At 41.9% G+C, this 144,179-nt stretch overlaps 1 protein-coding gene and 1 long non-coding RNA gene across 4 annotated transcripts; one reads left to right on the top strand and one right to left on the bottom strand.

The window, feature by feature from the left end:
• Positions 1 to 2,006: 2,006 nt before the first annotated feature.
• Positions 2,007 to 2,957, bottom strand: LOC121820387 (uncharacterized). The gene is made up of 2 exons (XR_006060902.1): positions 2,521 to 2,957; positions 2,007 to 2,344 (listed from the first exon to the last, which is right to left on the bottom strand). It is a non-coding gene; the product is annotated as an uncharacterized LOC121820387 (long non-coding RNA).
• Positions 2,958 to 47,391: 44,434 nt separating this feature from the next.
• On the top strand, positions 47,392 to 135,475 carry CA8 (carbonic anhydrase 8). 3 transcript variants are annotated; one of them, XM_027972976.3, is made up of 9 exons: positions 47,392 to 47,736; positions 49,238 to 49,429; positions 59,201 to 59,325; positions 99,014 to 99,109; positions 104,494 to 104,556; positions 106,033 to 106,081; positions 106,791 to 106,903; positions 115,345 to 115,514; positions 132,442 to 135,475. In XM_027972976.3, the coding sequence occupies exons 1-8, from the start codon at positions 47,661 to 47,663 to the stop codon at positions 115,477 to 115,479; spliced, it is 849 nt and encodes a 282-aa protein (XP_027828777.1). In that variant the 5' UTR covers positions 47,392 to 47,660; the 3' UTR covers positions 115,480 to 115,514; positions 132,442 to 135,475. The 3 variants fall into 3 exon arrangements, with proteins under 3 accessions (XP_027828777.1, XP_027828776.1, XP_060249417.1); XM_027972975.3 differs by having other exon boundaries at positions 47,392 to 47,760; XM_060393434.1 differs by lacking the exon at positions 132,442 to 135,475 and adding an exon at positions 130,554 to 131,698 and having other exon boundaries at positions 47,392 to 47,760.
• The last annotated feature ends 8,704 nt before the right edge of the window (positions 135,476 to 144,179 follow it).

The raw sequence follows: 144,179 nt of genomic DNA, 5'->3' as shown, positions 1-144,179 counted from the left end.
TGACATTGCTTACATATCCCCCATCCATTCCCACATTTTATTCTAAAATTCACCCCTACTTCAACTCTCCCTACTTTCTCGTATCAACTGTTGTGGATAGTGTGGTCTTACCTTATCATGGTTTATTTCCTTTTGCCACAAGACTGAGATATAGATTAAAGGGGCAACCTTTACGTAACTTTATCTAGCTTATTTATTTACTTATTGGCCATGCCGCACAACATGTGAGATCTTAGTTCCCTGACCAGGGATTGAAGCCATTCCCCCTGCATTGGAAGAGTAAAATCTTAACTACTGGACTGCCAGGGAAATCCCTATGCCTTCTTATTATGATACTGAAAACCTTCACACTTCCCTCTCCATTTGGGGATAATAGAAAGCATTCTGGTTAATATACCTCATTTCTTATGTTAGTGTGCTTGCATTAATAAGAAATAAATAGGATGGCTGTCTCTTGGAGACAAATAAAAGCTAGTAGACTTAAAAGAAACTTTATATGGTGTTATAAATACAAAATGTCTTGGGCACATTGAAGGTGTATCTTGAGTTATACATTGATTAATAAAATAACTAGGGGATCATGACGTAGCTTGCAAACATTAGAGACAAATAGATGTAGAGATTCTTTAATAATTATATGAGCTTGGAGCTGGGAAGAAAAAGATGCAGCGATTGTCAGACCGTGGATGGAACTTTTCTGGTGTAAAATGTTGTTGTATTTTCTCCTCCACAAAGTGAAAGAGAAACACAGGGCTTACTAAGCAAGTGTGCTTTGGCTTAGAAGGATATAATGGATTACAGATACTTCTGTACTGGCTAGAGAAATATTTTGATTTCCTCTACTGCCAAATCTTGTCTTCCCAAATGTACTGGAAAGCTTTCTGCCTTAGGGGACAAAGACCAGCAGACTAGAAAGCTCGTCTTTCTCTGATGGACAGGGGTTTGAGTGTGACAGAGATGGGGGGTCATACACTGTGAGAAGATTTATAAGAGTAGCCAGGAGCTGGGGCTTCTTTCTTGTACATTGAGATCCAATTAGGTGCTAAAACTTCCTCCGAAAAACAAGCCAAGAAACTATGCCTCCCTTGTCAGGCACAAACTCCCGAAGAGAGAACAAATAACTTAACTTCTCACATACTTTTAGTCCTTTCTGTATCCAGGAAGAAAACTCAGGTCATGAAACTTCCATTTGAAGACCAGTATTGAGGAGATTGTGTGGTTAGTCACTCAGTTGCATCTTACTCTTTGTGACCCCATGGACTGTAGCCCTCCTGGCTCCTCTGTCCCTGGAACTCTCCAGGCAAGATTACTGGAGAGGGTAGCCATTCCTTTCTCCAGGCGATCTTCCCAACCCAGGGATCGAACTCAGGTCTCCTGCATTGCAGGCAGATTATTGCCTGAGCCACCAGGGAAGCCCATAAGGAGATTAGAGGAAGGGCAATTTCTCTTTGTTCCTTTGTCCAAACTCTCAAATAAATAGGTCCTTCCCGCGGCACCCCCCCCCCCCCCTCCCCCGGCCCCTCCCCCCCCCCAAACTTTTCTGTATTTAGCATTAAAATGAAGATATCGTATTGATTTAGCCTTGTGATGGGGTAATGGAGAACTGAAGTAGGCTGTCTGCAGTATTTTCAAGTGAATGCAAGAGTCAGGTCAGTTACACTTTCATTTTCTATCGGTATACCACATTTTGCAGGCAATGGAAGCTATTGCATTTCATTTATACTTAGCAACTGATTCAGTATTCTTAATATCACTTTTGAAAAAGGATTTTGAGTCAGGGGCAAAATTTACTATTTTTCTACTCTTGCATCTTGGAGAATTTGCAATCTAGTTAAGTTGGATGGAATGCCTAAATTCAGAGCAGTGACTGAAAATAAAAAGATTTAAAACTCATCAAATCAGCATGGAAAAAAGAGAACTACCTAAAGTCTTTGCGTTTACTATATACAATTTTTTTTTTTTTTAATTCTAGAACTAAAAAAAAAAAAAAAACCAAAAAACAAAAAAACCCCGAAAGAGTAGTTTATTTAGTTTAGAAGGAAATGGGGAGAACTGTCCAGTGTGAATTTTTTTATTTTCAGTGTCCTAAGTCATAGAATTTGATCAACTTCTCATTTAACCTTGCATCAAAAGGGAGATAAATCCTCTGGGAAACAGGTTTTCAGGGTTCTCCTGTATTACTGAAGAATTATTTTCTCTCGACATTATAGACTTCCTTTGAATTCACATCCAAATAGTTCGTTGTTGGAATTCAGACATTCAGGGGTTGACAAAAACATCCGCTTCTTCTGACTTATGCTTCTCAAGGGCATTCACAGTACTCTTCAAAGAATTGTACCAAAACCTCATTTGGGATAGAAGCAATATTTTAAAAATAGAAATTGATGAGTTTCCTTTTGTCTACAGTTTTATCACATGTAGAGTTTTAAAAACAATAAGAAAAACAACGAAACAACAATAACAATAACGGACACAACATCAGACACCATAACAACACACAGTATCAGAGAGTATTTTTACCTCTAAGCTTCTTCGCCTCTATTATTTCTAGTAACAGGCTGGTGGAGGCTTGCTACTAGAGGCCTGAACTTTCTGTGTCCTCTTTTTAAAGCTTTTACTACTTTAAACTTTGAGTGTTAGTTTTAGGAAGGCAATGATGAAATCTACTGAGCAATGAGTTTCTTCCCCTCCACCTTCCTTATCTCTCTGATTCATCTCGTGCCTGGGATATCCTGGGTGGGCATTGACCTTGGCTAACCTCATAGCATTAGCCCATCAAGGCCACAGAGCTCCTTTGTGTGACTGTGTAGAAAAGAGAAATGTTCCCTAATTGTTTCCATACACAAAATTCAATTTTGTGGTAAACTTATCTTTCCTCTGATTCAAATACTTGTTCTGTGATTAATTATTTGGGAGACATTACAGCACAGTAGTTACTAATTCAAACATTCGAGGTGGCTAATTGTAGATCTGAATTCAAACTCCCACACTTAGTTAGACCTTGGCAAGTTTATTCAGCTCTTCTGGGGCCTCTAAAATGGGAGATTAATATTTATCACATTGGGTTATTGGGAAAATTAAAATGTGCATTTGTTGCTCAGTGGCTAAGTTGTATCTGAGTATTTGTGACCCCATGGACTGCAGCATGGCAGGCTTCCCTGTTCTTCACCATCCCCTCGGAGTTTGCTCAGACTCATGTCCATTGAGTCAGTGATGCCATCCGGTCATCTCACCCTCTGTCACCCCCTTCTCCTCCTGCCCTCAATCTTTCTCAGCATCAGAATTTTTCTCATGAGTTGGCTCTTTGCATATGCAACGTACAACATTTTGTATGTGACATTGAAGAAGTTATTTTTTCTCGTTGGGTCACAGTTCTCAAAAACAGTTGAAATGGTTTTGTTAATACTCTATGCAATTTTGATTTATTGGGAAATCTTTGAGTTTCTTTCCAGTTTTTCTGGCCATTATGATTCCAATATATACATCAAAATTCTCAACTTTGGGCTGATGGGCCATTTATTTTAAACTATTTTTGGCTTCTCAGAATTCTAGCCAAACAGAAAGATCAGATAAACTGTCTAGATTTTGTGATAGTAGGTTGAACCTTTGGTATCGAACAGCAGTAGGCAGTTTTAGACTCTGTTTAAGCAACGGGCTCCGCTGTCCATTGAGTCATTTGGCAGCTCAGAGCCTGGAGTGCTGTGTGTGATATTTATTCTACCTCCATACTTTAATCATTTCTTGACTGAAGCTTGTTTTCCTATTGTCCTTTTTACTTTTTAAACTATTTTACTGTGTCATTCAGCTTAAGGGATCTTAGTTCCTCAACCAGGAATCAAATCTGCACCTTTGGCAATGAAATCAAGACATCTTAACCAATGGACCACCAGGGAATTTCCTCCAACCCTCCTTTTGTCTTATCCTTCATGCCCTTTGGTGCATTAGCACAGATTCTATCAACATTACAAAAAACTTGTCTCTATTCCCCCATCATTTTCTTCCCAATGCGGTCTGCATTAAGTCTGTCTCACAGAATAACTGCTCAGTGAACCACAGGTTCAGCATTAGCCAGGGAACTACAGAGTTCCCCTGAATTATTTACTGGGTCCCTGAAACATTAGATATGTAGATGATACCACTCTAATGGCAGAAAGCGAAGAGGAATTAAAAAGCCTCTTGATGAAAGTGAAAGAGGAAAGTGAAAAAGCTGGCTTAAAACTCAACATTCAAAAAACTTAAGTCACGGCATCTGCTGCCATCACTTCATGGCAAATAGAAGGGGGAAAGTGGAAGCAATGACAGATTTTATTTTCTTGGGTTCCCAAATCACTGCAGATAGACTGCAGCCATGAAATTAAATAGCTTGCTCCTTAGAAGAAAAGCTATGACAAACCTAGACAGTGTATTAAAAAGCAGAGACACCACTTTGCTGACAAAGGTCTGTATAGGCAAAGCTATGGTTTTTCCGGTAGTCATATGTCACCCATATGGATGTGAGAGTTGGACCACCAAGAAGGCTGAGTGCCAAAGAACTGATGCTTTAAAATTGTGGGGCTGGACAAGACTCTTGAGAGGCCCTTGGACAGTAAGGAGATCAAACCAGGAAATCAACCTGAATATTCATTGGAAGGACTGATGCTGAAGCTGAAGCTCCAATACTTTGCCACCTAATGCAAAGAGCTGACTCATTGGAAAAGACTCTGCTGCTGGGAAAGATGGAGGGCAGGAGGAGAAGAGGGTGATAAAGGATAAGATGGTTGGATGGCATCATTAACTCAAAGAACAAGAGTTTGAGCAAACTCTGGGAGATAGTGAAGGACAGGGAAGCCTGGTGTGCTGCAGTCCACGGGGTCGCAAAGAGCTGGACATGACTGAGCGACTGAACAGCAACAACAAACCGCAGGAAGGGTAAGCTTGGGAGCTGAGACACCTGAGAAGGACGTTGCAGACAATGCAGGTGAAGCCTTACATTTATCTTAGATAACAACAACAATAACAGTTTGGCAAAGTTTTGGACCCCAAACTCTAAAGAGAAGGAGAGGTTTCAAGTGCTGCAGAGAGTTGTGAAGAACGATTTAGGAGAAAATGCTCACCTTGTCCCATTTGGAAGGAAGGTTAGGTTTTAATCATCTCAATCCATTTGGCTCAGGCGGGTAAATGTCTTCCTAGAAAATCTCTCAGGAAATTGTGTTTATAGCTCCTTATGTAATCGTTCAATATTTACTTTCTGGCAGGGATTTCGGTGCCCCATAAAGAGGATCCCTTGTGTTTACTGTCACAGCTAAGCAAAAATAGATGCCAAACAACGTAGTTCTTAATGTTAAAAAAAATACACTGAAGTATTCTTTACTGAGTACTATTAATATTTTATTGAGGAAACAGCGCTATTTGCTTCTAAGTAAGGGTTAATTATCTCTATCCGGGTAGTGTTTATAACAACATTTTATTTGCACCCCCCAGGTCCCAGTCTCCCAAAGGTCTTGCCTATAATTCAACAAACCTTCTACAGAAAATATACAGATGGTTTGAAGTGTTTAAGTTCATCTGAAAAAAATCTTGGTGAAAAACTGTACCAGTTTATCAGGTTATGTTAACATTAGGTTGTTTCTGTAATCCTCTTTCTAGAGTATTTATTTGGAGTATATGAGTATCATTATATACCTAAACTTAACAGGGGCTTCGAATATTCACAAAAGCAGTTTTTTCCCCAACACATATTTGGTATATATGTTCCAAGGCATGCATGCTAAGTCTCTTCAGTTGTGTCTCTTTGTGACACTATGGATTGTAGCCAGCCGGCCTCCTCTGTCCATGGGATTTCCCAGGCAAGAATACTGGAGTGGGTTGCCGTACCCTCCTCCAGGGGATCTTCCCTACCCATTGACCGAGCTCTTGTCTCTTACATCCCCTTCATTGGCAGGCGGGTTCTTTACCACTAGCGCCACCTGGGGAGCCCATATGTGTGCCACCACTTGCTGAGTCAAATGCTTGACTTGAATTATTTCACGAATCTCCACAGCAACTTGCAGAAATAGGTACTATTACCACCACTGATCTTTATAATTTAAAGCTTCTATTTTTGCAAATCCACTCCCTTGCTAAACTTGTAACCCCATAGGGATGCTTGCTGAACTTTTGTGGTAATTCGTGGACACACACCTGTGCAGAACAGGGAAAAATTTGAGTTGCTTGATGCCCCTGTTTCTTGGCAAGGTACAACAAGGCCACACTCTACCGTCTTGTTTCAGCTTCACACTGTAACACACTGGAGAAATGATCCCTGAAAGTATAGTCTCAGCCTCATAGCAAATAAATGCCCCTTTTAGGGTTCTACATAGTCCTGTTTTGGGGCTTCCCAGGTGGCTCAGTGGTAAAGAATCTGCCTGCCAATGCAGGAGATGCAAGAGACATGGGTTCCATCCCCTGGGTCAGGAAGATCCCCTAGAGGAGGAACGGCAACTCACTCCACTATTCTTTCCTGGGAAATCCCATGGACAAAGGAGACTGGTACAGTCCACAGGGCCGCAAAGAGTTGGACACGACTGAAGTGACTTAGCGCTCACACATATTCTTATGCCCAGGAATTCTGAGCACAGCACCTGCAGGAAAGTGTTATTGCCTACGCACAACTTCTTGGCTGGCATTTTATCCTTTTGCTGTTTGCTTCAACCCATCAGCCACATTAAATGCTCATCCAAAACTTCCTGAAAAACATATCTGTCTTCAACCATTTAAGGCAGTTGAAGTATCACCATTTGTGAACACAAAAGTTGCAACAGCTCGCATTTTGGCTTAACCTAATAGAAGGCAACACACACCTTAATCTGCAAACCTTTGCTCTCAAAGAGCTCAGAACTTCCCATGATGACACTTGTGCTCCCAAATTTATTGTTCTGGAAGTTACTTTTTTCTGAATATAAAACGAATACATATTTATTGTAGATTATTTAGAAAATACAGAAAAGCGGAGAGAAGACCATACAAGGCAGTTGCTAATTCTATCACTCACATACAATTCCTCTTAGAATTGGGGTGTTCTTCAGTTTTTTTCTTACAGTTTATACAGTATAAAATGTTGCATTCCAAGCTTTTTCCATGAATATGACTCTATAAATATTTTTCTATTCATTTAGAGATCGTTATTACTGTTAAATGATAGCAAACTATTTTATACCACAAGTTATTTTTCAGATTTTATATAGCTGTCTATTCAGGTGGTTTGCTTATTTTTTTTTTTTATAGTATAAAACGATTCAACATAGAGAATCCTTGTAGCTCAGTCCTTGCACAAATCTCTAGTTATTTTCTTTGGAAAAATTGTTAGAAATGAAATTTGGTAGGTCAACAGTATGCACATTTTGGGGGCCTTTGAAAGCCTTGCATCCAGTGGCAGTGTAAATATTGGTTAGCATCCAAAACTATTTTACCCCTTAGCTGGATTTCCTGCATGCTAGCAAACATTAGCGGTATGGTGGACAGGCATAAACTTCAAGGACAAATGTTTTGGAATAAAAATCATTACCTCTTAAATCTTCCAAGTATTGATAGCAGAAGGATACTGGTAAGCTAGAACCAGATTGAATGTGAGTGCTGGTGTCTCTGGTAGCTGTCATAAGGGGTCCACTTTTTCCTCGTAGCAAGATCCAGACCACCCTGATTTAGGATGTATACTTGACCTTGTCTCTAATAATTGCTGTAATGTGATCATGACTTTTTTTTTCAACTTTTAATTGGAGGATCATTGCTTTTTAATGTTGTGTTGGTTTCTGCTGCGCAACAATGCGAGCACTCACGACTTTTCAACACCTTACACTTGGAACATGCCACCTCTCCTTTCACTGGTGAAATTCCCCAAAAATACTCATCTAGAGCTTGGAATACTTGAAAATAAAGTAACTTTTGCAGGTGTAGTTGCTGCAGAGTATAGCTCCATTTGGGTTAAGTCCTTCATAGTGATGAAATAGAATCATTTACAACAGAATATCTGTATCTGCAGCTGTGTGAATCTATTTTCATCTCCTGGAAAGACAGCCATTGTGCCATCTGTGTATGATGGTGTGGTGGTTTACTCACTCAGTCATGTCTGACTCTTTTGCAACCCCATGGACTGTAGCCCACCAGGTTTCTCTGTCCATGGGAATTCCCAGGCAAGAATACTGGAATGGGTTGCCATTTCCTTCTCCAATGTCAATGGCAAACTGGCGACCACGATGTCCAGAGAAACCACCACCACCATCACCACTACATCAGTCTTTCTGCCTAGAGGAACTGATGATCAGTTCTTAGGACAGGATATGTGTTGCTTACATTTAACACATTTATTTATTATTTATTTTATTTTTTATGGCTGCACCCTGCAACATGGGGGATCTTAGTTCTCTGACCAATGATTGAACCCATACCCTCTGTATTGCGAGCATGGAATCCCAGCCACTGGACCACCAGGCAAGTTCCTATTGCTTACATTTAGCAATGAAGAAGTTATCCCTAAAAAAAGAAAAAGAAAATAAATTATCACTGCTTGCCATAATGTGAATGTGAACTTAATTAGATCCAGTAGAACACTCAGTTCAGTACAGTTCAGTTCAGTTCAGTCACTCAGTCGTGTCCGACTCTTTGCGATGCCATGATTACAGCATGCCAGGCCTCCCTGTCCATCACCAACTCCTGAGTTCACTCAGATTCACGTCCATCGAGTCAGTGATGCCATCCAGCCATCTCATCCTCTGTCGTCCCCTTCTCCTCCTGCCCGCAATCCCTCCCAGCATCAGGGTCTTTTCCAGTGAGTCAACCTTTTGCATGAGATGGCCAAAGTACTGGAGTTTCAGCTTCACCATCAGTCCTTCCAATGAACACCCAGGACTGATCTCCTTTAGGATGGACTGGTTGGATCTCCTTGCAGTCCAAGGGACTCTCAAGAGTCTTCTCCAACACCACAGTTCAAAAGCATCAGTTCTTCGGTGCTCAGCCTTCCTCACAGTCCAGCTCTCACATCCATACATGACTACTGGAAAAACCATAGCCTTGCCTAGATGGACCTTTGTTAGCAAAATAATATCTTTGCTTTTGAATATGCTATCTAGGTTGGTCATAATTTTCCTTCCAAGGAGTAAGCATCTTTTAATTTCACGACTGCAATCACCATATGCAGTGATTTTGGAGCCCCCAAAATAAAGTCTGACACTGTTTCCACTGTTTCCCCATCTATTTTCCATGAAGTGATCTTCGTTTTCTGAATGCCGAGCTTTAAGCCAAATTTTCCACTTTCCTCTTCACTTTCATCAAGAGGCTTTTTAGTTCCTCTTCACTTTCTGCCATAAGGGTGGTGTCATCTGCATATCTGAGGTTATTGATATTTCTCCCAGCAATCTTGATTCCAGCTTGTGCTTCTTCCAGTCCAGCATGAGTACATCTCATGATGTACTCTGAATAGAAGTTAAATAAGCAGGGTGACAATATACAGCCTTGACGTACTCCTTTTCCTGTTTGGAACCAGTCTGTTGTTCCATGTCCAGTTCTAACTGTTGCTTCTTGACCTGCATACAGATTTCTCAAGAGGCAGGTCAGGTGGTCTGGTATTCCCATTTCTTTCAGAATTTTCCAAGATTATTGTGATCCACACAGTCAAAGGCTTTGGCATAGTCAAGAAAGCAGAAATAGATGTTTTTCTGGAACTCTCTTGCTTTTTCCATGATCCAGCGGATGTTGGCAATTTGATCTCTGGTTCCTCTGCCTTTTCTAAATCCAGCTTGAACAGCTGGAAGTTCACAGTTCACGTATTGCTGAAGCCTAACTTGGAGAATTTTGAGCATTACTTTACTAGCATGTGAGATGAGTGCAATTGTGTGGTAGTTTGAGCATTCTTTGGCATTGCCTTTCTTTGGGACTGGAATGAAAACTGACCTTTTCCAGTCCTGTGGCCACTGCTGAGTTTTCCAAATTTGCTGTCATATTGAGTGCAGCACTTTCACAGTATCATCTTTCAAGATTTGAAATAGCTCTACTGGAATTCCATCACCTCCACTAGCTTTGTTCGTAGTGATGCTTTCTAAGGACCACTTGACTTCACATTCCAGGATGTCTGGCTCTAGGTGAGTGATCACACCATTGTGATTATCCGGGTGGTGAAGATCTTTTTGTACAGTTCTTCTGTGTATTCTTGCCATCTCTTCTTAATATCTTCTGCTTCTGTTAGGTCCATATCATTTCTGTCCATTTTTGAGCCCATCTTTCCATGAAATGTTCCCTTGGTATCTCCAATTTTCTTGAAGAGGTCTCTAGTCTTTCCCATTTTGTTGTTTTCCTCTATTTCTTTGCACTGATTGCTGAGGAAGCCTTTCTTATCTCTGCTTGCTATTCTTCAGAACTCCTCATTCAGATGCTTATCTCTTTCCTTTTCTCCTTGGCGTTTCGATTCTCTTCTTTTCACAGCTAATTGTAAGGCCTCCTCAGACAGCCATTTTGCTTTCTTTGCATTTCTTTCCCATGGGGATGGTCTTGATCCTTGTCTCCTGTACAACATCATGAACCTCCGTCTATAATTCATCAGGCAATCTGTCTATCAGATCTTGTCCCTTAAATCTATTTCTCACTTCCACTGTATAATCATAAGGGATGTGATTTAGGTCATACCTGAATAGTCTAGTGGTTTTCCCCAGTTTCTTCAGTTTAAGTCTGAACTTGGCAATAAGGAGTTCATGATCTGAGCCACAGTCAGCTCCCAGTCTTGTTTTTGCTGACTGTATAGAGCTTCTCCATCTTTGGCTGCAAAGAATATAATCAATCTGATTTTGGTGTTGACCATCTGGTGATGTCCCTGTGTAGAGTCTTCTCTTGTGTTGTTGGAAGAGGGTGTTTGCTATGACCAGTGCATTTTCTTGGCAAAACTGTATTAGCCTTTGCCCTGCTTCATTCCATACTCCAAGGCCAAATTTGCCCATTACTCCAGGTGTTTCTTGACTTCCTACCTTTCCATTCCAGTCCCCTATAATGAACAGGACCTCTTTTTTAGGTGTTAGTTCTAAAAGGTCTTGTAGGTCTTCATAGAACCGTTCAACTTCAGCTTCTTAAGTGTTAGTGGTTGGGGCATAGGCTTGGATTACCATAATATTGAATGGTTTGCCTTGGAAATGAACAGAGATCATCCTGTCATTTTTGAGATTGCATCCAAGTACTGCATTTCGGACTCTTTTGTTGACCATGATGGCTACTCCATTTCTTCTAAGGGATTCTTGTCCACAGTAGTAGATATAATGGTTAAATTCACCCATTTCAGTCCATTTTAGTTCGCTGATTCCTAGAATGTCAATGTTCACTCTTATCATCTCCTATTTGACCACGTCTAATTTGCCTTGATTCATGGACCTGACATTCCAGGTTCCTGTGCAATATTGCTCTTTACAGCATGGGACTTTGCTTCTATCACCAGTCACATCCACAACTGGGTGTTGTTTTTGCTTTGGCTCCATCCCTTCATTCTTTCTGGAGTTATTTCTCCACTGTTCTCCAGTAGCATACTGGGCATCTACCGACCCGGGGAGTTCATCTTTCAGTGTCCTATCATTTTGTCTTTTCATACTGTTCATGGGGTTCTCAAGGCAAGAAAACGGAAGTGGTTTGCCATTCCCTTCTCCAGTGGACCACATTCTGTCAGACCTCTCCACCATGACCCTCCCGTCTTGGGTGGCCCCACACGGCATTGAGTTAGACAAGGCTGTGGTCCGTGTGATCAGATTGGCTAGTTTTCTGTGATTACGTAGAACATTACCCACGGTTTATATGTCAGATCAAAATTTCTTTTTGAGGTCTGAACAAATCAGATGGTAGAGAGCAACAGCATTTTCCTTTTCACCCAGAAAACCTTCATTGTGCCTAGTTTCCTTTTATGCCTGCCCAAATTTGTCACAGAGACAAGAATTCAGTGTTTCCTTGGTCTTCTGAATAGCTAGTGGTGGAAATGAATGGTTTTATGCTGGGAACTCTGCTTGCACTAAAGTCACCTATGTGTTGGCAAGCAATTTCAGTGCTGGCTGTCAGGGCTGCCAAGCCTGTGGTAGGTTGTTTGTTTTTGAGGTTAGTACCTCCCTGTTTTGTACATTTTCTTCACTTTCTGTCTTTCCCACTTCCTCTCTTGTAGCCTGGGTTGCAGAGAAGAAAGATCTGATAAACAAATTTTCAGTAAATTGGTAATAACGCATGTTGCTTCTTCTAGAAATATTTCAAAGTAGGTTCACAAGAAGGAGGATATCCTTTACAAAAAAGTAATTAATTCCCAATGCGTACTTCACTGCCATTTCCACGTGTATGTACCTGTTTGTTGTTGTTTTTTAGTCACTAAGTCCTGTCTGACTGTTGTGACACCATGGACCGTAGCATGCCAGGCTCCTCTGTCCATGGGATTTCCCAGGCAAGAATACTGCGGTGAATTGTCATTTCTTTCCCCAGGGGATCTTCAGGAATTGAACCTGTGTCTCCTGCATTGGCAGACAGATTCCTTATCACTGAGCCATCAGGGAAGCCCATGTACCTGTTTATGGAGATATATATTTATTTTGTGGTAAGAGGGCGAGAAATGTCACAATAAATCATAGAGGAATATAGCTTTGTACGGCAGTTGTTTTTATTTGGCTCAAGGATTGTCGCTCAACCTGACAGTTTGTCAACGTAAACAGCCATTTGGTTGGTGGAAGTTCCTTTTTTGTTTACAGTTCTGCACACTCCTTCCATTCTCCTACTGTTACGGGAGCAGAATTTAGAAGCTCTCAGTGATTTGATTAGCATGAAAACCACTATTTTCTCGCATTGTTAAAAAAAAACCCTCCATGGTTTGTTTCAGCAAATTTCTTCATGATTATTCTGGAAATATTTGCATATTTTATTGTTTTCTTTTTGAACTAGGAGAAAAATTTGCTACAATTCCTAGTCACTAGTGGAACACATAGGGTTTTATAAGTGATAAATGCATTTGGTCCTATATTTATACTCCAGCGCTTCCTGTTCTTTTAGAATTCAAAACTTTTTTTAAGGTATAAATATCTATTCATGAAAGGCAAAGAAAGATCAAAGAGACTATGCAAATAAACAGGCGCTTTTCTAGTGTGATTTCATGGCATATATCTTTTAAATTATTTTATGTGATTTTATTAAGAAGAAAATTTTACTTTATCTTTTTGGTAATAAAGAGTATACGTTAGAATCTATGTATTTTTGCCTTTAATTTTGTTCAGATGCATAAACTCTAAAAAGAAAAGTTGTTGTTGTTGTTTTTTTTTTTGTCTTTTAAGATAGCTATTGCCAAGTACTGTATGGAAAAACCTTTATATATTTTCATTGTATTTATTACTCAACTTTTAATGACTTCATTTCAGTGTACTAAAGTACCACGAGCTCCTCTTTGGGAGGATCAAGCTACAAGATTTCTTCATCAGTGTGAGAAAATAGCTCAGAGCCACAGAAGAGAATGTGCCTTGTAAATTTGTTGAGTTAATCTAGCACCATTTAGCAGCTAAAATCTAGGTAAAGGTAATAAACATCTCACAAGAAGACCAAGATTCTGGTCAGAAATTCTTTGTTTTGGGACTTTGCTGGTGGTCCAGTGGCTAAGACTCTGAGCACCCTGAGTACCGGGACCCTGAGTTCAATTGGTGGTCAGGGAACTAGATCCCACATGCTGCCCAGCTGAGTTCATGCATGCCTCAATGCAGATTCCACGAGGTATAACTAAGAACCAGTACAGCTAAATAAATAAACAAATATTGAAAAAAAGAGAAATTCTTCATTTCTTAGGTTGTTTCTACAGAAGATATTTTCAAGTTGCAACAAATGTTGCTCTGACGTTTTAATTCCTTTGATTCGTTCTTTCCAAATACCAGTAACATTGACCGTATGCACTTCCATTAGCACACTGATACTCTGCTCTGTTCTAAAACGGATCACAGCATTTAAGAAAGGGCGTTCCCACTGCCAGGACCAGCACTGTCACCAACATCAACAACCTGACTCTGGCTTGGCTTGAAGTAAATTCATCTTTGTGGGACTTCACAGGGCGAAGGTAAAGACGTCTGTCTCTGTCATGCTGTGCTTTTAAAGAAAGTTTATTTATTTATAACTGTGCTGGGTCTTCATTGCTGCAAGCGGGTTTTCTCCACTTGCAGCAAGCAGAGGCTACTCTTTGTTGTGGTGCTCAGACTTACTGAGGCGGCTTCTCTTGTTGCGGAGCACGGGCTCTAGGGCATGAGGGCTCTGTAGTTTGAGCACTAGGACTCAGCAGTTGTGGTGCCTGGGCTTCGTTGCCCCATGACACGTAGAATCTTCCCAGATCAGGGATCAAACCTGTGTCACCAGTATTGACAGGTGGTTTCTTAACCGCTGGACCACCAGGGAAACCCACTGTGCTTTATTAAACACATGGATCCACAGAGGACTGAACTTGAAGAACTACAAAAATGGGTCAGGTCAAGCAAATTAATATTTCATTAGCAAAAGAAGTTCACCATTGAAATGGACAGGAAACTCTTAGAAAATCATTCCTGGAAAAATTTCCTTTTTCTTACCGTAAGTAAAAAGTTATCCTCTCTTTAAAAAAACCTTTAAGTCCTGATCAAATGTCAGTCTTTTTGGGATTAGGGTCTTATCTTATAACTCCACAAAGGGATTAAGAAAAGTATATGATGAGATTTCTGGAGCAAGAATATGTGATTCACTTAGCGAGAAAATCAAAGGACTAAATGTTGATATATTACCTTTTTATCCTGTGGAACTCAACCAATTCACAGTTACAATTTCACGCTTAGATCTCCAGGATTCATGCAGTTATCATGAAGTGTACAGTGAGTGCCTGCCACGTGCTTGGCAATGGGATAACTGTTGGAGATAAAAGGTGAATGAAAATTTCCATTTTTCAGAAGTTTATAGCCTTGGAAGAAGATAAGACTTCACAGAAATAACTATAGAAATTAAAGAAGGTGTGAAAATTGCTGTGACATCTTGATGGACTAACTCCAACTTGCAGAGAGTTAGGAAAAGCTTCACAAAAGAGGTGACATTGATTGAAGCGGACTCTTGAAGAATGTGTAGGAGTTGAAGAGGGAAGAAGGAGGGAAGGCATCATGGAACCTCTCTGGTGGTCCGATGCCTAAGGCTCCATGCTCCCAATGCAGGGGGCCCAGGTTCGATCCCTGATCGGGGAACTAGATCCCGCATGCCCCAACAAAGGGTTCTCATGCTTTTAAAGATCCCATTTGCTGAGGCTAACACCCAGTGCAGCCAAATAAATATATAAATATATAATTTAAAAATTGGAAAAAAGGAAGGGGTCAGAGACACAGTGAGCAGCATATTCAAAGACATAAAGCAGAGCTTCTCAAAGGCCTTCAGAAGCACGGGGGTGGGACATTCTTTCAAAGTGCAGATTCCTGGACTCATGTAACTTTATTTAGAATCAGAATCTCTGTGGGTGGGGCCGGATCATTTACATCTTGGCAAGCTTTCAAATGTATTCTTGTGTACACCATAGTGTGAGAACCACTGAAATGGGGGAGAGACAAGAATTTCTAGATTTTTTCTAGAAAGAGTCAGTCTTACATTGGAATACAGAGATCTGGCAGCCTTGCAGGGAATACAGGGTTCGCTGGTGGCTCAGATGGTAAAGGATCTGCCTGCAGTGGAAGAGACTCAGCACACATGGGCTTGATCCTTGGGTAGGGAAGATCCCCTGGAAAAGGGAATAGCTATCCACTCCAGTATTCTTGCTTGGGAAATCACATATGGACAGAGAAGCTGGCAGACTATGGTCCATGGGTTGAAAAGAGTTGGGCATGACTGAGCGCATGCATAGCAGCAGCAGTGAATTTATGGTAGACTGAGTGGCTGCCGTATTAGTAAAATTTTGCCAGTGGTCAGGGCTGTGCCAGGACATCTCGAAAGTACTGCATCTTGCCTTTCCTTCCACAAAGCAGACTCACAATGCCTGTCTGGCCTCTGTGGGTTGTAGAAGCAGCAGATTCTAAGGTTGGAAATACTGCTCCAGCCCCAATGCTAAGTGGACCAAAAGGCTACCTACCAGCTCTGAAGGTGACTAGGTGTCATCAGGGTCCCTCCAGCAGGAATTGGAGGTACTGGCAGGGGGAGCAGAAGCTGTGTGTGATGTGTGTCAAGCCCAAGGGGGAAAATCACAAAGCAGGCCCCCAGCCTTCTGCCGTCAAGCCATTTCAGAGGAGCATGGAATGACACGCTTTTTTGAAAAGCATCTTTTAGGGTGTTACTGGGCCTTGGGGGACCCATTGACCACTCAACTGGATCTGTCCCTCATGAGCAGGGCAGACTACTCAATCATCAAGTCAGGCTGGCCTAGCAACAGTCCACCATGAGATGAAACAGGTAGTCCAGCACTGAGCCCAAGCAGCACTAGTGGGCAGAGCGGAAGACATGTACTGCAGTCCAGACATGTACAGCAGTCCAGCTCCCAGAGCACTATGTCTGCTGTTCTGTGGCTTACACACATAGCCAGACAGGGGATTCCACAGGAGGAAGAATAAGCTCACGTTTGCTTACAGAGCATGAGCTTGCTAGGTGGGTGCAAATACCAAGTGGATGGCCACCATGCTGCCAGCTCCCTGCAAGTTGACCTTGCTAGAGAATGGTGAGAGAAAACCCTTCCTGTGGGCAGTGCGCCTAGTCTCCCAGTTTATAATGAAAGAGAAGTGGCCCAGAGTTAGAAAATCATGGGATTCCTGGGACATAGTGAATGGTGTGGAAGAAGGAAAAAGATTGGAAGACCATGGGTGTATGTGGACAGACACTTGGCGGGGCCTGACGACCACCATATCACATATTCATACGAGAGTGAGTATCCTCTCACTCAGAAGAGGCACTAAACACGGAGCAGACAAAACACCCCAGCCTCATTATTGTCAACTACAAGTTGGTACTTGCCATGGTTGCCTGCCATCTATCTCTGCAAGGAGTAAATTATGAGCTGTTGCAGCTGCTGACCTTCAACACCCTCTGAAAGGAGTTCAGGGTGGAGAGCAGAAACGAGGTGTTCTGCACTCTGGGAAAAACTGGCAGGACGAGTTTTCAGGTAGTTAGATATTCTCAGGGCCTGATTTTATGAGCCCAGTTCTTATATCTCCTCATACCCAGAAAAGCACTAAAATCCTTCATGGTGACAACTGTTTCTCATGACTAGCAGAAAGCTTCATAAGACTAGGAGAAGCCTTCTGAAAAAATGTGCCTGATCGCATGTATTCCCCCTTCACCAAAATCACAAATATAATGACCCTCCCCCTGCCTATTTGAAGGAGTTTCTCAGAGCTATCTGAGCGGTGTCTCCAGGGCTGCAGTCCTTATTTGGACCCAAATTAAACCTTAGCTTGCAACTTTCATGTTGTGCATTTTTAAAAAAGTTGATGTTATTGGTCACCCTAGTGCTGATGGGAACAGCACCTGAATGCAAGCGCCGTGGTGACTATGCCTGGGCCAACAGCACGAACTCAGTCCCACCAAGACCTGTCTGGCCGTGGTTGCTATAGGGCATCTAAACCACCAGCTCCAAGAAGTCTGAGGGCTTCCCTCTTCTCTACAGCGCAGCCCTGGATCACTTCTGATCTGTTCCAAAGGGGCCTGAGATTCATTCTTAGAATAGCTTCCTGAAAAATCTGAGAGATGGTTCACTTTGGAAATCTTAACATCATACTTAGAATTCTTTTATATTATTTTTTAAAATTTATTTATTTTCAGTTCACTTCAGTTCAGTTCAGTCACTCAGTCATGTCCGACTCTGCGACCGCATGAATTGCAGCACGCCAGGCCTCCCTGTCTATCACCAACTCCCGGAGTTCACTCAGACTCACATCCATCGAGTCCATCCAGCCATCTCATCCTCTGTCGTCCCCTTCTCTTCCTGCCCACAATCCCTCCCAGCATCAGGGTCTTTTCCAATGAGTCAACTCTTTGCATGAGGTGGCCAAAGTACTGGAGTTTCAGCTTTAGCATCATCCCTTCCAAAGAAATCCCAGGGCTGATCTCCTTCAGAATGGACTGGTTGGATCTCCTTGCCATCCAAGGGACTCTCAAGAATCTTCTCCAACACCACAGTTCAAAAGCATCAATTCTTCGATGCTCAGCCTTCTTCACAGTCCAACTCTCACATCCATACATGACTACTGGAAAAACCATAGCCTTGACTAGATGGACCTTAGTTGGCAAAGTAATGTCTCTGCTTTTGAATATGCTTTCTAGGTTGCTCATAACTTTTCTTCCAAGGAGTAAGCGTCTTTTAATTTCAGGGCTGCAATCACCATATGCAGTGATTATGGAGCCCCCCAAAATAAAGTCCGACACTGTTTCCCCTGTTTCCCTATCTATTTCTCATGAAGTGACGGGACCTGATGCCATGATCTTCGTTTTCTGAATGTCGAGCTTTAAGCCAGCTTTTTCACTCTCCACTTTCACTTTCATCAAGAGGCTTTTTAGCGCCTCTTCACTTTCTGACATAAGGGTGGTGTCATCTGCATATCTGAGGTTATTGATATTTCTCCCAGCAATCTTGATTCCAGCTTGTGCTTCTTCCAGCCCAGCGTTTCTCATGATGTACTCTGCATAGAAGTTAAATAAGCAGAATGACAATATACAGCCTTGATGTACTCCTTTTCCTATTTGGAACCAGTCTGTTGTTCCATGTTCAGTTCTAACTGTTGCTTCCTGACCTGCATACAGATTTCTCAAGAGGCAGGTCAGGTGGTCTGTATTCCCATCTCTTTAAGAATTTTCCAGTTTCTTGTGATCCACACAGTCAAAGGCTTTGGCATAGTCAAGAAAGCAGAAATAGATGTTTTTCTGGAACTCTCTTGCTTTTTCCACGATCCATTGGATGTTGGCAATTTGATCTCTGGTTCCTCTGCCTTTTCTAAAACCAGCTTGAACATCAGGAAGTTCATAGTTCATGTATTGCTGAAGCCTGGCTTGGAGAATTTTGAGCATTACTTTACTAGCATGTGGGATGAGTGCAATTGTGCAGTCGTTTGAGCATTCTTTGGCATTGCCTTTCTTTGGGATTGGAATGAAAACTGACCTTTTCCAATCCTGTGGCCACTGCTGAGTTTTCCAAATTTGCTGGCATATTGAGTGCAGCACTTTCACAGCATCATCTTTCAGGATTTGAAATAGCTCTACTGGAATTCCATCATCTCCACTAGCTTTGTTCGTAGTGATGCTTTCTAAGGTCCACTTGAGTTCACATTTCAGGATGTCTGGCTCTAGATGAGTGATCACACCATCGTGATTATCCGGGTCGTGAAGATCTTTTTTGTACAGTTCTTCTGTGTATTCTTGCCATCTCTTCTTAATATCTTCTGCTTCTGTTAGGTCCATACCATTTCTGACCATTATCGAGCCCATCTTTCCATGAAATATTCCCTTGGTATCTCTAATTTTCTTGAAGAGATCGCTAATCTTTCCCATTCTGTTCTTTTCCTCTATTTCTTTGCATTGATCACTGAAGAAGGCTTTCTTATCTCTTCTTGCTATTCTTTGGAACTCTGCATTCAGATGCTTATATCTTTCCTTTTCTCCTTGGCTTTTCGTTTCTCTTCTTTTCACAGCTATTTGTAAGGCTTCCCCAGACAGCCAATTTTGTTTTTTTGCATTTCTTTTCCATGGGGATGATCTTGATCCCTGTCTCCTGTACAATGTCACAAACCTCATTCCATAGTTCATCAGGCACTCTATCTATCAGATCTAGGCCCTTAAATCTATTTCTCACTTCCACTGTATAATCATAAGGGATTTGATTTACGTCATACCTGAATGATCTAGCGGTTTTCCCTGCTTTCTTCAATTTAAGTCTGAATTTGGTAATAAGGAGTTCATGATCTGAGCCACAGTCAGCTCCTGGTCTTGTTTTTGTTGACTGTATAGAGCTTCTCCATCTTTTGCTGCAGAGAATATAATCAATCTGATTTTGGTGTTGACCATCTGGTGATGTCCATGTGTAGAGTCTTCTCTTGTGTTGTTGGAAGAGGGTGTTTGTTAATTGCAGGCTAATTACTTTACAATATTGTGAGGGAGGGAAGAGGCGGGGGTTTCGGGACAGGGAACATATGTACATCAGTGGCTGGTTCATGGCATACTTAGAATTCTTAAGACTTTTCACTTCCTGAGGTGTCTAAACTGGACAGATCCAATTTTATTATTATTACTATTTTCCTTTTCCATTGTGGTTTATGACAGGATGTTACAAACAGTTCCCAGTGCTATACAATAGGACCTTGTTTATCCATTCTGTATACAATAGTATTGAGCTTCCCAGGTGGCGCAGCGGTAAAGAGTCTGCCTGTCAATGCAGGAGATGCAAGAGATGTGAGTTTGATCCCTGAGTTGAGAAGATCCCCTGGAGAAAGGCATGGCAACCCAATCCAGTATTCTTGCCTGGAAAATTCCATAGACAGAAGAACCTGGTGGACTACAATCCATGGGGTCGCAAAGAATCAGACGTGGCTGATCGACTGAACACAGATACACACACAGCAGTCTACATTTGCTAACCCCAAACTCCCAATCCATCCAACCCCCACCTGCCCTCTCCCCCTTGGTGACCACAAGTCTGTTTTCTATGTCTGTGAGTGTGCTTCTGTAAGACCCAGTTTTATTCCTAGTAGAAATAAGATGACTTAAAATTCTTTAGGTAATCTTTACACAGTTAATAAATTGACATTTATTGAAGAAATCAGTTTTAATAGCACTAAAACAACATCATAAAAATTTCATGTTGGAAGAGGTGGAGGCCTCATGCCAAGGTCATGGATAAGAAGTTGATTTTCTTTAAAATTCCACTTCCCCCATCTTTTAAGTAAAATGTATCTCAATTACCATAGGAAAACTCAAAAGCATTCATATTATCTTTCATTAATTCACAATATCTAATCATAAAGGGTTAAAATTTCAAAGAATGTACTTTAAAAGACCAATTGTGTTTGAGAGGGGAAAAAACAAAAGTAATCCTTGATGGAAGCCATTGGTCAGATAAAAGACCAATCCCATAGTTGGGAAAACAAAAGAAAATACATTTGTAATCTGCCAAAATGTGAATATATACAAGTCTGAAGTGAAGTCGCTCAGTCGTGTCCGACTCTTTGCGACCCCGTGGACTGTAGCCCACCAGGTTCCTCCGTTCGTGGTATTCTCCAGGCAAGAATACTGGAGTGGGTTGCCATTTCCTTCTCCAGGGGAATCTTCCCGACCCAGGGATCGAACCCAGGTCTCCTGCATTGCGGGCAGATGCTTTAACCTCTGAGCCGCTTTTAAGAAATCTATTCTTGACAGTAGAGCAATTTCAGCTGGCAAAAGTAATCCGTGAACCAGTTAAGCAATTATCTGGGATTTCAGCATCTAGATAAAGCCTGCTTATTTGGGATAAACCTGCTCTGGGGTTTAAAGATTTGTCAAACTTTGCCCTGCCTTGTCTTTTGAACTTTATCAAAGTGACCAGCAAAAAAAAAAAAAAAAGCCTTTATGATATTGCTTTAGAGGGACAGCATTTTACAACAAACTCTAGGGGTGTGGTGTCACGAGAGCACAGGAGAGAAGTTCTCTGATTCTCAGTGATAGAAAATGATCAAAGTGTAAAACTGTAAACCTAAACTGACAGCGCAAGAGGCATCTACATGCCTTCACTCCAGGCAACCAGACTGCAGAGCCAAACTCTCTGAAGGCCTGATAAATACTCTAATGGCAAATGGGATTTGAAAGAGAACAGGAATTGCCTCAGGCATTTCTCCAAAGGCTGTGTCTGTGGGAGACCTCTGCTTTTAGAGATTCTGGAAGCAAAATAATCAGTGTTTCTCGTGTCAAATTAATAGTTTAACACGGAGCAAAGTCATATTAGGAACTTACACCTTTGCTTTAGGAAAGACTTAGCTTTGCATGTCCTGGGGTTCCGACATCCTTCTGAAAGTCTTGTACACCTGCCTCCACGGTTCCACGTCTTAGTTAAGGTCTCTGCTCTCTCACTCTGCTGCCTGCTGTCCCCTGAATTCTCCCAGTGTCTTATTGCCTCCAAATTTTTGCTCTGTTGGAAATCCTCCCATCACCCCTGCCTCCTGGTATCCTATTCATTCTTGAAGTTCTAGTTCAAAAATCCCTTGAAGAAATCTTCTGATGCCTACAACTGGGACCAGTCTCAGTCCCCTGCCCTTTCCTGCTCTGCACACAGCCTGTGCAGACCTCTACTTGGATGCTGACACTTAACACAGAGCCCAGCCACTGAGGCCTTACAGGGCTGTCCCCACCCACCCTTAAGCAGGACTGTAAACTTCAGGAGAATGGTGGTTCCAGAAGTCTCTTGAGAGTCATTGTGTCCAGCGTTCAATCACATGAAGAGTCTACGACCCACAGAAGGCGTTTACCACACATTTGCCATTGCTTTATCCCTCTGCGCTTCCTTTCACAGTGAGATAAAATTAATAAATATTTTTTCATTCGGGTCAAACTGCATTAATTAACAAGTCTTTCCAACCTGTCAAGTGCTTTTGGAAATGGAATAATATTGATGTTGTCTAAGCCCAGCTCGGTTCCTCTAAAGCATAGGCCAGGCTCTGTTATTAATGACTTAAGAAATGCTTTGGAAGATTAGCAGACTGTTGATACAACTTCTGCAGGCACTTGGCCTCTCTTAAATCAGCAAAAGCCACAATGTTGGATTCAATGGAAAGTACACAAATGAATACGGCTTATATTTCCAATGTTGTAACTTTTCCTTGGACAAAAGGATCTTTGGAAGCAACTTGTAATCCAATGTGTATTCCTATAATATCTCAACACTTAAAAATAAGGACTTGTAGGGAACTGGAAAATATCATGTGCTAAGTGAAATACATTAGAAATAGGTACAATTTCTACCTGTGGTTTTCTAATTTTGTAAATTGAAATAAAGCTGTCCAGGGATTTGGTACAGGACTTGGCAAAATGTTTTAGTCTAAACACTGCTGTATCAACTGACTAGCTGTTCTGCATAGGAAAAGGGAACTTAGGAAAACTTCAGCTGAATGGCATGAATGTGGGAAGTCCCACCTTCTCGGCCACAAAGAAACCCTATTACCCAAGTTTAAAAACTGTTTACATAAAATAACATTAAATCTTAGAACTTCTCAGATGTGCAAATCCAAGGTTATAAAACAACATGAATGACACAAACTGGGGACAAGGCTGTTATCATTCTCTAAAATAGGCCTTTTCATGGGAATAAAATAAGGGATTTTCTGTTTTCTGAGTTAAAATTTGGTTCATTTTCCTTTAGGGTTGCTCTTTGTTCCCCATTCTCCCAGCTGTATAATATCTTTGGAATGTTCTTAGAAACCAAAGATCCAGACTTCTTCACACTAGTAACAAAAAGATACAGATGCAGAATGGAAATTTTTGAGGCCCAAACCCATATTTTGAATTCTGCAGGGGGCGCCTCACACACTCCCCTTTCCAAGTCCTTCTTCTTTTTTAATTAATTAATTTATTTGGCTGCTCCAGGTCTTAGCTGCATCACATGGGATCTTGCGGCATAGATCTTTCACTGCTGCATGTGAGACCTAGTTGCCTTCAGCCAGGGATTGAACCCTCAGCCCTCTGCGTTGGGGGTGTGGAGTCTTAGCCACTGGACCAGTTCTTTCTTACTCACTTCTGACGTTTTCCAAGAGAAGAACAATGAGGATGAAAAGGAATGAAAGCCACTCATGTGAATTTCTTTACTGTTACTTATTTGCAATTAGGGCCATTTGGGGAAAATTCACTCTTTGTTATTGCTGAGAAGGAGAAAATGCAGAGTATTGTACTTGCTTCTTTCGCTTCTAAGCAGTTAATAATATCCTCCTCCCTGGCTTGTACAGGTTTTCCCACTTTCATATCTATGTCTCGGCCCATTTTTGCAAACCTTCCCCCTTTCAACATTGTTGTTGTTGTTCAGTCGCTCAGTCATGTCTGACTCTTTGTGACCCCATGGACTGCAGCACACCAGGCTTCCCTGTCCATCACCAACTCCTGTAGCTTGCTTAATCTCATGTCCACTGAGTCAGTGATACCATCCAACCTTCTCGTCTTCTGTTGCCTCCTTCTCTTCCTGCCTTCAATCTTTCCCAGCATCAGGGTCTTCTCCAGTGAGTCAGCTCATTGCATCCGGTGGTCAGAGTATTGGAGCTTCAGCTTCAGCATCAGTCCTTACAATAAATATACAAGCTTGATTTCCCTTAACATTGACTGGTTAGATCTCCTTGCAGTCCAAGGGACTCTCAAGAGTCTTCTCCAACATCACAGTTCAAAAGTATCAGTTCTTCAGTGCTCAGCCTTCTTTATAGTCCAACTCTCACATTCATACACAACTACTGGAAAAACCATAGCTTTGGCTATGCAGACCTTTGTTCACAAATAATGGAGCCATCATGGAACTTAATGTTGGAGCCATCATAACTCTTTTGACTTTGATTTTTTTTTCTAAATTTTTGGCTGCTCCCTGTGGCTCAGGGGATCCTAGTTCCCTAACCAGGGATAGAACCCATGTCCCCTGCATTGGAAGCAGAGTCCCAGCCATCAGACTACCAGGGAAGTCCCTTGATTCTGATCTTTAAATAATTTTTGCATATTAAAAATGCTTGATTAACTTGATAAATTTCTTCCTTATCATAATTACGGAATAGCGGTGAAGTATGGATTCTGGAGTCAAACTCCATGGGTTCAAAGCCTAACACTACTGTTTCCTGGCTGTGTGGCCTGTGATTGGTTACTGAACCTTTCTGAGCTTCTGGGCACCATCTCTAAAATGGAGATAACATCTGAACCTCTCTCTTATGGTTATGATAAGAATAAATGAGATAATGTTTGTCACCAGCTTAGCAGCGTCTGCTATAGAGTGAGAGCTCAGAGAATGGTAGCTGCTGTTTATATGTGGGTTACATTACTGCGCAATCTTCTAATTCTTCAAATTCTAGTGGGACTATCATCCTATTCGGCCCTTCATTATAATCATAACTGGGTCATCCTAAGTTATCTCTGCCCGAGAGGTGCTTCAGGCCTCACCTTACTGAACGCTGATATTAATTCATTTCTTTTTAATTTATCAAGGGACTTCCATCAGCTACTAATTTAGCAGAGCCCAGTGTCTCCCTGTGTGTCCTTGGCTGCGATGTAGAAGATCAAGTACATAGGGAGGAAAAAATACCAATTGCTTAACCTGCTAGCTGTTCATCTTCTGGGTTTTCAAAATGGCTTTTAGTGGCAAGCAGAGGACAGGAAAGAGGTTGCTCTGAGTGGGAACTTGATTTAGTGTTTTCTGGACACAGAACTTTCACTTTCAGCCCCATCAAGCCTGAAATACATGAAATGCAACCCGTAACTTACTTAGTGCAGGGTGAGCAGCCAGAGTTCAGAGGTGATCCGGCGCCAGGGAAGATCTGATCTGTTTAGAAGTGGCTCCTGCAGGCCGGCTTCAGATGGATGTGCCTGACTGTCACCTGGGCTCTGGGAGGTTAATAGTGGCCCCTCTGGAGCAGGGAGAGACAAGCCTTTGCTGACTCCTTTCTATTAATGTCTGACTCTAGCCAGCCTGAGGGGGTTGTAGCTGAGGCTGCAGATCCTTTGGCTCCACATACAAAAAGGACAATTGCGCTGTGGTTTTCAGGCTGGAGACATGACACTCAGTGCTCAGACCTGCAGGGTCCAGATCCTGTTTGCTGAGAGGTGAAAGAAAAAGGCTACTTTCATTTTATTTGTGGTGGAAATTGTTCCCCTGCCTTCTTTTTCTTTATTACAACTTGCTGACTTTTATGATAATTAAAGCTCATTGAGGGGTAAAAATCTATAGACTCAGAAAGGATATTTATTACAGAAAGTAATACAAACCTAGACAGCATATTAAAAAGCAGAGACATCACTTTGCCGACAAAGGTCTGTCTAGTCAAAGCTATGGTTTTTCCAGTAGTCACGTATGGATGTGAGAGTTGGACCATAAAGAAGGCTGAGTGCCGAAGAATTGATGCTTTTGAATTGTGGTGCTGGAGAAGACTTTTGAGAGTCCTTTGGACTGCAAGGAGATCAAACCAGTCAGTCTTAAAGGAAATCAAGCCTGAATATTCACTGGAAGGACTTATCTGATGCTGAAGCTCCAATACTTTGGCCACCTGATATGAAGAGCTGACTCATTGGAGGAGACCCTGATGCTGGGAAAGACTGAGGGCAGAAGGAGAAGGGGACAACAGAGAATGAGATGGTTTGATGACATGATCAACCCAATGGACATGAGTTAGAGCAAACTCTGGGAAACAGTGGAGGACAGGAATGCCCGGCATGGGGTAGTCTATGGGGTCACAAAGAGTTAGTGACTGAACAACAACAATCTAAGGACAAATTATGCTTTTCTCCACTCTATTCAGAAAATAATTGCATGCAGTGTGCTTATGTTGAAACAGATTTTTACAGTTGAAATCATAATACTTGTACTAAATAGTTCTTTTACTTTGGTCCTTTAATATTTCTGGGTATCTGCTTCTTCAGATTAAAAAAACGAGGGGCTGGGAATAGATGAGCTAGGGAGCCTGTGTCAGATTTTAAAATGTTATGGTTTCCTAGAGGGTTAATTTATAAAGAAATATACACCCCCCTTCACCCGTCAGTTCCAGATAATGTGCTATTTTTCACAAACATTACTGATATAGCATCTATTTTCAGTTTCCAATGAAATGGAGAACAATGTGATCCATTTAAAAGCCAGCTCATGAGAGAATATTACCTACCAGTTATCAATCCTTCTAGCTAATTCTCTTGATAAGGACCATATGATAGAAATATTTCTTTGCTGCAAAACTAATAGCAGTTTAGACTATACTTGATAACACTGTACATGCTCACTGCAACAGCTCTGACAAATGATTTCCTATTTGTTGCCAATTTAGTTTGCTTGAGGTGAGAAAAAGAAGAAAACTCACTTTTATGTTCATCTGTCTTGAGTGACTGAGCAGTTAAAAAGACATATGGCTTCTCCAGATCATTAGAAACTATAGCTGTTAATTTCAGTGTGAATTGCTCTTGTGTTTATGATCCAGAAATCATTGCTATTAAGATGGTAAGAAATTTCTTTTTCAGTTTTCAGAAAATATTCTTCAGTTCGCATGCATGCTTTCTTAGGATGAATTAAAGGATGTCTATTAAGAAAGACAGGAGAGTAACTGAATAATGGAAAGCAGCATCACTGTAATGAATAACTCAGTTCATGGATGTAGTTTCCTAAATTTCACCTCTGTAACAACAATTGGACTAATGCCTATCCATGGGCGATAGCTAAAAGAGGCTGTAAAAATCTATTTCTTAGAGAAAGACCAGGCTTGGAGATAGTTGGTTAGTGAGGTCAATGGTTCCTCATCGTTATATTCAATTTTAGTAACAAAATTCCTATTTCTGAGTTGGGGCAAACACCAGAGTACATATTTTTAATGATGTGTTAACTTGTAAATGCATAATTAAACAAATACCACAAAGTGATGGTACATTAGCTTAAGAGATGCTTTTTAAGAACAAACCTTGGGACTTCCCTGGTGGTCCAGTGGCTCAGACTTTGCACTTCCTGTGCAGAGGACCCTGATTCGATCCCTGGTCATGGAACTGGTCATTCGATCCCACATGTCACAACTAGGAGTTTGCATGCTGTAACTAAAGAGATCCTTAATGCTGCAATACAGATGGAAGATCCTGTGTGCTGCAAATAAGAACCAGCACAGCCAAATAAATAAATAAGTAAATAAATATTTTCTCAAAAGGAACAAAACCCAACCCACCCATACTCTTGTACTTCTCTTAATTCTTCCCAATATCCTATCCGGGAGTATGCCACACACGCGCGCACACACGCACACACACACACACACACACACACACATGACACGTACATGCCTCTTGAGTTGTGGATGATGGGGACAGAGGACACACCCTTCAGTGGCTGCAGTGGCACTGCTGGGTGGGGCTGGGAACCTGAGTCATGGCAGGGAGCACATGTGTGTGCTGCTTCATCTCTGAAGGCAGCTGCAGAAAAAGGTACCCAGGAGGCGGGGAGGACAACTCAGGGTGTGAACCACGGAGCATCGTTAGCAGGCTGCTCCAGGGTGACCCCTCTGTCTCCAGCTCCCTTTAAAAAAATTGTATTTATTTTTGGCTGTGCTGATCCTTCATTGCTTTGCACAGGCTTTGTCTAGTTGTGGTGAGTGGGGCCACTCTTCCTTGTGGTATGTGGACTTCTCATTGTGGAGCACAGGCTCCGGGGTGTGTGGGCTTCAGTAGTTGCGGCTCCCAGGCTTTAGAGCACAGGCACAATAGTTGTGGCCCATGGGCTCAGCTGCCCCGCGGGATGTAGGATCCTCCCGGACCAAGGATGGAACTGGTGTCCCCTGCATCGCAAGGTGGATTCTTATGCCCTGGGCGGTAAGAATTCTGATTCCTCGGGCCAGGGAAGTCCTCCAACTCACTTTTAACAGCAGTGATACAGAGAGTGTGGACAGTGATGGGAGGAAAGGACAGAAGTGAGCGGGCGGATGAGAGAGAATGAGAGAGGGGAGAAGAGCTCTCAGTAAAGCACAGACGAGGTTGCAGAGGTAACTGCTCAGACTTCCTGGTTTGCCTGTTGTCCTTGTATAATCAGAAATAGTGTCCCTTCACTCTAAAAGTATCAACTATGAATGACAAATTGTTACTCTAGGTAGACGCCCCAAATGCTGGCTTCATCAGTGATGACAGTCCAGGGACTTGAAAGGGTCAAGTGGTGCAGCTAGGAAAGGAAAACTGCTAAGGATTTGGAGATCATTTGTACAAAAAGAAAATATCACTGCTTTTTTCTTGTATATTTCTATGATTTGACTGATAGGCTTCTTGCAGCTTAGCTGTGTGGAGAAGTGTTTTTATATCAAATGTTATAATCTTAAGATTCGATAAGACTTTTCCATCATCAAACCTCTCACACTATCTCTTATCTTCCTTTTGCTGCTGAGACAGCCCTCAGGGCACTCACACCTTGTGTTATTTCCTCCCCCCTGAGTGTAGGCTGGGTTTGGGGACTTGCTTCTATTAGATAGAATGGGGCATGGGCAGGCGATGGATTACTTCTTCCAGGTTAAATTATTAAAAAAAACTCTGGATTCACCTGGTTGTCTCTCTCTCTCAAACCAGCAGTCACGTCCTGAGCTGCCATCTGGAGAGGCTCGCGTGGAAAGGAACTGACATCTCCAGCCACCAGTTACCAGGGACAGAGAGTGCCCACGGCCACGTGAGTGAGCATGGAAGCAGACCCTGCCCCAGTCGAGCCCCACGATGACAGCAGCCCCAGCCCACAGCCTGACCACAGCCTCGTGAGGGGCAGAGGTTGGCACCCAAGCCAAGCCTAGAGTCTTGACACACTGAAACCGTGAGATGATGTTTTTTAACCTCACATTTTGGAATAATTTATTATGCAGCAATTGATAAAACTTAGATGAGCACCATTTTTGTCCCCTTGCAGGGTCCATGGATTAACTTCCTACCAACCACATCTGATTAAAGCAAATCCCACAACTGGCTATCATTGAACAACATTTTTTTTTAAATAATTTTTTTTGATGTGGACTTTATTTTAAAATCTTAATTGAATTTGTCACAATATTGCTACTTTTTATGTTTTGGTGTTTCTTTGGCCCCAAGGCACGTGGGATCTTACTCCCTGATCAGAGATTGAACCCACACCCCCTGTATTGGAAGGCAAAGTCTTAACCACCGGACCACCAGGGAAATCCCTGTCACTGAACAATATTAATCAAGTGTCCACTGCTTAGTAGAACGTCAGGGAGTCAAGAGTTTCTGAGGGAAATGGCCACAGTGAGAGGGGTATGTATGCAGGGGAGACGTCATTCTGATGAATGTGCCCACTCTCACCGTGCCCATGTCCAATGCCTCTTACGATTTACCTTATTTATGTGAGGACTCCTTTTCAACCCCTCACATCAAGCCACCTTCTCCTTCTTAGGAGCTGCCCTTCAGCTATGGGACCTGAAGCCAGGCTTTCCACCCAAGACCCTGACCCTTCTCGTCCCTTTCATCTGGGGTGGAGGCCAAGGCCCAGCACATGGAGCTGTGTGACCTTGGGCAATCTGCTTCACCTCTCTGTGCACCTGTGAACTCAAACGGACGTTGGGTAGGGGCTTCTCTGGTGGTCCAGTGGTTAAAGCTTTGCCTCCCAATGCAGGGGGTGCAGGTTCAATCCCTAATCAGGGAACTAAGATGCCACATGCCTCTTGGCCAATAAACCAAAACGTAAAGCAGAAGCAGTATTGTAACAAATTCAATAAAGACTTTAAAAATGGTCCACACACACACACACACACACACACAATCTAACAGGAAAAAAACAACCAAAAACCACTGGATGATAGTAATACTGGGCACAGATGACCGTGTTCCTCTTGTGTATAAGAACTAGAAATGGCTAGCTATTTTAGAATGCAGAGCCATCGGAACTACAAGAGAATCGTTCTGCAGGGTGCTCAGGCATAACGATGTTAGCTTGTGCTTACAGGAGCACCTGGCTTCCAGAGAATACTCTGTGTACCTCAGCCACTATTGTCACAGTATCATTTGGCACGAATATAAAGCGATTGTGTTTAAATAAAACACTTTCTTGAGCTTGGACTACTGCCTCCAATTTCCCATCTAAATTTTTGGAATTTGACGTGAATTGTGAAATAACCCGCTGACATAGGCTGGATTTTTAGAGAGCGGGTCATGACTCAGGGGCCTCAAAAGAAATAACTCCTCCCTCTGTGTCTGGGAGATCCCCTGGAGGAGGAAATGGCACCCCACTCCAGTGTTCTTGCCTGGGAAATCCCATGGACAGAGGAACCTGGCAGGCTACAGTCCATGGGGTCACAAGGAGTCCGACAGGACTGAACACACTCTTAATAAAAAAAAAAAAGCAAAACTGCAAAGCCTTTGGAAGTCATCTGCATTCAAAAGAGTTGGGGGTAAAGTCCTGAATTCCTTTAAGAAAAAGGAAATTGCCTATTTAATGGGTCAAAAGACGACACTACAGAGTTCATTGAACCTTTGAGGAACCGTATAGTTTGTAAAATAAACTAGGCAGTCTGGAAAAGTCAGTCAAAGGAGAAGGTGATTTAAGTTTCATTATTTTTGATTGAGGGGATGAATCTGGACCCAGTGATGATGCAGATATTTGCAATAACCTCATCTCTTCAGTGGACCAAGGACATATATGTATAGAATGCATGATTTATAAGGCCTGGAAATGCATTATCTGTTTTGAAATTAAAATCCAGAGGGGGTTTATACACATACATACAACACACACGCATGCATCATAACTTCCACAAGAAGCTTGGGTGTAGCTGCACCCGGACTTTCTTTCTTCCTGCTTCCCTGGTTCTGCTTCTCTCCTGACTTCTGACCACCTCTTCGCTCCACTTGGGATATGCCAGTGCTGGATGGTTTTGACTGGAGCCACAAGTATTCAAGGTGGTGATGATACAATAATTCTTCTACATACAGACCTTCAAGTTGTGAACTTTCAAAGATGCTAATACGCCTTTAGTTCCAGCAAGGAGGCTGCACCTGTGCAATCAACATCAGGCGTGAGTCAAGCTCAGCTCGCCCGCTGTCTCCTGTTGCTGACGATCCTTCAGCTCTGCCATCTCCCACCTCCTCTCCCGCCTCCCGTCAGTAACTCTTCTTGTCTGCTCACTTGATGCCAGTCCCTGTGTGCCAGCTGCTGTGCTGCATGACTGTACTGTACACTGTACTGTAAGATTAAAAATGCTTTCTTTATTTTCTGTTTGTTTTTTTGTGGATTATTTGTGTGAAAAGTATTATAAACCTATTACAGTACAGGACTATACAGCCGACTGTTAGTTGAGTACCTAGGCTAACTTTGTTCAACTTAATGAACAAACTGGACTTACGAACAAGCTTGGAACAGAACTCATTTGTATGCAAGGGACTTGCCGTACATAAAGTCTGTAGAGAATTTCCTCACAGCGCAGGAGGAGACATGGAAAAAAAGATCTATGAATGTGTATATTAAAAAAAAAAAAAACTGCAGCAGATTCTAGACCCTTGAACTCAAAGTGTGGTCCTTGGACCATCAACATTGGCATTACCTGGGAGCTTGTCAGAAATGTAGGATATCAGACTTCAAACCAGACCAACTTAACCTGAATCTGCTTTTCAACAAGATCCTCAGAGGTGTGTATGCCCATTAAAGTTTTAGAAGCATTTCCTGACAAACATATCAGGTTAAACTCAGGTTCTTATGGTGGCCTGGCACAGCAGTAAAAGTGTGGAAACTGAAGCGAGACAGTCCAAATCCTGTCTCCATCACTTACAGTCTGAATCACACAGATTTTTTAACTTCTCAGAGACTCAGTTTTCTCATCTGGAAAATGGGAATAACAGCACTACCCAATTGGATTGTTAATTGAATTAACAATTGCAGAATGCTTAGAATGGCATATCGTGATTCGGTGCCATATAAATATTGTTTAAGTATATTGTTCTAAAGCTATGTAGGGCTTCCCAGGTGGTACTAGTTGTAAAGAATCTGTCTGCAATGCAGGAGACTCAAGAGACTCAGATTTGATTCTAGGTCAGAAAGATTCCCTGGAGGAGGGTATGGCAATCCACTCCAGTGTTCTTGCCTGCAAAATCGCATGGACAAAGGAGCCTGGTGAGCTACCATGGGTCGCAGAGAGTCGGACAAGACTTAGCAACTGAATAATAACAACTTCAGGCACTTGAAAATAGCTGTGGATGAGATATCTAAAAGAGAAAACAGAATAAGCTCAGGATAACTTTGAAATAAACCTAAAAACCAGATGCACAGAGTCTTATACATATCTTTCTTAAGAGGTTGGGAGTCACAGAAACAAATGACATAAAAACTGTGACTGTATATAAATCAGCCCCACCAGGTACTGAGGACCTGCTCTGTGCCAGCCAGTTGGCAAATGCGGAGCAGATTCACGGGCAAGCCAAAGAAGCTCGGCTCAGTGCCCCTCACTTTCATGGGTCCCTGGCAAGGCCCTTGAAGGGGCTCTAGTAATTTTATAGTCTTAATTTTATATACTTTTGAGGAGGGTCATTTTATTGATGTATAATATTACATAAGGGCATTAATAGCAGACAGTTCTGCATTGTCCTTCCTAAAGAGCAGACTGTAAGTTTCAGCCCTACCTCACCGCAGCAGTCTCTGCTTGATCTCATTTATAGCGACGAATCCTTTCCCTCCTCCTGCCTCTCATCCAACCTGTGGAAGCAGACTTTGCTCAACAAATGCCTCCCTGAGTTCTGACTGAGTTATGAGTGACTTCTAATATCCCGTTTACACCTTGATAGGCTTCCCAGGTAGCTCTAGTGGTAAATAACCTGCCTGCCAATGCAGGAGACATAAGAGGTGTGAGTTCGATCCCTGGGTCAGGAAGATCCACTGGAGGAGGCCAGTATTCTTGCCTGGGGAACTCTATGGACAGAGGAGCCTGGTGGGCTATGGTCCATAAGGTCACAAGGCGTTGGACAGGACTGAAGTGATTGAGCACGTAGTTACACTTTGATAAAGAGATAAATGATATGACAGTTGTTTCTTCAGGCTGGAATAGTGTACTCAAATTCTCAACATTAAAATTGAAGGGCATAGATGTAAAAAAAAAAAAAATCTAGCATTTAAGCTATAAAATTAAAGGTACTGGGTAGCGGAAACTCAGCTAGAGTATCGTCTGTGAAGAAAAGAATGAAGGGCTTTGATTCAGCAGTGCTAATGGGGTCACTAGAACGTCCTGGAGTTAGGAGAGATGGAGTGGCCAGGCAAGCAGAGGAGGCCATGGTGCTTAGACAGCATCCAGTGTCTCTCCTGCGTGCTAGGAGTCCCATTTCAGGAGTGTCACAGCATAATTTTCAGAACAGTAAAACCACGAAAGTAAAACGAGTGTGTGTCAAGTATTTGATTTTATTTAACTCATTAATTAAAATTCACTTAAAATAATATTTTGGAGTCATTGAGATTTACATTCTCAAGCTTTAGCCTCGTTGTTGTTTAGTTGTTAAGTTCGGTCTGACTCTTTGTTCAGTGAAATTAAGACTTTCAGGGTGGGACTCCAAAGGGTTCTGCCTTTCTCAAAATCTGTTGAAGTCTCTCGTTCTTCAGCACCTAGTGTTTTATTTGCATTTGACTTTCAACAGCCGGTTACAGATTTCAATGAGACTAAGTAAACATTAACATAGGACTAAGTCAAAAGTGCACTTTTACATTGTTACATCCTTATAAAGGGCATTCAGTGATGGGACACAACTTTCCAATGTGTGAGGCCCGGGAAGCATAAACAGCCCTACTTTTTTGTTTTGTTTTGTTTTTTTTTGGCAACATATCCATTGGCTGTTGAACCCCTGAATGTATCTAAATCTTTCTTGAAGCTACAGATTTTAAAAATTATATGATAATTTTTCAAAACTTATTAACTATGTAAAATAGGCCTTTTAATGTTTCCTAAAAATCTTTTAATCTCTAAGAGGAGCTTTCTTAATTTTATTATTCCAGATATTGGCAAATAACAAACTCCATCTCATGTACTGACACTAAATCATTTTCCAATTGGAAATTATCTAGATTTCTCCTTGGGAACCTCAGTAAGGGTTTTGCCCACTGACGCTTATCCAATGACTTCATCCACCCATATCCTCTTTTAACTTATGCTATCAAAACCTATATTTCTTGCACAAGTTTTTTGGTTTGCCCCCTCAAAAATCATCAGTTGATATCAAAGCAGTTATGAAAAGGGAGAAAAGGGAAAGGGGAGCTGCATTTCAGTCTTTTGGAAAAGGAGACAGGTCTGGGTAGTCTTGGTAGCCAAGAAGACCAAAGTTTCTTCTTAGAAGATACAAAGAAACACAGACCCTTATGAAGAAACAAATAGCTTCTTCTCCTTCCTAAGTTCTGACAGGCAGCAGGGTCATTTTCTCTTAGTCATCACAAATGCACAAGGTTTCCATTAACTCGAAACATAAATGGGCTTGGATGTGCTCCCTGGTTGGAACAGCAGGTTCCTATCAGGCTTCTGTTACAGAGAAAAGCTTATCCAAGCTGGGGCAATTCCCAAGGAGGGCAAAACTTCAGTGGTTTTAAAAGATACAAATGTAAAGACTTTCAAAATATAATAAAATTTTATGAAGTGTTCTATAAAAAAGAACTGATTGAATTGTACTGTGGCTCAGAGACTCCATGTAAGAATAGGACTTTGACCTTCAAAGTCTGTAATACATGAAACAATACAATTCAGTTATGTTTGCTTGGAAGGGTTCCGAACCATTCTTAGCAGAGCCAAAATTTTTCATTTTAGAGTCAAATTATGGACTTTCCAAAACATTTGTTCTGGTTTATTTTTAAAACGACGAAAATCTGGTCATGTGAGTCAGTTAACAAGCATTTAGTTTGAGTACCTGACTCTTACTAAGTCTGGGAGATTCCAAGATGAATACAATGTAGACATTGTCTTTTGGGAGCTTATACTCAAGTGCTGGAGAAAGACATGGAAGCAATGATGCTGGTACAAATGCTTCAAGAATAGCACCTTCTTTGGAAAACTGTGGGAGGTGGGGGAAGGCTTCCTAGAGAGAAAGAATTTGTTTTGTCCATTTTTTGGCCAGGTCACACGGCATGGGCATGTGGGATCTTTCTTCTTTGACCAAGGATTGAACCTGCACCCCCTATACTGGAAGCACAGAGTCTTAACCACCAGCAAGGAATAATTAGAGCAGGGTTCTGTAGATGGTGAGGAGGGGGAACAGGAAGATGAGCCAGACAGGTTCTCCATTTGGAGGGGGAAACACCACAGGCAGCGTGAAAAATATGGACAGTTGGAGAAGTTACAGAAGAGCAACGCTGATTCAACCTAGCCGAGACAGATTCTGTGTGGAGTGCACACACGGGAGTTTGAGAGCATAGAACAGTCAAGATACGGGGTTGGCTGAAAAGTTCATTCTGTTTGTTCTGTACTCTTTTATGGAAAAACCTGAATGGACTTTTTGGCCAACCCAATAGACTTTAGAGTGGTGGTGGGGGATAGAGTGGGGAAGAGTGGGCAGTTAATAGGCAACTGCAGTAGTCAGCGTGAGAAACAGTGAGGTCTAATTAGCTAACATCTCGACACTATATGGTGTATATTGGTAGGAATCTAATACATTTTGAAAGTCAAATGACTTTCTGAAAGACAGACTGTAGCTCCTCAGTGGTCTGTTGCTGCTGCTGCTATGTCGCTTCAGTCGTATCCGACTCTGTGCGACCCCATAGATGGCAGCCGACCAGGCTCCCCTGTCCCTGCGATTCTCCAGGCAAGAACACTGGAGTGGGTTGCCATTTCCTTCTCCAATGCATGAAAGTGAAAAGTGAAAGGAAGTCGCTCAGTCGTGTCTGACTCTTCGTGACCCCATGGACTACAGCCCACCAGCCTCCTCCGTCCATGGGACTTTTCAGGCAAGAGTACTGGAGTAGGGTGCCATTGCCTTCTCCGCCTCAGTGATCAGTCAGTAGGTATTTACTGGTTGTCCAACCTGTTTCCTGACTCACAACCTTCTCTTATGGGCATAATGGGAGCTATACAATCTCTGAAGCTAGCAGACTGTGCGTGTATCCTAATTTCACAATTATTGTTTCTGCTATTTTGGGAGAAGTTACACAAACTCTCTGAGCCTCAGTTTCTTTACCTGTCAAATAGTGGTAATGACATCACAGAGCTGTCATGAGGATTACATGAGTAAGTAAGTTCAACAGTATTTGACTCATACTTGTCCACACTGCCTATTTCCCGCCCTGCTTTGGTGTGAAGTGTGGTTTTCCCATGTCTGCTTATAGGATTAACATTGATTGCATTTTTTAAAGTAATAGTTAGCTATAAAAATGAATGAAATTGAGTCCTTTGTAGTGGATGAGCCTATGGTCTGTCATACAGAGCAAAGTGAGTCAGAAAGAGAAAAACAAATACATATCAATGAATATACGTAGAGTCTAGAAAAATGGAACTAATGAGCCTATTTGCAGGGCAGAAATAGAAACACAGACATAGAGAACGGACGTGTGGGCACAGTGGTGGGGGGAGAAGGAGAGTAGCACTGACAGGTATAAACTTTGCTGTTGTTTCTGTTATTCAGTTGCTCTATTGTGTCCAACTTTTTGCGATGCCATCGATCGTAGCCCACCAGGCTCCATGGTGTTTTTTCAGGCATGAATACTCGAGTGGGTTGCCATTTCCTTCTCCAGGTGATCCTCCTGGACCAGATCAAACTCATACCTTCTGCGTTGTCAGGTGGGTTCTTTACCCCCGAGCCACCAGGGAAGCACCAATATACATAACACACAGATATAACACAACCCCATGAACTATAGAGTCCATGGGATTCTCCAGGCAAGAATACTGGAGCGGGTAGCCTTTTCCTTCTCCAGGGGGTCTTCCCCACCCAGGGATCAAACCCAGGTCTCCCGCATTGCTGGTGGATTCCTTACCAGCTGAGCCACAAGGGAAGCCCTATATATAGCACTACCTGTGTAAAATAGAAAGCTAGTGGGAAGTTGTTGTCCAGCACAGAGGGCTCAACTCGGTGCTCTGTGATGACCTAGAGCAGGGGGATAGGAGGGGAACGGAAAGGAGGTTCAGGAGGGAGGGATATATGAATACATACAGCTGATTTACATTGTATGATAGAAACTACACTATACAACATTACAAAGCAATTATTTTCCAATGAAAAAATAAACAGATAACATTTAGAATGTTGGGCAGTCTCACAAATATGTAAATCATAGAGACATCCCTGAATATGAGTACGACAATAATAACAACAGAAAGATGGACAATAATCAAACTAATCATGGCAATAATCAACTCAAAAGATAACATGATGTACAAAAATAGCCAGGTAATGTACACCAAATGTCAGTTTCTTATCTTTACAACCATAATAATTACACTATTTGAGTGCTTATCAGTGGCAGATACAGTCTGTTTTGCCATATAATGTGATACATGTGTTCCTAAAAAACATTGTGCTCTGCAAAATTGGCAAAAATAGTCACAAGACTTCTGGGGAACATGGAGTTGGGGTACAATATTCAAACCCCTCATCAGGGACATACTGAAAAAAACCAAAGGAACTGAATAAAATGGAAGGAGATTTTTAACACTTGTTTAAGGTTAAGAAATGCAGAAACGCTAAAAATAAGTGTGACATTTTAACTTGGAAAAGACCTGATGCTTTTCTTGTGGAAGTGTTTGCAGCATATGACTTACTTTGAAGGGGTGAAAAGAAGGTCACCTTAAGTCTGACGGAGAGCTGTCAGGTCAGATGTAGCTGGCTGATGTCTGAGTGTGAGCGTATATGCTCCCTACAAGACTCAGGTCAACTGGGTGCAGTTTTTTTCCACTTTTGTCTCCTGTTTCTCACAGAAAAGAAAGTGGCCTGACCAAACAGGGAAGTCTTGGCATGCTCAAATTGTTCCCTAATATATCAATTCCATCGGAACAAATATGCATTTTCACAACAGGCATCCTATTAACAGGAGGACTGACTGTTTTAGTTTAAGTCCGTTACCTATTTAAACTTAGGTGATCCTCTCCATACCCGCTTTGGTTTGGTACTATTATTGTCTTCATTTTACTGATGAGGAAACTGAGGCAAAGAGAGCTTAAATAACTTGATCAAGATCAAAGCTTGTTACACAACACAGTCATTATACTGTCCCACCTTCCAATGTCCTACTGATCCATTCTGCTCAGGATAATAATCTATTTAATAAGATACGTGTCTCCATCAGAGTTTTCAAGAGTGTGTGCACGTGCGTGCTTAGTCGCGTCCAACTCTTTGCAACCCTGTGGACTGTAGCCCGCCAGGCTCCTCTGTCCATGGGATTTCCCAGGCAAAAATACTGGAATGGGTTGCCATTTCCTACTCCAGGGGATCTTCCCAACCCAGGGATCAAACCTGAGTTTTGTGATTCTCCCGCTTTAGCAGGCAGATTCTTTACCACTTGCCACTCGGGAAGCCCCTGTTAGATCAACTAAGGAAGTACTTAATTTATATCCCATTGAGAGATGGTTGCAAATATAAATGGATGAATAACTAATGACATTCTGAATGGGATTTTGGTAAAACAATGGCTAAAAACTGACTCTAAGGTAACAGGTAGGAAATGGGTATGGAATAAGTCTTGGCTATAGAGCTGGTTATACTTGGTTAACTCCTGCACTTGTTAGCTGTGTGAACAGGGCAAAGCACTTAATTCTCTGAGTTTCAGTTTCCTCATCAATAAAAAATACCTTTTGTCATATCATTATGAATTAATGGGCAAATCACATTACACATATAATACGTAAAAGGTGATTAGCAAATCACCAGCTAATGAGAGACGACCCTGAAGTCCATCAGAAGAAATCAAATCAGTCAGCAGGGCAAGCCTGAGGTTGGAGCAGAGGCTAAGACAAATACAAGAACAGACAGGGGAGAGGTCAGAGGATCAACAGAGATGGACTCCTGCATGGTCGCAGAATAACTTACACCTAATCAGAGTCTTAAAGTTATATACAGAATGCACAACACATAGAGCAAATCCTAATGTAAGCTATGGACTTTAGTTAATAATAACGTATGTTATTATTGGCTCATCAATTGAAACCAATGTACCAATGAATACAAGATGCTAATAATAGGGGAAACCAGGCTGACGTGAGGGGGCAGGTGGCAACTGTCTGTACTTTCTGCTTAATTGTTTTGGAACAAAAACTGCTCAGAAAATTAAGTCTATTAATTAAAAAAAGTTTTAGTTTTGCACAGCTCTTTTCCCAAGCTTCCTTCCTTAGCTTGCTTGATCCTTCTATTTTTGATACTCTTGACTCTGGCTGCCAAGACTGGTCTAGCACTTAATTTTCTGAGTTTCAGCTTCTTCATCTACTAAAAAACACCTTTTGTTGTATTACTATGAATTAATCATCGAAATCACATTACACGCACATAATAAGCCTTAGTTACTCCGTCATGTCCAGCTCTTTGTGACCCCATTGTCTGTAGCCCATCAGGTTCCTCTGTCCATGGAATTCTCCAGGCAAGAGTACTGCAGTGGGTCGCCATTTCCTTCTCTAGGGGATTGAACCCGGTCTCCCACATTGCAGGTAGACTCTTTACCAACTGAGCCACCGGGGAAGCTCCATACATAACATACGATGAGCAAATCATCAGCGCATGAGAGAGGATCCTGCAGTTTGCCCAGAGACAGGATGCAATAGAGCTGGCATGCGAATTTAAGTTGTCTGGCTTCTGACTCTTCTACAACCCATGTTCTCCTGGTTGTGGAGACAGAGCATGGGGGCTGGGTTCAGCAGCTCTGCAGGCAGGCGGTTTGGCCATTCTGAGCATAGGTTCTAGAGAGAGACAGACCTTAGGTCACCCACCTCCTCTGTCTGTGACCACAGACCATCTGAGCCTTTCGTTTCTCATCTGAATGTGGGATGATATTATTGAAACTCTTATGAGAATTAAAGGAAACAATCTATGAGAAATGCTTGGCATAGCGTCCGGTACACTGTTACTGCTGTTTCAGTTCTTTATGCTGCATAATAAACCACCCTGAAGCTTAGTGGCTTTAAACAATGATTTATGATTTCTCACAACTCTGTGGGTTAGGAATTCCAGCAGGACTCAGACGGGCACTTTTTCTGCTCCCCATATTGTCAGCTGGGGCCACTCACCTGGCTGTACTTGGCTGGGGCTGCTAGGGGCTGGAAGGTCGTGCTCACCTGTGCCTCGGTGTTGTCATGTGGCTAGCTTGGGCTTCCTCACAGCAAAGCTGGCTCAAGATGGTAGTGTTTCTTCCATGATGACTGGTTCCTAAGAGCAAAATTGGAATTGGCCAGTCCTCTCGGAGGCTAAGTCCTAAACTTGCCCAGGGTCATGCCACCACAGTCTCCTGGACAAAGCAAGTCACACAGCCAGCCTTGAGTTGGGGGAAGGGTAACAGGAGTCAGCTCTCATGTGCCTCAGGACAGGAATGACAGCAGCCACTGCTGGAGATGATTGCAGTGCTCACATATTCTCCTGTGAGTTGCCCTGTCATTTCATATGACAAGCATAGCTGCATCTCCTACTGCCAACAGCATGTTGTAAGGCAGAGGGAGGTGTCCTTTCCTTGAGGGAATGGAAGTACGAGTGTGGCCAGCAGGCTACTCTAACCTAGCCGCTGCTTCATCCCTTCATGTCAAGAGGGCTCAATACATTTTTATTTTATTCTATTTATGTTTAATTTTATTTATATAATTTTGGCTGTGCCTTGTGGCTTGCAGGATCTTAGTTCCCCAGTCAGGGATTGAACCTGCGTCCCAGCAGTGAAAGTGCTGCCTCCTAACCACTGAACCGCCAGGGAAGTCCCCTCAATACATGCTTAGTATTATTGTTCTGCCAACAGTGTGTACCCACCTATCAACTATTTTGTATTTTATTTCATGTCATGAGACTACTTTGAGAGTCTTTTTTAAAAAGTCACTAAAACAGAGACATACCATTAAAGGTATCATTTTACCTTTTCACTGACAGCACAGAAAACCTTCTATTAACACCTCAGAAAAAGAAAATAAACCTGATTGAAAAGTAAGCTCAGGCTGGCTTCTATATTCGAGTTTTTGCTGTTTGTTTTTCCTTTGCACTGGAGTGCCCTTCTTGCCTGGCTTCCTCCTCCCTTCTGTGGGTAAAAGAACACTTATTTATCTTCTAAAACCCAGCTCGCATGTCATTTCCTTTATGAAGCCCCTATTGACACACCTGCCACCAAGTAAACTTGGTCACTCCCTTCTTGTGGCTCCACTGCACCCTGAAAGCTTCCACTGTGGCAAGCATAACTTTTATTGCACTAACATATTGATAAAGGTTAATCAGAGGGAGCATGGAGGCTCATTTCTGAGTCCTACCATGAGGGGTTACAGAGAGAAATGAGACGAACCTCTTGCCATTGGGGAGCTCATTGTCTATTGGGGCAGTTATACAATATTAATTTCAAACATGATCTTCATTTCAGGGCTAGAGATATACACAGGGTTGTTATGGACACACTTTAACCACTTGAGTAGGGGATATCAGGTGGCACAGTGGTAAAGAACCTGCCTGCCAATGCAGGAGCCCCAAGAGACATGGGTTTTGTCCCTGGGTCAGGAAGACGCCCTGGAGAAGGAAATGGCGACCTGCTCCAGTATTCTTGCCTGGAAAATCCCATGGACAGAGGAGCTTAGGAGGCTACAGTGCCTGGGATCACTCAGACACAACAGAGCACGCACGCAACACAACACGGTAGGGGCTATCATTTGGCAGACTGCTCTGCAGAAAGTTTTACCTGCTATAAAGAGAGATATGGAGCCATCAGTATAATGATCTCAGACGTCCCCACTTCAGCCCCTGTCATTTTGGTGTTGGAGGAAGCTTTGAGTCCCAGGAGTAATTGGTGTGATCTCAGAGAAGTGAGGGGGGCAATGGCCCATATTTACTGTAAGAGATGGGAGGGTTTCAATATCTAAGGACTTTCTCATGGTGTGGTGAAGTTGTGAGGATCCCAGGTAGAGCCAGGGCTGCTAAAAAGTTTGCAAGGAAGAGATAAGGGCATTGTTTAAGGCTGTTTGGTTTCCTTACAAGTCAGAGAGGTACTTTTACTCTGAAAAAAAGAAAAGAGAGACAGATGTAAAAAAGCATTTGAGCCAATGAAGATTCCCCTTGTACTTACCTGAATGACTACTGTAACAGTCAGCTTTGCCAGGTTATGCTGCTGTAACAGTCCCACCATCTCAGTGGTTTATTTCTCGTTGACATTACATGCTGACTTCAGAATGGCTGTGGTTCTGACCTCTATGTTTTTCATTCCAGGATCCAGACTGACTGAAGGAGCAGTGCTTTTCTTGGACTGGGTCATTTTGGGGCAGAGAGGCAAACATGGTGGTGGACCCACACAATAACTCCTGAAGCTTCTATTGGGAGGTGGTATGTGCATGTCACTCATATTTAATTGGTCAAAGCAATGAGGTACAATCTCGCAGAAGGGACCAGAAAACGACAGGAATATAATTTACACAATTTACCACAGCTACACAGAACCCTAAGATTAAAAGCTGATGGTTCTGAAGACAAGAGACCAAGAACATGTCATACAAATTAGATTGACAAGTGTGACTTGAAGCGGGAGAAATATGAGTAATCTGCTGAAGAAAGAAATATGAAAAAATCAAGGATTTCCCTGGTGGTCCAGTGGTTAAGAATCTGTCTCTCAATGCAGGGGACTTGGGTTCTCTCCACGGTTGGGGAACTAAGATCCCACAATCTTCAGGGCAACTAAGCCTGCTCAGCCCAGCTACTGAGGCCACATGCTCTAGAGCCTGTGCTCGGCAGCTAGAGAAAGCCCAAGCGCTGCAATGAAAACCGACGCTCCCCCCGCCCCCCCAAAAGAATCAGAACTTGCCTAAAAAACAAAGCTTAAAAACTTCAGAAATAAAAAATGTATATAGTGAGGAAAATTTTGACATCTTTACCTACAAACCAAAAATCAGACTGGCAAGGAAAACAACCAGAGAAGTGTCTTACTTCAGACACAAGCCCACTGAAGCCCACCTGTTTTGAGGATCATGGATGGGTTTTGGCAGGTCACACAAGGCAGTTAGAGGAGAAAATGGATCTGAAACAAGCCCGTGATCAGCATCACCAGTAGCGCTGGCAATGCTTCTGTCGCTTAGTGGCCACCAAAAGCTCCACTCAGCCTTTTTGCTTTACCTCCGATGCTGTCTTTTCCCAGAAACTTCCCTTGATCGCTCCTTTGTGTATGAACTGCACCTTCCTTAGATGTGATGGTACTTGTGTCTCTATTTAATATATTGCCTTTATTATAGTTAATTATTTACTTCTACCTCCTCACCCCCAGGACAACTGTGAATTCCTTGAGGGCAGAAACAGGATGTTATACATCTTAGGGTCTCCCATAGTGCCTAGTACAAAGAAGTGCACACAAAGGAACACAATTCATGGTTGTTGAAGTTCAGAAATTGAGGATCTGGTTCGAAGCCTCTTGACAGGCAAATGCTAGCTCCATTCTTGAGGTGTTTCCAGAGCACACGTGCATAAAAGAAGAAGGTAATGATTGTTAATGACAATTCTAGGGCTCAAACTCACCAGTACAATAAGAAAGCCTTGGTAAGATAGGCAAAGGGGGAGAAAAGACTGGGAGCAGAGGGTTGTGTAAGTGTGAAGTTCTGTGAAACAATACCAGTATCCCTTTGTTCTTGCGCCATCTAGATTATTTTGTTCCTTTTAGGTGTTTCTATTTTCCTTTTCTTAGTATAAAATAGTAATTAGTTACATAGGTCTTAGTTTCAATAAATAGTTTTAGGATGTGGTTTGATCTCAGTTATGCAAACACTGGAAGAGAGCAATATACAGTTAATTTAAGGACTTAAATACGATATTAGGCTGAAATGCATTAAAATTATACAGAGGGCTCTGTAGAGTACTTATGTTCATAATATAGAGCATGAATATTTTTAGACTTTCTGATATTAGATTTAGGTGTGCTTGTTCTATTTTGTAAATCAAAGAATTGGCCTATATCTTTGATCTATGTGTTTAGGTTTTCATGGTGACAGATACCTTATAATAACTAGAAATAGAAATTCCATCTTTAGTGATAATACAGTATGGGGATCTGAGAAGAGGTCTTAAGGTGCTATTAATTAGCAGAAATCTGAAGCACACAGTCTCAAAGCAATTAAGGCTGTTAATTGAATATGTGGAGGCACGGTGGAATGGTTCATATGTTGTTGGGCAGGGTACCCTAGGCTGGCAGAGAGCAGTTACATTATACACATGAAGTTGAAAAATTCACAGAGAACAAATATGGGTAAATATACATTTGTCTAGTAGTTAACTAGATTTATAAATGGTGATACATTGTGGGCTATATGCAAATTTGTCTATGAGAAGCAAAATCCAGCATTAACTATTCAATCTTTCAGCCTATCTGTGGGGAGATATGGCATATGACATATGGCATACCTTTTACTCATGGAAAACCGAGCTTTTCCAGGAGATTTTGCTGTCTTCTGGTTTGGCAAACATCTCTATAACTCACATGCTCCTTTAAATGAAATTGGTGGTCACCCAATGGCTGCCACCTAGCATCCATGCAATTTTGGGGGCAGAGGGGAATGGACATTGTTGATGAGCTCAAGGTCTCTAAGCAATCTTATTAAGATCCTCCTGGGTTCTGTGAGTTGCAGCATTTGATGAACCTATGAACCTACTTCTAAAAAGAAACTTGATTGAAATGTTCAAGACTGTGAAACTCATTATCAGAGAAATGCAAATCAAAACCACAATGAGGTACCATTTCACGCCAGTCGGAATGGCTGCTATCCAAAAGTCTACAAGCAATAAATGCTGGAGAGGGTGTAGGGAAAAGGGAATCCTCTTACACTGTTGGTGGGAATGCAAACTAGTTCAGCCACTATGGAGAACAGTGTGGAGATTCCTTAAAAAACTGGAAATAGAACTGCCGTATGACCTAGCAATCCCACTGCTGGGCATACACACCGAGGAAACCAGAATTGAAAGAGACACGTGCATCCCAGTGTTCATCGCAACACTGTTTACAATAGCCAGGACATGGAAACAACCTAGATGTCCATCAGCAGATGAATGGATAAGAAAGCTGTGGTACATATACACAATGGAGTATTACTCAGCCATTAAAAAGAATACATTTGAATCAGTTTTAATGAGGTGGATGAAATTGGACCCTATTATACAGAGTGAAGTAAGCCAGAAAGAAAAACACCAATACAGTATACTAACGCATATATATGGAATTTAGAAAGATGGTAATGATAACCCTGTATGCAAGACAGCAAAAGAGACATTGATGTATAGACGTCTTTTGGACTCTGTGGGAGAGGGAGAGGGCAGGATGATATGGGAGAATGGCATTAACACACGTAAATTATCACATGTGAAACGAATCACCAGTCCAGTTTCGATGCATGATACAGGGTGCTTGGGGCTGGTGTACTGGGATGACCCAGAGGGATGGGATGGGGAGGGTGGTGGGAGGGGTGTTCAGGATGGGGAACACATGTACACCCATGGCGGATTCATGTCAATGTATGGCAAGACCAATACAATATTGTAAAGTAAAATAAATAAATAAATAAAACTGAGATTAAAAAAAAACAAAAACAGAAAGAAATAAAATGTTCTTTTTAGAAGAACTTAAGTAGAAAGTGGTTAATATTTGGGACAGTGCTCATTATTTTTAAAGGCTGTATCTATCCTCCATTCCCCTCTGTCCTGCCCCCCTACCCCCCACCCTCGTCGTCCCCCATGCATGTTCAGTCGTGTCCCAGTCTTTGTGACCTTATGGACTGTAGCCCGCTAGGCTCTTCTGTCCGTGGGATTTCCCAGGCAAGAATATTGGAGTAGGTTGTATTAGGCACACAGTCTCAAAAATGCGAGGTTAACCTGCCCTAGGTTATTGACTGGAACAGGAGGCTGAAGTCATTCACTCTGGATTGAGAAGCATATTCAAGAGATGACTTTTTGGAGCAGGAAAGTTCCTGTTTGTTATGTAATGTGTGCGTTTCATTATTTACACTATTTCCCCGGGCGATTGGGAGCTGTGTACACAGCCAGCTGCGTCCGAAGCAGCAACCCAGGCTTGAAATAAAACTAAACAGCCTTCTTTTATTGCCTTTCACTCCTTATGCCTTTTTTAAATGGAAAAATTTCCCTAAAATACTTCTCTAGATTAAAACAATTTTTTTTTTCCCTTAAATATTTGGAGGAACCAGAGGCTTCCTGGAAAATTTTCCGTACTCGTTTCCACTGGTCTCTAAGGATGAATTAAATTAAAAAGTGAATATTCAATGATAAAGATTCGGAGCGGGAAAGTTTTTTGGTTTTGGTAAGGGGTTTTCAAGCCCTCTGTCATCGGGGTAATTCATCTCTCTTCTCCCGACCCTCTTCGTTCTTTGTGGTATTTCCTGGAGTCAGATGACAATACAGAAGGGTAAGGAGCCCTGGCCAAGGGTCTGCGCACTGGCTGCTCAGGGTGGACCCCGGGGTTCTGGAAGGAAGGCGCGGGAGCGGACTGTGTGTGTGTTGGGAGGCTCCGGTGTGTGTGTCGTTGGGGGTGGGGCGGGGTCCGCCGTTTCCACGGCTTCAGCCCGGAGCCCCGGCCTTTCCCTGCGGTCCACCGCAGGCCCGGCCCGAGCGCAGGGGCGGTCCCTCCCGTGCCAGCCCCGCCCCGGTCGGGTTTATAACCTGCCTGCTCGCGCTCCTTGAGCCGCCGCTTCTCTTGCGCTCCTGCTGGAATCAGGCTGCGAGTTCCCGGCCCGCCGCCCGAATCCACGTTGCCCTTCACCGCACGCGCTCACACTCATCCCCGCTCACACTCATCACCCTCTCACGCGCGCTCACACTTACGGGAGTGCTCCCCCTGGAACGCGCGCTCACACTTCCCCGCTTACACCCGACTCGCGCCCTGAGCGCTCGCCCTGCAGGGGCGCGCAGGCACCGCGGGAGAGAGCGCCAAGGGGACCCTCGGCCTCCCCATGGCTGACCTGAGCTTCATCGAAGATTCCGTGGCCTTCCCGGAGAAGGAGGAGGATGAGGAGGAAGAGGAGGAAGGTGTGGAGTGGGGCTACGAGGAAGGTAACCCGCCGCGTGTCCGGAGGCTGGCCCGCGGGGTGGGTCCCGCTGCTCTGGCGCGCTCCCCGCGCCTCCGCCGCCCCTCTTTGCCACGTGGGTCCCCGGCCGGTTTAGGGGCAGCAGGTGCTCCAGGCAGAGCAGGCGTGCCCATCACCCGCGTGCTTCTCTGGGAGCCCAGTCTTGGTGCCGGGCAGCGGTTGGCATCTGTCCCCGTCCGGTGGGCGAGCCCGAAGGCTGCGTTGGTGACAGTTCCGTCTGGCTAGTAGCGAGAAGAGCAGCCTTAACGCTGGAGAATGCAGCGTTACTGAAACTCTTATTTTCTTTCTTTGAAAAAAACATTCTTTGGTTTACAGCGTTGTGTTAGTTTCAGGTGTACAGCAAAGTCATCCAGTTATACAAACGCATATATTCACTCTTTTCCAGATTCTTGTCTCTTACCGCGTACGTGAAACTGTTTCTTGCTTGCCTGCGGGGGGAAAGTATCTATTTGAGCTACTGAGTTTTCTAGAAGGATGCTGACACCGTTCTACTTTTTCTGAACAAGTCCTAAGTTTTTGAGCTGAATCAGTGGGCCTGGCAAGATGGGGATTGACCTTGTATAAAAAGTTTAGTTTCCTAAATGTATCCCTGAAGATGTAGGATAACTCCTAATGGAGCTAACAACTGGTACTGATGTTGACTACATATCTGCAACAAATATAGAGTTTATAACTTGTATTATGCAAACATGGAAAGAGTATTATCTACATATGCATAATATATAGGTATGTGTATATAGGAGTATGTGTGTGTGTGCTCGGTTGCTAAGTCGTGTCTGACTCTGCAGCTTTATGGACCATAGCCTGCCAGGCTTCTCTGTCCATGAGATCTCCCAGGCAAGAATACAAGAGTGGGTTTCCATTTCCTTCTCCAGGGGCTCTTCCCAACCTAGGGACAGAACCTAGGGTTAGCATGTCTCCTGCTTGGAAGGCAGATTCTTTACCACCGAGCCACCCAGGAAGCCCTGTATATATGAATATGCACACTTCAAAGTACTGTTTATGAAATTTTTACTCACTAGCATTAGATTTTTGTTTTTTGACTCACACTAAGAACACTGAAAGTTACAGGAATTTTCCAAGTACTTAACATAATTGAACTAATGAACAGGAAATTTTTGTGGTATTGTTTCTTTTTCTAATCACTTAAAGATGACCTGAATTTCCTAGAGCCATAAATTAGTACCTCTATGTAGGCAAATAGAACATTTTGTTAGTCTGGGGCTCCGGATGTGATATTTGATAACATTAGATCATTCAACCTATGAATGCAAAAATGCACACGCTTTATTAATACCATGTCTTCTATAAAGAGACAGTCATCATTACCTTCTTAATAATGGCAAGGATCATAAAAAATGTTTAAACTAGTTTTCGCATGTTAAATTTTGCTGTAACTTATTTTTTCTATGCATTCTAAGTTTGCTTCATTTTGTCCGTAGGTGTTGAGTGGGGCTTGGTGTTTCCGGATGCTAATGGGGAGTACCAGTCTCCCATTAACTTGAATTCAAGAGAGGCTCGATATGACCCCTCACTGCTGGATATCCGCCTCTCCCCAAATTATGTGGTCTGCCGGGACTGTGAGGTCGCCAATGACGGGCATACCATTCAGGTTATCCTGAAGTCGAAATCAGGTATTTCAGATGTTTCTGTGTGCTTCTTATTAAACTAGAAGTCATTGCCAAGCCAATTTAGCTTGTATGACCTTAATGGTAGAAATAACCTAGCTCTTTTGTCAGGATACCTTTATATACCATAACGTGCATTTTGGGGGAATTATTTCCTGAAACATTTTGAAAGGATGAAATTTTGAAGGTGTCAGTTGGTTGTCCCATGTTATATGATGTTATTGGAACAACCTTAGTTGGTCAAATTCCAGCTCTGTGAAATTTGAAGAGAAGTATATACAAATGTATGATGCTGAAGCTCCAGTAGTTTGGTCATCTGATGCGAACAGACGACTCATTGGTAAAGTCCCTGATGCTGGGAAAGAATGAGGGCAGAAAGAGAAGAGGGTGTTAGAGGATGAGAGAGCTGGACAGCATCACCGATGCAATGAACATGAACTTGGTCAAACTCTGGGAGCTGGTGAGAAAGAGAGAGGCCTGGAGTGCTGCAGTCCATGGGATCTCAAAGAGTTGGACATGACTGGGCGACTGAGCAACAACATACACAAGTATATGAATCTTCATTTTGTCCAACGTGTTGATTAGCTCAAATCATTTAGATAATTATAATTCCGTCTTACTGCTTTGTAAAACTGAAGATTAGCATTTATTGATATAATTTGGCATCCAAGATAGACTTTTCAAATTAAATTTACTATATTAATATATAATTATATATAATATAATTAGTAGTAATATTAATATAATTAATATGGCAAGAAGAATTTTAATTAATAGCAGTCAAAATCAGTCTCTAAACTCAGTGAAAGATTTAAATGGCAAACAAAACTCTTTTATTTATTTTTTTTTAACTCTCCCCCTCCCTTCTGAACCTATTTGAGATGGATCTGAAATGTTTTTTAGAAAAACTATTGGATAATTACCAAGGAAATTGCTTTTTTGCTTAAATATAGGGAGAGAGGAGAGCAGAATATTTTAAAATTAGCATTAATTTCTGGCTTTTCATAGTGAATACTAACTATACTTCTTGGGAAGAACGTAAAATTAGGAATGTGTTGAAATATTTGGGAGTATTTAATAAATAGAGATCAACTGTACTCAAATTAATTCTGAATTGATAAATTTGATATTTCAAGCCATAAAATCTTTCGGTTTAATGTTAGACAGGGCAGGTGTTGATTTCCAACTATGAATATTTTATTCATTGTGAATATTCTTGAGCTTTAACTTAGAGTCTTCCCGGCTACTCTGAGTCTAGACAAGGTATGGATATTTCCCAAAATAGAATCTAAGATGTAGTCAAAGAGACAGAGTCAGATATAAACTCAAACTTAAGTCAGGTTTTTTTTTGGGGAGGGCTATCTATGATGGGACATCATGTATTAATTTTAAAATACATAGTAAAATTATTGAATGCTGACTGTCCTGACATAAAAAACATGTTAAGGTAATGTTGGTATTACACTGTAAATTGTATTGGTTCATGTCGACATACCGTTTCATTTCTGTAAATAAACATTTCCGTATCTATACAACTAGCATGCATTTCATATTAGGGGACCGTGGTGATTGAATGTTGGTTTGTGTACAGATGGCTAAGATGGTTCTTGAAGATTCCTATTAATGAAGACACAGTCCTCTATGGTGTCAGTGTAAATGCAACCTGGTGTTCTGAAAGTGTCACAAGAGTACAGAGGAATGAACAAGTCCAAATGCTGTCAATTAAGACAATTTCATTCCTGCTTGAAGATCAAATTTACTCCATCACACTGAATTTGCCATTTTTTTCTGGTGCCTTCTCAAGCATTCACAATTTTCTGTGGCCCCCTACTGCGCCCCCAAACAGAGCCCATCAAGCATTGTTTCGACTGTCTGCCCACACGGTCCTCCCCTGACCACCGAGGAAGAGCTGTCTGTGTTTCTGTCTGGGCCTGTTTTGGCGCACACACTCTGACCCCTTCCTCCAGCCTCTTTGGAGACCTTGCTCCGTCAGATGCCTGTCTCCTTTCTGCCACTACAGTCATTTCTTCACTGTTTCTCCCTTTTCAGTATTTCTCCATACTGAAAAAAAAAAAAGTAACCAAGAAACCTGTGTCTGGAGCAGTCTATATTTACCCAGGTTCCATCCTGGGGTCGGGAAGATCTCCTGGAGGAGGAAATGGCAACCCACTCCAGTATTCTTGCCTGGAGAATCCCATGGACAGAGGAGCCTGGTGGGCTATAGCTTATGGGGTCACAAAGAGTTGGACATGACTGAGCAACTGAGCACAGGGGAGTTTTGCCCCCCATTGTCCCTGTATACTTAAATTATAGTTGTTATTTAAATTCAGTGTTTTTATTATTATGACTGGGCAACTATTGTTTCCAGCGGAGGCTATGTTCTGTTTCCTTCATTGAATAATGTGGGGGGCCCCCACCCCTGGCGTTAGTGTATTTTTGTTTATTTGATTTTTTGTGTATCCACCATGGTTTCATTTCCACACTCTGACGGCTGGCAGGCATATCTTCTCCCAGGACATTCAGCAAGCCCTTTGAAGTCCTTCTGTCCCTCACATCCACCCTTCTCTCCTCCAGCCCACCGGGACTGCCATTGCCTGCAGTATGCTAGATCTCAGGCCTAGGAAGTCCATTGACTCTCTGTGTGTTCAATCCCATGTTTGCTGGATGATCTGATCCTCTTTTGAGACTGTTCCCTCCTTTCAGAGAGTTTTTGGTTTATTCCCTCCCACAGTTCATCTAGTAATTTGCTGAGAAGAAGGGCTTATGAGAGTAAATATTTAGATACCTTGTGTATCTGTGTGCTGGGTGCTTGGTGAGCCCCCAAATCAAAAGATAATTGTCTTTTATTTCTCAGGAGCTTTCTTGTATTATTTAATTGAGAAGTTTTCTGTTTTTTTTTCCCCTCTTTTTCCAGTAACTCTTTTTTTTAGTCTTTTTTCTTCTATTTTGTTAGATTTCCTCAACTTTTATCTTTCTATTAAACTTCTACTCTCTTGTATTTGTCTAATTGTCTTATATTTATCTCTAATCTGCTCTTAAATTTTTAATTTCTAAAATATGGTGCTTATTCTATGAATTTTAAAAATTTAAAAAAAAAAAACTACCAGTGTTTATTTCTTGAATACAGGATCTTTTTTTCTGGTCTCCTGGGTTTCTGTTTTATTTTGGGGTTCTTCTGTTTGTTTTGGCCTCTCTCTTTTATGCCAGAGGATCTTCTCAAATGTCCAGTGATCTTTGGCTCTCTGTTCACGTTTAGTAATGGGTCTAAAAGTCGAGTTAGAGGCTCTGCATGTGGGCAGGGATTGAGGTCTGGTGGCTGTCACAGTAACGTGGTTATGTAGGAGCAGGCTGTGTTGTTAGAGGAGCCTTTGTGGGTTTATGGATTTCTCTGGGGGAAGCCATGTGATGGCTCACACCTGGCTGTCCGTATTCTGGTTGTTGGTCGCAGGTGAAAAAGTGTAACCAGAGGGTACATCCATTATAGTTAATGAACCTACATTGACACCTCATCAACCCAGAGTCCATAGTTTACATTAGGGTTTGCTCTTGGTGTTTTTGAGCTTGAACAAATGTTTAATGACATGTGTCCACTGTTGTAATATCATACAGAATGGTTTCACTGCCGTAAAAATTCTCTGTGTTCCTTCTGTTCTGTCTCTCTCCCGAGCTCTTGGTGATCACAATACTGTGGCGATCCTTATACTGTCTCCATAGTTTTGCGTTTTTCATGTCATGTGGTTGGAATCGTACATTTTATAGGTTTCTGCTTGCCTTCTTTTGCTTGGTAGGAATGCATCGAAGTTTCCTTGGATGCTGTTTTTTTTTTTTTTAATAAAAATTTTGTAGAATAAGCACAATTAAAAATTTTTGAGGGGGACTTCCCTGGTGGTCCAGTGGTTGAGCCTTCACTTCCAATGCAGGGAGTTGTGGGTTCGATCCCTGGTTGGGAAGCTAAGAGCCCACATACCTTGTGGGCAAAAAATCAAAACATAAAATGGAAACAGTATTGTAACAAATTCAATAAAGACTTTAAAAAAAGGTCTGTATAAAAAGTCTTAAATGTTTTTTTATTTTGTATTAAAAAAGAGTACAGAATTACTAAAAGAAGTTACAACAACTGTAGTGTAATTTAAATACTTCTACTTATTAAGTGAAAGCTTCTAGCATAATCCCTATGGTATAGTTTCCTTAGATAAGCGTGCTTAGTCGCTCAGTCGTGTCCAACTCTTGAGACTGCATAGACTGTAGCCTGCCAAGCTCCTCTGTCCATGGGACTCTCCAGGCAAGAATACTGGAGTGGGTTGCCCTTTCCTTCTCCAGGGGATCTTCCTGACCCAGGAATCGAACCTGGGTCTCCTGCACTGCAGGCAGACTCTTTACTGACTGAGCTATGAGGGAAGCCCTTAATAACTCTATCTGGGGTTTTAAATTTGAGAGATGTCATGAGCACAAATCTTTCACTCCAGACCTCCTCCTGAAAGTTCCCAAACCAAGGTCATTGGTAAGCTCCTCATCCCACGATCAAAGGACCGCTTTAAAATCCTTACAGTACTTTGATTCTGCTGCATTTGCAGTGGAATTTTTGGAAACTCTCCTGTTGGTCTCTGACACACCAGCTCTGGAGGTTTCTTCTTAATTTTGACTACCTTTCTTCTGCTGGTTCTTCATCCCCCATTATCCTTAATTGATGGAATTTCTCAAAGCTTCTTCCTCGACCCTCTTCTTGAGAAGAAAATAGTCTGATTGTGTAGGTGATACAATAAGGCAGCAGATGAGATTAGCAAGGTGACCAAATCATAGATTCACTGAATGGGTTGGCCCCTGGAGGCCACCATTCCAGCCCCTGATCTCAGACCCTCTGGCCAGTAGCTGCATTCCTTCAGCTTGAACAGCTCAGGAAAAGATATCCATGCCTCACTGAGAGAGGATCCATTTTGCTTTCGAGTGAAACCACATCAAAAAGTCCTGGGATCTCCGTCATCACTTCTATTGTGAAATTCTGGACCTATACAGAACACATGTAATTGTACTTTCTTTTTTTTTATTTTTAAAATTTTATTTTAATATTTATTTTTGGTTGTACTGGGTCTTCCTTGCTGCTTGCAGGCTTTCTGTGGTTGTGGCAGATGGAGGCTACTCTCTAGTTGTGGCGCATGGGATTTTCATTGCGGTGGCTTCTCTTGTTGTAGAGCACACACAGGCTGTAGGGTGTGCGGGCTCAGTAGTTGTGGCACATGGGTGCAGTTGCCCTGCAGCATGTGGGATTTAGACCTGGCATCGAACATGTGTCCCTACATTGGCAGGCAGACTGGAACACCAGGGAGGTCCTGCAATTGTCCTTCCACATGACATTCTTTAAAATACTGACTACTACCATCATACCGTGAAATTGTGATTTTTCCCTTTCCAGACATAATTATTTCCTTCAGCTGGTCCTCAAATGATAGCCCTCCCTCCATTAATACATATTTATTGATCATTTACTACCTGAAATACAAATTATCTTATCTCTTCTTAGAGCAGTTCTTGTAAATGAGGACAACTAGGAGAGCAAAACTTGAATTTCTTAATGATAATATTTATTATTAGCTGACTCTGGGGAACTTGAATTATCTGGACTGTCATCTTCATCTGCTTCACTTTGCTTATAGACCCTGTTTAACTGGCCTCCTCTCCCTCTTGTTTGATGTTAGCACTGTACTTATGAGCTGATGATATTTATTCTTTAATGTGAAATAAAGCTATAGGTTAAAAGCTAAGGACTGGTAAAAATGTTAATTGTTGCTTTGAAGACTTCAAATGTTAAAAGAACTGATTAATAACTATTTTTTAGAATGTTTTATGAATACATTTGGGGTTCCTTAAAAATTAAACTGAGGTCATAAGGTCTTTAAACCTATTGCGAGGTGCTCTTTGATGACCCAGAGGGATGGGAAGGGAGTGGGAGGGAGGCTACAGAGGGTGGTGATATGTGTGTACTTGAGTTGATTCACGTTGTTTACAGCAGAATCTAATAGAACATTGTGAAGCAGTTATACTTTAATAAAAAATAAATTAAACGTATAGAGAGTGAACTTTAGGGACCTCTGATCCTTTGGGGGATGCATCAGGGGCCATTGGCATTGGTCTTCCTGAATCTGGGGTCATGACTCCATCAGACTCTGTCTCCTGGTCATGCTGTCTTTGCCTGGCTGTGGCTGTAGGTTTCTCAACAGTTGGGCTTGCCCTTTGCTGATCTACCATCTATGCAGACCTAGGAGTAATATTTTGATCCATTTTTTCTTTGGCTGTGCCTCATGGCATACAGGATCTTAGTTTCCAGACCAGGGACGGAACTGGTACCCCCCCTGCAATGGAAACAGAGAGTCCTAACCACAGGATCACCAGGGAAGTCCCAGACTTGGGAGTAGTATTTTAAAATGCAAAAATATTAGCCCACTGCTTAAAAACTAGAGATGATTCTCCAAGATGAACTCCAGCCTGTCTGCATGGACTGCCATCTGCCCACTCCAACCCGGCTAATTTCATACCTTGAGGTCTGCCTTTGGTCATTGCACACCTCTGACTTTATTCTCTTGGCATCCATTCTGGCCATTTCCCACCTCTGAGTCTTTCTGAGCCTCTTCTTTCTGCTTCTAAAGTACAGTTTCTCACTTCTGCACTTAGCTTACCCTTTAAGACTTCCTTAGCTGTTACCTCCTCCGTAAAGTCTTCCTGACTTACTTTCTAACTCCTCACCTCCCCCCACAATTCCCGCCTTTGGTTTTGGCTTGGATCCTGCTGGGTTCTAACTGCCTTGTGCATTTTCCTCTGCTCTTTTTTTTTCTTTTTTCTTTTTTACTTCTGTCCTTAGTCACGTCTGATTGTTTGCTACCCTTTGGATTGTAGCCCACCAGGCTCCTCTGTCCATAGTATTCTCCGGGCAAGAATACTGGAGTGGGTTGCTATTTCCTCCTCCAGGGGATCTTCCTGACCCAAGGACTGAACTCCTATCCACTGCATTGCAGGTGGATTCTTTACCTGCTGAGCCATTGGGAAGCCCCTTTCCCTTCTGCCCCGATGCAATCACTTTTAGTTCCTTCAGCACTGAGAATGCTTTGCCAGTACAAGGCTATATCCTTCCTTTTACACACTCAGTGGTCAGCACATGGCCAGGCATGGAGTCCATCTCAAAACATGTGTGTTAAACTCGAATGAAATGAGGCGGACTCAACCTTTGAACTCTCTGGCAAATCTGTTTTCAGCAAAGGGTTATAGAAGCTTAGATAGTTTCAGGGGAGTGTATATGTGCCATGTCTCCATGGGATTCTCAAATTTTGCAGAAGCTTCTGAAAGGAACTCTTATGTCTATAAGCGTAATAGCCATGCCTATCAGAGAAAAAGCGTTCACGACAGTGGAGGTGGTAGCAATGATAACAGTGTATCCGGTGTCCTTTTCACAAGTTTGTTATTCTCAGGAAATGCAGCACATCATCAGTGTGAGTTTCATGTTTCATTGTAATTTTATTGAACATGGTGATACCACAACTAATAAACCTGCCATAGAGTGACAAAATATCACTCAGCAAAGTTGATATTCATAAACGCAGGATAAGTGTTCCTCTCTTGGTATGACTAGTTTTCTTGTAAAGCAAGTAAATGGTCCAAAGGAAGAATAATGCTTTGAGAGGATGCTGCCAGATGGGTGAAATAGAGCTGCTATTTATTTGTAGTCTGTAAACACAATCATTTGTGGGAGATGAACAGGTAATGGTTTTACCTGGAACCTCATAAAATTCTGAATTCAGGATATTGTCAGTTTTTATGGCTTTGCACAGCCCTGTGATTTTAGTGTGGTTTAACTTTGGATTATTTGTCTGCAGCAGAAGTGAAAGGTACCAGAACCAATTCTTGGCTGACAGCTTCCCCTTTATCACCTCTCCCTGGGGACCAGGCTTGGTTAAAACACTTCCCTTCTTTGTGTTCCTTTTCAACCCCATTGAAAGTAAGACCCTGAGGATCTGATTTCATTAGAATTTTCTTGAGCATGAGGACCGTGTAATGACCAAAAGTGAAAGTGTTAGGTGTTCAGTCGTGTCTGACTCTGCAACCCCATGGAGTGTAGCCCACCAGGCTCCTCTGTCCATGGGATTCTCTAGGCAAGAATACTGGAGTGGGTTGCCGTTCCCTTCTCCAGGGGAGCTTCTCCACCCAGGAATAGAACTTGAGTCTCCCACATTACAGGCATTACAGGCAGATTCTTTACTGTCTGAGCCACCAGGGAAGCCCTGTAATGACCAAATAAATATCACAGTAAAAGTCTGATCTTCATAAATATATACATTTGCATTTCATCGCAGAAGGATGTAAGATCCATGAAGCCAGTGAGTTTTGTCTGTTTTGATAACATCCATATATCTTAAACACCATGTACCTGCTACAGTGTTGGTGATCAAAAAGTATTCATTGAAGTATTTTTCAGTGAAACCCCTGTGGGCCCGGAACTTCTCCTCGATAAAACATACATCTGTGCAGTTTGAATTTTCAGGGCATTTAAAAATATCATCTCAATTTCCAAGTTTTAATCTGAAGAAATATTGGCCACTAGGCAGATGGAAGCCTAGTACAGGTGAAGCTCAGATCTTTCTTTTCTGCCCCTGAACTCACTAACAGGATCAGCTTCATCCACTGCTGTAATAAAATACTAGTGAACTGCTCTGTAACGGTTTCAGAAACTCTGTGTGTGTGTGTGTGTGTGTGTGTACCTGATGAAAACGTTTTGGGGAAAGATATTTTTAATCCTCTTTGTTTCACAATCCTATCGTTTCTTTTCGCTAAGCCTCATCCAAGACAATTTTCTGCTCTTTTTAAAGAGTGCGGTGTTAGAATAGTGCCTCTCCCCCTCTCCCGGCCAACCCCATGAATGCCCCAAAGCCTTGGGTCATGTCATAGACACATAGGGTGAAGGATGTTTCCATTTCAAATGGTGCAGGCTGGGGGGCAGCAAGCAAGAGACTGATTCGATCTCAGGGAGGCAGCAGTGATCAGTGGCTTGAAGTAGGATCTCAGTTCCCTGCCCAGTATTTTGTTGCTTCAAGACTAGATGTATTTTCCATCATCCTTCAGAGTACCCTTGTTTGGGACAGAGTTCTTGGTTATCTCCGGAAGTGAGACACAGAGACAGGGCCCCATAGAACTAAAATTCAATATTTTAAATATTGTGAATATTTTATCACAGTTTTATTTGCATTTATGTGACACTGGATGATAGACAGCTTTTTAAAAATAGCAATTTCATTGTTGAAAAACCAAGTTGGCTTAATAATTGGCTTCATGGGTAATTATGCCAGCTAACATCTGTTCTCTCAATTGAAAGTGTTCTTGTGTAATGGATTATCTATAAACAATGTTTAATTTAGTGATAAGTCTATAGAAAATTATTGGTCAGTCTGAGACTCAGGTCATATTCTTGTCTCCTGATCAATGCTAGGTTTGTCTCAGGGGAAACTGTGATAGCTGCTGTGTTTATTTCCTGTCTGTTCCTATGCCTAAAATATATAATAAGTTAACATATACATGTCATTCTCAAGTATTTTAGAGTTTTTGAATGTCTACTGTATCAAGATGATAGTATGAATTCATCCCACAGTAGTTAACACTCTCCTCATTTTGACTATGTGAATTTAATCTGTAGAATTTATGAGACCTCTTAGCAAAAAATGTCCCCAAATGTTTATAATGCTGTGCCAATGAATGTGTTTGAGGTGTAATTAAATATAACTTATTTTCTTTCTTCAGTTCTATCAGGAGGTCCATTGCCTCAAGGACATGAATTTGAGCTGTATGAAGTTAGATTTCACTGGGGAAGAGAAAACCAGCGTGGTTCTGAGCACACAGTTAATTTCAAAGCTTTTCCCATGGAGGTAAGAAGAACAAATCAGCTTGAACAACACCAAAACTTTGTTGTTCGTGTAGAGTATTTGGTGATTTACTGAAAATGATTTAGTTTCCAAGTAGCTGTGTAGTTCTTGAATTTTATCAATTTATGTTAAAATAAAAAAAGTCCTCAATAAGCTTTAGGCAGCAGAAGAAACTTCCCATTAGCCTTAGTGGGCCTGGAGAATGCGCATGGGCTGTTGGTTATAAAGGTAATCTATGCTATTAAGTTTCATCATAGTATTATTATTGTAAAAATTCTGCAGATTCAGCAGGTCACTTTTGTGGATGCTATGAAAGACGATAAGCAGAAAATAGCTTTGGAGAAACCTCAATGGTAATTAAAAGTCTAGTTTAGCTCTGATTAAAATTGGTAAGTTGATTTATTCATCTCAAGCAATTAGGGGGGAGAGAGAGATTTTTAGAGAGTTGTTTTGTCTGAAGAAGTCACTCTCCTACTACCCTTCTTAGTTAACTCCTGCTCTTCTTCAATATCTAGTTAGCATGCCATTTCTTCATGAGACTCTTTCTGAGTTCCTTCCCAAAGCAGAATTAATTTCTCCCTCATCTGTGCTCCCAGTTTCCTTGATAGATGGCTGCTGAGGCACTGATCTCATGCATTTGTAACCTTTAGTGTTTAAAGAGTCCTTCTCACTAACTGTGGGCTCTTGTTATGGATTGAAGTATTTGTGATTTACCACCCCCCCTCCACCCCCCCCTTCCCTGCTCAGTTCATATGCTGGGAACTCTACCCCTTCATGTGATGAAATTAGGGGGTGGAGCCTTTGGAAGGTGATTAGGATTAGAAGAGGTCATGAGGGTGGGGCCCTCATGAATGGAATTCGTGCCCTCATGGACTCCAGAGGGAGCTTGCTTCTCGTTGCTCACTGCTGGGTGATGGACACAGGACCATCTCCAAGCCAGGAAGCAGGCTCTCACCAGGTTCCCTGATTGTGGACTTCCAGCCTCCAGAGCTGTGAGAAATAAATTCTGTTGTTTAAGCTACCAGTCTATGGTAATTTGTTATCACAGCCCAAGCTAAGACAGCCTCCCTCTCACTCTCTGTGTTCCTTCCAACATTGAGTCCAGGGCCAGGATCATTGAGACAACCCATGTTGGTGCAATTGACAGGATGCCTCTGTTGTTCATATTTCTTTCTGTAAGGACCAGAGTTCTCTCCTGGGAAATAGCCCATCAGTGACAAGTAATGGTATATTTGAGGGGCCATCAAAATGCCAGTCTTCCTGTCTGTCATTCCCAGCTGCATGTACTGCAGCATGGAATTGCTCATGACCAGAGGCCACTTCATATCTACCTCATTGCCTGGAAATCACTGCTGTTTATATAAGTGATACATGTACCTTAAAGAATGAAATCAGAGAAAATATTTCTCAATGTTGCTTGAATAATCATTAAAGAAGTTTTCTTTTGAAAGCTCAAAATATCCCTTCCTTAAAAAAAAAAACTCAGGATCTTAAAAGAAATATTAAATGAAAAAAATATTATGTGTTTTGAGGATGGAGGGAAAAAACCAGTTGCAGTGTGTTGAATAGTATGTGTGGTATGTGAAGTGAAGTGAAATTGCTCAGTCGTGTCCAACTCTTTGCTACCCTGTGGACTATAGCCTACCAGGCTCCTCTGTCCATGGGATTTTCCAGGCAATAGTACTGGGGTGGATTGCCATTTCCTTCTCCAGGAGATCTTCCCGACTGTGGGATCAAACCTGGGTCTTCTGCATTGTAGACAGACGTTTACCATCTGAGCCACCGGGGAAGTCCTAAGTGGTATGTGATACTGAGGACAATAACAGGAGATACTTCTTTAAGGCCTTGATGGGCGACGTTGGGGCTTCAAATGTTACCTTTCTAGGGGCTTTTTAACTCAATGCCCACAGATATCCTCTCACTTCTAGTGCCTTGAAACGGTTCCACCCCATCTCTGTGTCACCTCTTGCTGCTGCCCTATCCCCATCCAACGTGAGAAGGAAGAGTTCATGCCAGAACATATGAAAGAAGAGAGAGGACCAAAGACAATTCCAAATAAATAAATCTGCAGAGTAGTCGAGGGCTTTGGAGGGACAGAAAAACACTGGGCTGTCATCCTGCCCTCTTTGTGTTTGAAAAGCTCCTCCATTTCAACCAGCCTTCAAAGATATATTGGTCTAATCAAAAGTTTAAGGAGAGATGGGAGTCCTTGGGAAAGCACCAACTTCTGGATGAAGATTCAGTGACTTTGCTTGTGACACACGAAACTTATGGCCTTGGGAAGTTTTATTCGCTTAAGTGAGTCAGAGATATGTGCTTTTCTCCCCAAAGTCAAAAAGAACTTCTGGATCAAGTGTTCAGACTGGTCCTACTACTTGATGAAGGTCTAACTGTCCTGGTCCATTAAGCACAGGTAATGGTTTGTGCTGAGTGGAGATTAAATTCTGGTTTTGTTTCTGCAGAAATATTTTTATGTTTTGAATGATGGAATTACTGACTGTACTTTTTCCAAAAATAGATGATGAATAATATTTGAATTCTGTGTTATCCCAGATTATCTCTGATCCAGTCCTAGAGAAATGATCTATTGGTCATCTGATGTTGGTTTGTAGTGCTGGGTCCTGATGAGTGCATCAGTGCCGTGGGTGCACAGAGTTAGAGGGAGGTAACTGTGAGTCAGGTGTTTGTTTTAATGGAGGCAGTGAAGGGTAAGCTGGGTTTTCAGGCAGAAAGGGCTGACTCTGTGAAAGAGAGAAGGACTCCATGTAGAATAGTTGAGGAGGGAATGCGATGCCTGAGTGGAGACAGGTAGATAAATTGCCACCATCCCCCTGTCCTGAACTGCCATCTATTTGGAGCATAACATAACCAAAGCAACAGTGGAGAGTGAGGGGACCAGGTACTGTTTGGGGTACATAATGTAAAAAAATTTTTTCTAGGACACTTTTGCTATCTTATTTACAGTTTAAGACTGACTTTAATCTTCAAAAGATATTTCAATACATATTTCCTTTTTGTTTATTTTACTTAAACTTAAATGGATGGTTTATTCAACAAACGTTGTAAACAAATATTTACCTTGTCTGTTGCATATAACATGAGGATAGATTTTAACAGAAATTCATCAAGTTTGCTGTTGACTTTTAAAAATTATGTGTGTATGTGCTCAATCCTGTCCAGCTGTTTGTGACCTCCTGGACTGTAGCCCACTGGGCTCCTCTGTCCATGGAGTTTTCCCAGCAAGAATACTGGAGTGGGCTGTCATTTCCTACTCCAGGGGATCTTCCCCACTAAGGAATTGAACCCTCATCTCTTGCGTCTCCTGCATAGGCAGGAGGATTCTTTACCACTGCGCCACCTGGGAAGCCCTTTTAAAGTTATAAATATAGGCCTAAAAGCAGTTCTGAATGTGTTTGATACTACTAGTAGTCAGCCACATCACTTCAAAAATTAACGCAATTTGTGACATTAGACAATTTAAACTGCAGCTCTTGTGCTCAGCAAGATGAATCAGCATGTCCTTTCTGCTTTTCCTACTTGAGATTTGAAGTTTTCAGAAACACGCATGCTTTCACGGCTGCCTGACATTTCTTGCCATGTTTTCATCTTGTAAACCAAATTCCATTATGAAGACTCCAGATTTCTGCTTAAATGACAGTGCCTTAACAAGAGATAAGAAAATTGTGCTGCATTTTTCTTCCTGTTACCTAAAACATAATGGGTTTGCATGTATTAACTATTTTTACAAGTGTCTGGGTGATGTCTACCAGCTTGAATTCTTACCGTGTGGATATTTTGCGTCATGATATTTAATCAAGACAGCAAATGTGAGTAGAAGGTTGTTGATTTAAGACAAGTATGGGATCTAGTCAAATTAATTCCTGTCTGTTTGTCCTTCTGGTGGCTATAGAAGCTTCATATTTTCTTTGGATGTCATTGGATGTCTTAGCTCTTGATGTTCAACTTTAATACTCTGTGAATTTTGTGATTAGCTTTATCCTTTGTGCATCCACCATATCACTAGAATTATTTATTGTATTCGTATTAATTTTCAAATCCAATTAATGGAGGAACTTCCAGATATTTAAGTTCAAATTCAACTTTCAGGACACGAGTTGTGTTTTAGTCATTTTGTACGTGGAGACTGTCATGTTCTTTGCTACTTCAAGGTAGTCTAGTTTGCTGCTGCTGCTAAGTCGCTTCAGTTGTGTCCAACTCTGTGCAACCCCATAGATGGCAGCCCATCAGGCTCCCCCGTCCCTGGGATTCTCCAGGCAAGAATACTGGAGTGGGTTGCTATTTCCTTCTCCAATGCATGAAAGTGAAAAGTGAAAGTGAAGTTGCTCAGTTGTGCCCAACTCTTAGCGACCCCATGGACTGCAGCCTACTAGGCTCCTCAGTCCATGGGATTTTCCAGGCAAGAGTACTGGAGTGGGGTGCCATTGCCTTCTCCGAGTCTAACGTTTAACTCCTGGTAAATTGCAATTAATCTTCACCCAGGGATCACTACACTCATACTTCTATGGGAGAGTACTTTTTAGGCATTCAGGTTTTGTGCCAGAGCAGCAAAATTAAGAAAAAAATCTGGGGGATGGAGAGATCAATAGTATAGCCAAGTTTTTTTTTCCCCTTCAAATAATATAATATTAGCTCTCTGTTCTCCCTATCATTTTGCAAAGAGAGGATCTCTAATTTAATAACTAAATGTAGGGAGAGTATGGTCTCAGGATAAACACCAGCCTATATGTTGAATAGACTGAACTTTTATTTATTTTGATTTCACATTAAAAGTTTCTTTTAAAAATTTATTTGAATTGGAGGATAATTACTTTATAATAGCGTGATGGTTTTTGCTTTATATCAGTATGAATCGGCCATAGGTATGCATGTGTCCCCTCTATCTTTTTTTTTTTTTTTTAGTTTTTTATTTTTTAAATTTTAAAATCTTTAATTCTTACATGCATTCCCAAACATGAACCCCCCTCCCACCTCCCTCCCCATAACATCTTTCTGGGTCATCCCCATGCACCAGCCCCAAGCATGCTGCATCCTGCGTCAGACATAGACTGGCGATTCAATTCACATGATAGTATACATGTTAGAATGTCATTCTCCCAAATCATCCCACCCTCTCCCTCTCCCTCTGAGTCCAAAAGTCCGTTATACACATCTGTGTCTCTTTCCCTGTCTTGCATACAGGGTCGTCATTGCCATCTTCCTAAATTCCATATATATGTGTTAGTATACTGTATTGGTGTTTTTCTTTCTGGCTTACTTCACTCTGTATAATCGGCTCCAGTTTCATCCATCTCATCAGAACTGATTCAAATGAATTCTTTTTTACGGCTGAGTAATACTCCATTGTGTATATGTACCACAGCTTTCTTATCCATTCATCTGCTGATGGACATCTAGGTTGTTTCCATGTCCTGGCTATTATAAACAGTGCTGCGATGAACATTGGGGTACATGTGTCTCTTTCAATTCTGGTTTCCTCGGTGTGTATGCCCAGCAGTGGGATTGCTGGGTCATAAGGTAGCTCTATTTGCAATTTTTTAAGGAATCTCCACACTGTTCTCCATAGTGGCTGTACTAGTTTGCATTCCCACCAACAGTGTAGGAGGGTTCCCTTTTCTCCACACCCTCTCCAGCATTTATTGCTTGCAGATTTTTGGATCGCAGCCATTCTGACTGGTGTGAAGTGGTACCTCATTGTGGTTTTGATTTGCATTTCTCTAATAATGAGTGATGTTGAGCATCTTTTCATGTGTTTGTTAGCCATCCGTATGTCTTCTTTGGAGAAATGTCTATTTAGTTCTTTGGCCCATTTTTTGATAGGGTCGTTTATTTTTCTGGAGTTGAGCTGCAGAAGTTGCTTGTATATTTTTGAGATGAGTTGTTTGTCAGTTGCTTCATTTGCTATTATTTTCTCCCATTCAGAAGGCTGTCTTTTCACCTTGCTTATATTTTCCTTTGTTGTGCAGAAGCTTTTAATTTTAATTAGATCCCATTTGTTTATTTTTGCTTTTATTTCCAGCATTCTGGGAGGTGGATCATAGAGGATCCTGCTGTGATTTATGTCTGAGAGTGTTTTGCCTATGTTCTCCTCTAGGAGTTTTATAGTTTCTGGTCTTACATTTAGTAAAGTTGCAGGATATAAAATCAACACACAGAAATCCCTTGCATTCCTATACACGAATAATGAGAAAGTAGAAAAAGAAATTAAGGAAACAATTCCATTCACCATTGCAACAAAAAGAATAAAATACTTAGGAATATATCTACCTAAAGAAACTAAAGACCTATATATAGAAAACTATAAAACACTGATGAAAGAAATCAAAGAGGACACTAATAGATGGAGAAATATACCATGTTCATGGATTGGAAGAATCAATATAGTGAAAATGAGTATACTACCCAAAGCAATTTACAAATTCAATGCAATCCCTATCAAGCCTACCAGCCACATTTTTCACAGAACTAGAACAAATAATTTCAAGATTTGTATGGAAATACAAAAACCTCGAATAGCCAAAGCAATCTTGAGAAAGAAGAATGGAACTGGAGGAATCAACTTGCCTGACTTCAGGCTCTACTACAAAGCCACAGTCATCAAGACAGTATGGTACTGGCACAAAGACAGACATATAGATCAATGGAACAAAATAGAAAGCCCAGAGATAAATCCACACACATATGGACACCTTATCTTTGACAAAGGAGGCAAGAATATACAATGGAGTAAAGACAATCTCTTTAACAAGTGGTGCTGGGAAAACTGGTCAACCACTTGTAAAAGAATGAAACTAGATCACTTTCTAACACCGCACACAAAAATAAACTCAAAATGGATTAAAGATCTAAATGTATGTCCCCTCTATCTTGACCCGCACCTCACACCTCCCTCCCCGCTCCACCCCTCCAGGCTGTCACAGAGCACTGGCTTTGGGCTCCTTGCATCACACATCAAACTCGCACTGGCTGTCTGCTTTACCTATGGTAGTGCATATGTTTCAGTGCAATTCTCTCAAATCGTCCCACCCTCTCCTCCCACTGAGTCCAAAAGTCTGTCCTTCACGTCTGTGTCACCTTTGCTGCCCTGCGTGTAGAATTGTCGGTACATGTTTTACAGTGTGTGTTGATCTCTGCCATACAACAAGGCAAATCAGCTGTTCAGTTCAGTTCAGTCGCTCAGTTGTGTCTGACTCTTTGCAACCCCATAAATCGCAGCACACCAGGCCTCCATGTCCATCACCAACTCCCAGAGTCCACCCAAACCCATGTGCATCGAGTCAGTGATGCCATACAGCCATCTCATCCTCTGTCATCCCTTTCTCCTCCTGCCCTCAATCCCTCCCAGCATCAGGGTCTTCTCCAATGAGTCAACTCTTCGCATGAGGTGGCCAAAGTACTGGAGTTTCAGCCTCAGCATCAGTCCTTCCAATGAACACCCAGGACTGGTCTCCTTTAGGATAGACTGGTTGGATCTCCTTGCAGTCCAAGGGACTCTCAAGAGTCTTCTCCAACACCACAGTTCAAAAGCATCAATTCTTTGGCGCTCAGCTTTCTTCATAGTCCAATTCTCACATCCATACATGACCACTGGAAAAATCATAACGTTGACTAGACGGACCTTTGTTGTAATTATACGTATATTCCCTCCCTCATAAGCCTCCCTCCCTTCCCCCTATCCCACCTGCCTAGATCATCACAGAGTACCTAGCTGGGCTCCCTGTGTTACACCACAACTTCTCACCAGCTATCTGTCTACTGAACTTTAAAGAAAACTCCCTGGATTATTTCCATTAGCCTCATTTCACTACGGATGAATGGTGGTTTTATCAGAATGGGCACCGATCCTGCCCACACGCCAGCAGGAGATCGGAGCTCGGGTTTGACTTTCATCCCCTTTGGGCCTAAAGGTTTACCCTTTGAGAGTGAATTATCCAGACAGAGACACAGTTATTGTAAGGCCGACTCTTATCTTTATTTACATTGTAGTCAAAGAGAAGCTCTTGCTCTGTGTACTCTGAAGGGCTCAGTGAGAACTGAGCTACATACCAGCTGTCTATGGAAAGTTGAGTGTTTTGTGAAGCAGGAGTCCTTTTTAAAAATAATAATAATAATAATAATGAAAAACCTGTTTGGCCACATGGTGTGGCATGTGGGATCTTAGTTTCCCAACCAGGGATTGAAGTAGTGCTCCTTGCATTGGAAGCAAGGAGTCTTAACTACTGGATCACTAGCGAAGTCCTGAGCAGAAGTCTTCAGTTGTGAAGAGTCAGACCTTGGTTGCACAATAGGCCAAGAAAACACTATGAAGAATGTATCTTATAATAAAATGCCAATCTTGAATATTATACCCAGTCCCTTCAATGCCCCAGGTCTCCAGATATCCTACATTTCTTCTGTTGTTTTCAGGCAAATAGTAGTGTCTACCATTTAAGTGTTCTTTGAGTAAATAACTCCTGACCTTTGGGTTGTTCTCTTTTAACTCACTGTCTTATTTATTTGACAGAAAGATGTTGATTTTTATTCATTTCCTGAGGAGAGAGCAAGAAAAGTTTCATTGGCTAATAGTGAATTGATGACCTTTTCAAGTTATTTGATTTCCACAGGCGGCCCAAGTTGAGCTTTAAGTTTGTGAATCTCTTCCAAAATAGAGACTTCCATTGACTTTCCAAGGAAGTATAACAGGACAACTTCAGTGAGTTTGACCATGATGAGGATTAGACATACAAGGCAAATGGTCAAATATTTTATTTGTAAGAAGAACTTTAGAGATCATCTATGAAAGTTATATTGAAGGAACTTTCTAAACTCTTATTAGCCTCAGAGAAGTCTGAGGCTCCCAAAGTTTGAGGGTCACAGAGCACTTTACAGAAAACTATGATGTAGAAGTGTGTCCTTTGGTTAATTAAATGCTCCATTTAAGAATTATCCTTTACTACTGGTCTTGTCTTTGGTGATTTAGATGGGAGGAGACAACACTGGAGTCTATGTCTCCCTCTCCACTGCCCCTGGAAGGGGCATTTATGTCTGCATGCACCCACATTTAGATGTGGGCATGTTTTTGCCTTTTTTTTTTTGGCTGTGCTCCAAGGCATGTGGGATCTTAGTTCCCAGACCAGGGATTGAACCTGCATCCCCAGCACTGGAAGGTGGATTCCTAACCACTGGACTGCCAGGGATGTCCGGGCTTGTTTTAACCTTACTCTGAGGGGTTCTAGTGAAACTGTGACCTTGTGCCTGGGCCTTACAGGCCATGAAGACAAAACTCAGAGGGGCCTTTGTGAAGGTACAGGGGTCTCCAAGGAGCAACCTTACAACCTCCTGAGAATTGGGGTGGATTTAATGGACCATCAACTCCCCCCACCCCTTCTGAGATGCTCCCAAAGATCTGGAGAGGAAGTGGCTATTGCAGGAAATGGCAAAGGACCCTCAGGATCTGTGAATTGACTTCTATTCTGAGAGATGCTTTTTTTTATTTTTCACCTTCCAAAGCCAAGTCTTACTAGGAAAAGAAGCTCTAGTTTGAGAGCAGTTTATTTGCCATCATAGTTAATACTTGGGATTGTGGTTGCTTTATGGAAAACAAAGGGAATCTTGCCAATAAGAAGAGTTAAGACTGACACTAAAGGAAGCAGTTTCACATTTGAATATTCAGCCTCTCTGGGTGGTGTTATCATTTTGACCAGAAAAAGTTCTCTCAACTGTAGTGATTATGACCATTTGGGTATCCAGGAATTATCCACAGGACTAGTAGACTGAGCCTCTTGGATAGTCAGATGGAAAAATTAGAACCTTGTGCTGTGGCCTCTTCAGTGGTCTTAATTGGGGAACTCCCTCTCACATTTGGGTAAAGAAAAATAAAAACAGATTTTGTGTTTTCTGAATTCTAATGAACACTTGCCTTTTTAGTCCATAAAAATCATACCTCCTGCTTTGGTTCAGCATGTTTATTTTTTTTTTTTTCATTTATTAAAATGTATTTAGAGCAGAAATCTCATCGTTTACTGAGTAGAAAATAAATTATAGTGCTGAACAAACAGAAATGTTCTTTTAGCTGTACCACATGATATGGCAGTTTGCCGTTTCCTCTTTGAAACAGAATTGTATAAGGCTAACTTGACCTTTAAGTAGTTACTTTGAACCGACCTTCAATTTTATAAGGATTTCTTGTAGTAGATTATTCATTATCATTGTTTAAGAATGTATGGGAGTTTTTCCTTGCTGAACTAACTGAAAGAAGTATTAGTATTGTAGCTGGTTTTACCATGTAAAGGCAAATTTGTGCAAAATAAAAAATTAGTTCCTATAAGTGAATATGATATATAATGAATTTATAGGTGGCTATAGACTTGCTGCATGTAGACATTTTAAAAAGATGTTAATTATTATTTTTTTTAATACAGAAGCTATCCTTTTTGGAGGGGGCTGTGCTGGGTCTTCCTTGCGGCACACGGGCTCTTCATTGCTGAGCGGAGATTTTCTCCGGTTGGGGTGAGCAGGGGCTACCCTCTAGTTGTGGTGCATGGCCTTCTCACTGTGGTGGCTTCTCTTGTTGCAGAGCATGGGCTCTAGGTGTGTGGGCTTCAGCAACTGCAGCACGAGGACTCAGTAGTTGTGGCTCAAGGGCTTAGTTGCCCCGAGGCATGTGGGATCTTAGATGAGGGATCGAACCCGTGTCCCCTGAATTGGCAGGTGGATTCCTAACCACTGGGCCACAAGAAAGTCCCTATAAATATTTAAAATTGGGTCCTAACAGGTCTAATGGAGAAGGTAATGACAACCCACTCCAGTATTTTTGTCTGGAGAATCCCATGGACGGAGGAGCCTGGTAGGCTACAGTCCATGGGGTCGCTAAGAGTTGGATACGACTTCACTTTCACTTTTCATTTTCATGCATTGGAAAAGGAAATGGCAACCCACTCCAGTATTATTGCCTGCAGAGTCCCAGGGATGGGAGAGCCTGGTGGGCTGCTGTCTATGGGGTCGCACAGAGTTGGACACGACTAAAGTGACTTAGCAGCAGCAGCAATAGATCTAAATCCTCTAGTAAAACACATATCCTCTTAATTGGCCTTCCAATAAAAAATAGACTCTTGTTTGCTCAAACTCATGTCCATTGAGTTGGTGATGCCATCCAACCATCTCATTCTCTGTCACCCTCTTCTCCTCCTGCCCTCAATCTTTCCCAGCATCAGAGTCTTTTCCAATGAGTTAGCTCTTTGCATCAAGTGGCTGAAGAGTTGGAGCTTCATCTTCACCATAAGTCCTTCCAGTGAATATTCAGAATTGATTTCCTTTAGGATTGACTGGTTTGATCTCCTTACTGTCCAAGGGACTCTCAAGAGTCTTCTCTGGCACCACGATTTGAAAGCATCAGTTCTTTGGTGCTCAGCCTTCTTATGTTTATTTATCAACCCCAATTTCCCAACTTATCCCTCTCCCCTCTTCCCCATTGGTAATCATGAGTTTATTTTCTATGTCTGTGAGTCTACTTCTGTTTTGTAAATAAGTTTATTTGTACCATTTTTTTAGATTCCACGTGTGAGCAATGTGATATGTATCTTTCTTTGTCTGACTTAACTTCTCTTAGTGTAATAACCTCTAAGTCCTTCCATGTCACTGCACATGGCTTTGCTTTGTTCTTTTTTACGGCTGAGTAATATTCCACCGTATGTGTACCACACCTTCTTTATCCATTCCTTTGTTGATAGACGTTTAGGCTGCTTCCATGTCCTGGCTTCTGTAGATAGTGCTGCAGTGAACGCTGGGGTGCATGTATCCTTTCAGATTATAGTTTTCTCTGGATATATCTAGAGGAAAACTTTTGAAGGCATGTATTAGAAAGCTGATATGTTAAGATGTAATTGCTCGTCAGCCAGATGAAATATTTATCAGCTAGTATACAGAAGGCACCGTGCTAGGTACAACCCTGTTACAGGTAGCCGTAGGCTAGCATAACAAGGTTAACCTGGCAACATTAGGATCAGTGAGAGACAGGACAGGAGAGTTTTGATGGTGGGGAAGAGTTGGGAAAGGTCTTTGTTCAGGAAAGCAACCGGAAAACCTGATACCTGTGCTGCTGCCTCCAGTAACAGTGGAACCTCGCTGGAGGGGTCAGGATGCTGTAGCTGGAGGTCAGAAAACTAGGATCAAAATCCAGGCCTGCAGCCTTGAGCAAGCTAGTAAACTGCATAAAGCCTTGATGTTCTGTCCTTAGAAGGGGCTTGAAACTAGATCAGGGGCTGTGCTGTGCTTAGTAGTTTAGTCGTGTCTGACTCTTTGCAACCCCATGGACTGTAGCCTGTCAGGAACCTCTGTCCATGGGAATTCTCCAGGCAAGAATACTGGAGTGGGTTGCCATGCCCTCCCTCCAGGGGATCTTCCTGACCCAGGGATTGAACCCAGGTCTCTCACACTGCAGGTGGATTCTTCACTGTCTGAGCCACCAGGGAAGCCTAAGATCAGAGGCTGGCAAACAGTAAACCCTTCAGTACATATTTCCTATCATTAGGAAGAGATGGGGGCCTGTGATGATAAAAATCTAGTGAAAAATACTGTGAGGGCAAAACCGAAAGCCTTGTTTTTGTTCCTACGGATAAGAAATGCAGAGACTATGAATGGAGAAAAAAGTTTGAAGTCTTTTTTATTTTTTTTTTTCTTTTAAAACCCCTGTGTGCATGCTAAGTGCCATGGACTGTAGCCTGCCAGGCTTCTCTCTCTCCATGGGATTCTCCAGGCAAAAATACTTAAGTGGGTTGCCATGCCCTACTCCAGGGGATCTTCCTGACCCAGGGATCAGACCCACATCTCTTACATCTCCTGCATTGGCAGGCAGATTCTTTACCACCAGTGCTGTTGTAGCCACGCGTCCCAGGAAACAAGCTCACTCAGAAGGACAATGCAGACAGTGGAGTGCAGATTACTACACTGGAGGGCCCAAGGCAGAGTCTCCTCTTAGCCAAGGACCCCGACCAGGTTTTGTGAAAACCTAACATACCCTAAGTGTACTGCCCAAACCCACCTCTCCAAATTCCCTGAAACTAGTCTGAACAAAGGAAAAAGAAAGATACAATCAAAGTTAACCCAGGATTCATATGCCTTAAGCCTAGGTAGTTAACAGTGGACAATTATCAATAGGCCTGTGGTCATACCCCAGTAAGCATAATAGAATGTATGATTCTATTCAGTTACACAGATAATTAGGGTATTCTTTTAGCAATGGAGAGCCCTGGGGCTCTTCCTTCCAGGGGCCTGGTTTTCCAGTTGGTATGTCGTTTCCATAGATACTGGGCATATTGCTCAAAGTCCACAGTCCGGCCCAAGATGGAGTCCTGCTTTCAAGATAGAGTCTGTTCTGTTTCCTCCTTCAGTGCCTCCCCTGAATATATCATCTTCCACGAGTCCAGTCAGTAGGACATTTCCTGGTCATTTTTGCTGACAGATCTCTTTATGCTTGCTCTATGTGCATATGCACTAGAATTTATATTACTGGCTTCTTTTGTAGTGAAAATCAAGTAATTATTTCCTGCATAAAATAGTTGTAACAGTGTGATAAAACTTCTAATTGAGTAGAAGGATGCTAAGAGATTGAATAATCAGTATAAAAACTGCCTACATTTTTGTAGTTGCTTTTCTTTTTGGATGTAAGATCGATAGATCAAAATGACACAGTAAAGTTATTAGTAAGATAATTTTGTCCTGGCCACTACTTTGCTGGGCTTGAATACACTTTTTTTTTTTTTTTCTTTTAGCTTCTTAAGGCTACACACAACAGAAACTCACTATGGAATTCTGGAGCAATGTACCATCAATCCTATGGGAAACTGGACTTTTTGATTCTGTTGTTCCCTAGCAGGAAGCCTGCTCTGGTTGTAGTCACGCGTTTCGGGAAACAAACTCACTCAGAAGGACAATGCAGATAGTGGAATGCAGTTTATTACACCGGCGGGCCCAAGGCAGAGTCTCCTCTCAGCCTTGGATCCCGGCCACGTTTTGTGAAAATCTTATATACCCTATGCGTACATGCCCAAACCTACCTCCCCAAATTCCCTGAAACTAGTCTGAACAAAGGAAAAAGAAATATACAATCAAAGTTAACCTGTGATTCATATGCCTTAAGCCTAGGTAGTTAACAGTGGACAATTATCAATAGGCCCGTGGTCGTACCCCAATAAGCATAATAGAATGTATGATTCTATTTGGTTACACAGATAATTAGGGTATTCTTTTAGGTGATGGAGAGCCCTGGGGCTCTTCCTTTCGGGGCCTGGTTTTCCATTTGGTGTGTGGTTTCCATAGATACTGGGCATACAGCTCAAAGTGCACAGTCTGGCCCAAGATGGAGTCCTGCTTTCAAGACAGATCCTGTTCTGTTTCCTCCTTCACAGTGACAAGGATTGTCAGTCAAGGAGGGCTGCACTCTCATTCCATTCACCATGGTGCTGGCTGTCGGACTTCTCTATGGGTGTTTAACCTCAGTTCTTTCACTGGTACATAAGGGTGATGGAGTTTTCCTCACCCTTATGAAACTTCGCGAGAGGCTGTAAAAATTAATGGTGTAATATTGGCAGCACAATTCACTGAATATGGTGGTGGAAAACATTGGGTCAATTTAAAAAAGTATTCACAACCTAAAAGTTGAGAGTTTTATTTGGTGGGAATTTTTAGGACTTCAAACTCAGGAGGCAGCATCTCAAGTGACCCTGAGAGAACTGTCCCAAGGAAATGAAGGGAGGAGCCAGGTTATATAGAAGTTTTGGAACAAAGAACAGGTAGCCTGAATATCAAAAGACGATTGTTAATTAAAGGAAAAGCAGATATCCCAAGTTAAGGAATTCAGTGTTTTTCTATGTATGGGAAGATGGAAGAGCCTCAGCTCACTGAAATTATTCCTTTGATTTGCACCTCAGCTCTCTGGGGCCAGTGTCCGGTGTGTTTCACATCCTGAGTTTCCTCAGGGCTCACCTTTGGGAGTTGCTGCAGTCTGGTGGCTGCTAGAGGGCAGATATTCTTTCCTTCTTGAGTCCCCTCAGGGCTCACCAGTTCATCATCCCTGGGGTGGCGCAATCGCTGATGGCTGTGATGTCCTTGTTTACTGATATGGCAGGAAGTATTCCATTTCTCAATTGTTTTAATTACAAAATCTGGTATTAAAGTGTTTCCTAAAAGCATTGTAAGAGCACAATTAGCTCTGTTGAGTGCAAATGTTGTAACTTGGGATGGTACAGGGTTTTTTTTTCCCCTAAGAAACCTTGAAATGAGTAGATAAAAAGAAATCCAGATTTTAAACATTAAGTATAAAAGGAAAACATTTGTAATTTTTAGACCTGGCAAATGAAAGATGGACTTTAATCAATTAATGTTTTTACTTGGGAACCCTAAGGCAAGTGAATTTTCTAAACCCAGCTTGCCAAATCACTTAGAATTCTGAATGAGGGAGTTTATTCAGTGGAACCAATTTATTTGCCTTCAGAGTTAATGTACATCTCATGGATATTCCTTGGTGGGTCTATAAATTGGTGAGTTCTCCCGGGAGATCCCATAAAGAGATCGCTTCTCCCCAGCCTGAGCTCTGAGCAAATAGGAAGTAGGCATCATTAGAATCATCAGATAATGGAGAATAAAGCATCACCTTTGTTGCAGATCAAGGACGTTGGAGACATAGCGTTGTGTGAGAGAGGGAAGGGTTGGCCTACTCAGTTATAGCCAGTGGGGAGGGGGGAAGTGAGAAGGGAGGGAAAGAAGGTGGGTAAGGAGGTGGGGATTGTGGGGGAGAGGTTCTAGGTTGGCTTTATTAGCTTGCTTTCCAAGAGTAGCTCAAATTTCATGAGAGGAATAAAGAGAAGGGAGGAGTTAGTTGAAGGGGTGGAAGGCAGGCCAGCTTTGTTTAGGGAAAAATCTCTCTTTATGGGAACAAGGAACAGGGAAGAAGTATTTCCTGTTAATAAGACTAACTCTTCAAAATTCTCCCAAGTAGCCTTTACAGTTCTGACATTAGACCAAGCAAGAGACCAGCTGCATCTGTTGGTCAGTGAAGGAAGTCCGGCTTCCTTTTACTGAAAGTTTGTTCACTTAACCATCTGGGACCACATCCCTTCCTGCCTGTGCTCCATTATGCCTAGTTTAGTCCCACATTTTTCTTCTTTGTAGAAGGAGTTGAGGCTTGGAGTGATCAAGGATTTTGAAACATGTACAGGACTTATTTATTTATTTTTCTTTATAATTTACTTGGGTGGATTTTTGCCCAATTCACTATCTCAGCTTGGACCAGCTTTTAAGCCAAAGAGATGAGGACAGTTTACAGATGCTTCACTTTTCAAAACTTGTGACCCATGCCCAGGACTTAAATCATTAATCCTGTTCCAAATTTGCATTGTATGGCTCCGGAAATATTTTTCAATAATTTTTAAACCCAAATATCACGTATTCACCTTGTTATGGAGAACAAATATTATAGATTTTTATCAGTGGGCATTGTTGCTAATGTACTTACCAGCCCTGACGTGCTTTAACTGTGTTGCTAACCTTGCTGTTTTCTAGCTGATGAAGAACTTAACTGTATTAAAGAGCTTGACTGTGTTTGGTCAGTGGCTTGGGTCATAGTGGGGATAAAGGCTGTAGTGATCTTGCTGCCCTCTCCTCAGCTGAGCTCAGTGGGTTACTGTGTTCCTCGCAAGCAAGTGAAAAGAAAGATACTGCTAACTTTTGAGTCTTCTAGGAAGGCAAGATGGTAGAGTTAATGTATACCATTCAGTTAGCAGACATTGGTTAAGTGTCTGTATTTAAAGCCAGGCAGACCCAGGTAAAAAAATCCCTGGTTTGCGAAGATCCCCTGGAGACAGGAATGGCAACCCACTCCAGTATTCTTGCCTGGGAAATCCCATGGACAGAGGAGCCTGGTGGGCCACAGTCCCTGGGGGTCACAAAGAGTCAGACATGACTGAGAGACTAACACTTTCACACTTTTCTGTGAGAAATATAAAAGGTAAGAAGACAGCCTTTGTTGTTTATATTTTAATTTTATTGAAGTATAGTTGATTTACAGTGTTGTTAGTTAGTTTCAGGTGTACGGCAAAGTGATTCAATTATACATGCATTCCTTCTTTCTCAGATTCTTTTCTCATAGAGGTTATCACAGAATATTGAGTAGAGTTCCCTGTGCTACATAGTACGTCCTTGTTGGTTATCTACCCTGCATATATAGCGGTGTGTGTGTGCTCATCCCAAGCTCCAGATTTCTCTCTCTTGCCCACGTTTCACCTTTGATAACCATAAGTCTGTTCTAAATATCTGTAAGTCTGTTTCTGCTTTGTAAAAAAGTTCATCTGTATCTTTAAAAAAAAAATTAGATCTCGTGTATGAGTGATGCATGATATTTGTCTTCATCTGATTTCATTTAGTATGATAATGCCTAAGACTACCCCTGTTGCTACAAATAGCATTGTTTCATTCTTATGGCTGAGTGATACCCCATTGTATACGTATACCACATCTTTATCCCTTCATCTGGTTGGACGTTTAGGTTGCTTCCATGTCTTGGCTATTGTAAGTAGTACCGCAGTGAACACTGGGGTGCATGTATGCCTTTGGATTATGGTTTTCTATGGATATATGCCCAGGAGTGGGATTGCTGGATCATACGGTAGTTCTATTTTTAGTTTTTCAAGAAACCTCCTTACTGTTTTTATAGTGGCTTCAGCAATTTACATTCCTACCAACAGTGTAGAAGGGTTCCCTTTTCTCCACACCTTCTCGCCACCATTCATTGTTTGTAGTTTTTTTGATGATGTCTGTTCTGACTGGTGTGAGGTGATTCCTCATTGTAGTTTTGATTAGCGTTTCCCTGATAGCAATGTTAAGCATCTTTTCATGTGCTTTCTGTATGTTCTTCTTTGGAGAACTATTTAGATCTTCTGCCCATTTTTTGATTGAGTTGTTTGTTTTTTTGACATAGAGCTGTATGAGCTCATTGTATATTTTGGAGGTTAATCCTTTGTCAGTTGTTTCATTTGCAAATATTTTCTCCCATTATGTGGGTTTTCTTTTCATTTTGTTTATAGTTTCCTCTGCTGTGCAGAAGCTTTTAAGTTAATTAGGTCCAGTTTGTTTATTTTTGGTTTTAGGTATTGCTGTGATTTCTGTCAGAGTGTTCTGCCTTTGTTTTCCTAGATAGGATTTGTTTTTAATGATTTTGTTGTCTGGTTGGAAGAGGCAGAATTAAGATAGAAACATGTGAAATGATGAGCTTCCCCCATGGCTCAGTGATAAATCATCCTCCTGCAGTGAAGGTGGCACAGAGGACGAGGGCTCAATCCCTGGGTCGGGAAGATCCCCCGGAGGAGGAAATGGCAATCACTCCACTATTCCTGCCAGGAAAGTTCCATGGACAGAGGAGCCTGGCGGGCTAGAGTCCATGGGGTCATAATGAGTCTGACACAGCTGAGCACATGTGCACGCAGGGACCGCATGTAAGCTGATAACTGTAGAAAGGTTATGGGCTTCCCTTGGGGCTCAGCTGGTAAAGAATCCACCTGCAACGTGGGAGATCTGGGTTCGATCCCTGGGTTGGGGAGATACCCTGAAGAAGGGAAAGGCTGTCCACTACAGTATTCTGGCCTAGAGAATTCCATGGACTGTATAGTCCATGGGGTCTCAAAGAGTCAGACACCACTGAGCGACTTTCACTTTCAGGAAGGTTATACAACAACGAAAAACAGTTCATGATACTCATAGGAAGCAATTGCTTCATGTTTGCTGCTGTGGTTGGTGCTGATATAGGATAATACATAAGAAATAATCTAGGTCTAGAAGAACTTGCTATTTCTAAGAAGATGTGACCTATTAAAAATACCTGTTATATAGGAAAATAGCTTTAAGGGATAAAATGTAAGTGGGGACACACATCATGGAATAATGGATATTTGCTGCCCTCAGAGAAAACTGTGGGAAGGGGTGAATATTGGAACTGGGCTTTGATGGCTGGGTAGGAGTTTGTTGGATAAAAATGACACGGATGGAAAAAAAAAGAGGTGGGGGTAAAGATGTAGGAGAGGACATGGGCTGGGGCTTGAGGAGTGATTAGAATGGCCAGCATGATGCCGTGAAATGGAACTCAAGTAATTGAAATAGTGACGGCACAATTAATAGGAAAGAGAGGGAGTCAGCAAGTGAGGGACCATGCTGGGGAGAAGCTAATAAAATCGGATTACTAAATGACATTATTTTAGCAAGTGCCGTTTTATCCTCTTACTACCTCCAGTGCTTTTCATCCCAGCATGCTTTCAAATTAAGTAAAGAACAGGAGTAGTTGGGGTCACGGTTCCTTAAAAAATTGTGATGATGCCCTTTGCTGAAGGTAGGGTGAAGAGGAAAATGTTTGAAGCTGCATTAAACCTTGTGTAATTTGAGTCTTAATTAGAGCTAATATTTCTCCACACAGTGGAAGAATGAGTTAAACTAAAGATGACTAGATTTCAGTTTTTACTTGTTAATTGGAATTGATTTGTGTTCTCGAGGGAGAACATTTTCAGTGTTGGACTTTCCATTCCTTCTCTGTAGTCTGATGGTCTGAATGTGTTGATTTTCACAGGGTTGTTTGCATTTCTGTCTGGGTTTTCTGGGTAGCACCCACCAGAACCTCTCCACTCTGGTGTTTTTGAAAAATATTTATTTGACTGTGTTGGATCTTAGTTAGGGTGCACAGGATCTTCATTGCAGTGCTCTGACTCTCTGGTTGTGGTACAAGGACTTAGCTGCTCCTCGGTCTGTGGGATCTTAGTTCCCTGACCAGGAATCGAACCTGCGTCCCCTGCATTGGAAGGCAGATTCTTAACCACTGAACCACCAGGGGAGTCCCCCATTTTCCTTGATGTTTAAGCTCCTTGGAATTGCTGCACGTTGCTGTTGTGAGTTGCTGGTTCCAGAGTCTTTCTCTTCCTTGGACACACCCTTTCCTTGGTATCACTTTTCAACATTGATGTCTATATCCCATCAGTGTGCCTGATGGCTCTCTTCAGTTCACTTCAGTTCAGTGCAGTTCAGTTCAGTCGCTCAGTCATGTCTGATTCTTTGCAACCCCATGGACTGCAGTCCATGGATGGGCAGGCCTCCCTGTCCATCACCAGCTCCTGGAGTTTACACAAACTCATGTCCATTGAGTTGGTAATGCCATCCAACCATCTCATTCTGTATTGTCCCATTCTCCTCCCGCCTTCAATCTTTCCCAGCATCGGAGTCTTTTCCAATGAGTTAGCTCTTCGTATCAGGTGGCCAAAGTATTGGATTTTCAGCTTCAACATCAGTCCTTCCAATAAACACTCAGGACTGATCTCCTTTAGGATGGACTGGTTGGATCTCCTCGCAGTCCAAGGGACTCTCAAGAGTCTTCTCCAACACCACAGTTCAAAAGCATCAGTTCTTCAGCACTCAGTCTTCTTTATGGCCCAACTCTCACATCCATACATGACTACTGGAAAACCATAGCCTTGACCAGATGGACCTTTGTTTGCAAAGTAATATCTCTGCTTTTTAATATGCTGCCTAGGTTGGTCATAACTTTCCTTCCAAGGAGTAAGCGTCTTTTAATTTCATGGCTGCAGTCACCATCTGCAGTGATTTTGGAACCCAAAAAAATAAAGTCAGCCACTGTTTCCATTGTTTCTCCATCTATTTGCCATGAAGTGATGGGACCAGATGCCATGATCTTCGTTTTCTGAATGTTGAGCTTTAAGCCAACTTTTTCACTCTCCTCTTTCACTTTCATCAAGAGGCTTTTAGTTCCTCTTCACTTTCTGCCATAAGGGTGGTGTCATCTGCATATCTGAGGTTATTGATATTTCTCCCAGCAATCTTGATTCCAGCTTGTGCTTCTTCCAGCCCAGTGTTTCTCACAATGTACTCTGCATAGAAGTTAAAGCAGGGTGACAATATACAGCCTTGACGTACTCCTTTTCCTATTTGGAACCAGTCTGTTGTTCCATGTCCAGTTCTAACTGTTGCTTCCTGACCTGCATACAGATTTCTCAAGAGCAGGTCAGGTGCTCTGGTATTCCCATCTCTTTCAGAATTTTCCACAGTTTCTTGTGATCCACACAGTCAAAGGCTTTGGCATAGTCAATAAAGCAGAAATAAATGTTTTTCTGGAACTCTCTTGTTTTTGATGATCCAGCGGATGTTGGTAATTTGATCTCTGGTTCCTCTGCCTTTTCTAAAACCAGCTTGACCATCTGGAAGTTCACTGTTCATGGTTGTTGAAGCCTGGCTTGGAGAATTTTGAGCATTACTGTACTAGCATGTGTTTTCTTAAGTTTCTGTATTTTAAAAATTATAAGAAGTGGAAGAAGTAAGAAAGATATTGACTTTGAAAGAAACAAATGAAGATGCTTCCGATTATGTGGCTATTTATACTTACATCCATCGCAATTTAAACAAAGACTTCATTTCAAAATTTATGGGGGGGAACCATATTTGCACAAACACCATGAAAGTTTTCTTTGGATGATTAGAATTTGTCTTACTTTCGTTACTGATCCAGATGAGCTAAAAACCTCTGGAGAACTAGACTTTTTGCTTCTTGATTCTAGTTAAATGCGAGCCCTGTTGGTAGGAAAAATTATTCTTGTTTGAGTCTAATGTCAGAAACATGTAGGTAGCATCTCTTAACTGAATAAATATTGAGCCCTGCGGGGACAAAGATTTGAGAGAATGGAGATGACTCTGCCTTTCTCTCCCTGACCTTGTTTTTAGAAGCTTGGGAAAGATAGTAGGTGCAAAATGGGGATGACCAGCTACTATAATTTTGCGGGGAGGTTGGGGGGGGGCAGGTGGATAATATTCAGTGAACGTGTACATAGTATTATTCTTGTCAAAAATGAATGGAGATTTTGAATGAGAGGCTTAGGAAGCACTGGGTGTTGTTAAATGATGTGGGGATACCAGGAGGGAGAGAGAATGGGGGGAAGATGTCAAGATCAGCTATGCACGTGTGCTAAGTTGCTTCAGTCTTGTCCGACTCTTTGCGACACCATGGACTGTAACCTGTCAGGTTCCTCTGCCCATGGGGTTCTCCAGGCAAGAATACTGGATTGGTTTGCCATTTCCTCCTCCAGGGGATCTTCCTGACCCAGGGATTGAACTCAGGTCTCTTGCATTAGCAGGCGAATTCTTTACCACAGAGCCTCCTAGGAAGCATCTCAGTGAGAACATAGATATATAAAAATATTTTGTTTATTAGCATATTTCATTTCTCTGAAACATATATGCTATCTGTAATATATACTTTTAGGGAACATTTTTGTTTGTATTATTTGAATTTCTATAGGTTTTTAGAGAATTAGTTGGATGGCCAAGATGCTAAGGGCTTGGAGTAGTAAAAAGTATATACTAGTTTAGACATCAGTGACTACACAGACCAGTCAATTGGGAGTGTTTTAAAGTAGAGACTCTAGCAGGTCCTGGAGAAGCTAGCCCAGGGGCAAAAATCCTCATTTCCTAATTGGTCTCCCACATCTGCCCTCTTACCCTTTAAAGCATTTCAGCTTTGCTGATTATACATTTTGGAATATGTGCAACACGTTATCATCTTGTTTTGGAAATCCTTTTCCCCTGTGTCAATATGAGCTGCATGAAATTGCAGTGCATTGCCGTGTAAACGTAGGTGAAGTTTCCTATCTGAATTGTGCTTTTTCTGGTTCACACCCATTGATGTCTTTCCTGTTCCTAGTTGACCTTTTTTGACCTAGGCTGTTTTGGTCCAAGTTCTATCTCAATCAAGGAAGTTGATACTTCACCTTATCATGGCATTGAAAAGGAACTTGGACTCTGTGTTTTAGGTCAGTAGTAAGTCAAAATCCAGCTTTCTAGAATGTCCTTGAAAATGATTTGATCCATGGTTGGTTCTCTAGAGCCCTGCTCCCATGTTGGCATCAGAGTCTTATGCTGAAGACTTACCTGGGAAGCACGGTCCCCTTTAATGAGCCCTGAGAAATGATGTGGTTTAGGGTGAGTTTGCCAAAGAATGGTCCTTTGTGCAACTCTCTTGAGCAACGAGTGAGTTGGATCAATTTGTTAAGATTTTAAAGTAAATAACAAGACTTATATAAATAAGGAAGCACTTTGTGGGACTAGCATAGGTGTTGGTATTTACAGAGCTTTTTTGTCCATGAGATTAGGGTAGCCTTTCTGTGTCCTCATCTAGTTGTGGGTGGGTGGGGAGAATTCCACCGTTTATTGGGGAATGGTTTTGGTAATATTTTGTTACATATATCTCTATGTATACATTTATTTGTGTAGCTTGTCAAAGTTCACTCTTCTCACCATAATTCGAAGATTCAGGATGCTTCTTCTCTTGTGGCTCAGCTGGTAAAGAATCCGCCTGCCATGTGGGAAACCTGGGTTTGATCCCTGGGTTGGGAAGATCCCCTGGAGAAGGGAAAGGCTACCCATTCCAGTATTCTGGACTGGAGAACTCCGTGGACTGTACAGTCCATGGGATCTCAAAGAGTCGGACACGACTGAGTGACCTTCACTTTGACTCTTCATATTGTTGCAGTTTTATGTCTTCTGCGTTATCTCATAGCCATGGAGTTAATGCAAGATTCAGTTTACTGCAGTCCTCAGGAAATTGTGGGGACGGTGTTAACACTTTTGAAGGCTGTCCATGTGCTAGGCACATGCCATATCTTATTTAATCATTAAAACATCCCTTAGAGGTAGATGTTATGTCTGTGTTTTAGCTGAATAATCAGGTCAAGAGGCATTAAATAAGTTGCCCAAGGTTACACTGGGAATGGCTGAGCCCTGGGCCAACTACCGTTGTTTTCTGTCTACAGTCTGTGCCTTCTCATATTTCTAATGAGATGGTCCTGATTTTTGCTCTAGATAATTGCCATTCAGAAAGTGAAAGCCTCTGAGTATGCTGTGTTCACAGATGAGTACCTTTTCAGGTACAGTGAGGAGTAAAATGGATTTTCTTTAACATTTTCAGATAAATGCATTTTATTATAAATTGTAATCTTTTGAACATTGTAAGGATTAAAGAAAAGGTTCTTGAAAATTAGATTATCAGGCAGTGGACTGGGGTATGTAAAGTTGGCGGGTGAAAATTGGCAATGGTATTTCACAAAGAAATGAAATAGTTCCAAATTTTAGTTCCAATTAAAATCACTTTTTATGCATTCTTACTACTAAAAAGAGCTTATTTCTGTAATTTTTATCATCAACTCACCTGAAACAGTTAATACATGATAAACCAAATTTGCCACACTTTCCAAGATTACAGAAAGACATATTAGACAGGGAAACACCTTGGATGAACTTTCCTACTCAGGCAACATGACAGAACTGCAAGGTGAAGTCTTTAGTGAATTTGAAAAGCCAGCTTCAGAGGCAAAGAGGCAAGCTAGTTAAGAGACCTGGACCATAATTCTAGCAATGGTCATGGATAGACATGGATAGCAACATGGAGTTGCTCCTGGGAAGAAGGGTGGTTGGATCTGGGAGACTGTAAGGAGATGGAAAATGTCCGGACATAATTCTTGGTTGTTTGTAAGGCAAGAGATGGACAGAAGAGTTTTCTGACTTGAGTCTGTTAACTGAGTTGGGAGCAGAGGAAGACAGAGGTCTGAGGGGTGGTGGAGGAACTTCAATTATGAAATGCTGACTATAAAGTATCTCAGTAGGCAGTTAAGGAGCAGGATCTAGACTTGGGGTGGAGATTTTGGTTAAAGATGTTGACCTTGAAATCATGGGCATCTAGGTGACAAGTGAAGCCATAGGGTCACCCAGCAAGAATATGCTCAGTGAGAAGAGAAGAGGTGAAAGGATGGAGCCCTAATAGTGTCACCCCTCGGGGTGGTGGGGAGGGGTGTCAGGAGAAGGAAACCAGGAAAGAAACCCAAGATGAGCAGGACACCTGCAGGGTGTGATGCACCGAGTACATAGGAAGTGGCGATTCGAGAAGATCAGGAGGGTCTCAGATGCTCTAGGGCAGTCAGGTCAGCCCAAGCCCGATGTGTGAGGTAGAAGAAGGTCCCCGTGGACTCAGGGAGAGCAGTGGCACTAAAGTGACAGGATGAGAGATGGATTTCGGTGGATCATGGAGGAAATGGCCTGGAGGAAGTGGCGATGGGGAGAATAGAGAATCTTTTGAGAATATCTGCTGTGAAGAGAAAGTAAGTAGTAGGAAGGGATGTGAGGTCAAGGAAGTGTTTTTTGTTTTTTTTTAAGATGAGAAAAATCTGCACATATTTAAGTGATGATGACAAAGGAGCTAATAGACAGGGAGGCTTCGGGCCAAAGACTCAAGGTCCATGGAGGGGGCGGGAAAGACGGAGCAGAGGCAGATGTTGACTAGGCCATGAGACCGGAAGAAGGAGACAGGGTGGAGAGGGGGGTGGAGAGAGATGCGGAGGCAGGAGGGAGGCAGGAAGGAGAGACGGCTCCTTTCGGATGATTTAGTTTTCACTTCCAGGCTGGAGACTTTGGTGTTTGAATATTAATAGTGCTCACGGGGGGGTGGGGGGGGGAGGTGGATGCAGACCGGTGGCCTTTGGGGCTGGATGTAGGGCTGAATACCCCTTGGTGCCATGGTTTTGAAATTTGGGAATTTAAGCACATTTGGGCAGGATGCCGAGTTTCCGTTTTTTCATAGTTCCCTCCTCCCTGCTCCATTCCATTTTTTCCCCATTTATCAGCCTGCTTCCTGGAGGCCTTTGAATTGCTGACTGACTTTGGTGACCTGCTTTTCTATAAAGCATTATTAATTATTGTTAAACCTTAAGAAAGTAAATAGTGAGTTCAGGCAGTATAATGAGAAAATAACCAAACGGAAGGTAGATAAGCACATCTTCGTTTTCAAAGACTGAGCTGTTTAAACACAGCCCTGCCCACCTTTCCACTGGCACCTCCTGCCTCTCCCCCAACTAATTGGCTCTCTCCAGCACTCACCTGATACTCACAGGCAACTTTCCAAAGGAGGTCCCTTGTTCCTGTAATGGCTTTATACGTGAGGTGGTCTGATCCCTCTTTTACAGCTGAGAACCCAGGGCTCAGGTAATTTTTGCAGGAGCTCATAGTGAGAAAGAGTGTTCATTCATACTGAGTGTGCACTTGGGACCTTGTGTCCTTGGCATCGGGCACAGCCTGGCTGGATTCTAGCTGTTTCCTGGGTACTATACTCTCCATTCTTCCTTCCTGGTTTCTCTTGTCTCTACAGAGAACATTGTTTGCCGTTCCTCCATGTGTCTTGTGAATAATCATGCTCTGAGTTCCACTCTGATCAGTCTTCTTTTTGGAGGAAAGAGCTGGCATAGAGGTGGTGGAGCCAAACCTCCTGGGCCAGGCTTTGGCACTGTCACTTGTCAGCTGTGCAGCCCTGGGCAGGCTACTCCCTCTTCTGTGCCTCCATTCCCTTCTCATTAAGGTGTGGCGTTGGCAGCAGTCATAGCATCTACCATGGTGAGATAAAAAGTAGAAACATTGCTTTGCTGACAAAGGTCAGTACAGTCAAAGCTATGGTTTTTCCAGTAGTCATGTATGAATGTGAGCCTTGGACCATAAGGAAGGCTGAGCACCAAAGAATTGATGCTTTCGAACTGTGGTGTTGGAGAAGACTCTTGAGAGTCCCTTGGACAGCAAAGAGATCAAACCAGTCAATCCTAAAGGAAATCCACACTGAATATTCATTGGAAGGACTGATGCTGAAGCTGAAGCTTCATTACTTTGGCCACCTGATGTGAAAAACTGATTCACTGGAAAAGATTCTGATGCTGGGAAAGGGGATGACAGAGGACGAGATGGTTGGATGGAATCACCGACTTAGTGGACATGAGTTTGAGCTTGGTGGACATGAGTTTGAGCAAGCTCCGGGAGATGTTGAAGGACAGGGAAGCCTGGGGTGCTGTAGTCCATGAGATTGCAAGGGGTCGGACACGACTGAGTGACTGAACAACAGCAATGATGGAGATGATCATGGGGGCTGAGCAAGGTGATGTTTGTAAGGAAGGTGCCTAGCGGAGCAGTTAGCACCAGTGCTCATTAAATAAACTGTTGTTGTTGTTTAGTTGCTAAATCGTGTCTGACTCTTTGGACCCCATGGACTGTAGCCTGCCAGGCTGTTCTGTCCCTGGGATTTCCCAGGCAGGAATACTGGAGTGGGTTGCCATTTCCTTCTCCATGAGATCTTCCTGACTTAGGGATCAAACCCAATTCTCTTGCATCTCCTGCATTGGCAGGTGGGTTCTTTACCACTGAGCCACCTGGGAAGTCCCATTCAATAAATACATATCCTCAGAGCATCCTCTGCCACTTACAGGGCACAGGCACCCTTTCTGCTCATCTTTTTCTTCTGATGAGCTATCAATATCATAGTTTTATTTATTCACATTCTGGCTTCTTTTATAAAACTATTTGAGGTCTTTGTATTTCCAATGTTGAAAGCAGAGTACACGAAAATCCTTGATGTTACTGGTGCTCAGTAAATGTTTTAATAAATGCCATGGTTATTTCAGAGCTCTGTTGTCAAATGTGGTTCTCATTTGGGGGCAGAGGGGCTCGGATGACAGATGCAGTCTCTACATGACTTACATTCTATAAGCCAAGACCCTTTGACATGGTCTCTTTACATTCTTTGCTTTATAGAATGACATGAAATGCAGAGAATTTAAGTTACAGCAGCTTAATTGCAGCTATAACTTGAAAATAAGACAGAGGATATTTCTTGGAAAACCAAGAAACCAATGTCAATGAATCATGTTAATTGCTTCTGATCTTACATTAAATATAAAATATTTCAAAATGATGTATTTTTTTCTTTGATTCGCATGACTGCTCCAGTGAGCCTTTCCCAACCTTTCACAGTGAGTTGCTTAAAGTTAGCTTCTTTTTTGGGGGGAAAAGAGTCGTAACCAATCAAAGCTATAGTTTTTCCAGTAGTCATGTACAGAAATAAGAGTTGGACGATAAAGTAGGCTGAGCACCGAAGAATTGATACTTTCAAATTGTGATGTTGGAGAAGACTCTTGAGAGTCCCTTGGACTGCAAGGAGATCAAACCAGCCAATTCTAAATGAAATCAACCCTAAATATTCATTGGAAGGACTATTCCTGAAGCTGAAGCTCCAGTACTTTGACCGTGTTTTTGAAGAACTGACTCATTGGAAATAAGACCCTGATGCTGGGAAGGATTGAGGGCAGGAGGAGAAGGAGGTGAAAGAGGATGAAATTGTTGGATGGCATCACAGACTCAATAGACTTAAGTTTGAACCAACTCCAGGAGACGGTGAAGAACAGGGAAGACTGGCGTGCTGCAGCCCATGGGGTTGCAAGGGGTCAGACACAACATAGCAACTGAACAGCAACAACCACCACACTCCAATGCCGTGCTCCTAAGAGGGCAGCCAAATCAAAGTAAACAAAAGGAGATAAGCATTCAAAGAGGAAATCATTCTTATGCTTTGGAAAAAATCTTTTCATAAATTGCGTGGAACTAATGCTTTTCTTTTTTTAACATTAAAATAATTGAAATATAGTTGATTTACGAGTGCCATTTCAGACTGAGGATTCTGAACCCTAAGAACATATAAATAGCTTTTGGTATTAATATATTGCTGCTGCTGCTGCTGCTGCTGTTAAGTCACTTCAGTCGTGTCCGACTCTGTGCAACCCCATAGACGGCAGCCATGAGGCTCCCCTGTCCCTGGGGTTCTCCAGGCAAGAACACTGGAGTGGGCTGCCATTTCCTTCTCCAATGCATGAAAGTGAAAAGTGAAAGTGAAGTCGCTCAGTCGTGTCTGACCCTTAGCAACCCCATGGACTGCAGCCTACCAGGCTCCTCCGTCCATGGGATTTTCCAGGCAAGAGTGCTGGAGTGGGATGCCATTGCCTTCTCCAATTAATATATTAATAGATGAATTTGCTCTGAAATGTTCCAACACAGGCTATTTCTCTTTTAATGATATCAGAAAGTATATAATTAAATTTAGGCAAACATAACAAGTAGGTGACAGAGATAGAATTTCAAATAATTTATTTTCCATTTCTTGCTTTACGTGCTTTGTCACTGTTCTGTCTACACCTTGAATGTCCTTCTCTGAATAATAACCCTGTAATATATTGACAACGACATCTTAAGTGCCAGCACACCTGAAAATAATATACACTAAATCTCAATTTATCTACAGATGGATGACTGCACCGTATAATTAGGAGTGGCTCTGGAGAGAAGAGGTGCTTTCTTTGCCGTTTTTCAGTTATTCAAAGCTCTCATTTTGTTATCCAGACATTTCACTTTGTCTTCTTTCTTTATTAAAATTCCAAATTTCAAAAATACTTATATTTATTTATTTAGCTGCGCCAGGTCTTCGTTTTGGCATGTGCGGTCTAGTCTCTGACAAGGGACTGAACCTGGGCACCCTCCATTGGGAGTGTGGAGTCTTAGCCAGTGGACCACCAAGGGAAGTTGATGGGAACCAGTTTGACTAAAGATGTAACTTTCACTTCTTCCCTAAATCTAGACTCATCCTTCTTTGGGCAGTGGTTTAGGGTGGGAGCTCCAGTTTTCCCTTCCCCTTTGTGTCTAGTGATTCATATTTGTCTTCATCTCCATCATCCCTATCTCTGATCTGTCTGTCTACCAGATGCCTGTCAGGCAGTAGGGGCAGATTTTGGATAAGTGGCATGACAGTGAGGCCAGCATTCCAAGTGAGCGGAACAGAAGTGGAATGGGGAGGGTGTCATGAGGGATTAGGAGTCACGCTTGATTTGAATACTTGGAGGATAGTTATAATAGGATGGGGAAGGATGGGGTTAGAGAAATTAAATCCTGTATGGGCAGGCTTCCCTGGTCGTTCACATCGTAAAGAATCTGCCTGTGATATAGGAGACCTGGGTTCAATCCTTGGGTTGGGAAGATCCCCTGGAGAAAGGAATGGCAACCCACTCTAGTTTTCTTGCCTGGAGAATCCCATGGACAGAGGACCCTGGCTGGCTACAGTCCATCGGGTCACAAAGAATCGTACACAACTGAATAACTAACACTTTCACACTTACACGTTCTTGGGTAGGAAATGAGGAAATTAGAGATTTTGAACAGAGAATACGATGAGAGTGGTGTCAGAGATTGGTCAAAATTTTTTAAAAATATTCACTTATAATATTTCAATCTATTTGTTTGGCTGTGCCGGTTGAGCTTTGAAATGGATTTGCATTAGGGGTCAAGAGAGCCCTGGTGAGTTGAAGACAAAACAGTAGAGGTCCGTGGGCGTTGGGAGCTCTGGATGTCAGTTTTGGAAATGCTCAGCTTGAGGAGACACGGAGCCATTGGAAAGGAAAAGTGCATCAGGCATTTGGAGGTAGAAGACGTGAACCTGTATGAATGCAGGGCCAGGAGAGGAACGTGTGAGTCATAATTGCCTTTTCAGTTTTTACTGCTTTTTCCATTCCTCATGATTCACTCTTTTGTACTTTAATGCTGGCGTGTTATTTATGTTAATAATAAACCTCATTTATCTTGAAGATAGCTTTCTGTTAGGCTGCCACGAACTCTTCAAACTTATTTTTCTCAGTGACAAATAAATGATGATAAGGCTATGGCTTGTCACAGTTTCATAACTTTGGACAAATTTATCCATCGCTGTGAGTTAAGTACATTAAGATGAACATTTCACAGGTTCTAATGGCCTAGTGGCATCATCAATGCAGAAAATTGGAATTTGTGAGCCCTTTAGCAGAAGAGCAGAGAGTTCCTCTAAAACAGTTAAATGATGCTTTACAGTTTTCATCCTAGGTCAGATTTTTTAAATAGGAAGGAATAAGGGTCATGATGCTGAGAAAATAACAATGGGACTTAGTCTTTTTTTTTTTTTTGGCTGTGCTGGCCCTTTCCTTGTGGGCTTTCTCCAGTTGCAGCATGTGGGCCTCTAGTTGTGGAGCATGAATTTAGTTGCATTTGGGATCTTAGTTCCCCGCTCAGGGATCAGACCTGTGTCCCTACATTTGGAAGGGGAGTTCTTAACCACTTGACCACTAGGGAAATCCCTCAGTTGACTGATTTAAACCTAATAAGAGAATCACGATGGTGTGATCACTCATCTAGAGCCAGACATCCTGGAATGTGAAGTCAAGTGGACCTTAGAAAGCATCACTGTGAACAAAGCTAGATGGAATTCCAGTTAAGCTATTTCAAATCCTGGAAGATGATGCTGTGAAAGTGCTGCACTCAACATGCCAGCAAATTTGGAAAACTCAGCAGTGGCCACAGGACTGGAAAAGTCAGTTTTCATTCCAATCCCAAAGAAAGGCAATGCCAAAGAATGCTCAAACTACCGCACAATTGCACTCATCTCACATGCTAGTAAAGTAATGCTCAAAATTCTCCAAGCCAGGCTTCAGCAATATGTGAACCATGAACTTCCTGATGTTCAAGCTGGTTTTAGAAAAGGCAGAGGAACCAGAGATCAAATTGCCAACATCTGCTGGATCATCAAAAAAGCCAGAGAGTTCCAGAAAAACGTCTATTTCTGCTTTATTGACTATGCCAAAGCCTTTGACTGTGTGGATCACAATAAACTGTGGAAAATTCTGAAAAAGATGGGAATACAGACCACCTGACCTGCCTCTTGAGAAATCTGTATGCAGGTCAGGAAGCAACAGTTAGAACTGGACATGGAACAACAGACTGGTTCCAAATAGGAAAAGGAGTACGTCAAGGCTGTATATTGTCACCCTGCTTATTTAACTTCTATGCAGAGTACATCATGAGAAATGCTGGACTGGGAGAAACACAAGCTGGGATCAAGATTGCCGGGAAAAATATCAATAACCTCAGATATGCAGATGACACCCCCCTTATGGCAGAAAGTGAAGAGGAACTAAAAGCCTCTTGATGAAAGTGAAAGAGGAGAGTGAAAAAGTTGGCTTAAAGCTCAACATTCAGAAAATGAAGATCATGGAATCTAGTCCCATCACTTCATGGGAAATAGATGGGGAAACAGTGGAAACAGTGTCAAAATTTATTTTTTGGGGCTCCAAAATCACTGCAGATGGTGACTGCAGCCATGAAATTAAAAGATGCTTACTCCTTGGAAGAAAAGTTATGACCACCCTAGATAGCATATTCAAAAGCAGAGAAATTACTTTGCTGACTAAGGTCCATCTAGTCAAGGCTATGATTTTTCCAGTGGTCATGTATGGATGTGAGAGTTGGACTGTGAAGAAGGCTGAGCACGGAAGAACTGATGCTTTTGAACTGTGGTGTTGGAGAAGACTCTTGAGAGTCCCTTGGACTGCAAGGAGATCCAGCCAGTCCATTCTGAAGGAGATCAGCCTTGGGATTTCTTTGGAAGGAATGATGCTAAAGCTGAAACTCCAGTACTTTGGCCACCTCATGCGAAGAGTTGACTCATTGGAAAAGACTCTGATGCTGGGAGGGATTGGGGGTAGGAGGAGAAGGGGATGACAGAGGATGAGATGGCTGGATGGCATCACTGACTCGATGGATATGAGTCTGAGTGAACTCCAGGAGTTGGATGGACAGGGAGGCCTGGGGTGCTGCGATTCATGGGGTCGCAAAGAGTCAGACACGACTGAGCGACTGAACTGAATTGAAGAGCTAAAAATATTGAATGCCTTCATAGCTACATCTAGACTGGTGCTTGACCAAGCAACTGGGCACCAGAGCCATGGAGTTAACCATCAGATACCCTTAGAAAGGGCTTCCCAGGTGATCCTAGTGGTAAAAGAGCACGGATGCAGGAGACATAAGAGATATGGGTTCAGTCCCTGGGTTGGGAAGATCCCCTGGAGGAGGGCATGGCAACCCACTCCAGTATTCTTGCCTGGAGAATCCCATGGAGAGAGGACCCTGGCTGGCTATAGCCCATGGGGTCACAAAGAGTCAGACACAGCTAAAGCGACTTAGCACAAAGGATGCACCCTTAGAATAATTTTCTGTTGGAACTTTTGTCGTAGCCACCTAGCTTATCTTCCCATCTCCCATGCCAAATACTTTCATCTATCCCTATTCTGCTAAGAAGACCTTTGAAGGAAAGATATCCGTGTGGGGAAGTTTGGTTCTAAGCAGCATAAGTAATAATCATATTCACTTGAATAATATATTGCTTTAACATTTCCCAAAGCACAGTTTTGATTAACCTTTAAACCTCTGTGCTATCTGAGGCCCTCTAACTTTCTAGCCCCATTACCCTCAAAGTGCTCTCAGTTCATCACAGGCACTGAAGCACAGTGACTTTGCTCTGTGAAACTGAACCAACACTAATATAAGGCAGAATAGAAGATGAATACTTACCAACCCTGAATACTCATTGGAAGGACTGATGCTGAAGCTGGAGCTCCAGTGCTTTGGCCACCTGATACGAAGAGCTGACTAATTGGAAAAGACGCTGATGCTGGACAAGATTGAGGGCAGGGGGAGCAGGGGATGACAGAGGATGAGATGGCTAGATGACATCACCGATTCAATGGATATGAACTTGGGCAAACACTGGGAGATGGTGAGGGACAGAGAGGCCTGGTGTGCTGCAGTTCACGGGGTCACAAAGAGTTGGACGCAACTGAACGACTGAACAGCAACAACAAGAGGATAGGAATGGAGAAGGGACCCTGGGAGACGATGAGTTGATGAGAGTAGTTCAAAGTTTTCAGATCTGGAGAAACTTCATTAAGCTGGGGAGGAAGGAAAGGGGAAAATAGGCCGTGTAGGGGCAGAATTGGATCTTCCCTGCCCACCCTCCGTCCCTCCATCCCTTGCCAACCAGTTCATGTGTTCAAATCTTATCTCCTGATATTGCAGAGTGTGATTGTACATGCAGACAGTATCTCTACGGAGGTTATTAGACTAAAATGAGGTCACTGGGGCAGGCCCTAGTCCAGTGTAATTGGTGTCATTACAAGAAGAGGGAATCTGGCCACAGACATACACAGAGGAAAGACCATGTGTGGTCACAGGGGAAGGTGGGTGTTTGCAAGACCAAGGAGAGAGGCTTCAGGAGAAACCAACCCTGCCCATACCGTGAGCTCGGACATCAAGCCTCCAGAACTTTGAGAAAATAGATTTCTGTGCTTTAAGCCACTTAGTCTGCGGTCCTTTGTTATGGCAGCAAGCTTATACAGATTGGAGTGAGGCAGGGCTCAGGGAACACAGAGGGAGCTAAAGCCGAGAGGAGGCAAAAATGTAGAGTATGTGATGGATGAGGACTGAGCATTTAAGTCAGCAGTAATAGTTATAACTGGTTTTCAGAATGTGCTGGAAATTTTCCTGGTACTTGAATTAACTATCTTCTAGTTTTGTAGAAAGGGGATCTCTGATTATGTTTTGTTTGGTCTTAATGAGGCAAAGCTGTAAAAAGTCCACCTGCCAATGCAGGAGATGCTGCTTCAATCCCCGGGTTGGGAAGATACTCTGGAGAAGGAAATGGTAACCTCCTCCAGTATTCTTGCCTGGAAAATCCCATGGACGGGGGAGCCTGGTGGGTATAGCCCATGGAGTCACAAAGAATCAGACACGGCTGAGCAACTAAACAACAAGAGAAAGTACCTCCACGAGAAGAGAGTTTCTCATAAATCCCAGACCAGAGCTTTGGTTCTAAAGCTTGGGTTCCTTGTGGACTGTAAGGGAAGACTCTCTTTTGCTCCTTAACTGCCATCCCGTCTCCAGTAATTATTTAAGATCCAGATGGTAGGATGAAAGCCAGGTGGTAGAGATTCTCTTGCTGTTTTTGTTCTCTGTTATTTTACTAATCACATGAAGGTCATTGCAGTCTTCTGTCAGCCTTCTTAGCTTGCGTTGGTGGAAGTGCCAGCATTTCCCTTAATTTTTCTTTTCTTTCTTTCTCTTCCTTTCTTCTTTTTTCTGTACTCTGCAGCTTGGAGTATCTTAGTTCCCTGACCAGGGATTGAGCCCACCCCTTGGCAGTGAAAGTGTGGAGTTCTAACCACTGAACTGCTAGGAAGTTCCCTCTTTCTATAATAGACTGTATTTTTTTAAGAACAGTTTTAGATTTACAGGAAAATTATGAAAATAGTACAGAAAATTCTATAAAATTGGGCTTCCCAGGTGGCGCTGGTGGTGAAAGAGTGCCAGTGCAGGAGACATAAGAGGTGTGGGTTCAGTCCTGGGTCGGGAAGATCCCTGGCGAAGGAAATGGCAGCCCACTCCAGTATTCTTGCCTGGGAAATCCCATGGACAGAGGAGTCTGGGAGGCTACAGTCTATGGGGTTGCAAAGAGTTGGACACGTGACTGAGCGACAGAATGTTCACATCTAACTCAGACCCAGTTTCCCGTGTTTTTAACATCGTGGTGTATGGTACATTGGTCATAATTAGTTGTCCAATCTTGATATGCTTAGTCCTTGTTTTATTGTTTCCTTTGTTTTCACCTAAAGTCCCTTTTCTGTTCCAAGATCGCATTGGTAACACCACATTACATTTAGTTCTCCAGTTTCCCTGGATTCCTCTTGGCTGTGACATTTTCTCAGGCTTTTTTTTTTTTTTTTTTGCCTTTGATGACCTTGACAGTTTTGAGACATAATGGCCAGATATTTTGGAGAATATCCCTCCGTTAAGATTTGTCTGATGTTTTCTTCATGGTTACACTGGGATTATGGGTTACTGGAAGGAAGAACATAGAGATAAAAAGTTGTGTCCATCATATCATGTCCAGGGTGCCTGTATCAACATATCTGATGACTGCTCATGTTGGTCTGGTCACCTGGCCCAGGTGCCATTGGCCGTGTTTCTCCACTGTCTGCTCACCTGCTCCAGGTGGCATTGGCCGTGTTTCTCCACTGTCTGCTCACCTGGCCTGGGTGACATTGGCCGTGTTTCTCCACTGTCTGTTCACTGGCCCGGGTGTCATTGGCCGTGTTTCTCCACTGTCTGGTATCCTGTACCATACTCTTTGAAACAAAATCGCCATGAGCAGCACACACTGAAGGAGTGGGGACCCTGCGTTTTTTAAACACAAAAGCATGTGAAGTAGCTTTGGAAGAACAGGTGTGAGTGATGGCATGTTACTGAATTAGCAGGAGTGGCAAAGGAACAAAAAGGAAAACAAAAAAACTGAAAGCAGCCAACCTCAAAACATGCATTTTTAGTTTGTTTCAGAAAAAAAATACTCCTTACTGTTACTATGAGAAGTAAGAAAATCATTTATTTGAACTTTGTAATTTGTGAAATCAAGATAAATTTCAACCTTGGCCTTTTTTTCTTGTTGATTTTAATTACGGCAAACAGCTCTTATCTGTTCCACTGTACACTTATCTGTACCACTGGGACGCCAAAGCTACTGTTGCAGCCAGAAATGGAAAGATTAAATTGGTCTGTCTTTCCTTATTAATTGAAGAGTTATAGAACATTGCTTTCTTAAAGGCAGCACCTTGACATTTACATTTACTGGGCAGTCCAAGTTCAACGCAAAGAAATAGAGGAAAACAATAGAATGAGAAAGACTAGAGATCGCTTCAAGAAAATTAGAGATACCAAGGGAGCATTTCATGCAAAGATGGGTAGAGCATTTCATGCAAAGATGGGTACAATAAAGGACAGAAACAATGTGGACCTAACAGAAGCAGAATATATTAAGAAGAGGTAGCAAGAATACACAGAATAACTATACAAAAAAAGATCTTAATGACCCAGATAAGCCCAACTGTGTGATCACTCACCTAGAGCCAGACATCCTGGAGTGCAAAGTCAAGTGGGCCTTAGGAAGCATCACTATGAACAAAACTAGTAGAGGTGATGGAATTCCAGCTGAGCTATTTCAAATCCTAAAAGATGATGCTGTTAAAGTGCTTCACTCAATATGCCAACAAATTTGAAAAACTCAGCAGTGGCCACAGGACTGGAAAAGATGTTTTCATTCCAATCCCAAAGAAAGGCAATGCCAAAGAATGTTCAAACTACCACACAGTTGCACTCATTTCACATGCTAGCAAAGTAATGCTCAAAATTCTTCAAGCTAGGCTTTAATAGTACATGAGCTGAGGACTTCCAGATGTTCAAGCTGGATTTAGAAAAGGCAGAGGAACCAGAGATCAAATTGCCAACATTCATTGGATCATAGAAAAAGCAAGACAGTTCCAGAAAAAAACATCTACTTCTGCTTCATTGACTACGCTAAAGCCTTTGACTATGTGGATCACAACAAACTATGGAAAATTCTTAAAGTGATGGGAATACCAGACCATCTCACCTGCCTCCTGAGAAACTCGTATGCAGGTCAAGAAGCAACGATTAGAACTGGACATGGATCAACAGGCTGGTTCCAAAAGGAACCAGGAGTATGTCAAGGAGTATGTCAAGACTGTATATTGTCGCCCTACTTATTTACCTTCTATGCAGAGTACATCTTGTGAAATGCCAGGCTGGATGAAGCACACGCTGGAATCAAGATTGCTGGGAGAAATATCAATAACCTCAGATACGCAGATGACACCACCCTTGTGGCAGAAAGTGAAGAAGAACTAAAGAGCCTCCTGATGAAGGTGAAAGGAGAGTGAAAAAGCTGGCTTAAAACTCAGCATTCAGAAAACTGAGATCATGGCATCTGGTCCCATCACTTCATGGCAAATAGATAAGGAAACAGTGGAAACAGTGACAGACTTTATTTTCTTGAGTTCCAAAATCACTGCAGATGGTGACTGCAGCCATGTAATTAAAAGACGCTTACTCCTTGGAAGGAAAGTTAATGACCAACCTAGACAGCATAAACATAAAAAGCAAAGACATTACTTTGTCAACAAAGGTCCATCTAGTCAAGGATATGGTTTTTCCAGTGGTCATGTATGGATGTGAGAGTTGGACCGCAAAGAAGACTGAGCGCCGAAGAATTGATGCTTTTGAACTAGTATTGGAAAAAAACTCGTGAGAATGCCTTGGACTGCGAGGAGATCCAACCAGTCCATCCTAAAGGAGATCAGTCCTGAGTGTTCGTTGAAAGGACTGATGCTGAAGCTGAAGCTGCTATACTTTGGCCTGTTGTGAAGAGCTGACTCATTAGGAAAAACCCTGATGCTGGGGAAGATTGAAGGTGGGAGAAGAAGGGGACAACAGAGGGGACAACAGAGGATGAGTTGGTTGGATGGCATCACAGACTCTATGGACATGAGTTTGAGCAAGCTCTTGGAGATGGTGAAGGACAGGGAAGCCTGGCGTGCTGCAGTCCGTGGGGTTGTAGAGAGTTAAACACGACTGAGCGACTGAACAACAACCAAGTTCATGAGAGCTCTTCATAGCCTGACCTGTCCTGGGTTGTTGTTTTTGTTGTTCAATCACCAAATCGTGTCTGACTCTTTTCGACCCCATGGACTGCAACATATCTTTCTCCTCTGTCCTCCATTATCTCCCGGAGTTTGCTCAGACTCATGTCCACTGAGTCCGTGATGCTATCTAACCATCTCATCCTCTGCCGCTGCCGTCTCCTGCCTCCAGTCTTTGCCAACATCAGGGTCTTTTCCAATGAATGGACTCTTCACATCAAGTGGACAAAATATTGGAGCTTCACCTTCAGCATGAGTCCTTCCAATGAATAGTTAGGGTTGATTTCCTTTAAGATTGACTGGTTTGATCTTGCAGTCCAAGAAACTCTGGAAAGTCTTGTCCTGGGTTATTATTTCTATAATATCAGACAGAGGTCCTCATTACTTCCCTCTAGTGGTCAGCTTTATAATTTTGAATTCTAGTTGGGAAAACAGCAAGAGAAGCTTCAAACTTACAGCGATCTTCCTTGATATTTTCATATGGATGCTAAAAGGACAAGGTGTCTGAATTTTAGTGTGTCTTTTTGGATTAATTCTTAAATGAGGCCGTGTTTTCAGAAGGTAAGTAATTATAACTTGATTAAAATGTAAAGCGATGATTAGTATTCTCGGCAGAAGGTTTACCTAAGTACTGTTATACTGAGAACCTCAGCGGCCATTTGAGTTTAACCAGGGAATTGAATTTGGCTCCTTGCAAGTGTTTTATCAGCCCTGTAGAAGCAAGTGCGTATTCTAGATAAACTTGAAAACCACAGAGCTCTACAGGGCTAAGAGTGAGAGAGTCCTCTAGAGTATTGTTTGTCATTCCTTCACAGATAAAGTTTTATCTGCAGTGCAGGAAATGGCCTTTTTTGAAAAAGAGCTCCACACTGGCATCCATTACTTCACCATGCTTTAGAAAAAGATGCAGTGTTTTTCGTAGGATGCTAATCTCTACATATTCTTAGAAAGTTGAACTAATTTACAGAATGTGAGGCTGGCTTTGTGTCATTCTTGATGGAGATGGTGGGTGACACGTACTGGAGTGTGTAGGTACTAATCCTTTCAATGAGTTCTCAAGTTTGTGACCAGACTTGGAGTTTCATTTCAGTGAGAGCCAGAGGGGATGTTGTCTAAGGAAGGCAACGAAATCAATTTGAAATCTGCAAGTCCCCTCTGATGTGCTCCTGATCAGGAAAGAAGCAGAACTTGAGAGGCACTGAGCCCTGCTTCTGTTGAGAAATAAGTAAGGAATTCACACAGAGAACTGGGATTCAACCAGTCATCTCTCTGGGTCTGCCTGTGATACTCTTGCTGCATACCATACCGTATGGATAGGGTCAAGGAGAAGGTGATATATCTCTGTCTTCCTGAGCAGAAGGACCTTTAGTAACGAGGCCACCTCTCTGTTATTGCTCCTCCAGCTCCACCTGATCCACTGGAACTCTACCTTGTTTGGCAGTATTGATGAGGCCGTGGGGAAGCCCCATGGAATCGCTATCATCGCTTTGTTTGTCCAGGTAAATGGTCTCCTGTTAAGATTATTACATTGTTCAGAGATGCTTCTTTTCTAATTCATTTTGCAGAAGGTTTTTTGTTCTCTCTCAGTTTTACTACTTAGAAGGGACATCAAGTGCTTATACAGAGAACATTGATAGTTTAAAAACGGAAAACTTGGGGCTTCCCTGGTAGCTCAATGGTAAAGCATTTGCTTCCCAATACAGGAGATATGGGTCAATCCCTGGTCCCGGAAGATCCCATATGCCTCGGACCAACTAAGCCCGTGTGCCACAACTGTTGAGCCTATGCTCTAGGGCCTGGGAACAGCAACTATTCAGCCCATGTGCTGCAACTACTGAAGCCCGAGGGCCTTATAGCCTGTGCTCTATAAGAGAAGCCACGACAGTGAGAGGCCTGGGGGCCACAACTTGAGGGTAGCCCCTACTCAGAGTAACTAGCGAAATCTTGTGTGTAGCAACAAAGACCCAGCACAGCCAAAAATAAAGAAATGAAATTTAAAAAAAAGAAAAAGAAAATGTGCTCTCTGTGGATCAAGTTCAGCCGTATTCATTGGCAGAAAATGGTTCACTGTATTATCAGAAATTTTCTTCAGAACAGCATTCAGAGTCATTGGAGAAATGAATTAGAAAAGGTCTCCTAAAGGCAGAGTTCATTTTATTAATGAAAAAGGATTTTAGGAAATGTTTTTGGACCCTTCCTCACTGCAAAATCTAAGAAAAGTCAATAGTGTAATCGCGCAGTAGATTCCTTTAGTTATTTGTTATGAGTAATTTTTCTTCTAAGATAATTGGAAGAGCCTTGAAGAAAAACACGGATGAAATAAGACTGGCAAAAACCTTGGTGGATATAGAGTTTAGATATGAGCTCTTTGGTGGGCAAAGAACATCATATGCATTGAGTGAAATATACTCCTGGAGGAGGAAATGACAGCCCACTCCAGTATTCTTGTCTGGAGAATCCCATGGACGGAGGAGCCTGGTGGGCTACAGTCCATGGTGTCGCAAAGAGTTGGACACAACTGAGCATCTAACACACAGTAAAATGTACAATTTGGACCGTATACTTTCAAAGGTAAGATTTTAATTTAGTTTTTCAGGTGACTCTTTTAAACTTTGTCTTATCATCTTCTTTTTTTGTCTTATCATCTTCTGATGCAAGAAAAGATTTAGAGCTAAAACATACCCTGGAGGGGGTTCCCAGGAGGCTCAGTGGTAAAGAATCCTCCTGCCAATGCAGGGCATGAAGGAAGATCCATATTAATCTATGTGACGATGCCTTTCTCAAGAAAGAGCAATATCACAGAAACTGAGCACAGGTGTTCACAGAGGAAGGAAGGGCTGATCCTAAGTGTCAGCCAAGGCAGAGAGGAAAGGACCACATCTGGGGCCTTGCACTTAGGTCAGAGGCTGGGAAAGTGGAGGGGAGGGGGTCCAGGCAGTGAGGATGGACTTCCCTTTCAAGAAACTTGACTCACAGACAGAAGGGGCGATAACTAGTGATGATGTGCCCAGCAAGGTTCAGTTTGTTTCATTTTGAGATCTGAGATGGGCCTGTGTTCTTATTCTGAGCAAAAAGAGCTAGTGCAGTACTTCCCCGGTGGTCCAGTGACTAAGACTCTGCACTCCCAGTGCAGGGGTCCACGTTTGATCCCAGGTTGGGCAACTAGATACCGCATGCTGCAATTGAGAGTTTGCTTCCTGGAAAAAAAAGGATAGGAAGATTGAAGATCCTTCCTATCCCAACTAAGATCCAGTGTAACCAAATAAATAATTATACATAAAAAAAAAACTAGTGCAGATATAGTTTGAAAATACTGCAGGAAAGGAGATGATTGATGTAGAAGAGCCCCAGAGGAAGCGGGGGGTGTCGGATAAGAGTTTATGTGGATGCACTGACCCCGGACAGGAGGGGCCCCACCCTTTCTCCAAAACAGAGGGCTAGGAGGAAAGGGTGGGCACCAATGGCAAGCACGTTTAGGTGAAGAAAGACAGGAAATTAGGGGAGTTCATGCCTGATGACCTGTATTATCTCCCAGACATGCACAGCAAAATTATTTATAGAGCAGAGGAAACACGGGTGTAGGATTGAGTTTTGAAATTCTCAGGAGGTGAATGACAACAGACTTCACTGTCAGGGTGGGAGACCGACTTGAGATTGGACATCACAGACAGTCTAGGACAGCGGACAGTGGGCTAGTCTCTCCATCCACCGCGAGGAGCAGAGAATTCTAGCAAATTAATTGTGGCATCGATGGGTTGCAGAGCAGTTGACTTAGGAGGGCAGAGGGACTAGAGGATGGAGAGATGTCTTCCAGGGTAGGCAGGAAAGGAAAGAGACAGAGCCAAGAGGGACCCCAGGGCTTGAGTCCTTGTGATCAGTGAATAGGAAGAGAGAGAAGAGAGGAGAGGGGTGGATGGGCGGGCAGTTATGGTCAGAGGGGATGGTCTGTGGAGTTGTGGGCATCAGAGTGAAAACAAATCCAGGGTACATTCTCAGGACTGGTTGACAGAGGTGGGATGGAGCTGAGGGACATGGAGTGAGGGGTCAAGAGAGAGGCCAGGGAGGGCATAGGTCACACCCAGGGATGCTGAAGTCCTCTGGGGCGACTGCAGGAGGGAACGACCATTGGTTGTGACCGTGGATCAGTGAGTGATAGTGGAGCGGGATAGCGTGCGAGGAGGGCAGTCCACTCACAGGGGGCTGGCCTTGGGCTTGTGGAGCAGAAGACCCATCAGAAGGTAACAGCCAGGCACTGGCCAGAGCTCTTAATCTCATCTTGGAGGGAGGCTGAACAGTGTCCACTCAGAAGGCTTGGAGTGAAGACCTTGAGCAGATCCAAGGGGTTCACAGAGACCAGGAGGTGTCAGGGAGCTTGTCAAGGATGTGGCATGATCGCATTTCAGAGGATGTGGTGGGAAGTGAGGGGATTAGCCGTAGAAGTTGAAAAATTCAGGGCTTTGCAGGGCTGAGGTTCTTGGAGAGGAGACTGACCAGAGGGCTGGCATTCTGGGCGATGGTGAAAGATGGCAAAGGGCAGAGGTCAGAAGTTACCTAGGTGCGGGTGGACTCTTGGCCCCAGGTTGCGTTGTCACAACCACACTGTTGAAGGATTTTAGGGACTGGGCTGTGCAGAGCATCATCTGTGTTTTCTTTTTGGTGGCTGTAACCTCTTCAGGCAGGGCTTTGACAAAGAAAGGAAGGAACAAGATGGAGCGATAGCTGGAGTTGGTTGCAAAATATAGTAATGTCCACAAAATATAGAACCTTTATAGATAGAAAGAGGCAGTAATAGTTATTAAGTGCTGTGTTTGATGCTGTGTAGCATTCTGAGTAAGAGTGATCTGGGTAATAATCACTGAGTTTCGATGCACCGTGCCCTATTCTAAGGTTTTTGTTTGACTGAGTCTGATTTTCAACTCCATGGCTTTTATCCTCCCTGCTGTATAGAGGAGAAAGCTGAAGGACAGAGAGGTTAGGTAAACTTGCTCAAGACTGAAAAGTGAGTCAAGGTCGGAAACTAGCATCCAACGCAAGTGACCTTGTTCCTGGGCCACTGAACTGTGTGGCCTCACGGTGTTCAGATGTGGGCTGTTCAAAGAATTATGCTCTGACCAGAGATGCATGAAGTGACGACAGAGCCCACCTGTGGGTGTAAGCATCCAAATACTACATTCTGCTTAAACCAGTACAACAGAAAGTAGAAGTGTTAGTTGCTCAGTTATGTCTGACTCCTTGTGACCTCATGGACTGTAGCCTGCCAGGCTCCTCTGTCCATGGAATTTTCCAGGCAAGAGTACTGGAGTGGGTAGGCATTTCCTTCTCTAGGTGATCTTCCTGATCTAGGGATTGAACCTGGGTCTCTCGCAATGCAGGCAGATTCTTTACTGTCTGAGCCACCAATACAACAAAGGAGTCTGTTTTTCCCTGAAGGTGTGGTGCAGGCATCTGCCTACAGGTCCACACTTTGACACCAAGGAGTACATTTTGCTTAAGATACAAACACACACACAGACACAGAGAGTAACTTAAGAGAATTCATTTTCCATTTCTAGAGCCTATCTCAGGAATTGCAAACACTTGGAAAATATAATCTTGATTATTTGGAACTGACTGGCCTGTCTTAGGTTGTATGAGTTTCCTGTGGCACCTCTTTCCTTTGATCCCCTTTGACCTAGTGTTTTTCCAAGTTGGTTCACAATGGAGAGAAACAGGGCATGTGAGCATGGTGACAGCTGTTGCAGGTCCTTGTGGATCATTCTCCAAAAATTTATGTGCGGAAGAAAAAGCAAACCATAACAAGAATTGTTTATCTGACCTTATAAATGGTCTCTGTTGTGACTGCCTTCCATTAGCGTGGACGGAAACTGTTGAAACTTGACTGAAAAGTAGAAATGAGATTACACTTATAATTTTTAAAGTTAGAGTCAAGAATACCTCACATCATATTTTTTTTTAAATCTCAAGTTCCTTGGGACATTTTATGCACTGAAAATATGTAATGATATACAATGCTTTAAAATAGAAAGCTACAAACAGCATATTCTTATTTATTTAAGAATAAATAGGTGATTATAGAGTTATGTCCAATGATAATCAGTAAGGGTCTTGATTTCACTGACTTTAGCATATGAAATCACATACTTATCTTTTGGAGTTAATAAAAATTTTTCAACATGAATACAGTCTTTATAGTAATGATCTAGAAATGCTAAAAGCAAAAATAGAAGGCTTTGGGCTGCTGCTGCTGCTGCTGCTAAGTCGCTTTAGTCGTGTCCGACTCCGTGCGACCCCATAGACGTAAGCCCACCAGGCTCTCCCGTCCCTAGGATTCTCCAGGCAAGAACACTGGAGTGGGTTGCCGTTTCCTTCTCCAATGCAGGAAAGGGAAAAGTGAAAGTGAAGTCATTCAGTCCTGTCCAATTCTTAGTGACCCCATGGACTACAGCCTACCAGGCTCCTCCATCCATGGAATTTTCTAGGCAAGAGTACTGGAGTGGGGTGCCAGGCTTTGGGCATGTGTGAATAATTCTAATTTAGAAATATCCTTGAAACTTTTATATTACAGTGTTATGTGATTAGATTTATATATATATATATAAACATAAATATGTTTATAAATATATAAATATAAATATGTAGCACAGTGGGTAAAATCTATACCTAGCAAGGTAAATTGAGAATAGATTCTTGGAAATGCCCAGGAACATATCTAATACTTTCTTGTACTTTAATTGCCTTTAGTAGATGTTGACCTATTTTTTAAGAAGTAAGTCTTGTATTCCCAAGAAGGACTTTCAGGTGAACTTGAACTTCACTTCAGTTGGTTATTTTACTTACATATTTAAATGCTTAGTAGCTATGGTTTATACTTTATACATTGCAGATCGGAAAAGAGCACGTGGGCCTGAAGGCTGTGACTGAAATCCTCCAGGATATTCAGTATAAGGTAAGTCATTCTCTAAAAGAAAATAAAAATACTGGTTAGGTAAGAGCCTTCCATGTCTATCCTTAGGCTTGGAGATTCCCTAAAAGGACTCAGACAAGCTGTTAGTCCCCTGGTTGTGGTTTATTCCAGTGGAGGGATACAGATCAAAAGTCAGCACAGTGAAAAGGTGGATGGGGCACAGTCCTGGAGAAGCCAGGTAAAGCTCTCAGACGTCCCCTCCCAGTGGAGTTGCCTGGGGCACAGCTGACTCTCCCAGCAGTGGTGTCACAGCACTTGTGAAGCGCTGCTAGCCAGGGAACTTTACCGGAGCCTTGATGTCCAGGGGTTTTATTGGGGGTCAGTTATGCCTGGGCAGTGCCTCAGGGACTGACTTCAGCTATGCTGACGCCAGCCCTCCCACCCCCACCCTGAGCAAAACCAGGCTTCCACCATAAATTACTTTGTTGGGATAAACTTATCTGGTCCAACTGGTACAGCCTGCCCAAGGCCTCAGGCACACAGAGCCACTCTTATCAGGCGGCTTATTCCAAGGACTCAGAGATGATCTCCCAGGAGGCAGCAAAGGGCTAGGCTTGAAGATAGGACTTTTTGAGGGGGTTGTTTAGGCTTTGAGCAACCCAGGCCTCCTGAGTACCTCTTTCTGCCCTCTGGATATAGGAAGGTAGTATAAATGAAAGAAATAAAAATTGTGGCAACCACACTTCAGAGTATTTATATGAAAAGAAAAACAACACAACTCACATAGGTCATAAGATGATACCTCCCTGAGAAGGTGACTTAGGTTAAGTTGCCCCAGTGGCTCAGCAGGTAAGGAGTCCACAGTACAGGAGACCCAGGAGACCCAGGTTCGATCCTGGGTCAGGAGAATCTGGAGAAGGAAACGGCGACCCACTCCAGTATCCTGGAGTCCATGGGGCTGCAGAGTCGAACACGACTAAGCAACTGAGCATTTGCATACTGTGCCGCCGAGAAGGTAGAGACTGAGAGCAGAGTTCCAGGAGGAAAGTCATTTCTAAAGACTCCCTGGGTCAAAGCCCACATCTCTCCGCCAGGAGCAGGAAAGGCAGTGACGAGGGGCCGACAGACATTGGGCAGGCAGTTTTAAGTTGCACACCAGGAATTATAGGGAAATTCCTGAGCTGTGGCCAAAGCAAAAATAGTTACAGACTCAGAGCAGGAACGTCTTGCTGGAACCAACCCTGTCACTCCAGTGAGAAGACAGATCGACACACCCACAAACCTGTGGGGTCTGGCATTCAGAAAAGACTTCAGGGCTTTCCCTGGGGGGGTTCAACGGTTAAGGATCCATGTTTCCACTGCAAGGGGCATGGGTTTGATCTCTGGTCAGGGAAGTAAGATCCCAAATGTGCAGTGTGGCCAAAAAGAAAAGACTTCAACCTCGATTTTCAGTGCTTATAAATGTTCTTATTCTAAAATTTTGTGTTAATGTGGTGTACATTGTTTTCTTTTTTTCAGGGGAAGTCCAAAACAATACCCTGCTTTAATCCTAACACTTTATTACCAGGTAAGCATTTATTTCGTTGCACAGGGTGAATTTTAACTGTGGCTGTGACTGCATTGTTTTTTCTCAGAATATACACAACTGTATCGTATGAATTAGTAAGCTTTCTTTATAATTAATAGTCTTTGTAATTGTTACCAGTTTCAGATTGTTCTAAACTTGGGAGTAAACTTTTTGAGATAATAAACATTTTACCACTGAGCTTCCTTCGTGGCTCAGACAGTAAAGAGTCCACCTGCAGTGCAGAAGATGAAGGTTTGATCCTTGAGTCAGAAAGAGCCCCTGGAGAAGGGGATGGCCACCCACTCCAGTATTCTTGCCTGGAGAATTCCATGGACAGAGGAGCCTGGTGGGCTACAGTCCATGAGGTCGTAAAGAGCTGGACACAATTGAGCACACTCACACACACACACACATCTGGTATAGTATATCAAGTGTTTCTATATCTAGTTTATATAACCATATTTAAATATATATAGGAATTCATTGATACAAAATCACTATAAATAATAGAGGATACATCATGTTCTATATTGATTGTTTTCTTCATATGATTAGTTTAAAAATATATATGTGGAGCTCCAGTTTAAAAATGACATCTGTCTGAGACATGTTATCTGGACAGTTTGTAAGTTTGAAAATGTTTGTTGGACTTTTCCAAATTCTTTTTCATTAACTCACCTTTCCGTGATTGGTCCATGCGGTGGCACAGACCCCTTGCTGCGTGATTACTGGGTCTATGAAGGCTCTCTCACCATCCCACCCTGCAGCGAAGGTGTGACCTGGATATTATTCCGATACCCTCTGACGATATCCCAGCTACAGGTGAGAGGAGGGTTTTAACCTCCCAGGACGAAGTTTTGCATTAAAGGGTAAATTTTCTCTCTGTAAAAGGGAAATGTCTGTTTCATGTTCTTGCTCCTTTCGGCTCAATTAGATCAGTCACATCTCTTCAGATAAAGTTAAATGTCTTGAGCCAGTGAAAGCAGTTGAAAGGTCAAGGATGAACAAAATCCAGCTCCCATTTACCATCTGTACTTTAAAAGTCAGTTTTTATAGAGTAAATAGAAGCCAGTGAAGTACCCAAACTGTTCCTTAGTCTAGTTACTGCTTCATGTGGGATTTTTCAGGTATTGGCGAGGAGAAAGTTATTTCTGTAACTCACATTCGGGCTTTGTAATAGCTCTTCCTTGGCTTGTACAGGAAAATCTGTATGGAGAGGGTGGGGGACCTAGAAAGAATGCCCTGTAAAGTTCTGGATTGTTCTCTAGCCCACTTTTGGTCTGCTGTCTCCCACGTTGGGTGCAGCATAGGTGCTCTAGATGCTAATGCAGCATGTGAGGCACCAAGGTGAATTGTCCCTGGGATGTTACTGGTGGGGCAGGATGAAAGGTCACTACAATGCATTTAAACATTGATTTTGATGTTATTAGTATCATAATATTTGATACTAACTGTAACATTTGTTAACGCTAAGAAGACAGCATTATTAATGATCAGTCTCGAAAGACTTAGGCAATATGCTAAATAAATAAGCCAAGTTTCCTTTAGAAATTCTTTACAAACTATTATACCCCTTATATTTTATAACAAGTTCAAGTTTATTCACTATTCAGAAAAGCTTTCTTTTGTTTGTCCTTAAATCTTTAAAACACCTCTTTCAGCTCTGAACAGTTTCTTATTTCTCTTTTTCTGAGGATTCATTTAAAAAGATACCCATTCAGCATCTTCATTGTTTCATTATTTTAGAAACTTTGATCACACCACCTTTGGGCCTTCTTGTTTTTAATATGACAAATCTCGATTCCTTTATCTATTCAGTCATTTTTTTTTTTTTTCTTATAAGAAACTATTCCTGAGTGCCAACCAGACACAGAGGATTCGGAGGTTAAAACACAGTGTTTATTCTTAAAAAGTTCACTGTGGAGTTGAGGAGGCAGATATTCATACAGGCAACTATGTCGTGTCATAAGTAAGGAGCTCTGGGAACACATAGGACCAAAGCCCAGTTCAGACTGGAAGGTCCAGGGAATAATTCCTGAAAAATAATAGGAGTTGGTCTATTAAAGGAGAGGGTAGCAATTAGAAATTTGAGTTGAATGTTAAGAATAGAGGTTTGGACTAATGAGATATAGATGAAATTTAACAGCAAAGATGGTAGCTGCTGTAACAGATGTACCCCAAAACTTCAGTGGCTGGGGGCTTCCCTGGTGGTCCAGTGGTCAGGACGTCACCTTCCAGTGCAGGGGATGTCGATTCTCTCCCTGGTTGGAGAGCTAAGATCCCACATGTTTCAGGGCCCAAAAAACCAAAGCATAAAGCAGAAGCAATATTGTAATAAATTCAATGAAGATTTAAAAAATGGTCCACATCACAAAAATCTTAAAAATTTTTCAATGACTTATCACAGTAAGAATTTATTTTTTTTTAACATTCATAAAATCCAACAGATGTATTTTTCCTTCACAGTCAAGGCTTTTCTCTGTGTAGCCACTCAGGAAACGGGGTTGCAAGACACTCTGCCATCTTTAATACCTCTCTTTTCTTAGGTGTGGGCATATAGTGAGCAGGAGGGGAAAGTGGGTGGAGGATCTGAAGGGAGACTGCTTTCTAAAGACTAGATTGAGAAATGGAGAACGCCATTTATGCTTCCATTCTATTGGGAACTTAGCACATGGCTACACCTGGTTGTAGGGGAAGCTGAGAAGTGAATTCTAGCTTCATGTCCAGGAAAAAGAAACGGATTTGACGATCTGTTCAGGTCAAGTTGAGAAAGACAAGAGAGCCCAGCTGAATGCAAAACAGTGCAGGTGGAGGGGACAGGGAGTCAAGGGCTTGCCCACGGGCCTTGGGGTCAGCCAGGAGGGAGTGATGTCCTGGGATCTGGGACAGGAGAGAGGATTTCCAAGTTGTGGAGAAGGGAGGTAAACAGTGACAAATACTACAGAGAATCTAAATAAGATGCGTGCAGCTCATCCAGGTAGAAAATACAGGAAGTCCCCTACATACAAAGCTTCAAGTTGTAAACTTTCAGGATGCGAACGTGCCCCTGTATGCCAGCAGTTGCAGTGTGCTACTGTACTTTTCAAGGTACTGTACTGTAAGGTTAGAAATGTTTTCTTTTTGTGTTTGTTTATGTATTATTTCTGTGAAAAGTATAAACCTATTATAGAGCAGTACCATATAGCCAGTTGTATAAGTTGGGTATCTGGGCTAACTTTGTAGGACTTAAAAACAAACTGGACTTACCAACATGCTCTTGGAACAGAGCTCTTTCCTATGTAGGGAACTTACTGTAACTATGCCTTATAAACACATGCCCAGGGGGCCACGGCTTGATTCTCACTCTTCACTCTGTTTTTAAAGTTAACTCCATTTATGCATTTCATTATTTCTGTCTGTGATGGGCTTTCTCTAGTTGCCGAGCAAGGGTTGCATTGCACTGGCACCTTTAGTTGCTGAGCACAGGCTCTAGGGCGCACGGGTCTCAGGAGTTACTGCGTGTGGAGAAGAAGCCAGTAGTTCTGGATCTTGGGCTCTAGAGTTGAGGCACCGTAGTTGTGGCTCATGGACTTAGTTGCCTCTCAGCGTGTGGGATTTTCCCGGACCAGGGATAAAACCCACGTCCCCTGCATCGGCAGGCGGATTCTTATCCACAGCCAGGGAAGTCTTCACCCTTGACTCTTGTTTTGTGCCCCGGAGTGTTCACTGCTGGATCTTGGTGCTTCTCTGTTGCTGAGCTTTGGCTTATGTTCTCCAGTATCATTCCTCCACCATCCCTTTCTTTATGCTGTCTGGCTGCTCTAGGTCCACACCCCAGCCCATCCAGCCAGTTTGCCATGGAGAAAGCCTTCATCTCTTTTCAGAGTTGCTGTCATGCAAGAAAAGATTCATGAACAAGGACTGTCATTGCCAGTTAACTGAATCATTAACTGAAATGAGATGTTTCTGTGGATCATTGAGCTGAAAGGGACCCAGGATAAGAGTTTCAACTGCGTTAGTCACAGGGGAGGGGTCAGATTGTCAGAGGAAGCAGAAGCAGCTCAGGGTCTGCAGTTACATTTGTTCAGCAGTTTAGGGGCAATTTTCTAAAAATAGGTCAAATCTTTAACGAAAAATGAAGTTTTCCTCTGTAACCACAGTAAATGTCTATTTATTGAAAGTCAGTTTGAATGAACCTGGCTGAGCCACAGAAAATTCTCAATTCCACTTAGAATTCCACAAAGGATTCTCTCACTAGCAGAGTACTGGGGATGTTAACCAATAGTCTATAATGTGATGATTTACTTCCATGCCATCCAGTAAATTATGCAACAACATAGAGACAACTCATCATGCCTTTTGGTCTGGCAGGCTTCAAAGGGAGCCTTGCTTTGTACCATCCCCCTGAGTGAGGCCAGTGACAAAGTCTAACCCTAACATCACTTAAGTTGTGCTCTGCAATTATTGGAAATTAAGCTGTGTCTTCCTCAAAGGGAGCCAAAGCCAAAGAAACACGTATTTGAAGGAATAATTTCAACTGCTCTTGGAAATGGATAACTTTCCAGTTTCTTTTCAAGAAAAGAAGATATAGGTGCTCTTAGTGCAGAGCTCCATTGCAGCATCTGTTCAGAGAGCAGGAGTGTGGAAATGGACACACACACACACTCACATGTACATTAAATTGCAATTTAGAGTGATTTAGGGGAAAAAATTGTAATCTTAGGAGAAAATGAATCAGTCTGTCCTTGATTTGAATGTTCCACTGTTGCTGCTCATATAGTTCCAGAGAAAGCAGAGTCCAAAATAGAGAAGGTCCAGAGAGGGCAGTAAAAATGAGAGGAACTAAAGGGCAAAGGTGTGATTCTAGAATCAAAACCAAGAATTGAAGAGCCTCACCTTGTTGCACTTGAAGAGGAGCAGAGAAGCATAAACAGTCAGAGGCAGGGAGAGAGGATTGATATAGAAAATAACAAAGAGAGTAGCAAATGGCAGGTGGATGGCTACTGTGTTGATTTTTTTGAGAAACAAAGCTTTGTATTGGAGAGATAATGTGTCCTCTTATAGGGGTAACATATGTAACTAAATAGCTGGGTGTTATGGGCTTCCCTGGTGGCTCAACCTTAGAATCTACCTGCCAATGCAGGAGATGCGAGTTCCATCCTCTGCCTGCTAGTCCAGGAGTCGGAGTTGGTACCTATAGTATGGTATTGACAGCTGAGCCCATTGTGAACCATTTACATCTTCCTGAGCACTAGAATCCTGGTGTCTGGGACTGGGAGCCCCTGGTTGGTTGGTTGACTTTTTCACGTTGTTCTGGTTAGCAGACTCTATGCTATGGGGAGAAACCCACACAATTGGATGGATTTGGATAAGTGTAATTTAAAACATTTTAAAAAGTGATCTGTAACTATTGTCACTGGCCTGCCAATGACAATGCAGGAGACGTGGGTTCGATCCCTGGGTTGGGAAGATCCTCTGGAGAAAGAAATGGCAACCCACTCCAGTACTCTTACCTGGAGAATCCCATGGACAGAGGAGCCTGGTGGGCTATAGTCCACGGGGTTGCCAAGAGTCGGACATGACTTAGCGAGTAAACAACGACAGCAATTCAGGTATTATTATGAACTGCCTGGTGATAAAGGAAAATAAGATGAGAACACAGACTTTTATGTGTTAGTTTTCTTTTAATGTGATGACATATGAGATGTAAATCAAAACAAGGCTATTACAAAATGTGTGTAGGATGCCTGGAACTACTAAAAGCAATGTGTGCCAAACTTCAGACCCTAGAAATTAGCCTGTTAACTGCTGTCATGAAGAAAGCAGTTTTAAAGCTGAACTTTGAGTGAGTCATCAAAGTCAGACATCAGTGAAGGTTGGAATGAACGTCTTAGACCAATGGGCGTGCCACTCGGTTCAGGGAACAGTGGCTGCTCAGCTTTCTACCTTCACGGGTGAGGATGTGTCTCCCAAGTGTTAAATCTCTCTCCTCTCCATCTCTCTCTTTTAAATTGGCTGAACACAAATACCATGTTCAAGTAGAGGAGCATTAAAAATCGATGAACTCGTAGGTACTGATTGATAATGATGGCCCCTGTATGGCCCTGACATTTGAATTTAGTTGAAGACTTTTATCTCTGAATATTATTCTGCTCCTTTCTCACTCTGTCTCATTTTGGTGTGCAATAACAGAGTGCGCACTCGAAACCATTTGAAGTGACTAAAGGGTTCTGAGGGGTGGTTACTTCAGAAAAATTGGCATTTCAGAGAGATGTGTTTTCCCCCCTATCTTTGTTGATGTTTGAAGTCTTCAAAGCATCACTCTGATCAGAGAAAAACATTTCTTGTGAAGCAGTTCTCTCTGAGAAGGCAGTGATTGGAGACTGGCCGGCTGTTGACTCAGATCTCTTTTAGAAGAAGTCGTTTTCACAGAGGGTATTTCAGGCTGAGGCCTGGGGCTTGAAAGATTTAGCTTCAGTTCAGAATACATAAATATAAAGTTAACTCAGCTTTGCAATAAGCTTCATAGTCAATAAGAAATGGAGTATTTTTTGAAATACCTTGAGACAGTCAAGTTTTGAGTCCGCAGTGCTCATTGGTGACCCTGTCCTGGGTTTATAGGTTCTGATTGCAGCTCTTAAATGTGATCACACACAGGGAATGGGAGGAAAGAGAATCTTCTGTTTCTCAGTCAAGTGGATAATTATTTCTGTCTCCTTGTTTGCATACAAAATTGTAGCTAAATAATCATTTCCAAATGCTGAAGCTTGGACTTCAGAAGTCATGTGGTTATTTGTGAACATTCTCTGTGTGCTTGGAACTGTGCTGAGTGTTTTCATGAATGATCTTATTTACCTCATATCACCCCTGGAATACTGTTATCACCTTCATCTCTGTTATTCATAGATGGAAACAGAGCTTGAAAAGGAAGAGCAGTTGGGTTGTTTGGGTCTTGGATAGCAGAGACTGGACAAGAACCAGCCTTTGGATGCAGTCTGTGTCCTTGACCTTCATCTTCTTTTTGAAAAATCATAGGCTCCTCTGACTAAGAAGGTTCCCTTTTACTCCATCTCAGGGAAAACTAAGAAAAGTGCACCTCACAAATAATTATAAGGGATTCTCATGAAGACTTGGCTCTAGACATTTTTCAGGTGCAACAAGCAATATGAGTACTGCCATATTCCCTCCTATAAACCCGTGAGAAGGTCTAGTGAGAAACCATTATGTAGATTAAAAAATCTCATGGCTTATCTGACTGGTACTTCTATATAAAAACAGCATGTAGATGTTATTTTAAAAAAACAGGACAATCCTAATAGGATCAGGGTTAACCCATTTAGGGAAATCAAACAGCATTTGAAGACATAGGAAGATAGAACTTTAGAAGTCACATTTCTTTCCTTTTTATAATTCTATTTATTTACTCATGGCTGTGTTGGGTCTTCATTGTTGTGCAGGCTTTTCTCTAGTTGGAGCAAGCAGGGCTGCTCTTCATTGAGGTGCAAGGGCTTCTCATTGTGGTGGCTTCTCTTGCTGCCTAGCACAGGCTCTCGGGTGCGCTGGCATCAGTAGTTGCGGTTTCCGAGCTCTAGAGCACAGGCTCGAGAGTTGTGGCACATGGGATTAGTTGCTCTGTGGCATGTGGGATCTTCCTGGACCAGGGATAGAACCTGTGTCTCCTGCATCGGGAGGCAGATTCTTTACTGCTGAGCCGCCAGGGAAACCCTAGAAGTCAAATTTCTAACTTGGGTTCTGATCTAGCAAGCCATTTAATTTTTCCCAGCTCTGATTTCCAATTCATATGTGAATGGATTGAATTAGAGGTTTGACTCTTCTGCAGTCAGGGAACCTCATCTTAGGAGAATGCACCAGTGAAATTTTATAGGAGTCCCATCAGTCCTCTAAAGTCTAGGGGTTTCTAGATTTTTGTTAGAACCCTGAATTAGTTACTATCTTGTGGGTTTCCCCCTCATGATTGGGTTAAGTCTGTGTCGGTGTTGTGTGAACCTTTGTGGGTAGAAGCCTCTGATTCACAGACAGTGATGCTTTGGTCGATTGATGCTATTCAGGTCACATTTGCTCAATGTCCTGGGTAATATGCTGGCTATAGGGTCTACTGATGACTAGAATTTCTGAAGAGGTGGCTGTGGGACTGGGAAGGGGACACATGGCCTTGGAATTGTCAGACCCAGATTATCTGGAATCTTCCTTAACCTGTCTGGCCTCAGTTTCTCCTTTTGTGTAAAGAATGAAGAATGTCTCGTGTGATGTTATGTGGCATTTAAAGGAAATAACAGATAATTTGACAAAGATAAATCAACTGCTAGATGGCAGTGAGCTTGGCAAAAGCTCATCATGTGTTTGCTTGTTGCTCAGACACTTCCGGTGGGTGGTGTCTGGCAGACTATGAGTTCTCAGGAGGTACAACTTGGCCAATTAGGGAGACTGCAGTGAGCTGATGGGAATGGTCTCTTGGGACTGTGGCAACCAATAGTGCATAACTGGAAACCCCGGGATCTGGGGAGGCTTCCTGAGAAGGGAGATAAACTTGAAAATCACTGTTGCCACAGGAAGAAGATGGGCTTAAACTTTTGAAAAATCAGAGGCATTCTTTGCTCTTTGGAGGGCTCAACAAGCAGCAAAGGGAGTTTTTTGATGAAAAAGCCTCCATCTAATATATTTAACATATAATCAGTGTTAGCATACAGTAACACTGTGATTCATTATAGAGATATACTTGGGAAGCATTTCAGAACATTTCTTCATTTGTTCACTTTTTCTTATTATGTTACGGCAGACATAGAAGGTTTTTTTTTTTTTAGGTATTACAGATTATCTCCTTCTTATTTTTATCTTTTTAAATTTTGGCTGCAACAAGCAGCATGTGGGGATCTTAGTTCCCCTACCAACCATAGATAGAACCAGTGAACCCTGCATTGGAAGTATTGAATTTTAACCACTGGACTGCTAGAAATGTCCCCATAAGAGCTATTTGAAAGAGGTGTATATCATTTCTGCATGAACAGATCCAGCAGGTTTTGACGGTTATTTGGGTTTATCTGGAGGCCTTCCTACCTCTGCTTCTGTTGTCTTCTTTCCTCTTGTAGAGGTTGCGTCTAATGTCTTAGCTGTGGAAGAATGAACTCAGTTTTTCTCTTTTTTGAAGTTTAATTTTCTCTTTTTAAATGCTTGTAATTTATGCATATTTTAAGTCATCGATGAGATTCCCATCTTGCTCATGGCCGGTCGACAATTAATCTGTTTTGTTCTGCTTTTATTTTCAGATTGAAGAATTTCGAAGGCTGAGGACACACGTGAAGGGGGCAGAGCTCGTGGAGGGCTGTGATGGGATTTTGGGAGACAATTTTAGGCCCACTCAGCCGCTCAGTGACAGAGTCATTAGAGCTGCGTTTCAGTAGCCAAAGAAAACAGGAGCTGACGTGTCTGCATCTGGGTACGTGTGGATTAAGTGAGGAAACAGGCACACAGTTGGACTTGCATGTGAAAGCAGCTCTCATGATGAACCTGTTAATTTAACAGTGTGAATGCACTTCATTGAAATTTAGGACACATTCTCAAGCCCCATTCATTACAGGTCAGGTGGTTTGTAAAAATTTCATGCCCTACTAGGGAAAAATCTACATTCCTTATGTTTTTCCAGCAGTGCAGCCTTTCATTCTATTGATAGGTTTTGCTTTAATATCAGCTTTCATAAGGGAAGGCACTTGAGGCAGGGTAACGGTGACACGCAAGTCCTTCTTCTTTGGTACTTTGCTGTGTTGTCGTAGCTTGAAACTGCAGCTGTTATCTCCTGATGAATGGGGAGCATGAAGAAACGGATGGGGAGTTGTGAAGCCTCAAAGCTGGCCACTTGTCCAGTGCGGATTTGGTCATCTTGCTTATTGGGGTAGGTAGTGAGGGTAGATCAGGCCAGAGTGATAATACTTAACCCTATGGAAGTGATTTTATTCAATAGATCAAGAAGCACTTGGTGATTATATAAAAGCAGCATGTTTCTTTACTGATGGGATATCTAATACTCTATACATTTTAATGTATTGGATTCAATGTATGTGTTACTTACCCTTAAGGAGCTAACAAAATAAACATCACAAACAAGGAAAATATAAAATATATATAAATGCCTGCATACTGGGTTACTTCTTCACTTTGTAGATTGACCAGGGTCACATACCTAGGTCGGTGTGTTGCTATGAAACCGCTGCTTCCTGTGAGAAGAAAGTGCCTGTTGGAACAGTTTCCTAGGAATCAGGACAGAGCTCTGACTGTTTAGTGGTCCGTTGGGAGTATGTCTTCTCACTGTATGTCAGTGGTCCAGTGGATGGGGGAGTCACAGAGGAACTGAAATCTCTAGCCTCCAAGAGCTCACAGTCTGGGACTTATTCCTCATGGCCAAAATAACAAAGTGTAAAACAGAGGCAACATTGTAACAAATTCAATAAAGACTTCAAAAATTGTCCGCATCAAAAGTTATTTTAAAAAACAAAGCTTAAGCCTGAGATGGTGAGCAGGACAATGTAAAAACATTTCAAAAGTACAGTTATAAATTATAATAAATTCCATGAATGAGAAGAACAAAAATGTAGAGTGGAGAAGATTTTGGCTAGAGGGAGTATCTTTGCAAAGACCCTCGAGGGTCCCCTCCCTGTGGAGATGGTAAGACTTTGATGCGCTGAGATGCCTGAAAGAAGCCCCCTGAGTCTGGGGTGTGGAAATGAAAGGGAGGGCCAGGCGGGGCCCTGTCAGCTGCGTTAGACGTCTTTATCTCATTGTCAATGTGTTGACATCTAAGGGTTCTCAGGGGAGTGGCCTGACCCCTGTATATTCTTAGGAGATCACAGTGGCTGGAGAATGAATGGACTGTGGGCCAGCCTGGGGGAGTAGAAAGGTATTTTAGAAGTCCATTGGGTAACCAAGGTGCAAGGCCTGGAGGCTTGGGTACCAGACTAGGAACAGTGCAGATGGAGAGAGTCCTTGAAAGTGAAATCTAGGGGTAAGTTGGATGTGAGGAAGAGGAGACGGAATTATCAGTGATAACAGCTGGGGTTTGGGGCTTTAGGAACTATGTAGGCATAGTGACAACAGGGAAGCTGGAGGGGATTCTGTCTGAGATGCAGAGATAGGACTGAGAGTGGCTTGTCAATCACAACAGTGGGTGGACCCCTCATGAAGGAAGCTGGAATTTCAAGAGTAGAGATCAGAAAAGAGGTCTGAACAGAATGTGGGAGTTGTGGGCATAGATTATGTGTGTCTGCACGTGTGCATACATATTATGTTCCAATAATACATGGGGATGACCTCATGTGTTCATAAAACCTTATGGGTTGCTTGATGACAAGTTAACCAAAGCACCGGGAAGTTAGGTCATTTACCCAGAGTTGCTGAGCAGTGGAAGTGGAAGTTGGACTCGGGCAGCCTGACTGACAGAGCCCTCTGTCATAAGCACTAAGGGTCGGAGGTCAGGAGCATCTCCACACTCGGGCCCTCGGGATAGCAGGAGTGTGAGGGATGTAGGTTGCAGTGGGCAGAAGTGGCGTTTGAAGGGAGGAGGTGGAGGCACCTTGTGATGGCGGCAGGTTCCCCCAGCTATCTTTTTTGCTCATGGTAGTGTATATATGGGGCCTCCCTGGCTGCTCAGCATGAAAGAACCTACCTGTAGCAAGAGACCCGCCTTCAGTCCCTGGGTCGGGAAGATCCTCTGGAGCAAGGCACACCTCCAGTGTTCTCATACGTACAGTATTCAGTATGGAGTGGAGTGTACCCACTCCAGTATTCTTTCCTGGAGAACGCCATGGACAGAGAAGCCTCGTGGGCTCCAGCGCATGGGGTCACACAGAGTCGGACACGACAGAGTGACTCAGCAGCAGCGGTGGCGGCAGCAGCAGCGGCGTGTATGTAGCAGCACTGCTCTCTCACTTCATCCCGCTCCCTCCTTTCCCCTTGCTGTGTCCACACCTTCATCCTCTAAGTCTGCGTCTCTATTCCTGACCTGGAAATAGATTAAGCTGTACCATTTTTCTAGATTCCATATATGCGTTAATATATTTTTCTCCTTCTGACTTCACTCTGTATGACCATCTCTTGGTCTGTCCATTTCTCTACAGATGACCCAATTTCGTTCCAAATGAAGCCTTTTTTTTTTAAACAAAAGAAATTCTGGAACTTTGTATATGAGGGGTGGGGAATGAGCCAATAGGTGGACAAGGATGAAGATGCTGTTTCTTGAGGGGCTAATCCTAGCAGTGAAGTCTGTGAAAAGTTGCCAAGGGATGGAATTCTAAGCACAAGCGTAGGCTGACTTTTGTTATGGGAATGGACACTTTTCCATGCAGTCAGAGGAAGGAAGGAGGTGGTGGTTTATAGACAGCGTTTTGTGACTTGCTTTACCGTTTAAGGGGGATTGGGGAAGAGCTGGGAGTCAGGGAGGGAAGCTGGAAGAAGTTGGGAGCAGAGGGTGGGGAGAGGGGTGCAGGCAGGACTCATCGGAGGGCAGGCAGAGAGGCACAGTGAGGCTGGTGAACTTGAGTTTATGAATTTATCCAGTGTAGGTTTGGTATACTCTTCTGTGAATATCAGTAACTATAAATGACACTTGGCTTGAGTTTTTGATCCATATCTTGCCCTCCATGCAAACTGCCTCTCTAAATATCTAAATAATTATCCCCATGTTATCTCTGTCTTACACACACATACACACACATACCCTTACATGTTTATGAGGAGATTGCATATATTTCAGATACATATGTTTCATATTCATTGTATGATAGGAAGACAATGTGTAATTCTCAAAGTTTTCAGTTAATTACAGTATTGATATTTTAAGAGAGAGGATGGATTGCTATCCTTGTCTTGGTGGCTGAGATTCTTGAAAGGGGGTCATTTTTCCCCAGATTCCTAAGAATGGTGTAGAAATTCTCTCAAAGAGGTGTTCACTTCTGACTGTATCCTTTCATGAATATATTTTTGATCCTTTTATCTTGAAATGTGTAATACAAATCTAGTCATACTTCTACATAAAAATTATATTGGGAAATCAGACTTATGGATGTGTGCTTTTTATTTGATATTTAATAATGCCCTAAGGCAGGTAATTCAAATTTTTATTAAAGTGAAATGATTTGACAGTCAGACTTTGAATTTAATGCATGAATGTTTCATTTAAGCTCTTAGAACTGAGAAGGAAAAAAAGTTTTTTTCTGATGGCTTTCTAAAAAAATGTTCAAAATAATTCAGATTTATTTTAGCTGTGCTTTACTAAAATAACTTTAGTTTGGGGATTTAAAATGACATTCATTTTTACATGACATGTCTAGACATCTGGAGGGTTTTGATAACCAAGACTTATTATTCCCATGAATCACCTGGGACTTTTTATATTACCATTTAAGAAGTATGAACTATGGTTTTGTACTTATTTAAAGAGTTCACATATAACTCATCCAGATACAAGGCTAGTTCAGATTTCTGGGAGCCAATTTACCCATCGAACTTTATGGATGTAGGAGAACCAAACGTTAGTAGCAACAAACCAGAAATAAGACCAAGCTTTCTAGCCAGTTTCTTTACTGCCCTTGGCATAATAATGTGACTTCAAAGACCCAGAAAGGGTCTCTACCCAAATATGAGGGTAAATTTGACACAGGGATCTTTCAGAAATACTTACTTTCTTTTTATTCCATTTTTTTTTGTTTGTTTCCTAATCTATTGGGAGCACACTGATCATTTCCCCTTTTAAGGGAGGGAAAGGAGATTATCTAGAATTTTTTGACATTGGTTTTTACAGAAAACAATTATGATTAGCTATAGTTACTGCAAACGTGTGTGTACTTTAACAATATTTGAGTCACAGGGGATTCAGGCTAATATATGAACAGTCAGAATAGCTTTCTAAAAATTGACTCATATTTAATGAAACAAACAGGCAAGTAATTATTTCATTGGAAGGTTAGTATTATTGTATTTGACGCTACCTGTGACATTTATTACATCTAAGAAGATGATGTTATAAGTTGCAAAAGTACACATGGGGAAGAGTTCAGTACAGTCTGAATATGACTTCAGGCTCTATCATAATATTGATACTAGCCTTGGAATGAAATAATTACTTGCCTGTTTTTTTTTCATTAAATATTAGCCAATTATTAGAAAGCTATTCTGTTTAAAAATGTGCCTGTTTCCCCTGTGACTCAGTTTAATTGTTAAGCAGCACACATGTTTACAGTAACTATAGTTAGTTATAACTATTTTCTGTAAAAACCAATGCTGCAGAACTCTAATTAAGGGGAAACTATAAGTGTGCTCCAAATAGATTAGAAAAAGCAAAAAACAGAAAAAAGGAAGATGATAAAAGATAAGTAAGTATCTCTGAATGATTCTTGTGTCAAACTTACCCTCATATTTGGGCACAGACCCTTTCTGGGTCTTTGAAGTCACATTCAGACTGTACTGAATTCTTCCCTGTGTATACTTTTGCAGTTAATCATGTTGTCTTCTTAAGTTTAGTAAATGCTATAGCTAGCATCAATATCTTATCAGTTTTCTTTTATAACCTGACAAAGTTGGAGGTTAGAAAAGGACAAGCCATTATGGAAAAGGAGGGGCTTTGTGGGGAAGGGATAATGTCAACTCTGAATGACCAAGTAGGCAAAAGCTATTATCCTTCCAGGATAAATGGAAAGCTCAGAGCCATATTTTTAGTCAATAGAACTTGGACTTGACTCACTCTAATAATTTAATATGATATACAGCATTAGGGTGAGAAATGAGAGCTCAATGGATATAGCTGTTTTCTATTTACTATATCATATAGAATTGTCCAAAAATGAATGAATTTCCTAAAGGACTTCAAAATGATTTCAAGAAAAGGCCAAAATACCAAGGGTGCTCAACCCATCTATTATGTGTTTATTGTATGATATAAAAGTTGTTATTAACCCAAGAATGAAAAATATCAAAATTGTATAGACATTTCTTCAAGATGACCGAAGAAGGAAAATAAGCCTTCCTTCCATATCTGTCTCTTTTTTTGTGTGTGTTGAAATGTTAATAATTTATTGAGGGTAAGATTGCTGAATGATTTATCCTTCCCCCTTCACTTGAATTTAAACAAAATTGTATTTGGGAGGAAGAAAAGAAAACATTTAGCAGTCATGGGTCAGCTTTTATGTTGAACATTAATATGTTAGGACACCTTAAGTATAGTAGATTTCATCATTTTAAACTTCATATATTTTCTATAAGAAAGACACTGAGACCAGGGTCATCTCACCTAAACATGTTGTATTGTGTCTCTTTCCTCATGGATGCTCATTATTAGTATTTCCTCAACTCAATTTTAATTTTTCCAGTTTGGGGCTTATTAAGAAAAGATTGTTCACAAAGAAGCATTCATTTCATTTTCCACCTCATTCACTGTCAGTTCTTTCCAGCTCTTCCTTTCCATGATGAAGTTCATAGAACTTCACTTGCTCAGTCATGTCTGACTCTTTGCAACCCCATGGACTGCAGCACACCAGGCTTCCCTGTCCTTCACCATCTCCTGGAACTTGCTCAAATTCATGTCCATTGAATTGGTGATGCCATCCAACCATCTCATCTTCTGTCGTCCCCTCTGTCGTCAAAACTTAGGAAAGCATGTTTGTCATAGACCCAGGGAACTGTGAAAACCCAGCACATAAAAGGGCCTTGCCAGAGGACGCTTGCTGTTGGAGTCCTCATGGTTCAGCCTAGCGGGCCTCCTCTCTTTGTAGGTGAATCACCTACACCCACAGCCTCTGTTACCACCAAATGCAGATAACCCTCATTCATATGCCTGCACCAGGCCTCCCTGTTAAGCTCTGGAATTGGATGCCCAACTGTTTGCATGACTTTTCTTCTGCATGTGCCAAAGACCTATATACTGAGTTTCAGACTCAGTATATAAAAGATTGAATTTATGATCTTAGTTTTTTTTGAAAAAAATTCTTTTGTTTCTGTTCAGATCCACTTGGTTACTTTCGTGTGTTTTTTCAAAAAATATTGATTTTTATTTATTTATTTGACTGCACCAGGGATTAGTTGCAACACATGGGATCTCTTTTTAGTTTGCAGCAGGTGGGATCTAGTCTCCCGCCCAGGGATGCAGCCCAGGCCCCCTGCATTGGGAGGATGGAGTCTAGTCACTGGGCCACCAGGGAAGTGCCACGATCATCCTTTGCAGACTAGCCTTCCAGTTTTCTCATGGTCCATCCATAGTGCTGCAAATGACATTATCTCATTCTTTTTATGGCCGAGTAATATTCCATTGTGTATATGTAATACATCTTCCTTTTCCATTCCTCTGTTGATGGACATTTAGAATGCTTCCACATCCTGGCTATTATAAATAGTGTGGCAGTGAAAACTGGGGTGCATGCATCTTTTTAAATTATATATGTATGTATCTTTTTGAACTATCTCTCAGTATATGCCCAAGAGTGGGATTGCTGGGTCATATGGTAACTCATATGGAAAACTCAGCAGTGGCCACAGGACTGGAAAAGGTCAGTTTTCATTCCAGTCCCAAAGAAAAGGCAATGCCAAAGAATGCTCAAACTACCGCACAATTGCACTCATCTCACAGGCTAGTAAAGTAATGCTTAAAATTCTCCAGGCCAGGCTTCAGCAATACATGAACTGTGAACTTCCAGATGTTCAAGCTGGATTTAGAAAAGGCAGAGGAACCAGAGATCAAATTGTCAACATCTGCTGGATCATGGAAAAAGCAAGAGAGTTCCAGAAAAACATCTATTTCTGCTTTCTTGACTATGCCAAAGCCTTTGACTGTGTGGATCACAAGAAACTGGAAAATTCTTCAAGAGATGGGAATACCAGATCACCTGACTTGCCTCTGGAGAAACCTGTATGCAGGTCAAGAAGCAACAGTTAGAACTGGACATGGATTAACAGACTGGTTCCAAATAGGAAAAGGAGTATGTCAAGGCTGTATGTTGTTACTCTGCTTATTTATCTTACATGCAGAGTACATCATGAGAAACGCTGGGCTGGAGGAAGCACAAGCTGGAATCAAGATTGCCGGGATAAATATCAATAACCTCAGATATGCAGATGACACCACCCTTATGGCAGAAAGTGAAGAGGAACTAAAGAGCCTCTTGATGAAGGTGAAAGAGGAGAGTGAAAAAGTTGGCTTAAAGCTCAACATTCAGAAAATGAAGATCATGGCATCTGGTCCCATCACTTCATGGGAAATAGATGGGGAAACCGTGTAAACAGTGTCAGACTTTATTTTTTGGGGCTCCAAAATCACTGCAGATGGTGACTGCAGTCATGAAATTAAAAGACGCTTACTCCTTGGAAGAAAAGTTATGACCAACCTAGATAGCATATTCAAAAGCAGAGACATTACTTTGCCAACAAAGGTCCGTCTAGTCAAGGCTATGGTTTTTCCATTGGTCATGTATGGATATGAGAGTTGAACTATAAAGAAAGCTGAGCACTGAAGAATTCATGCTTTTGAACTGTGATATTGGAGAAGACTCTTGAGAGTCCCTTGGACTGCAAGGAGATCCAACCAGTCCATCCTAAAGGAGATCAATCCTGCGTGTTCATTGGAAAGACTGATTTTGAAGCTGAAACTCCAATACTTTGGTCACCTGATGTGAAGAGCTGACTCATTTGAAAAGACTGTGATGCTGGGAAAGATCGAAGGCAGGAGGAGAAGGGAACGACAGAGGATGAGATGGCTGGATGGCATCTCTAACTTGATGGACATGGGTTTGGGCAGGCTCCGGGAGTTGGTGATGGACAGGGAGGCCTGGTGTGCTGCGATTCATGGGGTCACAAAGAGTTGGACACAGCTGAGCAGCTGAACTGAACTGAATATGGAGGTTTCTCCTATCAAGAGATTTGACACTATGTAATATCATTTTCAGGCTTCCCTGGTAGCTCAGCTGATAAAGAAACTGTCTGCATTGCAGGGGACCCTGGTTTCAATCCCTGTGTTGGTAAGATCCCCTGGAGAAGGGATAGGCTACCTACTTCAGTATTAATGGGCTTCCCTGGTGGCTCGTATTCTTGCCAGGAATCACTCTGATAAAGCATAGCAATACCATTCTCAGAATAAATTAATTGTTAAAACAGTAAAACCATGTTGGTTTTGGATGAGTCTGTTTTCTATCATGTCTGTATAGTCAAAGCTGTGATTTTTCCAGTAGTCATTTACAGATGTGAGAGTTGGACCATAAAGCAAGGTGAGTGCTGAACAATTGATGCTTTTGAACTGTGGCTCTGGAGAAGACTCTTGAAAGTCCCTTGGACTGCAAGGAGATCAAACCAGTCAATCCTAAAGGAAATCAACCCTGAATATTTACTGGAAGAACTGATGCTGAAGCTGAAGCTCCAATACTTTGGTCACCTAATGCAAAGAGCCAACTCTTTGGAAAAGACTCTGATGCTGGGAAAGATTGAAAACAGGAGGAGAAGGGAATGACGGAGGATGAGATGCTTGGATGGCATCACAGACTCAATGGGCATGAGTTTGAATAAACTCTGGGAGATGGTGACAGACAGGGAAACCTGGTGTGCTGCAGTCCATGGGGTCGCAAACAGTTAGACACGACTTATCGACTGAAAAACAACAAATTTTCTATCACATTGCTTCTTTAAATGCCTGCGCAATTTCTAAATTCTTATACTTTTAGTGGTTAGAAACTCACAAGTTTTGATGGCTTGTCTGTAGAATATATTTTCAAAGACATCTTAGAAGCGTGGAGTTGAATTGGATCTCAGAAAGTTATTTAATCTAGTCTTCTGCCTGAAGAGGCCTTCAACTAAATTATTACAGATGGTTGATTTCCATATCTAGGAACAAGCAAACAAACCTTCATTGTATGAGATACCTACTTCAGAGGTTTTTTATTTTAACTCTTGCATAATGCAAAAGGAAAAATAAAAACAAAAAAACCTCAAGAAATAGTCTCCTGGTAAAGTATGAACTGAATTGGAGCACCATTTTGATAGTAATATTTTTTATGGTTTACCATAAATGAATATTTTTGATGAATGTATTCCAAGATTTATGTTTTTCTTGTGTTAGCAGCATGTGAGATTTCCAGTAACCTTTATGGTACAGAGAAGCTCGTGTAATTTTTCACAAACATGAATGAATGTTGATTTTAATTTTAGTCGAGGTACAACCAATGGTTCTCTAATGGTATCTTTTATTTCAAGAATGATTATGTTTAGTGGGTCCCAGCAATAAAATCACTGTAATGAGGAATAAAAGATTGTAAATAAGAATAACAGTGTTATTAATCATCTAAATTAGTCATTTATGGCACATTTCTTGACCTGAAATATTTCCATAGGAAATAATGCTAAAATCCACATTTACTTATAATTAGACATAATACAGATCTGCTCCTTAAAATAGTTGCTCAAATCCCAATTCAACTTAATTTCATTGACTTTGATTCCTGGACTGAAAGCATTAAACTTGAACCTAGTGAAAAATGTGTAATATGTGCATTCAATTAAGAAGTAATTAGATACTCAATCACCCTTACAACACACTTGGGATTAGGGAAGAAGGAAGAAAAATGTGACTCACTGTTGTGTATAAAACAGTTCTGTTAATGAGTTTAGTGCTAATTGAGATTGAGAAAGTGTCAAAATAGCATAAGGTAGATTTGCTTGGGAAGAACTTTAAAAGCTAAGTTTAGCGGTTTATGATACTTTGGTGCAGAAGCATTGGATATGACTTAGCAGTTAAACAATAACAACATGTATGCAATATACAAAGCAACCTGATGTGTTCTTGAGTTTTGGTTACAGTTTGAAAATGTGTTTACTTTATTATTTTATTTTGACTGTGCTGGGTCTTTGTTGCAGTTTACAGGCTTCCCCTTGTGCCAGCTTCTCATGTTGCGGAGCATGGTCTATAGGTGTGTGGGCGTCAGTAATTGTGGCTCCCAGTCGCTGGAGCACAGACTTAGCAGTTGTGGCACACAGGCGGAGTCGCTCTGCAGCACGTGGGATCTTCCTGGACTGGGGATGGAACCCATGTCCCCTGCACTGGCAGGCAGATTCTTTACCATGAACCACCAGAGAAACCCTACACCTTCATTCTAAGTGGCACATTCTAGTGAGTGATGACAGGAAAGAACGAACGCTGTTTTGTGTTTCAGACCCTGGGCTAAATTTTATCTCATTTAATCCTCACCTTGATCTCGTGAGGCATGTTCTTTTATTTTCATTTTAGAAATAAAGACCCTAAATCTGAGAGGGGTTGAATAACTTGCTCAGGTCACAGACAGTACACTGCAAACCCAAGGTTCACACCCAGGCAGGTTTCATTGCAAACCCTGAGCTCTTTTCACTGCACATTTCAAATAACAAAGGGCATATAATTATGAAGTCCTTGCATATCTTTGCCTCCTTATCTCTCTTTAAAAAAAAAATATTTATTTATTTATTGGCTGCACCACAAAGCATGTGGGATCTTAGCTTGTCAACCAGGGATTGAAGCTGTGCTCTCTATGCATTAGAAAGTAGAGTCTTAAGCACTGGACCACCAGGGAAGTCCTTCCTTATCTCTTTAGATAGGTTCTTAGGATTGAGATTTCTAGGGAAAAAGGACATCCAAGTTTTTACTTTTGGTATCACATTGCTAATATCCCCAGTTGCTGCTCAGTCACTCAGTCGTGTCTGACTCTTTGTGACCCCATGGACTGTAGGCAGCCAGGCTCCTCTGTCCATGGGATTTCCCAGGCAAGAATATTAGAGTGGATTGCCGTTCTCTTCTCTAGGGAATCTTCCCAACCCAAGGACTGAACCCATGTCTCTTGTGTCTCCTGAATTGGCAAGCTGATTCTTTACCAATAGCGCCACCTGGGAAGGCCCAATATCCCTAATATTTTAAGGCTAATTTATGCTTGCATCATGGGTTCAAGGTGTTTTTGCCCTTTTAAAAATTGGTCACTTTATGCTTTTCACCTCTTTCTCATCTCCTTTTTTACTCCTCGCTGTCTTGAAATGTGTTCATCTCCATTTACCTATTGAAATTTCTGTGGCAAGAGTCACTGTTTGATTTTCTTTCTGTTCTTTTTCCCTGTGTCTCTAAATAGAACACATGCTCGCAGCAGAAAATTCAAATAATACATGATAGAATGAAGCAACAAGTGTCTCTCAAACCCTCCTGTCAGTGATGAGCACTGGGTTGAATGTGGAGGCCCCCTGTGGCTCAGCGGCAGATGGATGGCTTGGGCTCCATTCTGACTCCACCACCAGTTATCTGTGTGGCCTTGACAAAGTTACTAATATCTCTGAGTCTCTTTCTTTCTTTTTTAAAAAATTCTTTAATATTCTTTATTGTAGTATGAAGACTCTGCTTTTGGAGATTTTTTTACTGAATTATCTTACTTAAAGAGGGACACAGCAGTGGGTTATCAATTAGCTGAACCAAACTCCCTGAAACAAAGGTCAGCCAAGCAACTCTGCAACTTCTAAGAAGGACTCATGTGCACATGTGCTTTTTTATTTTTGAGAGCTTTTCAGGAAGTTCTTCAGTGGTAATTTGATTTGCGCTCATTCCCTAGGGTGTCTTCATAGAAGATAATTTAAGGTTCAGAAATAGTCACATGAAAGATAGCATCTGTTATAATTATATTGAAATAGCTGATGATTTAGAAGACTTGTTAAGATTATGGCCTTACTTCAAGGTCTCATTATGAACAATGATCATTGGGTAATAGAAAATTTCCTTTTATAGTTAAACTTTCTTATTATTTATATATAGATAAATGAGTATTTGGAGGAAGTCCTAACGAGGGAGAAAGTCAGCCTGATTACCTTTGTATATTTCAAATGTTATTTCTTCAGATTATTATAGCAGGTAAATTAAAAAAAAGTTTTTACAGTATTGTGTTGGTTTCTGCCATACAACAACGTGAATCAGCCATAATTATATATATATATATCCCCGTCCCAGTTCAGCCTCCCTCTTCTCCCCAGATCCCAGCTCTCTAGGTGATCACAGAGCACAGAGCTGAGCTCCCTGTGTTTTACAGCAACTTCTCACCAGCTATCCACTTTACACACAATAGCATATATATATTGATGCTATTTTCTCCATTTGTCCCACTCTCTCCCTTCCCCACTGTGTCCACAAGTCCATTCTGTATATCTGTGTCACTTTTCCTTCCCTGCAAGTAAATTTATGTTCTGATTACCAAATGATAGACTTATTAGAGAAAGTTTAGAAAATATACAAATGCGTAAAAAGGAGCTTGTGTATCAAATCATGCTAATCCATTAAACAGAAAGGCTTTTAGTTTTGTTTCCACCATGAAGTGTGTTAAAATAACAGGAAAGAGTTTTTTTTTTTTTTAAGTATGAAAACTTACAAGATTAGAGAAGACGAAGAGAAGGCAGGAACAGTATTTTGGAAGCAGGTGGTTGTGCGGGAATAGATTTATCACACACGAGGAACAAGGTTGTTTAATGACGGTATCTCTCAAAGTCCCAGGAATTGGTGGCAATGGATGTGTCTAGAAGTTGAAGGAGGCTCAAATCATCTGGACTTGTTAATAGCTGTTGGAGAAGCAGTTACATCTTCAAGAGCCCTCCTAATCTGTGGTGGAGCCCTGGAAGTCCTTATGCTGTGATGAAGGCAGAGTTCCTCTTAGAGCACATAGGCTCGATTGAGGGTTGGGAAACCTTTCTGAAGACAGGGCGATTAAATAACATCTTTACGGTGCACCTCCTTCCTCACTCATCCGTCAATACCCTGGCAGGAAGACCTCTACTCAAATGGCAGATGTGCTTGACCAAAGTAATCCAAGGAAACAGGTGTGGGATCCAGGAAACAGGAGATCTGACAAAGGGGAAAGGCAAAGGAGATCCCCAGAGTGATGGTGAAGTGAGGTGGCCAGCGTGGAGGGTGTGAGTCTGGATATTAGCAGGCGAGAAGGTTCTAGAACAGCTTCCTCCAGAAATACAAAGTTGATAGACTGCGTGATATGTCTTAACTTCTTGAGAGGAGAGTCGGACAATTGTAGGCAATTTGGGATTGAGTACCTAGGTGGGGAAAGCTTGAGATAACAGTTCATTCCAGAGAAAACAGAAAGTTGTGCAAGAAAGGAAAATGAATGATATATTAATATAGGTAGTTCAGCTCTGAATAATATTTCTATTTTTGCTAAGTTACTTCAGTGGTATCCGACTCTTTGCAACCCTATGGACTGTAGCCCACCAGACTCCTCTGTAAACTGGAGTGGGTTTGAATTCCCTCCTCCAGAGGATTTTCCCAACCCAGGGATCAAACCTGCATCTTTTATGTCTCCTGCATTCTCAGGTAGGTTATTTAGCATAACACCACCTGGGAAGCCAGATAATATTTACATCATCACAATAAAAAATTGAATATTGATCCCACCAAAATTACTCTATACTGTATTGGGACATGGAAGGGAAGGGTTTACAGTGTGTGATGTTTGTGTGTCTGTGTGTGTGTGTAGAGTGGTGGTGGCTGAGAGAAGGAAAACAGGATATATCTATCTGTCTTTTGTCTAATTGATGTTTTGGCCATGGTAGCTTAATTTTTTGCTTCCCTCATGGCTCAGGTGGTAAAGAATCTGCCTGCAATGCAGTAAACCCAGGTTCCATCTCTGAGTTGGGAAGATCCCTTGGGGGAAGGAACGGCAATCCAGCCCATTATTCTTGCCTGGAGAATCCCCGTGGACAGAGGAGCCTGGTGAACTATGGTCCATGGAATTGCAAAGAGCTGGACATGACTGAGTGATTAAGCACAGTGCACACAGCTTAATTTTTAGAATAATTGGATATATTCTTAAAATGAAATTGAATTACTTTCATAAACTTGGAATCTCTGTCTCTAGAACACCCTTTCCCAACTGTGTTCTGCAGAGCAGTGTTCCCTCGAGATGTTTGTTTGATTAAGAGGTGACTATTCCCATACATTGGGAAATCCTGAATATAATATTTTCCTTTTGGAGATTAACAATGCACATTAGCGTATTAGAGACAAATGATTTAGTATGAAAGAATCATGTTTTACTCAATTTGATCAGAGTTTTCACTGTTTTTTTGACTATAGATCAATTTTTTCCACCTAACCTCCAGAGTTATGTGGAACATATTTGAGCAAGTGGCAGGGGGGCCTCCAGTTTATTTTCCTTTTTCAAAAAATTCATGCAGGCTGACCTTTAGGCTTCCTTTAAAAAGCTCTAAAATTCTGAGGCTTGACAATGTGGATCATCAGTTAGTTTTATGTCAGTCACTTTGATTTATAATTTGTTGGGTTATAGTTGTCAAATGCATATATGAACAGCATCCTATTTTACCTTCAAAATCATATCTTTGAGGCATAATCTTAAAATATTTGATTATGGCTCATTATCTTATTTGAAATTTAGTTTGGAAATATATACCCTAGCATTATTAATGTTTTCTAATAAGTTGTTCCATATAGGGAATACCAGCCCACCTGACCTGCCTCTTGAGAAACCTATATGCAAGCAACAGTTAGAGCTGGACATGGAACAACAGACTGGTTCCAAATAGGAAAACGAGTACGTCAAGGCTGTATATTGTCACCCTGCTTATTTAACTTCTATGCAGAGTACATCATGAGAAACGCTGGGCTGAAAGAAGCACAAGCTGGAATCAAGATTGCCGGGAGAAATATCAATAACCTCAGATATGCTGATGACACCACCCTTATGGTAGAAAGTGAAGAGGCGCTAAAAAGCCTCTTGATGAAAGTGAAAGAGAGTGAAAAAGTTGGCTTAAAGCTCAACATTCAGAAAACGAAGATCATGGCGTCCGGTCCCATCACTTCATGGCAAATAGGTGGGGAAACAGTGGAAACAGTGGCTGACTTTATTTTTCTGGGCTCCAAGATTGATGCAGATGGTGATTGCAGCCATGAAATTAAAAGACGCTTACTCCTTGGAAGGAAAGTTATGACCAACCTAGACAGCATATTAAAAAGCAGAGATATTACTTTGTCAACAAAGGTCCATCTAGTCAAGACTGGTTTTTACAGTGGTCACGTATGGATGTGAGAGTTGGAATATAAAGAAAGCTGAGTGCTGAAGAATTGATGCTTTTGAACTATGATGTGGGAGAAGACTCTTGAGAGTCCCTTGGACTGCAAGGAGATCCAACCAGTCCATCTTAAAAGAGATCAGTCCTGGGTGTTCATTGGTAGGACTGATATTGAAGCTGGAAACTCCAATACTTGGGCCACCTGATGTGAAGAGCTGATTGATTTGAAAAGACCCTGGTGCTGGGAGGGATTAAGGGCAGGAGGAGAAGGGGACAACAGAGGATGAGGTGGTTGGATGGCATCACCAACTCAATGGACATGGGTTTGAGTGAACTTCGGGAGTTGGTGATGGACAGGGAGGCCTGGCTTGCTGAGGTTCATGGGGTCACAAAGAGTCGGACATGACTGAGTGACTGAAGTGAACTGAACTGATGTGAATATATACATACATGTGTGGTCATGTGTGTGTACATATGTACAAGGAAATCCATACATGTATCATGTATGAACAACTTAAAAAGTATTCTATTGTATCATAGTTTATTAAAGAAGGAAATTGCTTGGTTTTTCTCTAGTTTTTTTTTTCTGCAGTGAATATTCTTACACATAAAATTTTTATATAATTAGGTGATTGTATCTCTATCATAAGTTCTAAGAAGTGTAATTTTGGGGGAAAAGTACATGCATAATTTTGATAGATACTTGTTGCCCAAAAAACTGGACTAGTTTATGTTTAGCAACTGTATGAACCAGTTGTGAGTTTCCCCAGCCCATCTGTTGTAACATGAGTAGATGTATTGAATGAAAATCTTAGCTGATATTGTTTTCTAAATGAGAAGACTCTTAGTTATCTCAAAATGTATGCTTGTTTCCTATATTATTCTGTATTTATTATTTCTTCATTTATTTAATAGAATTTGGGGACTAGGAAGAAGTGGTCTTTGTGCTTAGTTACCACCTGCAATTATTACACAGGAAATTAATGACAGCTACTAAAAGCTTTATTATTTTGCATGACATACAAATTCTTTGTTTAGAAAACAGTTCAAGCATTCATTTATTTGGCTTGAAAATATATGTTTCTATGAAATTTTGCTTTAATAGATTCTGTCAAAGAAATAAAGTTATGGTAGACTTTGTAGAAAAATTTCAGAGATGCCAAACATAAGCATGAAGATACTTTTGAAATTTCCACGTTTTCTTACAAAATTTCTCATTGTTGCTGTCTCTTGTTGGGTTGTAGAAAAGACTTTTCTGTTTGCTGTGGAAGAATACCAGTAACATAATTGACTCCTTTTTTGCCTTGAAGGAGGAAGACAATGGTCCTATGGTGTCCTTGGATAAGAAACGGAAACTTTGAGCTGCAGCTTCGGTTTATCCTCAAAGCCTGCATTGTTTTCTTCGTCTAATCCAACTGTGATGGACATCTGCGACAGTTGCCTGTACACGAGCTCTAATGAAATATTAGAAATGGCTGTACATTCAAATGGAGCCCCATATTCTGTATCCACATCACTGCTGCTAGTATTCACATTTTTGCACTTACTGTTTATTGCTTATGTGTAGAGGAAATGAAACTAGTTTTCAGAGTTATTGTTAATATGAATGCATATATATCATGTATTAACACTGAGACAGGAAAAATACATTTCCAGCATTTGCAGTCCTTCATTTCCTGTCTCCAACAGAAAATTCACTCATTCGGAGAATAATGTAATTCTTGATAATAAATTGAGAGTTCTGATCAAGAGCAGCATACAGCTTCAAAATGGAATGTGAAGGATTAGTAAAAATCTTATCCTGTGTTACTTTTCAATCGTCATACCATGATTAATGTCAGGGTGATTTGTTATAAAACATAATTTGGGAGTTAATGCAAGAACATAATACTTACTTTATATATTATTTTCTTAGTTAGACAATTTAATTGAATATACGAATCTAATCATATTTATTTGACATATGAGAAGCTGTGGTTTCTAGAAATTTGAGAAAGGTGTAAGAAATAAATAGGATAAAAAGCAGATACTTTATTTTTGTTTTATAGCTTTATTTTCCATAATAGAAACATAAATTTAATAGTATGGCATAATAATTAAGTGGTGTACATTGTGTAAGTCTTTAAAATATTTTGTTCTATAGGCTTCACATCAGTATATTGAGATATTTCTTTTGAAGATGATCAATATCTTTATTTTAATTAATATTAAGTGCTACTGGCTAATTTAAGCATATGCTTAGATGCAATTAGATGTGGCAGAACGAGATAATTTATGTAAAGCAGTAGAGTGGCTGGCACAAAGCTAGTACTTAGTACATGTTATTAGTCGTCGTTATAATTATTCTTGTAAAACTAATGACTTCAGTAACATAGACCCAATTTTGAGGGATTTCATGATACGAAATATCAAAGTTAGAAATAATACAGATGCAGTTAGGTAGTATGTGTTGAGAAATTTTAGATGTGTTGGGTGGAGGTTGTAATAATGAAAAGCATTAAATGCAAATTAAAAAAAAAAATCACACCAACTATCCCTGAAAATGGAAGCCAAGATGGCTCGTGGTAGACACTTGGGCAGTCGGAGTCATATCTCTGGGGCTGTGGGTGGGGACAGTGGTTTGCTTCTTGTGAATTGACTCTCCTGCTTTGCAAGCAGTGTCCTGGGTCGGGGCGAAGCCTCTGGTTTTTTGGTTTTGTGGCTTGTCTTGCCCAGCATGAAACTTCCACCCTATGAATAAGCTGAGGTTAAGGTGAGCAAGGTCTTGGTATTCTCAGTCTGCCTCTGGGTGGAAAACCTCTGCTCTGTGAGTGGGGGTTGGGTGGAGGAAGGGGGCTTAGGGGCTCTTGAAATTTAGCCTCTGTAAACCTTTTAAGGATCCCTTGATTGAGGTTTGAGGGAAGAAGGAACCTCATCTTCCTGGCCATACCCACCTAAAATGGATATTTAATCCTACTAAACTGGAATGAGTGTGTTTATGGCTCAGATTCCAAATATTTTTACTGAGATTCAGGAGAGTTTTCTTGAATACATTTTTCTCCATTTGTTACATGTCCTTAAGAAAATTTATGGACACTTTGCATTTCTTCATCTTTTTTTTTAATTAAAGTTTTTCTTCTGGACCATTTTTGAAGTTTCTACTGGATTTGTTACAATATTGTTTCTTTTTTTTTTTTTTTTAATGTTTTCATTTTTTGCACATGAGGCATGTGGGATCTTAGCTTCCTGACCAGGGATTGAACCTGCACCTCCTGCATTGGAAGGCAAAATCTTGGTCACTGGACCACCAGGGAAGTTCTCCCCTCACTTTTAAAAGAAATTCTGTCAGGTATGGTTATATCACTAGGAAGCAAGTCTGTGGAGCTTCTCATGTGGCCATTCTGGCTGTAATGCTCTGTCATCTAAGATGGTACGTTACTCAAAAGGTTAGGCTGTCAAGTTCCTTTTGGAATTTTCACTTGAGTAAGCAAAACTGTGTGTCAAATACCATCATTGTGATTGAGGGTAGACTCATGCTTTTGGATACCTTAACGTTTCCTGAAAGTGAAGCTGACATAACAATAATAGTCATTAACCTACTGTGTTTATTACTTACTCTGAAATTTTCTCCATTTTATTTTTCTATTTAAGAGCAATTAATTAGTATGTGCTGATTAATGACTTTCAAGTCAGACCTCTACAAGACTGTGCCTCAAGATAGCATGTGCATGAAGAGGCACCCCAGAAATCTCATTTTCCTTAGAATCCATGCACTTCTGTTAGAGTATATTAATAGAGCAGATATTGATATGATAAAAAGCAACCTCTATTTACTTTCATACAGAATATTATTTGCATCATAGTATAGAGTATTATGTAAAAGATGAGGCATTCTACATCAATGACGTAACACAATCCCTAAAGAGAGGCTCACAGAAACATTTGTTTCTCTTGCTATGTTCCCTTCCTTTGTTTAGAGGTGTTTTCTTCTGCTACTCTTTTTTTTAACTTTTGGCTGTGCTGGGTCTTCATTACAGTGCTCAGAGTCTTCTCTAGTTGGGGCACACGGTTCTAGTTGCCCTGCAGCGTTATTCTCCAGTTAGTTAGGGTTAGATGTGGGATGTTGGTTCCCTGAGCAGGAATGGAAGCACATCCCCTGCCTTGGAAGGTGAAGTCCTAGCCACTGGACCAGCAGGACGTTACTCCTGTGCTACGTCTGTGTGACCCTGGCAACTGACACATGACCCTTCACGTGGGTTTTTCTTTTTTTAAATGATAACAACATAGAAGAAAAAGTTTTATTGGAAACTTTATGTTGTGTTTGACTTAGATTACACTTTAATAAAGTACACTAGAAATTTTCTACTTCTGGTTATACAGGAATACTCATTTGGGGATGATGCTGTTGAGTTTTAAGAAACTTTTCAATTTCTAAAACTTCAATGAATCTGCATGAATGACTGACCTTGTAAGGCTTTTACATGGCCACCATCCAATGCAACACTGTAGTTTTAGTGAGTCAATAAAATTAAGGAATTTCTTAGCACTGCTCCAAAGACCTATATAAGCTTGTGTTATTCCCTTTTGGGCTGGATTCATTTCCAGAATGACTCTACTGCAAAATTCCTTTGATAAACTTTAACTGCTTTCAAATTACATTGGAATTCAGTCAACTTCAATAGGAATTTTCTTCTGAAATTATATTAGAATCTGGCAAAGGGAATTAAAAAAATGCATAATAAAGTTTATACATTGCATGAAAAACATGTTATTTTTTTATAACGTAAAGATGCTTCTTTGTGGCATAAAGAAAATCTGCAGTGTTATTATAGCAAAAACCTGGGATGAAAATTAACTCCTGGAAATTTCAGTCATATTAAATAAATTTCCTAATAGAAAAGCTGTTTTCAGCAAATCTTGTTTGAATAAAATAATCTTAAAAAAAATCTTTATAATTAACATGTTTCCCCTTACTCTTCTACTCATACCTCATACTTAGAAATGATCTTTATATGACTAGTTCCAAATCTTTATATGACGTAGTTCCAAAAATTCAAGAAATATGTTTGAAGTCCTATTAGATAATTCACTTACATGTCTAGTGAAGTCTCTTATAAGGATTTTGCCTCTTAAGCTCAGCAGTTACGATGGTCAACCTCAAATTTTCATACATAACCAGAAACGTGAAGCAGTTTGGAAAATACAGGGACTAGGTAAGAAAAACCTATACTTCACAGATCTTGGTTTTCTATATCCACAGAAAAGAAACCTAAATGCAGTTTTGTGGGTCAAATGGTTTTCCCAGGAAGAGGAATTAATGCTTCAGAGCCCCAAGGGGGTGATTTTCTCAATGTTCTAGGTGGTACCCTCTTGTGCTAGATAAGTACAGGAGAGCAGTTAACTCCAAGGAGCTGTGCATCTCCCAGGGCCCAGGGCCATGCTTACTGTTAGTCCTTGCACGAAACTGTTTATTGGAAAACATTTCATGGACATTGTGCTGCTGCTGCTATGAAGTCGCTTCAGTTGCGTGTGACTCTGTGTGACCCCATAAAGGCAGCCCACCAGGCTCCACCGCCCCTGGGATTCTCCAGGCAAGAACACTGGAGTGGGTTGCCATTTCCTTCTCCAATGCATGAAAGTGAAAAGTGAAAGTGAACTCACTGAGTCGTGTCTGACTCTTCGAGACCCCATGGACTGCAGCCCACCAGGCTCCTCCGTCCATGGGATTTTCCAGGAAAGAGTACTGGAGTGGGGTGCCATTGTCTTCTCCGATGGATGTTGTACACCTATTATTTCCCAGTGCAGTCCCCACCTTTGGGCTCCAAAGTTGCATTTCTCTGTTCTCAAAACCCCTTCCCACCCACTCCCCCCAGAAGACTAAATGGTCCATTGTTGCTAACGTCTACATCCTTGGCAAGAGAACATGTATTTCCAAAACCATCCTTGGAGACTTTTTTCCTTATTTCTGAATTACCAACAATTGGTCTGTATTGTTTTTGCCATCTCATGCCTTTGTATTAGATATATTTTAGTCATCATAAGCACGAGGTTGGGAGTTAGCTTAAAGGAGACAGATAACATTTAAGCCCAAAGAAGCTTTGTATTTTCCTTTCTAAATCATATTTTAAAAACTGGCCACATAGGTTGATGTAATTGATTTCTGGGGTTTTTTAGTTCTGTCCTCTGATTTAATGAAGGGCAACTTTCTTTCCTATTTTTAACCAGAGAGAAAAATGTGTCAGGTATTCATAGGGTCAAACCTATGCAGCTGATGAAGAATTATTTTAATTTTGAATTAATCTAGAATATTTCCAGTTTTTCTCAACAGTATAAGTCTCCACAACCACCTTGGAAGGCAGAAGATGAGTAGCAGGAAGCTTGGTACAGCTTCTCCAGCTGATATGTGGGAAGAGAACCACAGTAGTCAGTGGAGGCCAATGGCACCTCCCAGGAGGATGTGGTGTCTAATAAGAGAATGTATCTGGGGTGGGTGCAGACATGAGAGAATCCAAGTAAAGGAGCAGAGAATTGCAATGAAGCCAAACTCCCTGTGGAATGTGCAGATACAGTTGATAACAGCTTAGATAATAGTTCAGTTATAAAACAGAGACCTACTTCTTCCTCAAGGCATATCCATAGTAATCTGATCCATATATTTGAGTTGTTCTGCAGAAACTAGGATTCTAACTCACCCCCTTGGAAGGTGGTGACTACACCCTGACCACAAGCCCATAGATTCCAGACTTGCTGGAACTGAAAGGCATTAAGATTCCTGAAACATTATCCTGTTTCCTTACTACCACCCAGTGAAAAGAAAGTCCACAAGCTGCAACCTTCAACCCCCAAACCGTTTAGAAACCCTTCCTTGAAAACAATCAGGTAGTTAGGTCTTTTGAGCATGAGTTGCCCATTCTCCTTGCTTGGAGCCCTGTAATTAATGCTGTATTTTCCTACACCATGGGGGCTTTCCTGGTGGCTCAGAGGTAAAGAATCCACCTGCCTATGTAGGATACATGGGCTCAATCCCTGGGTCAGGAAGATCCCACATACCATGGAGCAACTAAGCCCGTGTGCCACAACTATTACGCCTGAGAGAAAAATGTCTTTTTTGGAGCCTGTGCTCTGAAGCCTAGGAACTGCAACTCTTGAGCCTGCGTGCCCTGGGGTCCATGCTCTACACCAAGAGAAGCCACCACAGTGAGAAGCTGGTGTGCTGAAACTAAAGAAGTTTCCCCGCAGCAGTGAAGACCCAGCACAGCCAAAAATAAATAAATAAACTTATAAGAAAATAAGACATCTTTGAGGGCCAGAGGGATGAGTAAAAGTATGCTCCTCAATTTTTCCATCTACACTGATAAATCCTACTTTGTCATAATGACAGAACATTGAAGACAAATGAATGCAGTGCCTGGACCCTTCGCTTCATCCCGGTGTACACAGAGACCTCTTAAACCTGCACAGATATAGATTTCAGTTGTCCTCCTGCTACCAACCAAATGGATGACAGTAGCTGAACTTTCCAAAGGTTCTGCCTGAAAATATTCTAGCAAGAGAATCTGAAGCAAATAAAACAGATGGTCATTTGATTCATTGAGTCACAACCTGCAGTTTCCCTGGTGGGTCAAACGGTAAAGAATCTGCCTACAATGTGGGAGACCCGGGTTCGATCTCTGGGTCAGGAAGATTCCCTGGAGAAGGGAGTGGCTACCCACTCCAGTAGTCTTGCCTGGGAAATTTCATGGACAGAGGAGCCTGGTGGGCTACAGTCCATGGGGTCACAAACAGTCAGACATGACTAACGCTTTCACTGTCACATAAGCTGCGGAATTCGATCTGGTTCTAGTACATTATAATTGTGATAGTTTTGTCTTAACTGGATTTTAGATGAATCACTAAAAAAACGTCAGCAAGTGCTGAAATAGTGAATTGCAAAGGTAAGAAGTGGGCAAGACTTTTGTCAGCAGCACGCTGACTACTGAATTAAGTGACAAGGAGGCTTGAGGACTCCTGAGACTAAAATTCTTGATTCCTTACACATTGGACAAGTCCCTCCAATACAGGATGTCTGTTTGTGGGAGGTGATCCTCACACAAGTATGAGGTAACAGTAGTCCTTTTAATTCTACCCCCTCCACATTCCTAATTAATCGTACCATATTGGACCACTGCTTTATTTTGCTCCTTTTTATATTTATATTTAAAACCCCCAATGTATAGTATCACCATTGACAAGTTTTCTTAATATACACATTCCATTTATTTTCATGACCGCTTAGGACCAGTGAAATTTATGTAGCAACATATTATTATCTGCCTTTCAACGTCTGTCCATCAGAAATATTTAACAAACGTCCCCATCCTTTATTACAAAACTATCCCTGAAGCAAAGTGCTTTCATACTTGCATCTAACTGATGCATTGTCTTTTTTTGGAGATGCAGAGATTTCTGGAGAGCAGTCCTCTGACAGGGGTCCCTAAATGATGGAGAGAGAGGATTATTACTCACTGAGATGCCGCTTGGGATGATGGTTTGGCTCACTCAGAAGCAGAAAATAGAATAAAATGAGGTTTATGTGTTGTTGGGGTCAGAAAAGCCCATTACGATGATTTCATTTGATGCTTATCATCTAGTCTGTTGCCGTTGTTTACTCACTAAGTCACGTCCGACTCTTTTGTGACCGCACAGACTGTAGCACTGTAGGCCCCTCTGTCTAAGGGATTTTTCAGACAAGAATTGGAGTGGTTTGCTATTTCCTTGTCCATGGTACCTTTCCCACCCAGGGATCAAACATGAGTCCCCTGCATTGGCAGGCAGATTCTTTAACAACTGAGCTGCTAAGGATGCCCCCACCTAGTCCTTAGCTGTCTCTAATACAATGCATGTCCTGATGCAGATTTTTTTGTTCTGTTTTGTTTGGAGAGTGGGTATCTGTATCCACAAATGCATGGGCATTTGGGCAGTACGAAGGGTACATGGCAGATGGTGTGGATGGCATGGGAAAGTGGGCAAAATCAAGCGCAGTAATTAAGCCCCTCTCTCTTATTTGCATCTCTTCTTCCTCTTTTGCTGCAAATTAAACGTGGTTGCTAAAGTCTAATATTTTTCCCTCAACAGTGAGGGGGACAAGGTACAAGTCTGCTATTCGTTTATTCAACAAACACTTTTACTGATTTCTTACTGTGTGTCAGTTATTGTGCTGGTGCAAAGAAAACTCAAAACTTGCCCAGAACACACCCAATTAGACTTCAAAAAGCCATAGGAGTGGCAAAAACTATATGTTCAAAAGAGAAAAAAAGACTATCCTGAGGTGGACGGCATGTTTATGGAGAAGGTGTCATAGGACTTAAAAGGTGGTGTGGCAGGTGAGAGGAAGGGGTCCAGGTGTGCAAAACAGTAGGAGAAAAGGTGTGAAGAAAGCGAAGCCAGTGACCCTATACAGAGTCAGTGCATGAAGCATTATAGATGAATTAAAATACGTACAAGAGAGTGGAGAGATGTTATGATAAAAGGCAGGATGAAGGAGTCACCCTGAGGACTTTGAGAGCTAGATGATGATGTTACACCTTTATTTATAGGAGACTGGCTCAGCCAATAAAGAATCTGCTTGTAATGCGGGAGACCTGGGTTTGAAGAAGATCCCCTGGAGAAGGGAAAGGTTATCTACTCAAGTATTCTTGGACTCCCTTGTGGCCCAGTTGGTAAAGAATCTGCCTGCAATGTGGGAGACCTGGGTTCAATCCCTGGGTTGGGAAGACCCCCTGGAGAAGGGAAAAGCTACCCACTCAAGTATCCTGGCCTGGAGAATTCCATGGACTCTACCGTCTATAGGGTTTCAAAGAGTTGGACACGACTGTGCAACTTTAGAAAAGCAGAGACATTACTTTGCCAACAAAGGTCCGTCTAGTCAAGGCTATGGTTTTCCAGTGGTCATGCATGGATATGAGAGTTGGACTGTGAAGAAGGCTGAGCGCCGAAAAATTGATGCTTTTGGACTGTGGTTTTGGAGAAGACTCTTGAGAGTCCCTTGGACTGCAAGGAGATCCAACCAGTCCAATCTGAAGGAGCTCAGTCCTGGGATTTCTTTGGAAGGAATGATGCTAAAGCTGAAACTCCAGTACTTGGCCACCTCATGCAAAGAGTTGACTCATTGGAAAAGACTTTGATGCTGGGAAGGATTGGGGGTAGGAGGAGAAGGGGATGACAGAGGATGAGATGGCTGGATGGCATCACTGACTCGATGGCCGTGAGTCTGAGTGAACTCTGGGAGTTGGTGATGGGCAGGGAGGCCTGGTGTGCTGTGATTCATGGGGTCTCAAAGAGTCGGATACGACTGAGCGACTGAACTGAACTGAACTGAGCAACTTTCACTTTCACTTTCTTTCAAGCTATCCATTATGCATGCTAATTATGGAGCCCTTGAGTAGCAGGCACTGGAATAGACCCCAGAAAGACTGGAGATAAATGATGCACCCACATCCTTCAACTAGAGGCAGCAGCAAGACTCAGAATAGGTTCGACCATGAGGTAGATGTCTTCGGGAGGTTACCCCGTGTGTAATTCATCATGGACTGGAGTGGTGTAAAACTGGGGGTTTGCAAGCCTGTCACCCAGAGGTACGAGCATAGGGTGAGAGATCAGGGCCAAGAAGCGAAACGGAGAAGCAGGGAAGTCAGGACCGTGCCTGCTCTACCTGCTGGTGTGAGAGCCAGTGCTGAAGCTGCTTCCTGTGCCTCATCTTCGCCTCCTCATCTAACATATAGACGTGCCCAGGTATGAGCGAGCTGCTGCCCGCAGCTTACTCTTCCGGGAGAGTCATTTGCAAGGTTTTTACATGACTCCCCAGGCTCTAAGAGATATAAAATAGCTCTCTGTCTTGTGAAATGTCTTGCTTGTAAATTGTCCCTAAAAGAACTGCACTGTGCTCCTGTCTGATCCTCCCAGGTAGTGTTGAAGCGCCTCAAAGGTAAGGACTGTGTTTCCAGACTCTCTGACAGGTTCCCACTGTGTGTCCTCCCCGCATATCCTTGTTGCCTGACAGATTTCCCAGTTAGACAAAAGGTTCTGAACTTGCACCAGACACAAGCCAGCCTCAGTAACAACTAACTTCAGATTTACTTATCTTTTTGGAAATGCAAAATAGACCTCTGTGTGTGTCTTCCTCCAGCTTTTCTCAGCTCTCATTGCTAAATCCGTGATTTCATGCTAAAAAAAAAAAAAAAAAAGCCCCTGGAAAACAGCCAGTAAATTCTTAGTGTTTAAAATTATCCTAAAGGCAAGCATCTTTCTCTTTCCAACTTGCTGACAACACAATTGTTAGGGGTCATATAATCAGGATGGGTGTGTCTTCTTGGTAAAAAATAACAGACGTGTGGTTGTCCTAGCAGTTTCTGACCCTGTTTCTATTTTCTACACTTTCTCTAAGAGGATGTCTGGGTCAGCTCTGACACACCCAGACCCTTCAACTCTTTATCAACATCCTGGACTCCTGCCAGGCTCCTTTCTCCAGACCAAGCAGCTTAAGACAAATCTATGAGGACTTTGGAGCTGGGTGTCCACAAGGCCAGGTGAATCGGTGTGCACTGGGTGGTCCTCTGCCCGCACATTGAGAGTTGAGGGTACCAGCTGGTGGACTGGGTGGGTCCCCAGGCTGAGCGGGGTTCCAGCTTAGGAGATTCAGGGTAGCCCCAGGAGAACTGGTAAACCCTCCTGGGTCACTGGCCTGGCCCACTCCTCACTTTGGCAGTTTCATCATCTTCTAACTTCTTTTTTGTTTGTTTTCAAATAGCTCTCCTTTTGAATATTTTTACTCCTTTAAAAGCTGGTTGATTCTACCTGCTTTATGCCACACGAGTGCTTTTTCATTTAGTGTAAGCTGGTGCACTTTCTCATTTTGATGGGGATTTGTCCTCAGAATTAATTTCAGTCATTTCTTCTTCTCTTCATATCTTTAGCAACTTACATTTTTTGAAAGATCAGTTTATATGATTTATTGGATCTTTACAAAACCATTGCTATCTCTTCCTATTCCATAATTATTTTACTTAAAAGGCTATTTTTCTTATTCAGATGTGAACATAAAAAACAATATGTCCTTCTGTTTACATAGTACATACGGAATATTAAAAAAAAATCAGGTGGTTATGTCCACATATATTTCAATGGGTTTTCTTCAGCCTTTGCAACTACAAAAGCGACACTATTATTTTTGTCTTCCCTTAAACCTACCAGCGAAAAGGAGAGTGTTACATAGTGTTTCAATTAGCTTAGTCTTTCTTTCTCCAGTGGTAACAAGTGTGTTGCCCGGAAGCCTTCTCTGGTAGTGCTGGAGTGATGAAGCGTGCCTGGTACATGGCATTGCTTGGAATGACATCTTGTTCTACACAAGTGCCCTGGAATCACTGTGGATGGAGAGCCTGTCTTAAAAGGACAGCCCACTGTGATTCATAATACTGGTCCTGCAACAGTAGGCAGAGCCCCCTGAGACAAAAAGCCTTTTCCAGCTTTGCAGGAATCATCACTCAAGCATTTAAAACATGGAGTCTCTTCTTCCAGTGCAAAGCACTCCTGTTCATGTTAATGAAAGTCACACATTTTCCCTCAAAGCCAGAAAGGATGCTTCAATCTTTCCCCAGGAATCCTAGATGATAAAGAAAGATTATCTGTAAATTCTTTCTTTTTATCACGGAGCCAAAGGGAATAATGAAGCTTAGAGAGAAGCTGGCAACACTTAAAGTCAAGCTCTCTGTTTGTTGACAACAGAAAAATAACTTAGTGCCGGAGCCTGAATGCAAATGTCTCCTTCCATGCTTGATAATTTTCAGGTTTCTCTTTCCTTTTTCACTTTGAAAGGAAAAGAAAAATCGTTTTGATTTTTAAAAGATAAAACAGATTTTTAAAAACATTTAACAGACACTAGCAGCTCATTCTCCCATTAATTCAAATCAAGCATTCTTATTGATAGAGTGTGAGAAAAAGAGGAGATAAAACACAATAGATGAAAGACACAGATGGAAATAGTAGCAGCATAATAGTCCTGTTCTCTGGCTCTGAAGGGAGCAGATTCTATCAT

The sequence above is a fragment of the Ovis aries genome, chromosome 9 (assembly GCF_016772045.2).
Source record: "Ovis aries strain OAR_USU_Benz2616 breed Rambouillet chromosome 9, ARS-UI_Ramb_v3.0, whole genome shotgun sequence".
Lineage (NCBI taxonomy): Eukaryota > Metazoa > Chordata > Mammalia > Artiodactyla > Bovidae > Ovis > Ovis aries.
This window is presented reverse-complemented; position numbering and strand designations above follow the sequence as displayed.

What these genes read in the sequence shown, in the direction of transcription:
- CA8 (XM_027972975.3), top strand. Translation starts at nt 47,661, where the DNA reads ATGGCTGACCTGAGCTTCATCGAAGATTCCGTGGCCTTCCCGGAGAAG. An exon ending in TCAAAGCTTTTCCCATGGAG is followed by an intron (nt 59,326 to 99,013) that starts GTAAGAAGAACA and finishes TTGCTCCTCCAG; the next exon opens with CTCCACCTGATCCACTGGAA. An exon ending in TGACGATATCCCAGCTACAG is followed by an intron (nt 106,904 to 115,344) that starts GTGAGAGGAGGG and finishes TTTTATTTTCAG; the next exon opens with ATTGAAGAATTTCGAAGGCT.